At 48.6% G+C, this 113013-nt stretch overlaps 3 protein-coding genes across 8 annotated transcripts; 2 read left to right on the top strand and 1 right to left on the bottom strand.

Annotated features, from left to right (window-relative positions):
- Positions 1–3441: 3441 nt before the first annotated feature.
- Positions 3442–40104, top strand: AIFM1 (apoptosis inducing factor mitochondria associated 1). The gene is made up of 16 exons (XM_010354799.1): positions 3442–3777; positions 12591–12733; positions 19239–19338; positions 20949–21073; positions 21203–21333; positions 23295–23385; positions 28560–28644; positions 29306–29382; positions 30776–30884; positions 31995–32102; positions 32449–32537; positions 32990–33130; positions 36020–36162; positions 37673–37797; positions 39307–39503; positions 39842–40104. Exons 1-16 carry the CDS (start codon positions 3672–3674, stop codon positions 39911–39913), a joined length of 1842 nt encoding a protein of 613 aa, XP_010353101.1. The 5' UTR covers positions 3442–3671; the 3' UTR covers positions 39914–40104.
- LOC115898719 lies at positions 17324–58717 on the bottom strand. Of its 3 annotated transcripts, none has more exons than XR_004058407.1 (5): positions 58581–58717; positions 52312–52441; positions 19186–19248; positions 18465–18498; positions 17324–17647 (listed from the first exon to the last, which is right to left on the bottom strand). XR_004058407.1 is itself a non-coding variant. In XM_030934475.1 (3 exons), the coding sequence occupies exons 1-3, from the start codon at positions 58611–58613 to the stop codon at positions 48573–48575; spliced, it is 1035 nt and encodes a 344-aa protein (XP_030790335.1). In that variant the 5' UTR covers positions 58614–58717; the 3' UTR covers positions 48453–48572. The 3 variants fall into 3 exon arrangements, 1 of the variants encoding a protein (XP_030790335.1); XR_004058406.1 differs by having other exon boundaries at positions 52316–52441; XM_030934475.1 differs by lacking the exons at positions 17324–17647; positions 18465–18498; positions 19186–19248 and adding an exon at positions 48453–49444.
- ELF4 (E74 like ETS transcription factor 4) lies at positions 58405–105520 on the top strand. 4 transcript variants are annotated; one of them, XM_030934472.1, is made up of 9 exons: positions 58405–58677; positions 88526–88809; positions 95378–95546; positions 95985–96077; positions 97713–97904; positions 98709–98792; positions 98896–99088; positions 100461–100838; positions 102912–105520. In XM_030934472.1, the coding sequence occupies exons 2-9, from the start codon at positions 88735–88737 to the stop codon at positions 103714–103716; spliced, it is 1989 nt and encodes a 662-aa protein (XP_030790332.1). In that variant the 5' UTR covers positions 58405–58677; positions 88526–88734; the 3' UTR covers positions 103717–105520. The 4 variants fall into 4 exon arrangements, with proteins under 4 accessions (XP_030790332.1, XP_030790334.1, XP_030790331.1 ...); XM_030934471.1 differs by lacking the exon at positions 58405–58677 and adding an exon at positions 58775–58973; XM_030934473.1 differs by lacking the exon at positions 58405–58677 and adding an exon at positions 83168–83661 and having other exon boundaries at positions 102912–105514.
- The last annotated feature ends 7493 nt before the right edge of the window (positions 105521–113013 follow it).

Raw genomic sequence — 113013 nt, 5'->3', positions numbered from 1 at the left:
GTTTTTAGAAATACCAATAAAAATCAATGTCTGCAAGGCTGTTAAAATATTAAGTAAATACAAATAATTTTTCGTTACTCTGGAATTGATATTTTCAATATTTATCTCCTGGCCTAAAGTGATCCACCCTCCTCGGCCTCCCAAAGTGCTGGGATTACAGGCATGAGCCACAGAGCCTGACCACATTTTCAATATTTATCCAAAGGAGCTCTAGATAAAATGTCACCCATTGCCTGCACTTCTGAACACTGATCTACTCTGCTTAATGGGTAAGGGAACCCTGGATCATTTTCACCCAATAAAGACTACTTGCTAGGCCTGGCACAGTGGCTCACACATGTAATCCCAACACTTTGAGAGGCTGAGGTGGCAGGATTGCTTGAGCCCCGGAGTTCAAGACCAGCCTGGGCAACATAATGAGACTGTCTCTGAAAGAAAACCAAAAAACAAAACTGCTTACTTGGTTAAACTTCATAAAATAATGTCTTTGGCCGGGCGCGGTGGCTCAAGCCTGTAATCCCAGCACTTTGGGAGGCTGAGACGGGGGGGGGATCACAAGGTCAGGAGATCGAGACCATCCTGGCTAACATGGTGAAACCCCGTCTCTACTAAAAAAAAAAAATACAAAAAACTAGCCGGGCGAGGTGGCGGGCGCCTGTAGTCCCAGCTACTCGGGAGGCTGAGGCAGGAGAATGGTGTAAACCCGGGAGGCGGAGCTTGCAGTGAGCTGAGATCCGGCCACTGCAGTTCAGCCTGGGCGACAGAGTGAGACTCCGTCTCAAAAAAAAAAAAAAAAAAAGAATGTCTTTGTAGGCCGGGCGAGGTGGCTCATGCCTGTAATCCCAGCACTTTGGGAGGCTGAGGCAGGCGATCACCTGAGGTCAGGAGTTCAAGACCAGCCTGGACAACATGATGGAACCCCACCTCTACTAAAAAGACAAAAATTAGCCGGGCGTGATGGCATGCGCCTGTAATCCCAGCTACTCGGGAGGCTGAGGCAGGAGAATTGCTTGAACCTGGGAGGCAGAAGTCGAAGTGAGCCGAGATCTGCCACTGCACTCCAGCCTGGGCGACAAAGGGAGACTGTCTCAAGAAGAAAAAAAATATATCTCTTTTTCTTTTTTGAAATAGGGCCTCGCTCTGTCATCCAGGCTGGAGTGAACGGGAGCAATCACTGCTCACTGCAGTCTCAGTCTCCTGGGCTCAAGTGATCCTCCCATCTCAGCTTCCTAAGTAGCTAGAACCACAGGCACATACTTACCACGTCTGGCAAATTAAAAAAAAAAAAAAAAAAATGGTAGAGATGAGGTCTCATTATGTTGCTCAGGCTGGTCTGGAACTCCTGGTCTCAAACAATCTTCCCACTCGTCCTCTCAAAGTACTGGGATTACAGGCATGAGTCACTGCACCCGGCCCTGTAATTTCATTCTTTATCCCCATCCCACCAAAATAAATAAATAAAATAAAATAAGTAACTTCATTACCTGCAAAGTTAGGGCCAAACTCTTTTCCCAGTTCAAATCTGGCTCCATCATACTTGCCTGTGCTTATTACTGCTTCTTTTTCTTTTTTTCTTTTTTTTTTTTTCTTTTTGGAGACAGTCTTGCTCCATCACCCAGGCTGGAGTGCAGTGGCACAGTCTCGGCTCACTGCAGCCTCCACCTTTCAGGTTCAAGCGATTCTCCTGCCTCAGTCTTCCTAGTAGCTGGGATTACAGGCGCACGCCATGGTGCCAGGCTAATTTTTGGATTTTTTTGTAGAAACGGGATTTCACCACGTTGGCCAGGCTGTTCTTAAACTCCTGACCTAAAGTGATCCACCCGCCTAGGCCTCCCAAAGTGCTGGGATTACAGGCATGAGCCACGGAGCCTCACCACATCAATACGTCTTAGTATGATGTCCCCCGAAAATGTGCTGGGGTTTGTTTTTTTAAAAACACTTCCAAGCCTTTTCATTTAACAAACAGCATGGTGCTTCCTCTATGACACTTTACAAATATTAGCTCATTTAGTCTTCCGAACACCCTCGTGAGATTGGTAGATGAGGAAAATGAGGCACAATTAAGTGACTTGCCCAGGTGGCAGAGCCATGATTCAATCTGGGTTGGTCTGGATCCAAGGTCAACATGTTTAACAATGAAAAATGTTATCTTTGGTCCCAAAGTATTCACCATCTGAAATATCATTCCTTTTCCTCCACTATTTGAATTTTGCTACTCATCTTTCAAGACACAGCTCAAATAACTTTTTGTATGAAGTTCTTCCATAGCGATTCCATCCCATAGTCTTCTCTCTTGCTCTGTCCGGCACGACACCGGATATTACTTATTTCAATGACCTGTATATGTCATCTCCCCAACCAGACAGTGGCCACTTCCTATACAGATGCTACGTCCAAATAAACCCATTGTAAATTGAAAATATCTTAAGTCAAAACTGCATTTAATACCCTGACAAACCCATCATAAAGTCGAAAAAACGTAAGTTGAACCATGGTTAAATCCAGATGCTCCTCGACTTACATGGGGTTAGGTCTCATTAAACCCATCATAAAGTCGAAAAATTGTTAAGTCAAACCATTGTGAGGGGTAAGTTGGGGACCATCCGTACTTTTCATACCCACTAGAGCCCCTTTTATAGTACAATCCAAGAGGCAAGTGCTCAATAAATACTTGTTAAATGAATATGTCAGTTGAATATTTGAAACAGGCACATTTTATGCTCCGCATGCAGCCAAAACATTATTTCCAATTTAGCTTATATCTGGCAGAGTCAAAACACCTATTTACACTCAGCCCCTCACCCTACTCCCATAACTGAAAGTTCTGCTTATAAGACTTCTCTTCCCATAAAGTCTGAGAAGCACAAACGCTTTTTGCTAACATCCTGCTCCCAAGCACGGAAACCACAGCAGGAGACCGTGTGTATCTGTAGCACCTGGTACAGCATCTAGGACACACAACTGCACTAAAAAATAAAGGTGACAGGCGGGAAGGAGAGCGCCGAATTACTCGTCCGCGAAACAGGGGTTGGGTGGGAAAGAGCCGGCAACTGGTAAAAGATGGCAGTACACGCCGGATCTGGGAAGCCAGGTTCCGCGCCTCGGACTCATGGAAAAACTGGATCTGGATCATGGCAAAAGAATCAGGAAGGCTTCGGTATCAAGTAACTAGTGGCCTAAAACCAAAAAACAAAGTGCGGTGCTGGGGCTACGCTGCTGTGAGATACTGTTATCAGTTCCCGTCACCAACACAGCGACAGCACCAGGCATAACCGCCAATCAAAGCGGCCCCACGAGTCCCTCCTTGGACAGCTTCCTTAACTCGTTCAGTCCAACACTGTGCCACCAACTCGCGAAAACTGACTACCTACAGCCAAGGTCTTTGCGAGCGTGCAGTCAGGTAGTGCATGCGCAAATCCTCTCGCCGTGCGGACCAATCGCAATGTGGCAGCGAGTGCTACGCCTGCGCAGTAGGCCTCCGGTCGCCGTTTCCCTTCCCCGGCTCTAGCAGGCCGGCTTCTCTGTCCAATGCCCACCCGGAGCTGGGAGGAGGAGTCTGCGTAGTGTGCGTGTGAAGAGACGGGGGAGCTGGCCGGGGCTCGCGGTGTTTGACCCGTCGGTCGTGCGTGAGAGGAAAGGGAAGGAGGAGGACCCGAATAGCGGTCGCCGAAATGTTCCGGTGTGGAGGCCTGGCGGCGGGTGCTTTGAAGCAGAAGCTGGTGCCCTTGGTGCGGACCGTGTGCGTCCGAAGCCCGAGGCAGAGGAACCGGCTCCCAGGTGATTGACCCATTCCAGGCAGCCTCCAAGTCCAAGGGCCTGGCGCCTTAGGCTCTCTGTGCCTTGCAGCCCTCTACCCCCGCGGCCCCCGAGAAACTTAACACATAGTCGCGTGAATTCCAAATTGGCAGACTCTGAACCGTGAGTCTTGCAAGCGGAGGAATTGGTTCAGCCATGCCGACCTGACCTTCAAGAGATTTGAACCCATTAGTCAGCCTGAGGCCTTTTCCCGGGAGCGTTTGCTGTTCAGGGATCCCAGAACAACTGGCCGTCGCCGTCTCCCCGCCATCCCCATTCCCCACCCCCCTTTTTAGAACAATGAGGTCAAGTAGACTTTGTCATTTACCGAATGAGACTTTAAACAGGACGTTTAAGCCCTAAGCCTAAGTTTCTTGTGTAAATGAGGGTATTACCTGCTCAGCCTCCCAAACCATAGATGGGATCCATGGATTTGAATGCCCAGTTAAACAGAAACGGTGAAAGGCAAGTAAGGGGTCGGTCGGTTGTGCACCAGACACGTAGAGAATTGGCCCAGAATTAATTGGAGATGCCTGAGCCGTGTACTTCTTGGTGGTTTTTAAGGCTTCAAAGAAACAGTTTGCAGAACGCATTGTATTTGTCCTCCATTAAGTTGTTTCATCAAATTTTAGAGCTGGAAGGGTTTTGTGGTAAAGTTCAACCCGCTCATTTTATAGATAATAACCTGAGGCACAGAGAGGTGAAACTACTTGCCAAAGGTCACATCGTTAATAGGTAGAGCTAAGGATAGTTTGCTAGTCTCCAGGTCCTTAATCCCTTTGCTGCAACTCCATACTGCTTCCTAAAGTTGACCCCAAAAAGTTAAGAATGAATTCGGGTCTCTTCCCAGTAATTAGCCCATTGTACATCAGATATCCGTGAATTTATCTGAGCATGGCTTGAGCCTGCTTATTTTCGTACTGCATTACTTAATGGGGACAATGAATGATCCACCGGTAGGAGCTACTTTAAAAATAATCAGTAATCTTTCAGTGTCCACCCCCAGGGCATTTGCAATGTCAGAAGTTATCCTTGAGGCTTTTACAATACAGAAACACCTGGGTGGTTTAAAAATAAAAAGTGGAAAATGTTTTCCTTGGGTTGTTAGGGTCTTTGCTAATGTGCATTTGAACAGTTTTTCCAGTTGCTATGCACAATGAAAATGTTTCCTGATAGGTGTATTTGAGTTATGTCCTGAGACATATTGCTCTTGGAACTTAAAACCTCTGCTTAGCTTTTAAACTAATGCCTTATCAATGGATGTCATCTTTGTGGGTTTTGTGTATTGAAATGATGGTGCTCTGTGCTTGTTGCACAGAAATTGAGATAACCTGAATTTTTATTTATTTTTATTTAGTTTTTGAGACAGAGTCTCGCTCTGTCGCTCAGGCTGGAGTGCAGTGATGCAATCTCGGCTCACCGCAAGCTCTGCCTTCTGGGTTCACGCCATTCTCCTGCCTCAGCCTCCCAAGTAGCTGGAACTACAGGCACCCGACACCATGCCTGGCTGATTTTGCTTTTTTTTTTTTTTTTTTTTTTTTTGTATTTTTAGTAGAGATGTGGTTTCACAGTGTTAGCCAGGATGGTCTCGATCTACTGACCTTGTGATCCGCCCGCCTTGGCCTCCCAAAGTGCTGGAATTACAGGCGTGAGCCACGGCACCTGGCGATAACCTGAATTTTTTCATCCACACTGGCCTTTCAGACTTTGAGTAATTGTTTTGCTTAAGTCTCATGACTTTTGCCAGCATTCTAAAGTCTGACCAAAAGTTCTCATCAATTAAATATGCATTTGCAAAGTTAAGTTGATGTATTAGACATTGGAAAGTGGTTGGTGATGTTAGAACTACTGAAAAATACAGACTCCAATGGTTTTTTCCACTGCATGTCTTTGTTTGAAGGCAGTCTACTGTAGAATATATTCAGACTTCCTGACATATCCATCCATCTCTTTGCATACACTTATTCTTTGTCCTTTGGCCATGCACCAAAGTATGACATCACCTGCCTTTAAAACTGGGTGAGGGTAGTGTTACCATTTCAAAAAGAAGTTCTGATACTCTCATTATAGGAATTAACTCTGTTTTGTGGCTTGATTACTAATTGCCTTTAATCTGATTTCTTTTTCATGTAGTAGCATCTACCATGTGTTTTTGCACAGGTGGGAAAGAGCGAGGTTCGTTTATACACCATTTCTCCCTCCACCTTACCTTTAAACTTCTTCTTTTTTTTTTTTTGAGACAGAGTCTCGCTGTGTTGCCCAGGCTGGAGTGCAGTGGAGTGATCTTGGCTCACTGCAGCCTCTGCCTGCCGGGTTCAAGCAATTCTCCTGCCTCAGCCTCCTGAGTAGCTGGGACTAGAGGCATGCACCACCACGCCCGGCTAATTTTTTGTATTTTTAGTAGAGACGGGGGTTTCACCATGCTGGCCAGGCTGGTCTCAAACTCCTGACCTCGTGATCCACCTGCCTCGGCCTCCCAAACCTTTAAACTTTAATCCTGCCTTGCAACTATCTCATTGACATCTGTCACCATTGTCAGGTTCATTTCCATTAGATGTTGCATTCTGCCTTAAAACCATGATAGCTACTATTTATTTACTTTATTTATTTGGATGCTCTGCCTCCTTCCAGAAATGATTGAAGGTAACTCATTATCATCACTCTATGTCTGCGTTCAGACACAGAGGAGCAGATAGGTTAGATAATAGATATTTTCTGTTCTATGATATTTTGTTTGGTCACCAAACACTGCTGCCCGTGTTATCAAACTGATCACCGACTCCCTGACTGTAGGTTCAAATGTGTGAACATTTTTCTCTATTCGGAATCCTCACCTCTTTAAAAAGGAAACTGAGCTCCTTGTGGGCAAGGATCCTGGCTTCCTGGACACTGCCAAATGTGACTTCTTTTTGAAGCCTAAAGGATTAGTCTTTCCCCGTTCTTTCTGCTGAGACAAGGCTTTGCAGAAGAAATTCTTTGGCAACTCAGCCTTTTCTGTAACCAGTTAATAAGTTAGATTTTCTAGAAATTTTCTAACTTTTTGAGGGAGTTACTGCATGTCTTAGCTTTCTTCGAGATCGTGTTTCCAAAAGTTGCCTGGTCATGTGAATCACATCGAGGACCAATTCCTAACCTTCTCCAGGAGAGAATTCTGGGAATCTGTATTTTAACAAGCCCCTTGACATTCATATGATCAGGCAAGTTTGGTAAATACTGTTTTGGATGAGTAGTGACTCTTCCCCTTCTGTTTCACTGATGTAAGGATTAAAAAACCAAACTGAGCAATCTAGAGTATCTTGTAATTTGTATCAAGCTCATTTTCTCATATTCAGAATAGTAGCAGCCATTCTCCTAAACTAAACACTACCTGAGGACATGGATTATGTCCTATTTATTTTTGTGTCATTAGCATCTTGTATCGTCTCTGGCACATGGTAAATTCTCATGACTGAACCCTAGTACAGCATTGTGAAGGACTTAACTTTGCAGAAGAGAGATTTTATTTTCTGTTATCTAAACAATTTTTCCTTGTGTGTCTTTCATCAGAATGGTTCACGCTGTACTGTAGTTATTACTACTCTGTTTCTTCTAAAATTCCAGCAAGGTTGGTACTAAAAAACACAAAAAGGCTGATACCCAGGCGCGGTGGCTCACGCCTGTAATCCCAGCACTTTGGGAGGCCAAGGTGGGCAGATCACCTGAGGCTGGGAGTTCGAGACCAGTCTGACCAACATGGAGAAACCCCATCTCTACTAAAAATCCAAAATTAGCCAAGCGTGGTAGCACATGCCTGTAATTCCAGCTACTCAGGAGACTGAGGCAGGAGAATTGCTTGAACCCGGGAAGTGGAAGTTGTGGTGAACTGAGATAGCGCCACTGCACTCCAACCTGGATGACAGAGCGAGAATCTGTCTCAGAAAAAAAAAAAAAGGCTGATAAACTTAAATAGTTGTTAGATTCCTTGTAAAGAATCATTTATCTACAGTAGACAAACTAGGCTTGTCCTGTGTTGGTTTTTTTTTTTTTTCCTTCAAACAGAGTCTTGCTCTCTTGCCCAGGCTGGAGTGCAGTGACGTGATCTCAGCTCACCACAACCTCCGCCTCCCGGGTTCAAGCTATTCTCCTGCCTCAGCCTCCCGAGTAGCTGGGATTACAGGCACCTGCCACCACACCCAGCTAATTTTTGTAGTTTTAGTAGAGATGGGGTTTCACTGTTTTGGCCATGCTGGTCTCGAACTCCTGACCTCGTGATCCATCCACCTCGGCCTCCCAAAGTGCTGGGATTATAAGCGTGAGCCACCACACCTGGCCATCCTGTGTTTTCTCCATGCTGGAAAAATCAGTTTGACACTCAGGAAACAAGTCTCAAGAACATATAGACCTCTTAACCATTGAGGATCCCTGGGTGCCTCAATTGTGAAGATGTGTTTTTGGAAAAGGCCTTTTGGGAGTATGGAAAAACAGGAGATCGCAAAACCTTCAGAAATGAACTTGCTAGTGTTAGCTACTATTCTAAAGCTAGTCTGTGGTGTTTGAGGTTACTCATTTATGATTAAGCAACCTGAAATAAATGGAATCTGACTAAAACTTAACAAAAAAAAAAACTCCAAGTTTATTATTTTATTTTATTTATTTATTTTTAAGTAGAGATGGGGTTTCACCATGTTGGCCAGGCTGGTCTCGAACTCCTGGCCTCAAGTGATCCACCTGCCTCGGCCTCCCAAGGTGCTGGGATTACAGGTGTGAGCCATTGCACATGCCCTGGCTAAAATTTCTTTGCAAAGAATTATTTAAAATGTTCAGTTAGCAGGGCATGATGGTGCATGCCTGTAGTCCCACCTACTCTGGAGGCTAAGGTGGAAGGATCACTTGAGCCCAGGAATTTGAGTCTAGTCTGGGCAACATACCGATACCCTTTCATTTAAAAAAAAAAGTTAATAGTAATAAGAATGTTCAGTCAATATCAATAGAATTAGGAAGAATTTCTGTTTTCTTCCTTCATTCATTAATTCAACAAATATTTATTGAGCAAACACCTACTATGCATTAGGCGCTGTTGCGCAGGTCAAACTGGCTTCTTAAGAATGAAATCCTAAGTGTGAGGAAGAAATTGTACTGTATGTATGGTCTGACTGCAGAAAACCTAAAATAAGTAAACTGGTTCTATAATGAAAAGGAGTAAGTTGGCTTTTCCATGTTAGTAAGACAAGTGAAAAGGCATGTTTCGGTATTTCCTAAAATTTTGAAGCTGTGGGGAGAAAGGTTTGTGAGGAATTTCATAGGGAAAAGAAAATGGAGGGAGGGGGAATGTAAACAGACAATACTTAGTACGGTTTACAAAATTAAAGTCACTTTGTAGGTATGCAAAAAGTTTTAAAAGTTGGTTTATTAATGATAGAAAAATTAACTGGGCGTTAGTGGCTCATGCCTGTAGTCCCAGCTACATGGGAGGCTGAGGCTGGGGAATCTCTTGAGCCCAGGAAGCAGAGGTTGCAGTGAGCCGAGATCGTGCTACTGCACTCCAGCTTGGGGACAGAGTGACACCCTGTCTAAAAAAAAACAAACAAACAAAAAAAATTCAATTTACTTTTAAATGCTTTTTTCTTTTTTTTTTTTGTTTTGGCAAATTGAGACAAAAGCTGCTGAACTTTCCCAAATCTACACACTTAGTATTATCAGTGTGTGAAAAGCAAGCAGAAAGAGAATAAACACAAGTATGATCTTAAAACAAATTTGTTATAATGTCTGTATTTAGGGTCTTCTGGAGGAGTAAACAGAATTTAAAAAAAAGAAAAACAAAAACAAAAAATTTATTTTTAGTAAATGAACCAGGGGTAGGGGTGGAGGACAACTAAATTCATTGAACTAAATCACGTGGAACTTTTCTTACCCAGTTTCCTTTTCTAAGCTCTGAGAGTTACCACTTTCTACTTCTGATGGTTCATTATTTTTGTAAGCTTCTGAAAATGAAAAGCTTGCCCAGATTGAGATAAGCTTCTGCCCCGCTCATGTTTTTATTTTCATGATTTGTCATTATTTCCAAATCTCAACCATTTTATTTCATGTGGTGATGAAGAGTTCTAAAAGCAGGTAAGAACAGTAAAGAAAAATACATTTCCTTTTCTACGAGTATAGATCTAAAGTCTCTTATCTGTAATTCAGAAATTGAAATTGAAATTTTAGAATGACCAAAATTTAAGACTATCAAGTTTTCATAACTCATTTGCCAGTAAAACCTGACCTGAACTGGAGAGAGGCTACTTTATAATCTTTTTAAAATATCACTTAGCGTGATTGGTCATATTAATATGTTTGACTATGAGTTGCTGCCCTTTACCTTGCTAGCTGTCACTATGTGGTATATGCCCCGTATGCTTAAGACCAGATAATTCAAAGTTCCAAAATACACATGGTCCCCAGGATTTCAGATGAGAGACCACAGATCCACACTGGGCTTGTTTTACCCGTCTGTGGCCTAACATTATGAAAGCAAGGGGGAAATTCCTTCTCTAATCTCTGCAAGTATACATGGGATGCTACTACCAGTGTCCATTCTGTTTGTCTTTTAAAGCCTAGACAGGACAGGAACATATGTGTCAGCCCCTAGACTAAGCTTGTCCAACCTGCAGCCCAACACAAATTTGTAAACTTTTTTAAAACATTATGAGATTTTTTTGCGATTTTTTTTTTTTTTTTTAGCTCATCAGCTATGGTTAGTGTTAGTATATTTTTTTTTGTGGCCCAGGACAGTTCTTCTTCCAATGTGACCCGAGGAAGCCAAAGGATAGGATGTACTTGCTCTAGATGGATGTTTCTCAATGTATGGTCCCCATCCTAACAGCAGCATCAGCAACAGCAGCATCCCCTGGGAACTTGTTAGAAATGCACATTATTGAGCCCCATCCCAGATCTATTGAATCAGAACCTCTGGACCTGGGGCCTGGCCCGCTTTGTTTTGTAAACCCTTCAGGGCATTTGGATACACTCTCAAGTTTGAGAACCACTGCTCTAGATTGGGGTCTGCCAACTATAGCCACAGGCCAAAGCCAGTTAGTCACCTGCTTTTGTGGGGCCCAGGAGCCATGAGTGGGTTTTGCTTTTTTTTTTTTTTTTTCCTTTTTTCTTTTTCTTTCTTTGAGACAGAGTTTCGCTCTTGTTGCCCAGGCTGGAGTGCAATGGCGCAATCTCGGCTCACCGCAACCTCCACCTCCTGGGTTCAAGCGATTCTCCTGCCTCAGCCTCCCGAGTAGCTGGGATTACAGGCATGCGCCACTACGCCTGGCTAATTTTTTGTATTTTTAGTATAAGCAGGGTTTCTCCATGTTGGTCAGGGTGGTCTCTAACTCCCGACCTCAGGTTATTCATCTGCCTCAGCCTTCCAAAGTGCTGGGATTACAGGTGTGAGCCACTGCACCCGACCTTTTTTCTTTTTTCTTTTCCTTTTTTTTTTTTTTTTTGAGACGAAGTCTCACTCTGTCGCCAGGCTGGAGTGCAGTGGCACGATCTCGGCTCACTGCAAGCTCCGCCTCCCGGGTTCACGCCATTCTTCTGCCTCAGCCTCCCGAGTAGCTGGGACTACACCTGCCCAGCTAATTTTTAACGGGGTTTCACCATGTTGGCCAGGATGGTCTTGATCTCTTGACCTTGTGATCTGCCCGCCTAGGCCTCCCAAAGTGCTGGGATTACAGGCGTGAGCCCCTGGCCTACATTTTTTAAATGGCTGAAAAAAATTAAAGACGATTTCGTGACACACGAAAATTATATAAAATATAAACTTCAGTGTCCATAAAGTTTTATTGGAACATGGCCACATTCATTCATTTATGTATTGTCTTTGGCTGCTTTTATGCAGCATCAGCGGAATTGAGTAGTTGTAGCAGACACCAAATGGCCCAGAAAGCTGAAAATATTTACCATCTGGTTCTTTGCAGAAAAAATTTGCTGCTCTAGGTTGATAGTCAACAAACACGAGGAATAATCACAGAGAAGGTACACTGAGACCTTCCTTTATCTGAAAATGTCAGCGTCTCCCTAGAAAAAGAAATCTGCAGAACTCATATATTTCTATGTACGGGTGTTGTTATGATCATCACATCGTTACATAGTTCTGCATAGTTTTACGTCAAAATAACCTTGGTATTATTTTGGAGGAGTAAGAGCCAAGGAGTTGCTGGACACTTTAAATGTTGTTGTTATAAAAAATATTTCATAGTCCGAAATTTTTTAGTTCTTTGGGGGAGAGAAACTCATTTAATTTTTTTTTTTTTTTTCTGATTTTCTTCTGAGCTTTAACATTTCTGTATTCCAGGACATATTACCTTTCATGCAAGATTGAACTGTGTCCTGGTTAGAGTGCATTGCGTTTTATTTTGTGCAAGATTGGAGCCATTTAGATTACTCCTTAAATGGTTATTATAATGTCCCAGGTAGCCCATGGTTAACTTTGTATACCTACCTATTCAGTCATCTTTCTGTGTTTACTTCATTTATGGGAAAGACATGAAGGGAGAGGTATTTGATGAACTATTCATGTTTTTCATGATCTTTTCTGGAAGCTGAAGATTTCCTCACTGGGCAGCATTAAATTTTACTCTTAAAAACTTCAGCAACTTAAGAGTGTTCATTCAGCTGTCTGTAGTATTTATGTATGAAGTTTTTATGATGTTTTTCTTGATCATTTAACGGTGAATATCTGTGGGCAATAAGTCTTGTACAGTGCATTGACGTTTAATCATAAATATGTATTAACTATTTTATTTTTGTATGTGTGTGTCTTAATAAATTATGTTTCTTAGGCAACTTGTTCCAGCGATGGCATGTTCCTCTAGAACTCCAGATGACAAGACAAATGGCTAGCTCTGGTGCATCAGGGGGCAAAATCGATAATTCTGTGTTAGTCCTTATTGTGGGCTTATCAACAGTAGGAGCTGGTGCCTATGTAAGTAGAAAAGCAGCGTGTGTAAAGAAGCTGCCAAACAGCTCCCATTAATAGACTCGATAGTACTCTGCTTTAAAACTTTTGCAACTAATTCCCCTTTCTCCTTTTGGAAAACATTTCAAAAAGCTTTCTTTTAAGTGCCTGCTGCCTAATATCTTATGGGAGCCAATTCGGGAATGACTGAAATTTAATCTCATGTTGATTGATTTCTGCTCTTTTCACTTGTGTTTTTCCTCTTTACTTGAAAGCCACTGTGTTTTCCTAGATTCAAGTAACCCACAAAATTGTACCTGTTTTCTTGGATGTCACACACTAACCTGTGAATAAAGTCAAAATCCATTGCAGCTCCTTAGCACAATATTTGATTTTGACCTATTTGTCAGACATTTTATTTTTCCTCAGCTTGAGGTTCACATTAAAAAACAACAGCCTTCAATAAAAAATATTAAGTGTTCCTAAAAGGAAAGCTATCCCTGAATCTCAACCAAAGACTAAATTACAGAAGCAGGGCTAGTATCACTGATTTTAGAATGGAGTTTGTTTGAGGTGAGAAATATGGTGTTTAATTGCTACGTAGTATTAGCACCATTATATCTCCTTAAATGAACTCCGATCAGCTTAGCAGGTCACAGAGGAATTATTCTGTGGGTGTTTTTTTCCTAACTTGGCAGGGTTTACTGTGACTAAGCTGATCAGTCTAAAGTTGGATCCTGTAAGGTTGAGTGAACCAACTTAGATAACACCTAGTAATACCCTTGATTGAAGGAAGCTGTTTGTTTTACTTATTAAGCCATTCCAAGTTTAGGGGTTTTTTTCTATATTGGTAAGACAGTGAATTTATCTTTGTTCCTTGGTTGCTAGGTTAAAGAAAGGGACGTGAAAATTATTTGAAGCTACCTATATCCTCATGCCCTGATGTGACTCCCAAATGGACAAGAAAAGTAGATAGTTCTTGCCTGTTGTGAGTCAAATCAGAGTAAGAAATAGGCGAGAGCTGTCTGATAATGTGATTTGGTGAAATGTACATTCTGCAATCCTGGAGCAGCATTTTTTTCTTTTTTCTTTTTTAGCACAGGGTAACCAAAACTGCTTCCCTGCCTTTGTATTGAATGTTTCTTCATTAATTCTTAGTGCTCTATTTCCTTTTGTTTCTCTCTTGGCCTTATCTTTACCTACAGTTGTGCAGTCTCATCACCTAGGATCCCCTTCTAGATCACTAGCATCTACAGGTGCTTCTGGGAAAGATGGCAGCAACCTAGTGTACTTCTTAATTGTAGGAGCAACAGTCACTGGGGCAGGAGTTTATTATGTAAGATGCTTACACTAAAATATATTTTGGGGTAGGGTGGGTGAGACCATGGCACTAATGAAAACTTGATACATTAGAATATAATAAAACATTCACAGCATGTGCTTTCTCTAGGTGTTTATTAAAGGGACATTGTCAGTCACTAGAGAGTCCTCAAATCTCATTCTTCAAACTGTTGAAGTCCTACCAGATATAGCTAAAGCCACAAGTCTAATGATGATCACAAATCCTCATCATTACCTCTTTCTTTGAAACTTTTGCCAATTTTATAATGATTTTGTATGATACCAAATTATATTGTGCTTTAGTGCTGCATATCTAACAAGACAGTCTCAGAGTATATGTTAAATAAGCAAATAAAGGTAATGTGAACACCGTCCATTTTTGAATCATTTTAGGTAAAATGTAATTTTTGTGTTTTGTGGGAAAGAATCAACCAGACTTTGACTGTGAAAAGGCATTTTATTGAATGCTTCTGAGGAGATCCAAAAAGCCATAGAAATTGCAATATTCTCCCTATCCACCTTTCCACCTGCAGCCTCTATTTCGAAGTAAATTCATTTGGCAGTGTCCCTTTGTAATCTCTAATTTGGTCAAAAGTGGCTGAAGCAGTACAAGCTAACACATTCATGTAGATTGCTTTCTTTAATGCCTCTCATTCGTAATTCAGATACTACCCTCTGAGCCTTACTTTTTCCATTTCATATCTCTCAGCTTTTCCCATCAGTTCCACCCCATTCATTCAAAAATAGATTAAAGCCTTTGTGTTCAGTATGTTGGTAACAATTTAAACCTGATAAATTCCTGGTCTGTGTTGCTATACCAGAGTTGGATGGCTTCCACAGAGTTGACCATGCAAATTCTCTTGATGCCAAGCTACAAGACAGGGCTGGTCACTGTTCTTTTCTCCTGCCTTAGAAATATCTAAGAAGCACAAGTTCCTCTCAAGTCATTCAGTTAAATGCCTCATTGTACTCTGTGTTTATCCAACACTGGTAATAATGAAGCTACTGTATTATAAAGTGGTTCCAGGTTAAATGATAAGCTTTTGTCTACCTACAACTGTTATTGAACTGTTATGTACAGTTTTGTTTTAGGTTTTAAATCATTGAAAACTTGATCTGAAGTGGCTTAGTTTTTTTGTCCGAAATTGGTATTAGTCTCAAGAGAACGATGAATTTAAAATCGATGTTCAGATTTGATTGGATATTGCTATAAGTTGTTGGGAACGTTTGTATTCGTTTATTGGGCTGCCATAACAAAACACCACAGACTGAGTGGCTTAAACAACAGAGGTTTATTTTCTCATAGCTCTGAAGGCTGGAAAGGCCAAGATCAAGGTCAGACAGGGTTCAGTTTCTGGTGAGGGCTCTCTTCTTAGCTTTCAGACAGCCACCCTCTTGCCATGTCCTCACATGGTTTTGGGGGGTGGGGGGCAGAGAGGGAGAAAGAGTGAGCAAGGGAACTCGGGTGTCTTCCCTTTCCTATATGAGCTCCAGCCCTATCTGATTAGGGCCCCACCCTTAAGACTTCATTCAACCATCATCACCTCCCCAAAACCCCATTGCCAAATACCATCACATAAGGGGTTAAGGCTTCAATATAGGAATAGGAAACATTCAGTCCATAACAGTGAGCAGTATTTCTTCGTAACTTTTTTCTCTCATTTGAAGAAATGTTCCTAACTTAAGTATAAATATTACTTTGGCAATTCCTGTATTGGGAGCTCTTTACCTCCCTCCCACTTTACCCTCCAAAAAGAAGAGAGTAAACTGGCGACTTTCAAAAATTTTTACCATGATCTGCAGTGAGAAATACATTTCTCTTACAACCCATTTTATGACTACAAATACATAAAACAAGCAGAACTTCAAAAACTACTCTTACTAGGTGTCATGTAATTACTCTAGCTTCTGTTCTCTTCTATTTGTGTTTGCGTCCAATGCTGGTTGCAACCTACTAAATTGACTTCACAACCCACTAATGGCATGCAACCACAGTTTGAAAAACACTGATTATGGCCGGGCGCGGTGGCTCAAGCCTGTAATCCCAGCACTTTGGGAGGCCGAGACGGGTGGATCACGAGGTCAGGAGATCGAGACCATCCTAGCTAACACGGTGAAACCCCGTCTCTACTAAAAATTACAAAAAACTAGCCGGGCGAGGTGGCAGGCACCTGTAGTCCCAGCTACTCAGGAGGCTGAGGCAGGAGAATGGCGTGAACCTGGGAGGCGGAGCTTGCAGTGAGCTGAGATCTGGCCACTGCGCTCCAGCCTGGGCGACAGAGCAAGACTCCGTCTCATTAAAAAAAAAGAAAAAAGAAAAAATTTCAACAGTGCTTCTGCTGCTTGGATTGTAAATATGAACTTCTGATTCGGATTGATGTGAGAGTTTTTCCTCTTTTTGCTGGTAACTTTCACTAGGACCTGAGGCAGATCCTCAAATCTCAGTCCTCTATTTTTTGTTGGTGGGCAGAACCAAAGTAGCCTTTAGAATATTTAATGAGATTTAGTATTTGGGCCCTTTGCCATTGTTAAACTATAGAATTGCATTGCCTCACTCAGAAAATGACCTGTTTCCTTTCAAATCCCATTAAGTTGGATAAATGCCACCATATTCATCTGTTTAGAAAAGTTGTCTTCACTAATAGTTTTCATAAATTTGTAGTTTTTCTTAACCTGACATGTATTCATGTCATTAATTGGAAATCTGTGCAAACTAGGAGTACAGAAACCCTTGGGGAAAAGGTAAAGAAATAAATACATTTATATATATATCAGACATATCAACCTCATTCTTGCCCTTTCCCCACTAAACCTAGGTATTTCTTGGTCTGCTCTTCCCTTCATGTGTAAGCCATTAGGAAGTGTGAGCTGGGCTTAGGCTATTTCGGGATTTTCCTCTCAATGAACATGGCCCCTATTTATTTCTCTTTTCATTCATGTTGACCAGAGTAAGCCATCTTTTTAGGTAAAACCTCTTTTCTCTTCTCTTCTCTTCTCTTCTCTTCTGAAATTTTCCCCTCTAGGTTTTTTTTGTTGTGTATTTGTTTTTGAGACAGAGTCTCGCTCTGTCATCCAGGCTGGAGTGCAGCGGTGCGATCTCGGCTCACTGCAACCACCACCTCCCGGATTCAGGTGATTCTCTTGTCTCAGCCTCCCTAGTAGCTGCGATTATAGGCGCGCCCCACCACACCTAGCTACTTTTTGTATTTTTAATAGAGACGGGTTTGCTGTGTTGGCCAGGCTAGTCTCGAACTCCTGGCCTCAAGTGATCCCCCCAACTTGGCCTCCCAAAGTGTTGGAATTACAGGCGTCAGCCACCACGCCCAGCCAGAGTCCCTTTCTTAAATGTTTTTAAGGTATGAGTAAATACTGGACTTGTGTATTAGTATCTGATGCCAAGATAAAAACTCTTCCTGAAATTAATGTTAATTGAATTCGTTTATTTGATAAATTTAGTGGTAAATTCAAGGAGTAACTATTGTCTTTTTGTATACAGTACTTCTTTCTACTTCATTTGTCACAATGTTAAATGCTTCCAGGTTAAACCCAGCTCTCAGGATCCAGGTTCCTCAATTGCAGCACATTGCCTGATGGGCTATTCTGGAAGGAAGTCATAGAAGTATTCTTAGAATATGTTTTATGGGGTCGGGTGCGGTGGCTCACAGCTGTAATCCGAGCACTTTGGGAGGCCGAGGTGGGCGGATCACAAGGTCAAGAGTTCGAGACCAGCCTGGCCAACATAGTGAAACCCCACCTCTACTAAAAATACAAAAATTATCTGGGCATGGTAGCGTGCGCCTGTAGTCCCAGCTACTCTGGAGGCTGAGGCAGGAGAATCACTTGAACCTGGGAGGCGGAGGTTGTGGTAAGCTGAGATCACGCCACTGCACTCCAGCCTGGGCAACAGAGTGAGACTATGTCTCAAAAAAAATATATATATATGTTTTATGATAGTTCCTCTGATTGTCTTTACTTTCTCCTACAATTAATTAATCTGAGATTTCATTTGACATATGTTCACTTATATTCCTGTTTTGTTTACCCTGTGGGGTACAAAAGAGTGAAAGCATTGTAAGTTTTTTGTTTGTTTGTTTTGTTTTTGAGACAGAGTCTCGCTCTATCGCCCACACTGGAGTGCAGTGATGTGATCTCAGCTCACTGCAACCTCCACCTCCTGGGTTCAAGCAATTCTCATGCCTCAACCTCCCAAGTAGCTGGGACTACAGGCGTGCATCACCTCACCCAGCTAATTTTTGTATTTTTAGTAGAGACGGGGTTTCACCATGTTGGCCGGGCTGGTCTCAAACTCCTCACCTCAGGTGATCTGCCCACCTCAGCCTCCCAAAGTGCTGGGATTACAGTTATGAGTCACCGTGCCCAGCCAAAAGCATTATAATGTCAAGTCATTCTTGCCTACCTTTTCTTTAAAAGGTCTCCAATAAACTCTGGTGCTGTATGTTAAAAAAAAAAAACAACACAACTAGTCATAATGGTAAAATTACCCTTTTCCAATTTGAAAGGCTAGAGAAGATAGAATATTTGAAATATAACAGGTGTTTAAGCAAGGTGTTTGACCCCCTAGTAAATAATCTGTGTGTAGTTTTTCTGAAGGAGATCCCTTCTACCTTGTGAGTTTAGGAAAAGGACAGACCATTGAGGGAATGATGGGTAACTCTCTAAAAATAGAATACAGGCGGCCATGTTTCTGACCACTATGTGAGTATGCAGCAAAAGCCAGAATGTTGACCAGGAAAACTTATGTCCCAGCTTCCTACCCGGGACCCTTATAGATTGATTTCACAGCTAGTGTCCAGCATAGTCCAAACCCCCGTTCTGTGCTTCATATAAAGATTAGCCCTTTCTAGTGCTTTATTCTTCTAGTATAAAATGTTTTTTTTCTTTGTTCTTAAACTGTACATTCAGAATAAAATATGGGGAGAATTCTTTACAGAGAGCCTAAAAATCTGAAACTGGAATATTTTCATCTGCTTACACATATTTTTTCCATACCAAGCATGTGCATACCCAGTATTTTTTATTTCTTAAGAAAACAACTTTGTCTTAGTGGTTTTGACATAGAGGAACTAACATCAGATAGACAAAAGCTTCTCATTTAATTGAAAGATAATATTACTTACAGTATGAGCTAGCTGTATGGTGAAATAAACTTTCTCCATGTTTGGATCTGCAGGCCTACAAGACTATAAAAGAGGACGAAAAAAGATACAATGAAAGAATTTCAGGGTTAGGGCTGACACCAGAACAGAAACAGAAAAAGGCCGCATTATCTGGTGAGTATTCCCTTAATTCTTGCTATGATTTGAGACTCACAAAGGGAAAGTTATAAACAGTTGGGGTGCTGTGATTCATGGATGTCTTGTAGAAGCAATGGTGGTATGAGATTGTAAACATCTAGAAAGTATGGTATTACCCTAGAACTGGGAGTGATTTAAAGCATTTGGCTGAAATTTGGGTTTGAGAATAAAGCTAGTGATGATTATGATTGGTTGTTTTTCTGTATATTAATATTAGTCTCTTGGCTGGGCACGGTGGTTCACACCTGTCATCCCAGCACTTTGTGAGGCCGAGACGTGCAGGTCAACTGAGGTCAGGAGCTCGAGACCAGCCTGGCCAACATGGTGAAACCCTATCTATACTAAAAATACAAAAATTAGCCAGGTGTGGTGGCGGGCACCTGTAATCCTAGCTACTCGGGAGGCTGAGGCATGAGAATCACTTGAACCCAAGCAGCAGAGGTTGCAGTGAGCCAAGATCACACTGCTGCACTCCAGCTTGGGCAACAGAGCAAGACTCTGTCTGAAATAAATAAATAAATAAATAAATAAGTAAGTAAGAAAAAAAAGAAATCTCTTAAAAGGCAAGCTTAGCAAGGAAAACTATTGGAAATGAGATGAAAACCATCTTTTTTTTTTTTGAGGCGATGTTTCATTCTTTGCCTAGGCAGGAATGCAGTGGCCTGATCTTGTCTCACTGCAACTTCCGCCTCCTGGGTTGAAGCGATTCTCCTGCCTTAGCCTCTGGAGTAGCTAGGATTACAGGCACACGCCACCATGCCTGGCTAATTGTGTATGTTTAGTAGAGACAAGGTTTCACTATGTTGGCCAGGCTGGTCTTGAAACCCTGACCTCAGGTGATCCGCCTGCTTCAGCCTCCCAAAGTGCTGGGATTACAAGTGTGAGCCACCACACCCGGCCAAAAGCCATTTTTTAAATGAGGAAATTCTTCTGATTTTGTTCCCCTGTTTTGTTCCCCTTTTGATTCTTTGCAGTTTCGAGTTGCTAAAGGTATATTTGCTTTCCTAAAGCACCATACCCTAGCTATCACTTCCATTTCACATGATTTGCTTCAATTTTCAGAGAGGAATGTTTTAATCCTTTAATAAGCCCCACAACTCTGGGTAGGCAATTTGTTCTGCTTTTTTCAAAAGCACCTCCTTATTCTTGACCATTGTATAATAATCCCCAACTGACCCCCTGGATTTTCTCCCTTTGTTGCTAACGGAAGGTGAAACTGAGCTTGATATTTTCCTGGTGATCTCTAGGAAATTGATGGGAAGGGCAGAAGCCTACTGATGTATACTTTCTAAATGTTTTAGATGTAACTAAATATTTAAGCCATGTCCTAGTACCAGTTCAGAACTGATGAATGAATGACATTGGTGAAATCATTCTCCTATTTTTCACTTATGAAATGAAAGGGATACTTGCTTTCCCTCTCCCATCAGGATGCTGTGAAGATTGCTAAGGTTAGTGTAGGTCCTATGTTTTGCTAGCTTTATGTGGAAGATTGAGACAAGTGCAAGGTGATTTTTTTTTTAACAGTGGCAAAGAATCATCTGAGACTTCAAGAAGATTCATCCAGTGTGTTCTGTTGCTTTCAGCTTCAGAAGGAGAGGAAGTTCCTCAAGACAACGTGCCAAGTCATGTTCCTTTTCTGCTAATCGGTGGAGGCACGGCTGCTTTTGCTGCAGCCAGATCCATCCGGGCTCGGGATCCTGGGGCCAGGGTAAGGTACATGTTTTTTTTGCTTGGCACAGAGGGTACAGTCTGCAAGTATTTAGCTAATGTGAACGTTTTGACATTTGCCTCTTAAATTACTTGGCTCTGATAAGCATCATGATTTTTATGTCTGAAGGTACTGATTGTATCTGAAGATCCTGAGCTGCCATACATGCGACCTCCTCTTTCAAAAGAACTGTGGTTTTCAGATGACCCAAATGTCACAAAGACACTGCGATTCAAACAGTGGAATGGAAAAGAGAGAAGGTGTGTTTGCTTATGTAAAATGAGTCTGACTAACAACTTCAGCTAAGCACCACAGAGAGTAGGTTAGGATTTTGCCACTGACTGTGTACAGTGAATAGGAGGGATGACTTGGCTGTCCACTAGAGTCTACTACGGTCCACACTTGGTACAGCTTAGAGATAACAGTCTACAAAGGGCGAGAGTCCTGGATTCTGTTACCAGATCTACCAACAGTTGATGGTGTAATATTGGCCTCTGAAATACTAATGTTCCTATTTCTGGAACCTTTATGTTAAGTTTCTTTAGGTGAAGATCAACTTGGCCTGTATTGTCACTTCTTTTTTTTTTTTTTTTTTTTTTTTTTTTCTTTTTTTTTGAGACAGAGTCTTGCTGCTCTGTCACCAGGCTGGAGTGCAGTGCAGTGGCACAATCTCAGCTCACTGCAACCTCCGCCTCCCAGGTTCAAGCAATTCCCCTGCCTCAGCCTCTCAAGTAGCTGGGATTACAGGCACACACCACCACGCCCAGCTAATTTTTTTGTATTTTAGTAGAGACGGGGTTTCACCATGTTGACCAAGATGGTCTCAATCTCCTGACCTTGTGATCTGCCCCGCCTCGGCCTCCCAAATTGCTGGGATTACAGGCGTGAGCCACTGTGCCCAGCCATCACTTCTTTATACTTGCCTAGACATGTCCTACAAGAGCAGAAGAAAAGAAAATACTTAACAGCATTCTCTTTGACAGCCTAGCAGGCATTTAGAATTTCAGGAGTAGAGTAAGAAGACTGTAAGGAAGAGCCTCTGTTAGAATTTTTGCATGACAGACTTGGAGATACAGGTCCAGAAGCTTTTTCCTTTTGAAGGACAACTTAGATCTCTTAATTCTAGTACCATGTGCTTTGGGTTCCAATTTTTTTCTCATTGGTGACCCCTTTGATACCGGACCAAATTTTACAAACTTACCCTTCTCCCTCACCCCCACTGTCATGTTCCATTTTCAAACAGGATGTATACTTTCAATTAAGTTAGTGGCTAACTTTATATATATATTTATGCATATATACATACATACATACATACATACATACATACATACATATATACATATTTTTAGAGACAGGGTCTGGCTCTGTCACCCATGCTGGAGTGCAGTGGCCAAATCATAGCTCACTGCAGTCTCAAACTCCTGGGCTCAGGTGATCCTCCCACCTCAGCCTCCCGAGTAACTAGGACTATAGGTGCGTACCACCATGTGCTTTTTATTAATTTAAAAATTTTTTTTCTAGAGATGAGATCTTGCTATGTTGCACAATCTGTTCTCAAACTCCTGGCCTCAAGTGATCCTTCCACCTTGGGCTCCCAAAGCACTGGGGTTACAGACCTTAGCCACTGCACCCCGCCAATATTAATAAACTAATTAATATTAATATATCATAGTTGATAACTGTTTGAGGCAGAGTCATCTCAGGAGCTAGAATTAGTTGTTCCATTGAAGAGCACCATTCTGGACAACCCATTTGGGTGGATATGTGAATACCAGCTCCGTGAGTGCTCCACTTCTTCTTACTTTGAAATGAACCTAAATCTAGAGCAGGATCCTCAGCCTCAGCACTATTGACATTTGGAGCAGGATAACACTTTGCTGGGGGTGGGGAGCTGTCCAGTGCGTCATAGGATGGTTAGCAGCATCCCTGGCCATTACCCACTGGATATGAGTAGCATCCCTACCCAAGTTGTTACAACGTAGATTGTCTCTGGACACTGGCAAACATCCCCTGGGGGCAAAATTGCCCCAAGTTGAGAACTACTGATCTGGATGCCTGTATATAAGCAAGTCATGACCACGATTTAATAGACTTGGAGACCTACTTTGGAAAACGTCCCTTAAAGTTTCTGATAATGGAAACAGTTTTATTAAAGCTATAGGGGAAGCTGATAACAGTTCCACATGCTTATAATATTCTCCCTCTCTTCTCCATACAGCATATATTTCCAGCCACCTTCTTTCTATGTCTCTGCTCAGGACCTGCCTCACATTGAGAATGGTGGTGTGGCCGTCCTCACTGGGAAGAAGGTGAGCTAGTAGACCGCTTCCTTTGTTAGGCTCTACGTACGTGCCCACCAGCCAGTATGGTGATGTGTGTTTCCATTACCATTTATGTCTGTCCTGCCATTGTAGCTCATCAAAGAAGGATCGAGCTGCTTTAGGTTTAATAATGCTGAGTGTGTCTTTCTGGGGAAAGCACTAGTATCAAAGCCTAGGGTAGCATGCTGACTCAACTTGACCCTAAAAGCTGCTATCTCTCCTGTTTGCTCTTCTACCCTTCCTCATCCTTCCTATTTTCCCACACTAACTTCTCTCTGGGATTATCGATGAGAAAAGATTGACAAATATGTATTATTCATTATAGTAAAATAATTTGGACATAACTCAGCATAGAAGATATTGTTAGACTTTAAAAAGTGAGTGTCTGAGTAATAAGGTCAGTTATTAGAGGGTATTTCTGGAGTTCCAGGATGGTTTTGTTATATTTTATTGTTGTTAATGGCAGGTACTAGAGTGTGTGTGTAAACTAATGGCACTGTTCCAATAGGGAGGTGTTTTCTGAAGGAGCAAAAGCCCAGAGTAGATGAGATACACAGCATAAATGGAGGGATTGTCCTTTGTTAGGAACATACCCACTTCTGTAAGGGGACATTAGACAGAGAAGATGGATATAGATTTGTTGATAAGCTGGTAATGAGACATTGTGTCCTCTATGTGTAAACAACACTCAGGCCCTGCCCTCTAGGGGCTAACTGTATTAGGCAGAAACATAAATACATAATCATAACACATAGGTGTGTAGTAAGACAGACCTGTGCAGTATGTTGTGGGAGATACTGGGAAGCATGCCCAGTTGAGTGATGACATCAGGAAAGGCTTTCTGGAGGAGAAGGTCTTACAGAATGGGCAGTCTTATGGAATGAAGAGGCATTCACCAGACTAGAGAAGAGTGAAGAGCATTCAAGTAAAAAAGAACAGCATTTAAGCAAAAGCACAGGGGTACAAGAAAGCATGTTTGGTGCCAGGAAATAGAAGCAGCTCGGTACTGACAGAGCAGTTAGGTACAAGTTAGCAAGTGGCAAGAGATGAAGCAAGGGGCCTGATTGTGGAGGGCTTTGCATGAAAGAGCTTTTTCTGCACTGGAGAGCTGGGGAGCTGTTGCCTTTTAGGCAATTGAATTTTAAATAATCACTATTGGCTGTGAGGAGGATGGATTTCAGTGAGACAAGACTAGAGGGAGGCCGGGCGCGGTGGCTCAAGCCTGTAATCCCAGCACTTTGGGAGGCCGAGACGGGCGGATCACGAGGTCAGGAGATCGAGACCATCCTGGCTAACACGGTGAAACCCCGTCTCTACTAAAAAAAAAAATACAAAAAACTAGCCGGGCGAGGTGGTGGGCGCATATAGTCCCAGCTACTTGGGAGGCTGAGGCAGGAGAATGGCGTGAACCCGGAAGGCGGAGCTTGCAGTGAGCTGAGATCCAGCCACTGCACCCCAGCCTGGGTGACAGAGCGAGACTCCGTCTCAAAAAAAAAAAAAAGACTAGAGGGAGACCATTTCAGAGATTATTGCAATAATCTAGGCAACAGATGATGAGATCCCAGATTAGAATAGTAGTGGTGTGATGATGATGATGAAGAAGAAGAAAGTAAGAGGTAAAATTTGTATAGTACCTATTCTAATCTTGTAAGCACAGTTATTAAATGCTTTATGTGTACCATCTCATTTTATCCTCCCAATAATCTTATGAGGTGGATATTATTTCCCTCTTACAGAGAAATAAGTTGAAATTTTTAAAAATAAATAAATTTTAAATAATTTGCCTAAACTCACATAGCTAGTAAGCGGTAGAGAGAGAATTTGAACCCGGGTCTGTCTGAGGCCACAGAATTGGAACCCAGATATTCTGATTCCAGAGCCTAAACTATTAATAGCATCAGTGTACAGTGTATTAATTTTTTTTTTTTTTTTTGAGACAGATTCTCACTCTGTTGCCCAGGCTGGAGTACAGTGGCGTGATCTTGGCTCACTGCAACCTCTGCCTTCCAGGTTCAAGTGATTCTCCTGCCTTAGCCTCCTAAGTAGCTGCATGTGCCACCATACCTGGCTAATTTTTTTTGTCTTTTTAGTAGAGACAGGATTTCACCATGTAGGCGAGGTTGGTCTCGAACTCCTGACCTTAGGTGATCCACCCACCTCGGCTTCGCAAAGTGCTGAGATTACAGGCATGAGCCATCATGTCCAGCCAGTATTACTTCTTGATAGAAAGGTGAAGAGAAGTAGGGAGCACACTTGAGGCATGCTTAGGAGGCATGCTTGATGAGGCTTGGTGGTTGGTTAAAGGTAGGAGATGGAGGAGGCAAAGATGATTTTCTAATTTCTAGCCTGCATGTCTCAGCTGAAAAAGACATTACAAGAGGAAGAGCTAGTTTAAGGGAGAAGATAAAATTCAGTTTTGGACAAAAGACATTACAAGAGGAAGAGCTAGTTTAAGGGAGAAGATAAAATTCAGTTTTGGACCATTAAGTATGAAGTGGAATGTCTGTGTGAAGGTGTCTTCTGGGCTGTTGGACATATGACTGCTACGCTCAGGGGACCTGGGCTCAGACAGATAGTCGAGAATCATCTGCATATGTGTAGGAGTTGAAACCATGAGAGTAGGTGAAGCCTCCCAGGGAGAACTGATCTGGTGAGAAGAGGAGTAAGGCAAGGATAGAGCCCTGGGGAACCCCAATTTTTAGGAGGCAGGGTTAAGAAGAACCCACAAAGGAGACTAGGAAAGAACTTAAAAGAGTAGTATGAGGAAACCTGAGGACAGGAGCCAAGGATATAGGGAGTTTCAAGAAGGAGGATGTGATCCACAGTATTACTGTGGCAGAGGAATCTGGGAAGAAAAGAACTGTAAAATGCACCATGAGATTTGGCAGTTCAGATACCTTTGGGAGGCTGAAGCAGGTGAATCGCTTGAGGTCAGGGGTTAGAGACCAGCCTGGCCAACATGGTGAAAACACGTCTCTACTAAAAATACAAAAATTAGCCGGGTGTGGTAGTGCACACCTGTAATCCCAGCTACTCAGGAGGCTGAAGCACAAGAATTGCTTGAATCCAGGAGGCGGAGGTTGCAGTGAGCCAAGATTGCATCAGTGCACTCCAGCCTGGGTGACAGAACAAGACTCCATCTCAAAAAAATAATAAAATAAAATAAAATAAAACAGATACCACTGGGAAGTTAGAAAAGAGGGTAAAGTACTCTTTCAAAAGATTTAAATGAGAACAGAGAGATGGCAATTGGATAAAAGCGTGCAGAGGACGTAGAATCAAAGGCGGGACCTGTTGGATGGGACAAGAATGTTAATAGGCTGGGCAGGGGTGGTGGGGAGCCCTCATGCCTCATGGGAAGCTGTGGAAGATCACATCTAATGGCTTCATTTGTTTTCACAATACAATAGAACATAAGATGGTTATCTGAGAGCGAGCAATGTGAGGGTTGAGTAGCGGGATTGGATTGAAGAGGGAGCTTACCAAGGACAAATCAAAGGAGGCTAAAGAAGCTGCATCAGATCTCAGTTCATGTCGTTGCCTCTAGAAAGCTTTACCCAACCCACCCTGACTAGATTGCATATGTCATATGTTCCCAGTACTACCTGCACTGTTCTTACCACTCATATCACATTTATCACTCTTGATTACTGTTAGTGCTTATTAAATTGTCCTGGCCACTAAACTCTGAAAGCAGTGAGGATCACTGTCTACACTTGATACATAGTAGGTGCTTAATTGAATGGTCTCATAGCTAGTAAAGAGTGGAGCAAAGACTGGGTGCCTATTCTCTCTGACTCCAAAGCTCAAGCTCTTAACCATAAGAAGGAGTAGGGTGCAAGGGAATTAAAGGTACTGGCAAAAGAACAGTTTGGATGTTCTACCATCAGCCCAAATTAGTTAGAATGGAGCAGCTAGTCAAATAAAAAGAGAAAATTGAAAGCAAGTATAGGAGACAGACTGAGCGAAAGCTGAAGGGATGGAAAATTGTGACCAACAAGTAGGATAATTGAGGTAGAAGGAGCGGTTTAGGAGATAACAAGATGAGGAACAGTATGAGCCAGTTTCCAAGGTCTTCAGTGAATCAGGAGGAGTAGCAAGGAGGTGGCTCAAAAAAGTGATTCATAGGAATATAGGACTCCTCTGATGTCCCTCAGAAGAGAATGAAAGTACAAGAATCTGGAAGCAGCAGACCAGTAACCTCAAGAAGCTTGCAAAATGCCAACACCTCCTCCTGGCCTTGCGATGTGGAGTGTGGGGGAACTAACAGCCTTTACATGTAAGCTCTCCTTAAGAGAGAGCCAAGTTTCAGTGAAGGCTACAAGTTGGAGAAAGCATTCTGTAAAAATGTTGTAGACGTAGGAGGGTTATTAACAAAGTAATAATAAGTAATTCCAAACAGCCAAATAAGAAAGGCTATTCTGATTCTCCTTTTCCACACATGGGGCAGGGCTTTGGGACTGTCATGACTTGCTCTAATGTTACCTGCTTTCTGTCTATTTCCACCATATGACTGCCTGAAAAAACTGGGTACCAGAAACTGTGGTTCCCATGATTACTTGGATATGGTTTCTTAAGGATCGCTTTAGGTCAAGAACTAATTCTTCTTATTGGGCTGACAACTTTTTTGTTTGTTTGTTTGTTTGTTTGTTTTGTTTTGTTTTGAGACAGAATCTTTCTCTATTGCCCAGGCTGGAGTGCAGTGGCATGATCTCGGCTCACTGCAACCTTTGCCTCCCAGGTTCAAGTGATTCTCCTACCTCAGTCTCCCCAGTAGCTGGGACCACAGGCATATGCCACCACACCTGGCTACTTTTTGTATTTTTAGTAGAGACGGGGTTTCACCATATTGGCCAGGCTGGTCTCGAACTCGTGGCCTCAGTGATCCGCCCGCCTCAGCCTCCCAGATTGTTGGGATTACAGGCATGAGTCACTCTGCCCGTCCTGGACTGACAACTTCTTATTGGCCTGGAGTTTGGGGGTGGTGATGGAAATATTCTGAAATCAGATAGTGGTGATGGTGGCACAACCTTGTGAATATATTGAAATCCACAGAATTCCACACTTTAAAATGGTGAATTTGATGTGAATTATATCTCAATAAATTTTTTTCAAAGCTAATTCATCTCTACCTCTTTTGTGTATGTGTGTGACTGTACCAGGTAGTACAGCTGGATGTGAGAGACAACATGGTGAAACTTAATGATGGCTCTCAAATAACTTATGAAAAGTGCTTGATTGCAACAGGTGAGCATTTCTGGAGATGGCTTTCTTCCCTGATACAGCTCATTCAAGTTTTAGAGTCCAGCTTTCTCTATAGAAGGTATTACTACTTAAGAAAATGGAAACCCAGACTCTCTGAAGTGGGTGTCTTCTCTTGGTACAAAAGCTGGCTGTGTCCAGGCATCCTGGATCACCAGCCCTTCTGGATGATCCTTGCTCTTCTCCCGGTAAAGGCATGAAGAAGTTGCCCTTTTTTCTCTCCCTGCTTAGCCTTCACCCTGTGCCCTGTGCCCTGAAAGTGATGTTGTTTGTGGCTTCATTGCCAGTTGCAATCAGAAACCAAGAGAGGAGACAGAAGCAATTCATCAAACCCATGTAGCTATGCTAGCTGGCAAATCCTCATGAGAAACTAGAAGAGAACATGGAAGCCAAAAGTAAGGCCTTTTGGCCACCTAGGGGGAGGGTGTACCCCTTGAAGACAGACTCTCAAATGTGCTTCTCAAAGACAACTGACAAAAAGCCTGCTGTGAGGCGAGCTGAAGGCAAACAAAGCCTTCATATCCTATCCTGTTGTTGCCGCCATGGTGCTAAGTGAAGAGGGCTCCACCTTTGTGTGGTGGAGGGAGTATTGTTTGGGCTAGCTTCTGCTTGTTGGGCTAAAGGGTTTTCCTTCTCTTATTTCCAGGAGGTACTCCAAGAAGTCTGTCTGCCATTGATAGGGCTGGAGCAGAGGTGAAGAGTAGAACAACGCTTTTCAGAAAGGTAATTGTCTGCTTTAGTGTTTTCTTTGTGTTGTTTTTGAAGAGGTAGTATAATCTTACAGTCCCCAAGCACCCACCCGGGACTTGGGAGATCCAAGTTCTATTTATGGCTCTTCTCCAGACTTGTTATCTGGCCTTGAGCAAGTCACTTCCTCTCTCTGCACCTCAGATACCTCACTCAAGGGTTTTAAGCTCCTACGGAAAAAATGGAGTGTTTGTATTGCTTGCAATAGATCCTTCTGATTGCTCTTCCATAGTTGTTTTTTCCTGATGCGTTTGATTCATTGGAACCCCTTATAGCCTGTTGGCATTTTCATTGCAAGTGCTGTGTAGAGACTTCAGAGAAAAAAGTACCTAAAGAAAAAGCAAGGGGGTGTTCTGCTGCTTAACACTGTGCATATAAAAACTGCTGTCATGTTTTCAGGGATAAGATTTGTCCTGTCTTTTTTTTTTTTTTTTTTTTTTTTTTTTTGAGACAGGGTCTCGCTCTGTTGCCCAGGCTGGAGTGCAGTGGCGCAATCTCGGCTCACTGCAAGCTCTGCCTCCCGGGTTCACGCCATTCTCCTGCCTCAGCCTCCCAAGTAGCTGGGACTACAGGCATCCACCACCATGCCCAGCTAATTTTTTGTATTTTTAGTAGAGACGGGGTTTCACCATGTTAGTCAGGATGGTCTCAATCTCCTGACCTTGTGATCCACCTGCCTTGGCCTCCGAAAGTGCTGGAATTACAGGCGTGAGCCACCGCGCCCGGCCCTTTTTTTTTTTTTCCGAGACTGAGTCTCACTCTGTCGCCCAGGCTGGAGTGCGGTGGCATGATCTTGGTTCACTACAGCGTCCACCTCCCAGGTTCAAGCGATTCTTGTGACTCAGTCTCCCAAGTAGCTGGAATTACAGGCATGTGCCACCACGACCAGCTAATTTTTTTTGTATTTTTAGTAGGGATGAGATTTCACCCTGTTGGCCAGACTGTGTACTGTCTTTTAAGTTCTTCCTAGAACAAGGTTTGTCAGCCTCTGCAGTATTGGCATTTTGAGCTGGATAATTGTAGTGGGGGCTGTCTTATGCCATTGTAGTATGTTAGCATCCTGGCCTCTTGTACACTAAATGCTGGGAGCACCTACTTGCCCTCACAACCAAAAATGTCTTCAGATATTGCCAGATGTCCTCCTGGGGAAGATAGGGACAAAATTGCCACCAATTGAGAACCACTGTTTATAGAAGGAATTTTACCATGAAGAAAGAAATTTGCATTAATAACATAGAAGTTATAATTGAGTCACTTTATACAAGGAGAAAATTTACTGTTGCCAAAGATTTAGAAGAAACTACTTCCTAGTATTATTATCCGATGCCCCTTTTGGAAATTAATGGACTAAACTGATGTGGTCCTGCAGATTGGAGACTTTAGAAGCTTGGAGAAGATTTCACGGGAAGTCAAATCAATTACGATTATCGGTGGGGGCTTCCTTGGTAGCGAACTGGCCTGTGCTCTTGGCAGAAAGGGTGAGTATTGAGGAGTGACCTTGATATTCTTTCTCTAGTCTTATACAGCTTTTCTGTGAATCCCAGAGATGTGTTTGGCAGGATCCGTAGAAAGAGTTTAATTAAGGTTTATATAGTGAAAAGCTAAGCACTGAGATTAGTTCTGGTGAGGGATCCCTTGGTGACCAAAAAGCTGTCAGCTGAGCAACTTAACAGCGACGCTTTTTAATTTAATTTTATTTTATTTTATTTTATTTTTTTGAGACGGAGTTTCGCTCTTGTTGCCCAGGCTGGAGTGCAATGGTGCGATCTCTGCTCACTGCAACCTCCGCCTCCGAGGTTCAAGCGATTCTCCTGCCTCAGCCTCTGGAGTAGCTGGGATTACAGGCGTGCATCACCACAGCTGGCTAATTTTGTATTTTTAGTAGAGACGGGGTTTTTCCATGTTGGTCAGGCTGGTCTTGAACTCCCAACCTCAGGTGATCCACCTACCTCGGCCTCCCAAAGTGCTGGGATTACAGGTGTGAGCCACTGCACCCTGCCAACAGCAGTGCTTTCTTTCCTTTCCTCTACCCTCTATGCCAGGACTCCTTAGAAATAAAATATTAAGGAAAGTAACTTATGAAGATGATAAGGGCAATGCAGACTACAGAATAATAGGTCTTTGAACTGCTGCTTCCTGTAAAAAGCCAAAACCTTCTTTGGGCACATGATGGTTCCCAGCTTGACAGATCTGTGAGCTCCAGTTGGAATGTTTCATGGCAACTAGTTACCTTAATGTTCTTTTTCAGATATATGAAATCAGGGCTCTTTTCAGGAGGATGCTTCCTAATCAGAGGTTGCAAAGCACTTGTGTAAGCCTTAGGTGACTGCATGGGTGGAAGTACACAGAGTTCGCCATCTGAAGCTTAATCTGGGACCAGAAGTTCTGATACCTGTTGTATTTGCGTTACAAATGAACTTGAGCACCTAGGCCCTCATGCCCAGTGTCCTGTAAGTGGGCGCTCTGGCCCGGATTGCAGCTCTGCCCTGTCTTTAGTGAGGCCTGCCTGCTGCTCCTTTACTTCTCTTACTGTCTTTCTAGGATTGACTTTTGCTTCCTGCTATAACTACTCTGTTTCTTCTTCCCAGCTCGAGCCTTGGGCACAGAAGTGATTCAGCTCTTCCCCGAGAAAGGAAATATGGGAAAGATCCTCCCCGAATACCTCAGCAACTGGACCATGGAAAAAGTCAGACGAGGTAGAGAGACTGTTTCTATATGCTGCCACTCTATTTCCTTTGAGTGTGACCTAAGGCAAACTTCGCTTCTATGGGAACCCCCTTGACATAAGCCCTATCACCTGGCCTGTAAAATGTTTCCACCATTCTCCAGTCAGCTAAGTTCATCTAGGTGTTCTGAATCACATGCCCCAAATTCCTGGAAGTGCTGAAAATGAGCCATGGGTGTAGGTTCTTGCGGCTCTCCAAAACTGCCTGTGTACTGATTATTGGTTTTTCCATGAAGGAGACCACCGGTCAGCTTCCCTACTTCCCATGAAAGTGACAGCCTCGTAGGCTCACTCTCAGGTCTTGTTTGCCTTTACAGAGGGGGTTAAGGTGATGCCAAATGCTATTGTTCAATCGGTTGGAGTCAGCAGTGGCAAGTTACTTATCAAGCTGAAAGACGGCAGGAAGGTAAGGAAGGAAAAGACAGCCCGCCAGGAGGCCTTCCAGTTCTCCACTCCCCTTGCCTCATTCTTACTCCTTCATTTGACACCAGTAGATTATTTTTCCTGGCAGTTGCCATTAACCTGATATAATTTTCGGAATTAACTACCCCTCCATTAAAACAGAATGATGAGAGCCAGAGGAGACACCTGTGAACCACTTTCCCTTAGCCCCTTTCTATCTGTCTCACAGTTTTGAGTCCTGGCTAGGGTGGCAGATTTCTGTTCGAATGACATGGGGGATGTGCATGGGATGGGGTGGTGGAGGCTTATGAAATAGAACTTAAAATCCATTTACCAGAGGTAAGTTAACCCATGATTTTTTGAAGTCCCAATTCTTAATGGCATGATGGGCCATTGTTAACGCCTATAGGCATACATGGGAACTGTGGTAATTGAATTATTTCTTTTTTACCTCAGGTAGAAACTGACCACATAGTGGCGGCTGTGGGCCTGGAGCCCAATGTTGAGTTGGCCAAGACTGGTGGCCTGGAAATAGACTCAGATTTTGGTGGCTTCCGGGTAAATGCAGAGCTACAAGCACGCTCTAACATCTGGGTGGTAAGTGTGCTACAGCATGACCAGGCACAGTTCATTCTCCCTAGCCTGTGAACAGGTCTGCCTGGTGGTGTGCTAAAGCTCATCAGCCTAACCAAATAGGGTCAGAGTGTTTAGAGGCTGAGGGTACAGAATAGAAATGTGTGAACTGCTTGATTCAGAAGACCAGGTATGGCCTCATGTGCAAGCTAGTGGCAAATAAAATGAGCAGTGTGCATGCCTGCAGGAGTAGAACTCTTCCGGTTCTACTTATTGGCATCAGCCACTGGCATAACCCCTGGTGGGCATGCACATAGCTTTCAGATGGATCTGCTGTTCCCTTTGCCCAAACGTGAATCCGGAGGATGGAGGATGAAGCAATTTATAACCTGTTCCCTAGAAAGGAAAATTACGCTGTTTTCATTTTCCTTGAGTACTATTTTTAGCTGTTTTTTACAATCTATTATGACACAAACAAGACTATAGTATGTAGGAACCATGAGGTAATTTCCCCATTGCTAGTTACAAGTGTATTGTGTGTGTTTATGGACTCTGCAACTAAGGACATAGGCACCTTGAAGGAAATTTTTTCCCCCTCCAAACCTTGCTTTAAAAAAAAAAGATGAAATGTACTGGATTTTTTTAACTTGTTATAAAAGTAATACGTGGGCCAGGCGAAGTGGCTCACGCCTGTAATCCCAGCACTTTGGGAGGCTGAGGCAGGTGGATCACTTGAGATCAGGAGTTTGAGACCAGCCTGGCTAACATGGCAAAACCCCGTCTCTACTAAAAATATACAAAAATTAGCCGAGTGTAGTGGCACAGGCCTGTAATCCCAGCTACTTGGGGGACTGAGTGAGGCAGGAGAATCACTTGAATTCAGGAGGCAGAGGCTGCAGTGAGCAGAGATCACGCCACTGCCCTCCAGCCTGGGCAACGACAGAGCAAGACTCAGTCTCAAAAAAAAAAAAAAAAAAAAAGTAACATGTGGTCAATGTAGAAGACAGACAAGGAGAGAGGAAAGTCACCTGCAGCAACCATTAATATTTTGGTGAATTTCCTTACCTTTGTTTCCTTGCATGTAGGTTTTATTGTTGGTTTGTTTTATTCGTGGCAAGCATACTATATATAATATTCTGCTCTTTTCCACTTAACACCATAAATGTAAGCATTTTCTATGTTGCTTCAGACTTTGTAAACAGTTTAATGACTATATGTTCCATTAAGTGAATTCACAGTTTACTTTACCGTTGCTTACTTGTTGGATTTTTAGGTTGCTTTGGGGGAGTCTAAATAGCCACAAAGATGAACAAAGGGTTAGAGAGCTCAAATACCACATCCTTCGTGAAGCTGGCCCAGTTCACCCCCGACTGGAGGTTCTTGCCCTCTGCTTGAAATACTTGACTCCTTTAATCTGTACCTTTCATATGGCACATTACTGTTTACATTGCTCTGTAGTTATGAGCAAGGCTGTATCTTTCTGTACTAGGTTGTATGCTCCTCATAGTCAAGGTCCATGTCAGTTTTGTCTCAGCAACCCGGACAACATAATACTTTTGTATATAATAAGTACTCCATAAATATTTGTCGAATGAATGAATACTGAATGACAAAAAGAAATCTAAGAAAACATTTCTAGGTGAGAGGCAGTCACATCCAAAAACTGGTTTCTACATATAGAAAAGAATATACTGCAAATCATGGTTATTAAATATCCTGTCTGTTAAGGAAAGAACAGGAAGTAGGCATAAGTAAACCGAACTATAGAAGATTTAGGTTAGCTTTATGGAAGCAGAATAGACTTTTTTTTTTTTTTTGGGACGTAGTCTCACTCTGTTTCCCAGTCTGGAGTACAGTGGCACGATCTCGGCTCACTGCAACCTCTGCCTCCCGGGTTCAAGCCATTCTCCTGTCTCAGCCTCCCGAGTAGCTGGGATTACAGGTGCTCGCCACCACACCCACCTAATTTTTTGTATTTTTAGTAGAGATGGGGTTTCACCATATTGGCCAGGCTTGTCTCAAACTCCTGACCTTGTGATCCGCCCACCTTGGCCTCCCAAAGTGCTGGGATTACGGGCATGAGCCACTGCTCCTGGCCTGGAATCGATATTTTAAAATGAGATCTCAGGCCAGGCATGGTGGCTCACACCTGTAATCCCAACACTTTGGAAGGCTGAGGCAGGCACATTGCTTGAGCCCAGGAGTTCGAGACCAGCCTGGGCAACATGGCAACACCCCATCTCTAAAAAAAAAAAATTTAGCCGGGCATGGTGGTACATTCCTATAGTCCCAGCTACTTGGGAGGCTGAGGTGGGAGGATCATCTGAGCCTGGAGGTCCAGGCTGTGGTGAGCCATGATCGCACCACTGCACTCCAGCCCAGGCAATAGAGTGAGACCCTGTCTCAAAAAAAAAAAAGAAAAAAAAAAAATTTGAATGGGTTATCAGCTGTTTTTGTTAGTTTAAGTACAACTCTGGCCTGTAGATGGAAAACATGAATTAGTTACCATTACAAGTGTTCTTTGAGCCCCCAAAGTTTATATTTTGTCTTTAACTTGCTTTTTTTTTTTTTTTGAGACGGAGTCTCGCTCTGTCGCCCAGGCTGGAGTGCAGTGGCCGGATCTCAGCTCACTGCAAGCTCCGCCTCCCGGGTTTACGCCATTCTCCTGCCTCAGCCTCCCGAGTAGCTGGGACTACAGGCACCAGCCACCTTGCCCGGCTAGCTTTTTGTATTTTTCAGTAGAGACGGGGTTTCACCGTGTTAGCCAGGATGGTCTCGAACTCCTGACCTCGTGATCCGCCCGTCTCGGCCTCCCAAAGTGCTGGGATTACAGGCTTGAGCCACTGCGCCCGGCCTTTTTTTTTTTTTTTTTTTTTTTTATCATGTGTTCATGTTACGTATTTGTTTCCACAGGCAGGAGATGCTGCATGCTTCTATGATATAAAGTTGGGAAGGAGGCGGGTAGAGCACCATGATCATGCTGTTGTGAGTGGAAGATTGGCTGGAGAAAATATGACTGGAGCTGCTAAGCCGTACTGGCATCAGTCAATGTTCTGGTAATAGTGGTGTGCCTTGGGGACCCAATTGATTACAGTTCAGTATCTCTAGGACCATAACACAGAGTTATGGTTTGGTTTTATTATGAGCTAGTTAGCTTCATACAGAAGGGAAAAAAGTCCATCTCATGTCCACACATTCTACCCTCAGGTAGCCATCTGGCAAAAGTGTCCTGGTTTTTCACCAAACTGCTCCTTTTGTAAAACATTAAAAGAGAAAAAAAAGTTATTTTAAGTGTTCCGTCTGACGTTTGTTAGATTAGGTGAATGAATGGAGATGGCACCAGCACTTCTGGCAAAATATCTCAGAGGCCAAGGTGGGCGGATCATGAGGCCAGGAGTTCGAGACCAGCCTGACCAACATGGTGAAACCCTGTCTCTACTAAAAATACAAAAATTAGCCTGGCATTGTGACGCACACCTGTAATCCCAGCTACTCGGTAGGCTGAGGCAGGAGAATTGCTTGGACCCGGGAGGTGGAGGTTGCAGTGAGCCGAGATCACACCACTGCACTCTGGCCTGGGCAATAGAGCGAGACTCCGTCTCAAAAAAAAAAGAATGTCAGAAAGCATTCCAGTCCTAAAAGATGAAGGCTGGTCTGGTGTGGTTGCTCATGCCTCTAATCCCAGCACTTTGGGAGACCGAGGCTGGGGGATTGCTTGAGCCCAGAAGTTCGAGACCAACCTGGGCAACATACCAAGAGCTCGTCTGAATTTTTTAAATAAAAACGTTTTAAAAGCTAAAGAAAAGAAAAGTGGAGGCTAAGGGGAAATACCGTAGGTTAATGAAACCATAAAACATCTCAAATTCTGAATTCTATAAATGTGGAACACTCTTTAAAGCTTCAAAAAGGGAATTTCAAGACGAAAGTAGTGAATAGCAAAAGTGGGGACCTCATCACTTTTCAAATGTGGCATGGGATAAAAGCATGAATAAATTGAAGAACATTTCAATCACTGCATGGATATGTGATCGTGTGTAATGGCTTTTTAAGGAAAAGTCAAAGCTGTTAGGGTTAATCTTACTTTCTCATGGTCATCCCTAGATGCTCTAGCAACAGCAGATCAGTTTGGCGTCTCGTGATATGCATACTGAGTTCTTTGGTTAGCATAAGAGTGTGGTGTTGGTCAGGCACAGTGGCTCACGTCTGTAATCCCTGCACTCTGGGAGGCCAAGGCGGGCAGATTACTTGAGGTCAGGAGTTCAAGACCAGCCTGGCCAACATGGTAAAATCCCGTCTGTACTAAAAATACAAAAATTAGCCAGGTGTGATAGTGGATGCCTGTAATCCCAGCTACTCAGGAGGCTGAGGCTGGAGAATCACTTGAACCCAGGAGGCAGAGGTTGCAATGAGCTGAGTTCTCACCATTGCACTCCAGCCTGGGTGACAAGCGAAACTCCGTCTCAGGGAAAAAAAAAAGAAAAAAAAAAGTGCATTGTCGTGGTGAATATGTGCTACCGTGTCATTCCTTACAGTCCCTTGACAGAACACCCTCTTCTCTCTTGTTAGGAGTGATTTGGGCCCCGACGTTGGCTATGAAGCTATTGGTCTTGTGGACAGTAGTTTGCCCACAGTTGGTGTTTTTGCAAAAGCAACTGCACAAGACAACCCCAAATCTGCCACAGAGCAGTCAGGTAAGGAAGCCCCAGCACTCCTCTTAGAGAGTGTTGAGAAGCAGTGGTCCACATTCTCCTGAACAAGGGGTTTCTGTATTGGCCAGCGGGGGCTGTCAGTGAAAGCCTCTCTTCATGTTGTGCTTTAAAAGAAACCAAACCTCAAGTCCTCACTCTTTAGTGGTCTGAGATTTGGCAAAATCAGGTATCCTGGGCAAAGCATAGATTCAAATATTGTGGGTATCTGTCCTAGACAGTGGACAGTGGCTAACTCAACGACACTGTTGTTTCATTTGTCTCTGGGAAGACCTATCTAAGGAAGAAAACAAGAAAACCTGAACTTTTTAGGTTGCGTTTTTTTCTTTCTTTCAGTTGTCATTTTTATTATTTTGCTTCAGGCAGATCTCAAGAACACAGCCTGAGAGCCTTAACTTAAGACTGGCTGTCCTCCATGGGTCCTGGGCAGGGAGGAACTGGGCTGAGTAGTTCTTTAGCTGCCTCTCATTCCATTTGGCAGATCCTAGTGCCAGGTTTTCTTTAGATGGGAGGCACCTCTCTTGGAATGAACCTCTCTCCCACACACGTCTCTTTCATTAACTCCGAGACCTTATTCCTTGACCTTAGCTCAAGTTATTTAACCTCTGTGTCCTTTTGCCAGAGGTGTCTCAAGGGCAAGGTGCTCTTTAAGAAGGAGAAAGTAAGACATTATATGGATATGTAGTTCCTTTTCCTGTGTAATTCTAATGTATTCCATATTCCTTAATTGATCTCTCCTAGTAACCTAGTAAGTGGATTCATGTCACTGCTCTGTCCACTGGACAGTGTTATTTGGAGGCTAGTGGTTCTCAGAAGGCAAGGTGCCCCTTCCCATGCCACCCTTCCCTTCCCCTCTTATCTCTCTCTAGGAAGAAATGCCTTCACTATGGTTTTTCCATATGGAAGTGCCTTCTGCTTTGGCTAAAGTATCTGTCTAATAGCACTGTCCAATAGAACTTTCTGCTGCGATGAAAATGTTCCATCTCTGCTCTGTCCAGTACATTAGCCACTAGCCACATGTGGCTTTTGAGCTCATGAAACATGGTGAGTGCAGATAAGGAACTGAATTTTACATCTTACTCAGTTTGAAATGATGTTCATTTACATGGCTGTGGCTAGTGGCTACTGTATTTGGACCATGCTGCTCTAGAATATTTCTTAGAGGACAAGAACCAGCCTTCTGCAGTTTGAAGAAATCCAGATATCAGGAAATATTCATAGCATGAATTTAAAATGAGATAATAAGGGAGGGAAGTTTTGAGTCAGACTGACCCTGTGCCCAGGAGCTGGCAAGGAAGACCTTTCCTTGGCTTTGTCACTGGAGAGGGGCTGGTAAAGGCCAGGGTTTACTGAGGGGGCATAGAGAAACAAATCCTCTAGAAGTAGCTTGAAGCAGGCCTTGAAAGACTGTTGGCTTCTAGAATTTCCCAAGCTCATAATAACTGAAGTTTTGATTTTGCTTCTATGTTTATTTGTTTTGGGGGCTGGCCACAGGAACTGGTATCCGATCAGAGAGTGAGACAGAGTCCGAGGCTTCAGAAATTGCTATTCCTCCCAGCACCCCGGCAGTTCCACAGGCCCCCGTCCAGGGGGAGGACTATGGCAAAGGTGTCATCTTCTACCTCAGGGACAAAGTGGTCGTGGGGATTGTGCTATGGAACATCTTTAACCGAATGCCAATAGCAAGGAAGGTAGGTGCCCGTCATAACTCTTAGAGGAAGATGGGAAGTACGGCTCAGAAACACTCCTGTAACTTCATCAGGTGCCCTGAGATGCATTGTCCCCCAGGTCAAATTGTGCCTAAGCAGAACAAAGGTATAGCCTTGGCTCAGGAACATTCTTTTTCACTTGGGACTTGGCTGGGTGACCTGGGAGTTGGCAGACTGCTTGTTTGGGTTTAGCAGACAGCTGTTCCCACAACTCCCTCCCAGTGTGATATGGGGACTGCCCCAGGTGGCCCCATTGTGTGGGCATGGCCTGAACGCACATGGAGTGAGTTAGGGACCTATTGTTACTCTCTCTCCCTCAGATCATTAAGGACGGTGAGCAGCATGAAGATCTCAATGAAGTAGCCAAACTATTTAACATTCATGAAGACTGAAGCCCCGCAGTGGAATTGGCAAACCCACTGCCACCCCGAAGGGTTGGATGGGTAAAGGAGCATTTTTTTATTCTGCAGACTTTCTCTGTGTATAAGTGTGAATGATCAAGTCCTTTGTGAATATTTTCAACTATGTAGGCAAATTCTTAATGTTCACATAGTGAAATAAATTCTGATTCTTCTAAATTAAATTTTGTTCTCTTGTCAAGGGGGCAGGTGGGTGAAGGAGGAAAGCCTATTAGAAAGCAAGCAAATTGCAGCACCCACCAAGGGCAGGATTTTTCTCAGCCACGTATTCGTGCCCTACTCCACCCGTGAAACTCCTTTCATTTCCAAACTTCCCTCATCCCTCCAGACCTCTTTGCACACACCTGCTGTGGCCTCGGCCCACAACACTCGACTCCCTTCCTCTCCTCTCAGGAAGTTCACTATCTCTGAGGACTTTCCCAGCCTTCCAAGCCTCATCCTTGTGTATATGTCTCCCTGCTAGCCCATGACTTCCTGGAAGTAGGAGCCCTGACATTAAGGCCTTGCTCACGGTTTTATCTCCAGAGCTTAGCACAGGGTCTGCTTCATAGTAAGTGCTTCATAGATCATTGTCGAATTAGTGAACAAATAAATGTATGGAATAGACTCCGTTTAACCTGGAACAACTCCTGTCCCAGAACTGGATTGGGTCCTGCCGGGGACAGAAAAGGCACTTACTACAAATCTGAGTTCCGAGACCTGGTGCTTCACAGTTAAACCTGGAGACGGACTCGTGGAAGGACCATCTTTTCTTGACTCTTCTGCCTGTAGTCCTCATGCCAGACATCTGTCCTCTCTTAAGCTCCTTTTTTCTAAAATATGCTTATGGGCATACCTCACTTTACAGATTGTTTCCTGGGAATACAATTCAGAGTTTCACAAGTCAACTCATTGTTTGGCATTTTAGATTGCTTAACTTTTAAAAATCAAATATTATTATTATTATTATTATTATTATTATCATTATTTTGAGATGGAATTTTGCTCTTGTTGCCCAGGCTGGAGTGCAATGGTGCAACCTAGGCTCACCACCTCTACCTCCTGGGTTCAAGTGCTTCTCCTGCCTCAGCCTCCCGAGTAGCTGGGATTACAGTCATGCACCACCACGCCTGGCTAATTTTGTATTTTTAGTAGAGATGGGTTTTCTCCATGTTGGTCAGGCTGATCTCAAGCTACCTACCTCAGGTGATCCGCCCACCTCAGCCTCCCAAAGTGCTGGGATTATAGGTGTGAGCCACTGCGCCCGGCCTAAAAACATCAAATCTTATTTAAGAGGAATTTGTTACTACTTTCAAGAGTCCTGTTGTGAAACTCCATGTATATAAAAAGAAAATTATTACCAGTCTGGATTTTTTTTTTAATATTGGGTTTGATTAAGGGCAGTTTCAGCTTCAACCAAATCCCTTCTGAACTCTGGGAGAACAGGCCAAATCTCCACCATAAGAATTAGCAGTATAGGTATACCATGCAATACTATATGTGCAATACTATATGGATACAGGTTTAGTCGAATGTGATCATATCCAAATGATATATCCAAATCCATATGTAGAAAACTCATCTAGAGTCGGGTGCAGTGGCTCACGCCTGTAATCCCAGCACTTTGGGAGGCCAAGGCAGGTGGATCACCTGAGGTCAGGAGTTCGAGACCATCCTGGCCAACATGGTAAAACCCCATCTCTACTAAAAATACAAAAATTTGCCAGGCATGGTGGCGTGCACCGATAGTCCCAGCTACTCAGGAGGCTGAGACAGGAGAATTGCTTGAACCTGGGAGGCGGAGGTTGCAGTGGGCGGAGATTGCATCACTGCACTCCAGCCTGGGCGACACAGCGAGACTCCATCTCAAAAAAAAAAAAAGAAAACTCATCTAGTATCCTGTGATATAGAAATTATTATACAGCAGTAATTGCTGCTTACCGAGTTGGGGGTAAGACTAAGATCCTAGTGTTCCACAAATCATTAAGAAAAGATCAAATTGTGATTTGTCTTGCTTTAGTGTTGTATACAGTTTTGTCAAATTCTTTGACAGTAGTTATCCTTTTATGGTATGTCATTGTAATTCAGTGGATTGAAATTAAATGATCTGTTCATCTAATCAGTGTTCATTGGGTGCCTACTCTGAGCTAGGTAGATGTCAGAATAGGAAGATGGATAAAACATGGCCACTGCTTTTAAGGACGTCCTGATGTCGATGAGGAATGCAGACACATGGATGCAGAACTCCAATACAATGAGCTACGTCCATAGAAGGACACAAAAAGTACTGTGGCCATGCCAGGAATGGAGAGATCAGCCACAGCAGCCATCCTGAGTCAACCACTGCTGTTAGGCCACTTCCTAAACCACCACTTGGTCCATGTCCCCTCCCTGTTTAAAAATGTACAGTGACTCCTTGTCACCAACCACATCAGGTTCAAAGTCTCCTGTAGTACTAAGCCCACTCTGCCTGTCTCACCTTCCCCGGGACTTTTAATGTGGACATGCACACACACACACACCTGGTTTATTGCCACCTTTAAACTTGTGTTCATGCTCTTCACATCTGGAACACCATCCCTCCACCCTTTACCTATCCAAATCCTGCTCATCTTTCAAGGCCTACATCAAGTCCTGCCTTGGTAGCATGGTACCAGTTGGACTAGTGCCCATGCATGATTTCTTTCTGAACTCTAGTTGCACTTAGCACCTTTGAGTGTAATTGTTCTTTAAGTCATTCTAAAGGTTTTGTCAGCTGTCTCAGAGCAGAGCCCATGTTTTCTTCTCAGGATGGGGACCATATGCTGCACCCTGGTGAGGTGCTGAGCAAGTCCTTGGTCAATTGGCTGGATAATGCTAGATAACAGGGCTGACTAAAAATGCACCTCTGTCTTGTAGCCTCTGATGTCTGTAATTCAGGTTGTTTATGGGAGGATATTCAGATCATAACCACTTCACTCATTGTCACAACTTGCCACTTACCCCAGAATGCATTTAATCTGCCCAAGCCCCTGAGGATCCTGGGCTGCAACTTCTTTCTTTTCTTTTCTTTTTTCTTGAGATGGAGTCTCACTCTGTCGCCCAGGCTGGAGTGCAGTGGGTGATCTCGGCTCACTGCAACCTCCACCTCCCAGGTTCAAGCGATTCTCCTGCCTCAGCCTCCCGGGTAGCTGGGATTACAGGCACACACCACCACGCCTGGCTAATTTTTGTATTTTTAATAGAGGTGGAGTTTCGCCACGGCAAGGCTGGTCTCAAACTCCTGACCTCAGGTGATCTGTCCGCTTCGGCCTCCCAAAGTGCTGAGATTACAGGCATGAGCCACTGGCCTCTAGGGTCTGATTTCTGACTCCACAGACAAGCAGTGCCAGTCAAGGTTTGGCCCTCAATACCTGGTCTGTGATCAGCTGGACCACACCACAGTGCAGTGCAGTGCTAGACCTACCCTGGGAAGAAGAGGCAGGCTTTGCCCAAAGAGCAGGCATCTGGAGCCCACCCATTTGACTTCAACCTCGCTTTCCTTGGCCATTTCACAAACGGTATCAGATGGTCCTTGGCACCACTTAGTGATGGTCCTAACCTCTGCCTGGCTACCTGTAAGCCACAGCAGGGAGTGTCCTAATGTTTTTAAAGGTGGAGAGGTGGAACTGAGGGAAGGAAGGAAGTTTGATTGGAAAGGGGTTAGATTAAGCCTCTTAGTGAAGGATGAGGTCAACATTTGTGATTTTTTTGTTGTTATAATCATCAGGGCCTGTTTTGGAGACAAGAGGCTTTAAACAGAAAGGGCTGGGGGTGGGACTCCACAGTGACCTACTGCAGGCTGCTTCCTTGAAGGAAAATCAGCAGCTTCTCAAGAGACCCATTTATACAAAGGAACTCTCCCCTCCCTTTCCCCACTGCCCCTTCCCTTTCCCGCTCCTCTCCAGTTTGGCCGCTGCCATATCCCTTCTGTACGTCCTTCCCTGACTCCACCAAAAGCCAGGCACCCTTGCTGCCCTAGAGATTGTTGGGACTCGCTCCCAGTGCCTTGCTTTCTGGGCAGAGGGGAAGTTCTGCTGGGCCCAGAGGTGAAGTAAGACTGCCTCTGGTCTCTTTCCCATCTTATCAGGGAATTCCTGGCGGGCACAGACACGCGCACACAAAACCACACACAGATACACTCAGCCCAAGCCAGTGATGACGTTCCCCTGCCTGGCTGGTTCTACATATGGGTGTGACTAGGTCAAAGAGGACAGGGAGGGTCTAAATATTTAGATACTGGACTGCCAAGCCCTCGATGGAAACCAGAGATCCTCTCAAAATGAACATTTGCAGAAAGAAAAGCAGCCCCTGGCGTCTCTGGAAGCTCGCCCGGTACTGTCGGCCAGGACTTGATGTTGCTACCAACTGGCCTGGCACTCACGGCTAGATCTGGGTGTTCTGCTGAACATACATTCATAGGACATCAGCATCATACAAGGCTACTCTGTGACCGTGGTGGATTGAGACAAAAACAAGACCTCTCCATAATCATGTGAACACAGACGAAAACATGAACATTGCCTGAACCTTGAAAATGACCAAACACCTCCCACCCCCATCCTGGTTTTTCTGAGTAGCTGCTGCTTCCTTACCAATTGCAGCTTCAGCCTCACTCTTGTCTGCCCTCCTCTTAGATAAGATTGAGTTGATAAGATACTCAGTCCAATCACAGAATCACCAGCATCCAGTCCAGAACAAAGCCTGACTTCCTTAAACCTTCCTCCAAATCCCCTGACCCGACCTGAATCCTCTAAGTCTTTTCTAGCGCCCTCTTCCTGAGGCATGTCATGATTCCCCCATGGGGTGCCTTCTTTCTTGCGGCAATGAGCAATAAACCCAACTTGTTTGACCACCGTGTTCCTGGTCTTTGACCAGAGGGGGTTGACAATTTGGACACAAATAGCCAAAATATCCTCTGGAGGACCACTATCAGGCAGAGACCCCAGTGAAACTCGCCTAGTCCTGTGCCTTTCTGAAGACCTTACCTAGTCCTGGTGGAGCCTCCAAGGTCTGTGTTTCGGTTGGGGAAAGCCCAGGAGTTGTGTCTTGTGTTGGGGGACAGAGGTACGTGGTTTCCCAGGCAGGTTCTCACCTAGGATGTCTTGGCATTTGCAGTACAACACAAAGATGCTTCTCAGGGAAGCACCTAGCACAGGTATTGAATTTATAAATAATATACAAATAAATGTATTCATTTCTTTAACATTTTCTGAGCAATTAATGCATGCCATAGTGTACTAGGCTCTCGAGATAGGAAGATGAATAATACATTGTCCCAGTCTTCCTTCAATGGCTTTATAACTGAGTGGTGGCCACAGACAAGTCAACAGGGATTATCAGTGTCACCTAACTGCTGGGAGTATGATATGTGAGTTTCGATTGGAACTTCATTGCTTCACCAGTTGCTTTACTGTTCTATCTATTCTAGGCATTTTTAAAAATAGAGATGGGGTCTCACTTTGTTGCCCAGGCTGTTCCCAAACTCCTGGGTTCAAGCGATCCTCCCACCTCAGCCTCCCATAGTGCTGGGATTACTGGCATGAGCCACTGTGCCCAGCCTATTCTAGGCTTTTTCTTCACCGACCAAATCATAGTTCCCCCGTTTTATGGTTTTGTCTTCTCTGTCATCACTTTGGAAAGAATATGGAGAGTGCCCTGCTTCATAGAGGATGGAGCTGACATTCCTTTCACCCAGAGATTACACATCTCCCTCTTCACTCTTCCTCAGATCTTTCATTCTCCCACCTCCTCTCGGAATCTCTGCAGTCTTCCCCTCTTTTTTTTTTTTTTTTTTTTTTTGAGACGGAGTCTCGCTCTGTCACCCAGGCTGGAGTGCAGTGGCCAGATCTCAGCTTACTGCAAGCTCCGCCTCCCGGGTTTACGCCATTCTCCTGCCTCAGTCTCCCGAGTAGCTGGGACTACAGGCGCCCGCCACCTCGCCTGGCTAGTTTTTTGTATTTTTTAGTAGAGACGGGGTTTCACCGTGTTAGCCAGGATGGTCTCGATCTCCTGACCTCGTGATCCACCCGTCTCGGCCTCCCAAAGTGCTGGGATTACAGGCTTGAGCCACCGCGCCTGGCCCCCCCCCCCCTTTTTTTTTTTTGAGATAGAGTCTCGCTTTGTCGCCCAGGCTGGAGTGTAGTGGTGTGATCTCGGCTCACTGCAACCTTCCCCTCCCGGGTTCAAGCGATTCTCCTGCCTCAGCCTCCCAAATAGCTGGGATTACAGGTGCCCGCCACCATGCCACCATGCTAATTTTTTGTGTGTTTTTAATAGAGATGGGATTTCACCATGTTGGTCAGGCTGGTCTTGAACTCCTGATCTCAGGTGATCCACCCACCTCGGCCTCCCAAAGTGCTGGGATTACAGGTGTGAGCCACCGTGCCTGGCCACCCCTTGTTTCCCTTTTCCCTGTGTTTCCTCTTCGGGTTCCAGGGGCTGCTCCCTGCTCGTGTGTTTTCTCCCAAAGCAGAAGAGCACAGTGAAAAGAACACTCTTCCGGATTTCAGCTGCAGTGCTGCCGCTCACTGCCTGGATGGCCTTGGGCAACTAGTTTCTGAGCTCTCTGCTTCCTCATCTGTAAAATGAGAGAACAGACTAGATCATCTCTCACCTTCAGCCCTGACCTCCTGTGTATGCAACAGTCTTTTGGTGTTTACGTGGGACTTTCTTCATCTCTCCATCTCTCAGTTGCTGTTTACCTCTAAGGTCTAGAGAGGCTGCCATCTCCCAATGCCTCTGCTGTCCCTTTGGCTCTACTAGATGTACAGGTTTTGCTGGTTTTTGTTTTGTTTTTAGTTTATGGCTTTTGTTTATAGTTTATTTTTCTTTGACCTACCCAGTTACATTTGGACCTGGGACCCCTAGAAATTGTACATTGTACATTGTCTTATTTCCTCTCCTTGGAGAGTTTGACAGCCTCAAAACTGGGCTCCATGAAACGGGTTATCCTTCAGCCCCTAAGCTAAAGTTTGGCTTCAAACCCAGAATTTCCCCCAAGGAAGGCTTGACAGTGGGACTATTGTCAGCCGTGATCCTAGCACACGCATTCCTACAGGTTCCCAATTCCTAACAAACATGGCCTACAGAACTGCTCTGTGGACAGCCATCATAACCCAGGCTTTCAACCTAATACCAAGGTAGGAGCTCAGAAAAGCTCCCTCGTGCCATATAAGCCCAAGCCCTGAGATCAGCCCTTCTACCTCCCACCCCCCTTGCTCCTAGTCCATGGCCATTTCCATATTGACCATGGCCTTGGCAGAGCCGTACCCTGAAGTGCAGTGACAAGCAAGCCAGGAAGCTTGCAAACTTCAACACCCAGCTTTGGCTTACCGTACAGACAAAAGGAAATTGCACACAGGGAAACAATGCCAATCCAGTACCAGGATTTGCTGGGTGGGAAAGGATGCTCAAGGACCATGCCTCTCTGGAAGGAAAGGGGAGCTTTAGGTGTTCCAGAGGCCAGCAGGGCTCCTCCAGCTTGAAGCCTTCCCTGCCTGGGCCTGAGGCCCTTAGGCAGCTTGTGGAAACTAATATTCTAAGCAACCAGGGTGTGACTGGTTTCCCACCCCGGTGGAGAGGTGATGAGACAATCCAATCCTCTCATCCCTTCCACTGCCCTCAAACTAGTGGCACAAGGGAGTGGTATGAAAACCCAGACTTCTGGGCCTCCAAGTCACCCCCACCCTATCCTGAACTGGTCCACTATCAGGTTCCAGGAGAAAGGGCCAGTGACGTCTCAGATGATCAGCTTGACTTGCTGCTGGGGTCCAGAACAGCTCAAGGCTCAGAACACTCCACACTTGTCCCTTCAGTGGCAGAAGCTGTTCCACATCCCGCCTGAAGCAAGCCTGTGTTCTCACTTGTTCATTGGAACAGGTGTTTCCAAAGACGAGCCATCAGCTTCCAGGTGAACCCCCCAGGCAGTCCCAAGGTTCTGAGGAGGGAAGGAGATCCCCAGACCCCTTCCTTTGGACAGGCACTCCCTGAATGCAGTGGCTAATTACAAAAGGATACCTTAGTGAGAGCTTTGCCCAATCTTGCAAACATGCAATTCCCTCCTGGGCATTCCCTGTGCACCCCCAGAACAGCACAAGTGGCCAGGTTGGAACAGGGGAGCGGAGGTCTCCATGGGGACTCCCACCCGCCACTGCCCTCCCAGCTGCCCCACCGAATCCTTCTCGGGGAGCCCAGAGCCGCCCCAGTTCGCCTGTCAGGACGGGAGGAGGAAGGGAGGTGGGAGCAGAAAGAAAGGAATCCAGCACTTTGGGAGTCCAAGGCGGGCGGATCACCTGCGGTCAGTTCACGACCAGCCTGGCCAACATGGTGAAACCCTGTCTCTACTAAAAATGCAAAAATTAGCTGGGAGTAGTGGTGGTCGCCTGTAATTCCAGCTACTCCAGAGGCTGAGGCAGGAGAATCGCTTGAATCCGGGGGTGGGGTGCGGAGGTTGCAGTGAGCCGAGATCGCGCCACTTCACTCCAGCCTGGGCGAAAGACCCAGACTCCAGCAAAAAAAAAAGAAAAAAAAGAAAAAGAAAAAAGAAAGGATTGAGAGGAAGTTTCAAAGGGTGTGCCGGGGAGCGGGGAAGAGTCTCATTCTCATGAGTCAGCGGATCGGGCCCAGTGTGACTTCACTGCTTCCCCAGAAGAGGCGCCAGGGGCAGGAGGCCGCTCAGAACGCAGCAGCAGGAGTGGAAGCTCGGGGCGCTGGCTGCCTGCGCCGGGGAGGGCGCGGGACAAGGCTTGGGGCTGGGCTGGTCAGGTCGCTTGGGGCTGAGGCGGCGAAGGGAGGCCTCGTGCCAGCGAAGAAAGCTGGGGGCAGAGGAGCCGATATGTCCTCCTCCTGCTGCTCCTCCTTGGACGCCAGTTCCAGCCGCTGCCACCGCGTTCCGCGTGCAGGTGGCGCTGCAGAGGCGCCCGGCACTGCTGGGCGGGTGGGGGCGCTCAGCCCCACCAGGATCGGGGCTTGGAAGGCGCGCGAGCCCAGAAAGGGGGTGGAGGGAAAAAGGCCACCAGCCCCCTTCTCGGGCGGTCCCCGAACTCGAGAGAAGGACGCGCTCCCACCCCAGTGGCGGGAGAGTACGGAGATCAGCCCCAAGGCCGAGCGCCCCAGGTCGGAGGCTGGTTCCTGCGTGCTTCTGCAGTCTCTCGAGCCACCTCCCAGGTCCCACAGAGCCCCGGGCGGCTCCTAACTTCGGCAAAGGGATTGCGGTTTCGGGCGGTCTTTGCTCTCTGGGGATGGCGCTCTTGACCCGCGGGCAGTAGAATGGAAACTTTGAGTCGTGTCTAGGGCGTTGGGGGTGGGTTTCCCTGAACAGCCACTCTCTAGCCTGGCTCCCATGAGACTTAGAACGCATCTCCAGCACAGGGATGCAGACTGTGGCCAAGGCTGGGGCACAGCCTGACACTCTGCTCGGCCGAGATGAGAGGTAGAGACTCTGCTCAAGTCCGGATCTAGAGGGACAGTTAGGTGTTCCGTGCCTGTCAACCCGGTCTTCTGCAGCTATATAAGGAAAAAAGAAAAAAAGCAAAAACAAAAAACTAAGAGACTCATCTGGGGCTCAAACTTGCAACCTCTGTCTTCATAGATAGAACTTCCTGTCCTAACTCCTCGCAGGCCCTGAGCTCTAGAAGCCATGATGCTGCCTTGGACATCCTTGTGGTGCTTGGTGGTTATGAGGTGGCTGTTCAGTTAACATATTGAGAATATTAAGGCACAAAAATAACCTTGTGGCCAGAACCTGTGGGGAAAAGTTGTTGGGGGCTCCAACCTCGCCCTTTCCAGAAGCTGAAGTGGCCACTTCTGTGATACAACTTGACATAAAATCTATGGGCAGAGTGTGTCCCTCTTTTCTGTGCCAAGAAATAAAAGCTGCACCCTGTGCTAGCATTCTGGGTGCCTCTCCTCCCCTCTCAGTCCATCCAGTTCTCCTGCTTTCAGGGTGTCCAAAACCATCTGAGAAAGTTATCTAAAGACTTTCCATAAAGAAAGGGAAGGGGCGGGGGAATCCAAAGGATCCTAAACATTCCCAGGTCTCACTGTGTGCCAGGAGAAATACCGTCTGTCTCCTGCCCAGACCTCAGAGCCCGGGCCTTTTTCCTACAGGGCGGTGCCCAGCTATTCCTGGAAGCCCCCTCCTTTCTACCAGCCCTCTCCCCAAGGTGTCTCCTCCCAGAGCACGACCGAGGAAAAAGATCAGATCAGCAAAGCTTAACACCCCCCTGCCCCCTCTTTCTGTCCCCAACCTGACCTGCAGTCTCAGCCTGTGCCCTCTCCTGATGCCACGGCACCGGCTTCTTCTCCTAGAGCAGGACCTGAGCCGTGAGCTCTTCCCCAAGCCCCCCTAGGTGACCAGGAGAGGATCTGATATACTAATTTGTGTTAATGTGATAATGGGAGCTAATGGGGTCACGTGCTAACCACGGGTCCAAGTTCTAACTCAGCATCACAAACTCAACCCCAAGTTAAGGCTGCAGGGATGGGAATTTTGGGCTGACTAATCTCCACAGCTGGCTGGAGGGGGTGGGGGAGTGGGAGGAATCGAAGCCCCTGGACGATCCCAGGGTCTGGTGCCTTTGAGCTGCTGTCTCGGTTTCAGTTTCATCCTTGGCTGACACGTTCCTCTGAAGAGTGGAATTGCTTTGGTTTCCCTCCAGTCCCTCTCTCGTCCCTGGCCGCCTCCCTTTTGGATTGCTAGCTCCACTCGGTCAGCCCTTCTCTTCATGAGGGGAGAGATGGGAAGATAATTTGGCAGTGACGAGGAAAAAATGTACACGTAGACACCCTGAGACACACAGGCTCACATACCATACTGCTTTGCAGACAGACATATGCACACGCCCTCCACGAACACACACGCATGCACAAGGGGACCTGACATCCAAGACTTGAGCCCACACATACACGCATATGCACACACACACACACACACCCTGAACACAGTTACACCCTCACTCACATCTGTGAGACCCACACAGACATGCACATAGGCAGGCAAGGCCCAGAGAGCCATGTTGCACACAGACCCGCATGCACATTCACACACCCTCACACACACAAACCAGCAGCAGCCGCTGAGTTGGATGGCTTCCTCAAAAGAGGGCTGGAAAGCTTGTTTGCTGCCAGCAAAGGGGCCTAGACATTCCGTGAAGTGACTCATACTGCACCTTTATACACATTGTTATATTTTTCTGCATTCAACAACAACAACCCTCAACCCCGATGTGGGGGCAGGGTGGGGAAACCGGAGAGTGGCTGCATTTCCACTGGGCCTCTGCTATGCCTCTGTCTAGCAAATGTTTCAGGCCTGTCCTCACTTCCCAGTGGATTGTGGCAATCCCAAAGAGCAGAATTGTCTACATCCTGGTACAAACCTCAGCCCGGGCCTGCCCCTTGGGAGAATGCAGAGTGGATGAAATTGGGGGCTAATGAGTTCCCCTCATAGACACGCCCCCATCCTACCTCATCCCTAGTCCTGGATATCTGGGGCCAGGCCCCATGGTCCCATTGTGGTGTCCCAGTCTGAGCCCCTCCTGATCTCTCCTCTCCAAGTGCCCTCCCCAACTCTCCTGAATCTGGCCTTACTGCCACCTCCTTGCACACTTCTGGGCAGTGGCATTCACTTTATATACTACATAGAGCCCTGTGCAGTATGACTGGAGGCCCCTCCCTTCCCCTGGGTCTCCTCTCCATCTGAGGAAGAGATGCCAGCTTGATGGCTACTTGTGTCCCCGTCCCCCAGCACACTCAAGGGCCTGCAGAAATTCACTTTGTGCTCGCTCTGGCAAAACCTCCCTGTGTTGACAATTTTGGTTCGCCTGCACGGAGCTGTGGGGAGATCAGCTAAGGCCAGGGCCTCCCCAGCTTCACTCTGAGGACACATCAGAGGTCAAAGAGACAACACAGGACAGGTGTTGGGCCAGCAGATATTCATGGCTGAGGGGTTAAGTCTGGCACCACTGGACAGTGGCCCCAAACCCCTGGATGTTGTACTGCCTCTGATAGGAGCCCAGGGCAGGTGGGCTCTTTGCCCTGGTCCCAGGGACTTTTGCAAGCTGAGCTTTGGCTCCAAGGTAGAGGTTGGGGATCAGTAGAGTTAGAGACTTCAGGGGGCTTGCCCTCATCTCATTTGCTGACTCTGCCCAAAGCCACTTCATCCTCACTTTTTTTTTTTTTCCTTTTCAAATGAACCACACGTTTGGGTCTTTCCATCTCCCCCACCCTCCAAATTTCCCACCATCCCAGAGGGCCCTCCTGAAGAACACGGAATCTGTTTCCCAAACAACAGGCCCACTCCCCAGCTGTCAGGGGTTGGGGGGTAGTGCCTCCCAGCAGCCACAGCGCTCAGGGTTGATGTGGCGAGCACCTACTCACGGCCAGCAGCACCTCCTGTGTCGGCATCATCTCCTCCAGGCAGCCAGCTCTCCTGAGCTGCTGTCCAGCTTGACGACAGGTGGAAAGCCAGTGATCTTCTGAAGTTTTGTAGGGGCTTTCATGGTGCTGGGAGGAGAAATATATAACTGTTTGTTTTTTCTTTCTTTCTTTTTTTTTTTTTTTTGAGGCAGAGTCTCGCTGTGTCGCCCAGGCTGGAGTGCAGTGGCATGATCTCGGCTCACTGCAAGCTCCGCCTCCCGGGTTCACGCCATTCTCCTGCCTCAGCCTCCCGAGTAGCTGGGACTACAGGCGCCCGCCACCATGCCTGGCTAATTTTTTGTATTTTTTAGTAGAGACGGGGCTTCACCGTGTTAGCCAGGATGGTCTCGATCTCCTGACCTCGTGATCGGCCCGCCTCGGCCTCCCAAAGTGCTGGGATTACAGGCGTGAGCCACCGCGCCTGGCCAAAGTATAACTGTTTTAATGATTGTAAACTGAGCAGGGTGAGCTGCAGGGACCGAGTGGCTTTCCAAGAGCCCCAGTCATGAATGCCTCCCAGCCTCTGAGGGTGGTGCAAATGAAAGTTGTGATCTGGGAAGTGGCTACCAACTCCATCCTCTCATCTGCATGCCTGTGCTTTAACCTGAGTCCACCTCCACCCCCAATATAGGCCAAGGCAACAGACCATCATCGGTGAAGAAAAGTTTTGGTATAACCAGCCCATGTTGCACACAGATCCACATGCCAACGAGTTAAGTGAGGGGAGGGAGGGAGAAATCAGCCACCTTGTCTCCAAAGAACCTGGGGTGGCCAGGCGCTGTGGCTCACACCTGTAATCCCAGTACTTTGGGAGGCTGAGGCGGGTGGGTCACGAGGTCAGGAGTTCAATACCAGCCTGGCCAATATAGTAAAACCCTGTCTCTACTAAAAATACAAAAATTAGCCGAGCATGGTGGCACACACCTGTAGTCCCAGCTACTCGAGAGGCTGAGGCAGAAGAATAGCTTGAACCTGGGAGGCGGAGGTTGCAGTGAGCCAAGGTCCTGCCACTGCAGTCCAGCCTGGACGACAGAGCAAGACTCCATCTCAAAATGATAATAATACAAAAAATTAGCCAGACGTGGTGGCATGCGTCTGTAATCCCAGCTACTCGGGAGGCTGAGGTAGGAGGGGTGAGGCAGGAGAATCACTTGAGCCTGGGAGGCAGAAGTTGCAGTAAGCTGAGATTGCACCATTGCATTCCAGCCTGGACAACAAGAGCAAAACTCTGTCTAAAAAAAAAAAAAAAAAAAAAAAAAGAAGGACCTGGGGTGATTTGCAGGAAAACATGGGCTATCAGGCACTGCTTGAAGAAAGGAATTCTGTTTTGCAGCTATTCAACAAGCTTTTTAGAACAAACACTGCTTATGCTGACCAGATACAACCTTGACTTGGAGATCTCTGCGTGCCACTTGGATACCCATGGCCTTGTCACGTAAACCCAACAGAGGCAAACCTGGGGTTATTGAATGCAACAGAAGAATGAGTACTGGCTTTATAGGAAGGATTATAGGGGGCTTCTCGGATTTATAGGTGGGAGGCTTCCTTTTACACCATAACCTCTCTCCCAGCTTTTGAATACACTCCTCGTTCCAAAAATTCTGATCGATAGGCAACTTTCCTTTTCCTTCCTTTCCTTCCTTTCCTTTCCTTTCCTTCTCTTTCTTTCTTCTTTCTCTCTTTCTCTCTCTCTCTCTTTCTCTCTTTCACAGTTTCTCTCTGTCACCCAGGCTGGAGTGCAGTGGCATGATCTCGGCTCACTACAACTTCTGCCTCCCGGGTTCAAGTGATTCTCCTGCCTCAGCCTCCAGAGTAGCTGGGATTACAGGCACCCACCACCATGCCCAGCTAATTTTTGTATTTTTAGTAGAGGTGAGGGTTCACCATGTTGGTCAGTCTGGTCTTGAACTCCTGACCTCAGGTGATCCACCCGCCTCGGCTTCCCAAAGTGCTGGGATTACAGGCGTGAGCCACTGTGCCTGGCCAATAGGCAACTTTTCTAGTATGTGTCTATGGTGGTATGTTCAGGCTCTGGCCACAGAAACTGTGGCATTGTGGTATTTTGCTCTGGCCACAAGTTTGAATAGAATTTGTTGAGGACAAGGAGTTAAGTGAGCAGAGGGAGGGAGAAATCAGCCACCTCGTCTCCAAAGAACCTGGGGTGATGTGCAGGAAAACATGGCCTATCAAGCACTGCTTGAAAAAATAGATAAAGGCTAGGCATGGCGGCTCATACTTGTAATCCCAACACTTTGGGAGGCTGAGGTGAGAGAATCACTTGAGCCCAGGAGTTCAAGACCAGCCTGGAAAACATGGAAAAACCCTGTCTCTACAAAAAATACAAAAATTAGCCAGGCATGGTGGCGTGCATCTGTAGTCCCAGTTACCCCAGAGGCCAAAGAGAGGGAGGATCCCTTGAGCCCAGGAGTTGGAGGCTGCAGCGAGCTATGATTGTACCACTGCACTCCAGCCTGGGCAGTACAGCAAGACCTTGCCTCTGGAAAAAAAGAACAAGGAGACAAAGAGGTCTCTGAAAGCTGTTAAAGTGGAAGGACAAGTTGAGTGTGCAAGGAGGGAGGTGGAACGACATGGGCTGTGGGCAACACAGAGGCCCCTCCGCTCCTTGCAGGACTCAAGTTTTGAGACCACCCAGTCAGGGTTGGAGACTGGGGGAAGCAGGGCTGGAAGGAGAAAGGCTCAGAGCGCTCCGCTCATGGTGCAGGCTGGGCATCCATGGGCAACTCGAGAAGGGGAATTCCTGCCAAGTCAGGGAATGAGCCATTGGTAGAAACAGCGTGGCTGTCGTCAGGAGAGTGGTGATCTCAGCCTGGCTGGCCCCATCTGGCTGGGGCTCACCCAGCAGGTAAGTGGAAGAGCGGCGAGCCGTGTGGGAAAGGAGAAGAGCAGCCAGGAAGGTCATTCAGGTGGCCCACGGCTCCCCAAAGCGAGGTCAGCCTTTTTCATCAAGGGAGGTGGGGCTTGCTTTGGCTGCAATGCGCAGATCATGGGGCTGTGGTTAGTTCTGAGAGGCTGGGGAAGGTGGGAACTTATGGGATTCCCACAAGCCGTGGGCTGCAGGGCGCTGGCAGGCGTTAGGGCCAGTCACCATGAGCTGGTTGGCAGTGCCGACCTGTCTTTCTGCCCTTCCCAAAAGGAAAACCTCTCCTTGCGTGCTGCCTTGAGGCTTCAGCCTTGGTTCAAACTACATTCACTCACGGGAGGGATCCACCATTAGTCCTGAGCAACTTCAGCCCTGGCCCTGTCATACTTTCTCCTGAGAGCTGGGTTGAGAAAGGGAAATGAAGATGAACATGACGCCTAAGAGAGCTAACATTTATTGAAGACTTACTAGGCACCAGACACCGCCATAGACATTTTAATCTCATTCAGTCCTTGCCACAGCCTTGGGAGGTAGGTTCGTATGGTCTCCAATTTAAAAATAAGAAAAGCGAGGCTGGGGGCAGGGAAGTGGGGATGGTTAATGGGTACAAAAATATAGTTAGAATGAGTAAGATCTAGTACTTGATAGCACTACAGGGTGCCTGCAGTCAACAATAATTTATTGCACATTTAAAAATAACTAAGGCCAGGCGCGGTGGCTCATGCCTGTAATCCCAGCACCTTGGGAAGCCAAGGTGGACGCATCACCCGAGGTCGGGAGTTCAAGACCAGCCTGACCAACATGGAGAAACCGCGTCTCTACTAAAACTACAAAAATTAGCTGGGTGTGGTGGCGCATGCCTGTGGTCCCAGCTACTCGGGAGGCTGAGGCAGGAGAATCGCTTGAACCTGGGAGGCAGAGGCTGCAGTGAGTGGAGATTGCACCATTGCACTCCAGTCTGGGCAAAAAAAAAAAAAAAAAAATCAACTAAACTAAAAGAGTATAACTGGATTGTATATAACACAAAGAAAGGAGAAATGCTTGAGGTGATGGATACCCCATTTACCCTGATGTGATTATTACACATTGCATACTTGTATCAAAACATCTCATGTAACCCATAAATACATAAACCTACAATGTACCCATAAAAATAAAAATAAAAAAATAATTTATTTTATTTATTTATTGTTTTGAAATGGAGTCTTGCTGTGTCATCCAGGCTGGAGTGCAGTGGTGCGATCTTAGCTCACTGCGACCTCTGCCTCCCATGTTCAAGTGACTCTCCTGCCTCAGCCTCCTGAGTAGCTGGGACTACAGGCACGCACCAACACACAGGCGAGTTTTTGTATTTTTAGTAGAGATGGGGTTTCACCATGTTGGCCAGGCTGGTCTTGAACTCCTGACCTCAAGTGATCCACCCACCTCGGCATCCCAAAGTGCTGGGATTACAGGCATGAGTCACCGCGCCCAGCCTAGTTTTGTTTTGTTTGGTTTTTAAAGAAGAAAAATGAGGCTCAGAGAGTTTAAGTGACTTGCCCAAAGTCACACAGCTGGTAAATAGTAAGCTGAAATAGGAACCCAGGTCTGTCTGAGGTTACAGCCCACTGAACTCTTAGCAAAATGGGAAAGTGTGTGTGTGCGCGCGCATGTGCAGACGTGTGTGTCCATTCGTGAGTTTCAAAGTCAAGGTAAAGAGGGCTTAGGGACATCTGGGACCTACCCCAAATTTGGGAGGGCACCCTCGTGGATGAGAGGCCAACAGAGAACTGTGTGTCTCCAGGATCTGGAATCCCCTGGGAAAAGCATGCCCACTTGTAAAAGACAAAGTGCTTGTTTTGGGGACTCGATTCCGAGTACCCAGGAGGTCTCAGGGGCCGGCGCCCCAGTCCAGCCACAGGATCTTTCCCTGGGAACTTGTCATCTGCAGCTGCCTTTGTGGCCATCATCCACCACCACGCCTGTCCCCCAGTCCTGCGCCTGGGATTATCCTTTCCCAAGGCAGGAGAAGCAGGCCGATGCTGGAGGCTGAGCAGGTCCTTCAACCTGAAGCCCTTTAGAAGGCCCACATCCCCTGGGGCCCCTTTAGTCTTGTTGCTTTCTGCCAAGGCTTAGGCCTGGCTGCCCCCCACCCCCAATAAGGCCACGTGGAACTATACAGAGTAACGATTCCCGGGAGACTCTCTCCAGAGCCTCCTATCCGCAGATCCATGTAGGGGGCGGTGTTGATGTTGAGGCAGGTCAGAGAGGGCAAAGGGGAGATAGAAGGGGAGCGTGCGTGAGTGGCTTTCAAGTGGGCGCGTGGAGTAGAGCAGCCTGGCTTTGGACAGGGGAAGAAAGGTAGGCATGGTCTTTCTTCCAGCACCCGAACTCTGGCTGTCTTTGCACTTGCTGGGCCAGCCCCTCTCCCCCTAGCCCTTACCCTGACTAATATCTTCCCTGCGTCCCCCATCCCAACTCCTCGCAGGAGTCCTAGACTCGACTTCCCTAAGAAGTCGCCGAAACTCTCCAGTCACCCCAGGTGTTCCGCCCCGGATTCTGCGGAGTCGGGCATATCGTTGCAAAATTGTATCCTCTGGGCATCTCGCGGCCTCACCCGCCGCACGGCCCGCCCTCCCGCTGGGGCCCGCACACCCCAGGAGCTCAATAATGTGGAGCGCAGGGCTTGGCCCAAAGGCGTCAAGCAAGTCTCCACTTGCACGGGCCGAGGGGGCTGGACGAAACCTTCCCGAGTCCGCGGGGAAGGGATTTCTCTGCGGGGCGTTGTGTGGGGGCTTCGCACCGGGAAGGGTGCCGAAGGAGCAGAGAGCCCCGGGGCCCGCTGGCAAGAAGCAGAGTAGGGGGCGCCCGCCCGGGCCACGGCGCACGACGCGGGCTCTGCGGGCGCCCTGCCTCGTGGTCCCCCGGGCGCGAGCGAGCCGCGAGGGGAAGGAAAGGCCGCGCGGGCCCCTGGCACGGCTCCCCCTGCCGTGCTGGCGACCGCGGCGGGCGGGCCGGGGCGGAGGGGCGCTGTTTCCACCGAGATGCCTCGTCCCTCCCTCGTTCCCTCCCCCACCCCGCCCGCCCGCGGTCCCTCCCGTCGGTCCCTCCCTCCGGCTCTTCCCTCCCTCCCGCCCTGCCTCCTTCGCGCCCGCCCCAGCCGCCGCCTGCGGGGACGTGTGTGTCTCTAGTGCAATTTCCCCTTTCGCTCGCTCGTTTCGGTGCAGGTCTGCGCCGGCTCGCGCCCCCTCCCCGGGTGCCCCTGCCGCCCCCTGTCTTGGCCCGGCCCTCCCCGGCGTCCGCCCAGCTCCCCGCGCGCTCCACCCCGCCCCCCGCCCCGTTTTATCAGGGGCGCCGCCGTCTCACCTGGTATTTGCATCTCTCCCTCCAACTTGCCATTGGCGGCGCGACGTGTGGGAGCCCTGCGCCTCGCCCGCCCGGACCAGCCTGCCCCGGCGCCGAGGTGAGTCACGGGCGCGGGGTGGCGGGGGCAGGCGGGCGGGGAGGAAGGGCGGGCGGGGAGGGAGGGCGGGGGACTGCGGCCCCGGCGGCCGCGGGGACGGACCGGGCGCCGCGCTCGACTTCCACTTCTCCTTTCGCCGGCGCCGAGTTCCCGGCGCCACTCGCCCGGCCTCCGAGGGGAGAGGACGGGCTGGCGGGGCTGGGGACCCGCGTCTCGGCCCCCGGAGCGGGGAGGGGACCACGGAGACAGACCCCGGCCCGGCGACCAAGCTGGGCCCGTGAGCCACTCGGCCTCAGGTACGTCGATGGCGCCGGTTCTTCGAGCCCTCGGGGACCTGGAAAAGTTTGCCTGAGGGCGGAATCGAGAGCACTGGGGCCCCAGCGTGGGGCTGGGGGCCCGGGGAAGGGCGGGAGAGTCGCGGCGTGTCGCGAGCCGCCCTGGCGTCGCCCCGCCGCGCGTGTGCTGGAGAACCCGGGCTCTCGATCCCGGGATGGAAATGGAATGGATTCCCCGAGTCGGGGAGTCGGGGTTGGACCCCTGTTTTCCCTCGCCCCCAGCAGCCCGGGTTCCGTGACGGGGCCGATCGTGACAGCGGGGCCCCCAGAAGCTGGGCGCCCGAGGGCAGAGGAGGTGGGGCGGACTGTGGCGGAGCTGCTAGATTGATCCGACTGCCCCCGGGGCTTCTGGGGCCAGGGCTTTAGGGTCACACGCTTACACGCGCACGCAGACCTATGACTTGGAGAACTGGATCGCCAAAATAGAGACCTCTTGGCAGGGGCCGGAGTTTCCTTGTGAGCCAGCCGCCAGCCTTCCCGCTCCCGCGTTCCCGCTCTCCCCGGCTCTCCCGCCTCCCCGTTCCCTCCCGGGCCGCCGCCTAGGGGACTCAGCAGCCGCACCGTGCGGGGTCCCCTCACGCCAGCGCCTTGCTTTGGAGGCTTGAGGGACTGCTGAGGCGATGACCGCTTTATGAATTCCTGGCTCCTCCACCGCACCCTAATCCTGACGCCTTTTTCTCACCACCGTATGCCTGGACATCACCTTCCTGACCAGAGTCACCTCCTGAACCCTTGGCACCTCGGCTCAGTGAGGTCCTCCTGGGCCGCCCCCGCCCCCCACCATACCCCAGCTGAGGGATTTGATGGCCATTTGATTCCTGCCCCTCATCCCTAGGCCTGTGATAGAGAGGCCTGTCTGGTCCTGCAGCCTCTTCTGGTTAATGTTTGACAGTTCATTGTGGCTAATTATTTTAATTAGCTCTTAAAGTGGGAAGGAACAGTTAACCTTGGACTTCTCGATTTTGGCCTGGTGGGGCCTCAAATGGGAGGAGTGCTGGGGAGGTGGGGAGGTAGGAGCGGAAGTGAGGTCACCACCCCAGGGCCTGAACCACCACTGCTCAGCCCCAACAGCTGGTGGGCACGCCCATTGGGGACTCACCCCCTGCGAGCTGACCCCTGGCCCGAGTGCCAGGTTGGAGGTGGGTGAAGGGAACAGTTCTAGCTCTTCCCTTTGTGGAGACTTTGGCACTGAAAATGCCCGGGGAACACGTATGCCCAGCAAGAATGCCAGTCCTTCCTTGCAGTTAGTTACACTGGGTTTTCCTGGTTATAAAGTGCTTTCTCGACCATTAATTCAGACTCAGTGCATCCAGTACAGGAGCAGCTTATGGGGAGCTCTCTGGAGTTCAGTGAAGATTATCAGGGAGGACTTCCTATCCCAGACAGCTGGTGTGAGGAAGAGGCTACCTTGCATGTGGTTGTTTCTGGGGCTGGATTCAGAGCCTGAGATCTCTTGTTGGGGGCTGGTCCGGCGGGGGGGAACCATGAAGCAGGCTCCATACTACCACCCTCACCCAGCCTCTTGCTGTGAGCCGAAGGAGTGGCTTGTTTGCAACTATGTCTGGCATTCCTCCCTCTGCTGCACTGTTTGCTCGGTGGTTGCTCAGGAACTGGCGCCCACCCCTGGACAACCTAGGGGCCCAAAATCCACTCTCCCTCACCTAGTGCTAAGTGGTGACACAGTGGCTTCTGTCTTCTCTGGCGTATACTGGGATCTAAAAAGGAGGGTGCTGTGGTCTGTCTCTAGGGGCCTGATGGATAGCATGTCCAAAATGCCCCTCATCCTGCAAAAATCAGGCCCTGTGTCGCAGAGACCCAACTAGACACAGGCTGAGGAGTTTGCTTTCCTGGGGAAACCTCTACTCTTCTGCTCTTAAGCTTGGCCTTCATCCTTTCAATATCCCCTACCCCTGCAATTTTCTCATCTTACATCCAGTTTTTGTTTATGTTTAGTGTTTTGTTTTTTTTTTAATTCAGGGTCTCACTTTGTCACCCAGGCTGGAGTGCAGTGGCATAGTCACAGCTCACTGTAATCTTGAACTCCTTAACTCCAGTTCTTTTTTTTGAGATGGAGTTTCTCGCTCTTGTTGCCCAGGCTGGAGTGCAATGACACGATCTCGGCCCGCCGCAACCTCTGCCTCCCCGGTTCAAGTGATTCTCCTGCCTCAGCCTCCCAAGTAGCTGGGATTACAGGCATGTGCCACCATGCCGGGCTAATTTTGTATTTTTAGTAGAGACGGGGTTTCTCCATGTTGGTCAGGCTGGTCTCAAACTCCTGACCTCAGGTGATCCACCCGCCTCCGCCTCCCAAAGTGCTGGATTACAGGCGTGAGCCACCGAGCCCAGCTACCTCCAGTTCTTAAAGCCTGACTGTCTAGGTTGAAATCCCAGCGTTGTTATTTACTAGCTATGTTATCCCAGTCAATTGTATGCCCCAGTTTCCTTATCTGTCACATGAAACCTACCTTATAACACTTTGGTGAGGATCAAATACATGAATGAATACATATAAGATGCTTATTAGAATAGCACATGGCACACAGTAAGTGCTAGCTGCCCTTACGATATTGCCTAATGCAGCGCCAAAAACTCAGATTCAATTCGGCAAACACTCGCTTAGAGCCAGTCCTAGTACCAGGCCCCAACGAAGTGGCAGTGAGGAAAACATGGATGTGAGGAAGACACCACCTGCCTTCCGGGATTGTGTGTACCTTTTCGTGTGGGCTGGAGTCAGAGCAGGGGTATGGGAGGAGGCCAGGGAGAGGGGATACATCGTCTATGTAAATAATTGTAATTGGAAGCCGGGATCAAATCCCTGAGCCAGTGTGGGGGATCAAGCACCCTAGACTTGGGGGCTTCTCTTTGCCTGAAGACCTTGGCCAGATTCTGGTCTCGATGCACCCCCCACCCTCCCCACACACAGAGTCTTGCCTAGGATTTGGGTGAATGAGAGGGAAAGGGACACTGGCTTCTCTTCTTTTCTTTTCTTTCTTTTTTTTTTTTTTTGAGATGGAGTCTCACTCTGTCGCCCAGACTGCAGTGCAGTGGCGCGATCTCGGCTCACTGTAACCTCCGCCTCCCAGGCCCAAGCAATTCTCCCTGCCTTAGCCTTCTGAGTAGCTAGGATTACAGGTGCCCACAACCTTCCCCAGCTAATTTTTGTATATTTTAGTAGAGATGGGGTTTCACCATGTTGACCAGGCTGGTCTTGAGCTCCCGACCTCAGGTGATCCGCCCGCTTTCGCCTCCCAAAGTGCTGGGATTACAGGTGTGAACCATCGTGCCTGGCCAGGACACTGGTTTCTGCATGAGCTACAGATGGCAATCTTGCAGGATGTCATTTGTTGGGTTCCAGGGCAGGATGGCATTTCTTAGGGACCCGCCCATACATCCCTGTAGCCCCCTACAGTGGAAGGGCTCATGTCTGCCACGCCCCCTGTCTCCCCAGGATCACCCACTGAGCTGGGAAAGGCCCTGAGCAGCCTTCTGTCCTCAGGGCAGGGCCTGACCCCAACCCGGGCTTGGCATCTCTCCTGGATTTCTAAGCTGCAAAGAGGTTTCTGGCTTCTCTTCCAATTTATTCTCTTTGTGGTTCTCAGACTGAAAACTACTTCTGCAGGGGAGAAAGGAAACTCCTGCAAGGTACCCACAATCCCATAGGTGCTTTCCTAGGGTCAGGGGCTTTTCTCATCAACACCAACCTGCCTGCAAATCTCTGGCTGCTGAGCCTCGTGTGTCCTGTAATAGCAGCCGCACTGCTAATGCCCTGTAGCTCGGGCCCCAGTGCTGGTTGCCAAGAAACTGCTGGTCGGGGTGCTTATGAGGGTTCTGACCTCATAGGGGCTGCTGAGTTTCAATTCAACAGACATTTATTAACACCTACTGTGTGCCCAACCGATGCTAGGCGCCGTGGGGGAGATGAGAGGAGGAGGCGCTGGGGAAGAGATGACTAAGACAGTGAAACAATCAGAGGCGAGGACAAGCAGTCGGGCCAGTGGCTGGTCAGGTGCTAATTGTGCTTGTTGGAGCAGAGGCCAGCGCGGCCGGGACTGGAGGTCAGCAGCAGCTGGAGGAGGGAGGGAAGGCTTTGTGAGGGATGCGGGCCTAGGCTAGACCTTGAAGGGGGGTGGGGGGAAGCAAGGGGGAGATTTGGCTCAGCAGAAAAGGAAGAAAAGACGCCTTTCTCTCTATTCCCTGGCCACAAACTGACCTTCGAAGCCTGGATGATTGTTTGGCAAGTGCGTGTCACATAAAAGACCAGGTCAGCGAGTGTGGGTGGCTCGGTGCAAACCCCTGTCTCCACTCCGGGAGATACAAACTGGCTGGCCAGCCTGCCACCCAAGCTGAGGGGATTTCATTTGAAACCCCTCCCTCACCAGACACACACACACACACACACACACACACACACACACACAGGCCCCTGGGGAGGGGGAGAGATGGCAGGGGAGACGTAGAGCACTTAAATGACAGGAAAACTGACATGCCACACGTGCTCATGGCAGTCGCAGGCTGGCTGGATCCCACCTTTCCCTAGGGTTTTGGGATTTCTCTGGAAGCCCAGAGCTTCAGGTGGCGGAGAGAGATTTTCATAATTGTTCCCCACTCCGCCGTCTGGGAAATGAAGAATGTAGAGTTTCATGTGTTTCTGCCCAGACGGCTAAGGACTAGCCATATATTGCTTCGACTGATTCTGTGTCTCCCAAGGCTGGACATGGAGGAAGCTTGACCCTTGTTGGGTTTAATTGGATAAAAAACTCCCAGACATCCCCCTGCCACATGCACACACTCATCATTTTCCCTCTCTCACTGCCCTGCCCCCTCCCCAGCACATTTCAGCACCAAAGGGACATACCAGAGGGCCCTGACTTCTTGGTTGGGAAATCATGCCCTAAGGTAAGTTTCTCAGCAAAGAGACCCCAGCCTGCTTCCAGGGTAAGGAGGAGGGTCAGAGAGCAGGGAAGGGTGTTTTATGCAGGAAGGTCTGCAAGGGAAAGTGCCAGAACATTTCTCAGAGAGGCTAACAAGAAGCAAGCTAAGTAGTTTGTCTAGGCTGAGCAAGCTTTCCCTTGAGTTGCCACCTTCTTTTTTTTTTTTTTTTATTTTTTTTATTTTGAGACAGAGTATCGCTCTGTCGCCCAGGCTGGAGTGCAGTGGTGTGATCTCGGCTTACTGCAACCTCCACCTCCCAGGTTCAAGCAGTTCTCCTGCCCCAGCCTCCCAAGTAGCTGGGATTACAGGCGTCCACCACCATGCCCAGCTATTTTTTTTTTTTTTTTTTTTTTTGGTATTTTTTAGTAGAGACGGGGTTTCACCACGTTGGCCAGCCTGGTCTTGAACACCTGACCTCAGGTGATTCACCTGTCTTGGCCTCCCAAAGTGCTGGGATTACAGGCGTGAGCCACCGCGCCCAACCAAGTTGCCACCTTCTTGATGGGTTATTTTCTTGGCCCAGTGTGGGCACTTCCTGCCTCTCAGAACACCTGACTCTCCTGAAGCTTCCTTTCCTCTTCCAGTGTGACCCAATATCCTTCCCAACACACGTTATTGTCTAGAGGAGGAAGAGCACAGGCTCTCTACATTTATATGCCAAACTTACTGGCTGTGTGACTATTTGCGATTGAGCTAGTTACTTAACCACTCTGGGAGTCAGCGCCCACCTCACAGGGTTGGAGTGAAGCTTAAATGAGACAATGCATATAAAGCACTCAGCAGAGTGCCTGTATGTAGTACCCACCCAGTAAGTGTTCACTGCTGTTATTATTATTCCTGTAACAGTTATTATTATTGTCACCATTTCCCCTTCACACACCCTTGAGTTTGCCAGGCTCTAGGGACCAACCACTTCTTTGGCAATGCTGGCAGGGCATGCCACACCCATTTCTGAAACTAAGAGGGAGATTTTCCAGGTTTTTCTGCTTTTTGTTAACTCGGCCATTGCACAGGATGGGAGGAGGATGTAATAGAAGGTGTGTGTGTGTGTGTGTATGTGTGTGTGTGTGTGTGTGTGTGTGTTTGTAATATACTGAAAGGCAGGCAGTGCTGTAGTGAGCAAAACTCAAATTGTTAATATTTGTATTAACATGGCCTTCTTTAGTCCTTCACCATTTTCATTTTGAGCATCATTCATTGCAGAAATAAGAGTAAGTTAGTTTCGTTGAGAGAAGGCCTAATGTTGTACTCCTGGGAACTGTTTAGCAATCATCAGATTGTTGTTATTACCCTACTGAGTGTAAAATTCTGGGAGCCAACTGGCTGACTACCACTCACTCTCACCCTTCACTAGAATACATGATGGGTCCATTCTGGGCCAATGCCCAGAGGCCTTGAGTTGAGGCTGGGGCACTGCCTTTGCCCAGAAGAGCTCCCAGGGGACTAGGGGCCATTCCCCTTCCAGAGGCCTCCCAGAGAGTAACTTGGAGGTTCCATTTGCTATTGACTGGATTGTGTTTGCTTGAGGAGCCTGTGACCACCCGCAGGGACAGGCAGCCTAGGATAAACTGGACCACCCCTGAATAAAGCACTCCACTCCAGTCCCTTGGTCCCCACCCCTCAGTTAGAACTGCTAGACTTTGGGGGATGGGAGAGTGGCAATTATTCTTAACCTCCCGAAATTCCTGATGACCCGATAACAAGGAGGTACTTAGACATAGAATGAGGAGCTAATCTTTTTCCTATAATGCCCCCTGAGGATAACAGAGGCTATTTCAGCTCCGCTAATTCTGTGAGAATCTATGCACAGAAAACACCTGTCTCATTAGGTGACCACTTCTAATTAGCCATTCTAATAGGTGTGCAGTGGTATCTCATTGTGATTTTAATTTGTATTTCTCTGATGACTGATGATGTTGAACATCTTTTCATATAGTTGCTGTCCTTATGTCTTCTTTGTTGAGGTGTCTGTTCAAATCTTTTGCCCATTTTTAAACTGAATTGTTTGTTGTCTTGTAGTTGAGTTGTGAGAGTTCTTTGTATTTTTTGGATACAAGATTTGCATCAGATACATGCTTTGCAAATACTTTCTCGTAGTCTGTGGCTTCTTTTAATCCCCTTCTCAGTGTCTTTTGACTTCAGCAAACATTTTTAATTTTGATGAAAGTGCAACTTTTCAATTTTTCTTTTTATGGATCATAGTTTTGGTGCTGTAGCTAAGAACTCTTCCCCTAGCCTTAGTTCACAAATATTTGGTCTCATATTTTCTCTTATAGGTTTTATAATATTAGTCTTTACATTTTAGTCTATGATCTGCTGAGTTAATTTTTCTGTTTTCTCCCTCCCTCCTTCCTTCCCTCCCTCCCTCCCTACTTTCTTTCTTTCTTTCTTTTCTTTCTTTCTTTCTTTCTTTCTTTCTTTCTTTCTTTCTTTCTTTCTTTCTTTCTTTCTTTCTTTCTTTCTTTCTTTCTCTCTCTCTTTCTTTCTTTTCTTTTTCTTTCTTTCTCTCTCTCTCTCTTTCTCTCTCTCTCTCTTTCTTTCTTCCTTTCTTTCTTTCTTTCTTTCTTTCTTTCTTTCTTTCTTTCTTTCTTTCTTTCTTTCTCTCTTTCTCTCTTTCTCTCTTTCTCTCTCTTTCTCTCTCTCTCTCTCTCTTTTGCTTTCTTCTTTCTTTCTTTATCTTGGTCTTGCTCTGTTGCCCAGGCTGGAGTGCAGTGCTGTGATTATGGTTCATTGCAGCCTTGACTTCCTGGGCTCAAGTGATCCTACCACCTTAGCCTTCCAAGTAGCTGGGACCACAGAAGTGTGCCACTATGCCCGGCTAATTTTAATTTTTTTTTTTTTTTTTTTTTTTTTTTTGTAGATGTAGGTTCCCACTATGTTGCCCAGGCTGATCTTGAACTCCTGGCCTCAAGCTATCCTCCCAACTCGGTCTCCCAAAGTGCTAGGATTACAGGTGTGAGCCACTGCACCCAGCCTTTTTTTTTCTTTATGCATATGAATATCTAATTATTCTAGCACTATTTGTTGAAAAAGCTATCATCGGCTGGGTGCGGTGGCTCAAGCCTGTAATCCCAGCAGTTTGGGAGGCCGAGACGGGCGGATCATGAGGTCAGGAGATCGAGACCATCCTGGCTAACACGGTGAAACCCCGTCTCTACTAAAAAATACAAAAAACTAGCCGGGCGAGGTGGCGGGCGCTTGTAGTCCCAGCTACTCGGGAGGCTGAGGCAGGAGAATGGCGTGAACCTGGGAGGCAGAGCTTGCAGTGAGCTGAGATCCGGCCACTGCACTCCAGCCTGGCGGACAGAGCGAGACTCCGTCTCAAAAAAAAAAAAAAAAAGAAAAAGCTATCATCAGTCTACTACCATTGTCTATATGTTGGCCCATTTCTGCACTCTGTATTTAATTCCATTGATTGGTCTACTTGTTTCTCTTTACATTAATGCCAACTATTTTGATTACTGTAGCTTTATAATCATTCTTGAAATCAGGTAGTATTAGCCTTTCAATTTTGCTCTTTTTTGAAGTTGTTTTTGGCTAGTTTAAGTCCTTTGCGATTTCATATGATTTTTAGGGTTGACTTGTCCATAACATTTTCTTTTAATATTTGCATTTATCCCACTTGCGTTAATTTTTGTTGTAACAAATATGTTTGGTGTTTTATTTTATTTTATTTTATTTTGAGATTGAGTTCCACTCTGTCGCCAATGCTGGAGTGCCAGTGGTGCGATCTCAGCTCACTGCAACCCCTGTCTCCTGGGTTCAAGCAATTCTCCTGCCTCAGCCTCCCAAGTAGCTGCGATTGCAGGCATGTACCACCACACCCAGATACATTTTTTTAAAAAATATATTTTTAGTAAAGACGGGGTTTCACCATGTTGGCCAGGCTGGTCTCAAACTCCTGACCTCAAATGATCTACCCGCCTTGGCCTCCCAAAGTGCTGGGATTACCAGCATGAGTCACTGTGCCCAGTCTGGCCTTGTTTTTGTTTGTTTGTTTTTTGACACGGAGTTTCACTCTCGTTGCCCAGGCTGGAGTGCAATGGCGCAATCTTGGCTCACTGCAACCTCCACCAACCAGGTTCAAGCAATTTTCCTGCCTCAGCCTCCCGAGTACCTGGGATTACAGGCATGTGCCACCACACCTGGCTAATTCTGTATTTTTAGTAGAGACGGGATTTCTCCATATTGGTCAGGCTTGTCTGGAACGCCCCACCTCAGGTGATCCACCTGCCTCGGCCTCCCAAAGTGCTAGGATTACAGGTGTGAGCTACCGAGCCCGGCTTGTTTTTTATATCTTATTTTATAATCATGTTTGTCTCTTATGTTACCATTATTTTAGATGATGCTTATCTTTTAATTGATATTCTTAGCCTAAAAAGTTTCTTAACTTTATTATGCATTTGTAAAATAGGACTACTTATTTGTTATTTGCTCTTCATTTATTACCAATTTTTGGTGAATAAATCCATGACTATCTGCCTCATACATCATTTTATAGATGCCAATCATATTCTTGTTCAGCCTTGTCTGTCCAAAAAACAAAAGGCTTCTTTAAACAAAATGTTTTCCTCATATAGTTATCCTCATACCCCTGTTCTCTTGAATCACTTTACTTCTTAGACCTGATCCAGAATGAAGTCTTTCCTGAGGGTTCAGTGATCAACCAATAACCCCAGGGTGGAAACACTGTGGTTTTGTACAAAGAGAGAATGCTTTGGTGATGACCTGATCATCAACTACCTTCTCAGTATCACTTGGAATAAATGACTCTAGCTAATAAATCTTGCCCCTAACAGAGGCCTGGAGCAAGAGAGGAAAAGTAACATTAGAGCCTTGGAGTCATTTGCCCAACTCTACAGCTACCTTACCGCTAGTCTGTAGCCCAAAGATCTATCAGCACCTGTGGTCTCATTTCTAGGGATCTCATTCTTGTTGAGAATTTACGTGGACTTCATTAATGAATGCCCACACCTGTGTTAGTCAGAAGATGAAATGGGCTTTGATCCCATGGATTTTACTACCTGTTGGGGAAACAAGAGATACCCATGAAATAATTAAAGGGCAATTCAAGACCCTGTGGGATTAATAAATCTTGTGGTAGAATTTAAGGGTCATGGGGGTTTAGAGAAGGGGGTTCCATGGGTGCAGACCATAATTATGAGGGTATAACCAGCTCCATGGGTTGGGGGATGTGATTGGGACCTTGCTAGATAGGCACTATTTGATTAGCCAAAAAGGAGCAGCAAAGGCATGGCAGGCCTGAGAAACTCCGTGAATGAGCCTGGAATGTTCCCTCAGGGGACCATGAGGAGACCACTGGGCTTCAAGCCCAGGCTTAAGTTGGGAAATCATGGGAAACAAGCCGGAGTAGGTAGGGTGGGGTCAGATTGTGAAGGACCTTTGGAAACTGAGCAGATGAGTTTGGACCATAAGGCTCTGCCGAGTCCGGCTGGTGTGGTCATAGCCATCGATGTCAATGTGTGTCCTGGAGTAGGAGTTGGCGCCAGCTCAGAAGCTGAGGGAGGAGCTAGGCAGAGGCTGGGCCAAGACTGGAACTTGATCTTCCTCACTCCCAGTCAAGGGGGCTTTCTGCCGCACCAGGCCTAGTTTTTAGCTTTCCAAAGGATTTTCACATTCACTCCATATAGCTTCCTAACAGAACCCACAGGTATGGGGTATAGATGGTGAAGACCAGCTCACTCCATGGCTACTGGGGTGACGGGAGGTAGAACCACCAAGAAACACCCTATTGCTCACCTGCTGGTTGGCCCCACCAGGTGACCACTTGCCCTGGAGTCCCTTCTCAGGCTCAAACATGTTAGTTCCAGATGGTCTCCTTAAATGAAAATGTTTTAAGAGCCAGGCGGTGGCTCATGACTGTAATCCTAGCACTCTGGGAGGCCAAGGCTGGTGGATCACTTGAGGTCAGGAGTTAGAGACCAGCCTGGCCAACATGGCAAAACCCCGTCTCTAGTAAAAACACAAGATTAGCAGGGCATGGTGATGCGCGCCTGTAATCCCAGATACTTGGGAGACTGAGACATAAGAATCGCCTGAACCTGGGAGGTGGAGGTTGCAGTGAGCCCAGATAGTACTGCTGCACTCCAGCCTGGGCAACAGAGTGAGACTCTGTCTATGTATATATATATATATATATATATATATATATATATATATATATATATGAGAGAGATGACACTTAACACAATATCAGCTATTAACACATTAACACTAAATGGTTTATGATTTTTTTCTGAGTAGTAGACAAACTTGTTCTAGGGAAGATGAGATGGTGGCCTGAAAGCTTTTTGTTTTTTTGGTTTGTTTGTTTTTTGAGACGGAGTATCGCTTTTGTCACCCAGGCTAGAGTGCAGTGGCATGATCTCGGCTCACTGCAACCTCCACCTCCTGGGTTCAAGCAATTCTCCCGCCTTAGCCTCCCGAGTAGCTGGGATTACAGGCTCCCGCCACCACACCCAGATAACTTTTGTATTTTTAGTAGACAGCATTTCACAATGTTAGCCAGGCTGGTCTCGAACTCCTTACTTCAGGCGATCCACCCGCTTTGGCCTCCCAAAATGTTGGGATTACAGGCGTGAGCCCCTGCACCCAGCTGGCCTGAAAATTTCGATAGAGAGAAGAAATGTGGAGCCCCGATGGCCACTATGGTCAGTAAGCCTGCGTGGAGCTCTGGATAGCATGAAATCTCTAGGGAGGGAGGCCCGAGGCTGCGAGAGCCCTGTGACGTGGCATGCCTGTGGTTACATAGCCCATTAATGGCAAAATTGACTTAGCAGAGTTTTTCCAAACTTTCCTACCCAAGTGCTCCCAAACTACTGAAAACTGTATTCTAGAGACCTAGAAGGACATAGTCTCTTAAAATTTCTTGGAAGTATGACTTTTGATCTTAAATGTGAATGTTGCAATCTACTGCCTTGAGTACATTTTAAGTGATTTATCAGTGAACAAAATGGAGGCCCCTGGAAGATGAGCCCGATCCGGACTGTGGCTTTGACGCCTAGTCTGGGGCTTGGTCAGCTTTGGCATGTAGGCCCCATCTCTGTAGGACCTGCCTACAGGTGGGTCAGAGGTTGAACTTTCAGAAATTTAGCCTAAAGTACTGTAAGGGAAATCTGTCACCCTCAGCATCTTCATTTGCTTGTGGTCTCCATCCCTGTCTCCCTTTGTGATTCAAACACATTCGATGGAAAAATCTAGGCCCTTCTGTCCTGGGAGATAATGTTTTTGGCTCGCTCAGTGGTTAGCTCTGGCCTCATCCTAGCCTTTGGGTGGGTGCATAGATCCCAGGGTAGGTTGGACACAGACAGCTTGGGACCCATGAGGCTCAGAAGCCTGGGTGTGGATTGGCCAAGATTGTGCCCAAGGACTTGCCAGCCTCATCTCCTCCATCACAGTCAGCCTGCAGCCCCTCATTCAGCCCTACCTTTAGCTTAGAGTGTTTACAGTGCTCTCCAGTAAGAAACAAATATATCTGCCTGGACTCGCCATGCCTTCCAGCCTAGAGCTACCCTCCGTCATCTCTGGGTGGCTAAGGACAGAAGAGCCGTGGAGACACTCCAAGTCAAAGTTAGCTTCCTTAGCAGCACCAGCGTCTCATTCCTGTCTCCATAGCCTGCAGATAGAGAAGGTACAATTTAAAAAGAACGCATGCCCTCTCCAGCTTGAGCAAGCTGCATAAAGCACTATGAATATTCAGGTTTAGCTCTGGCAGGCAGGGCCCCAGGCACTGCGGGCCTGTGCCAGGCAGCAATCCTTCATCCACACCCCCTGCCTGCCTGTGGCTCAGGGGGTCTCCGGGCTGCGGGAGCCTGTAGTGACGAAAGAGCAGGTAGGGCCCTGGGCAGGCTGTCTGGGCCAGGCAGGGCGGGGGCAACTGGCTGGGTGAGGCCCAGATCCCCCAGGCTGATAAGGCAGGCTGTAAACACCCGGCAAGGGGAGGGGGCAGAGGGCAGGCGACCAGATGGCAGGAGAGGGGGGAAACCGGAGCCCAGGCCTAGCTGCAGGAAGTGGGGCTCGATGTGGAAACATCCTGTCCAGCGGGGGCTAGGCTGGTGGCCATCAAGGATCACTCCCTCCACCACGAAGGCAAGCTCAGTGCAAGGTGGGGCTGCTGGCCTGGGCGCCAGGCCAAGAACCTGGTTCCTGACATCTCCAAAGGACATGATCAATGGGTCTCTATTATGGGTTGTTCTACCACCTAGCACTGCTGAGGCGAAATCAGAACTGAGCTGCCCCTCATGGAGACAGTCAGCAGAAGGATTGTCTGAGAGAATTTGACTCTCAGGGGGAAATCTTCATCATCACTATCAGTGAGGAGCATTGATTCGAACACTTAATTGTGTCAAAGGCCTCCTGCAGCAACCAAAGGAGAGCCACAAATCTGACACTCCATTCTATTCTGCCTTACAGTGCTCACATTTTTTTCTTTTCTTTTCTTTTTTTTGAGACGGAGTCTCGCACTGTCACCCAGGCTGGAGTGCAGTGGCGTGATCTCGGCTCACTGCAACCTTCGCCTCCCGGGTTCAAGAGATTCTCCTGCCTCAGCCTCCTAAGTAGCTGGGATTACAGGCATGCGCCACCACACCCTGCTAATTTTGTATTTTTAGTAAAGACAGGTTTTCTCCATGTTGGTCAGGCTGGTCTTGAACTCCCGACCTCAGGTGATCTACCTGCCTCAGCCTCCCAAAGTGCTGGGATTACAGGTGTGAGCCACCCCACCTGGCTTTTTGTTTTTTTTTTTTTCATAGAGACGTGTTTCATCATGTTGTCCAGGCTTGTCTCAAACCCCTGGCATCAAGCCGTCTTCCCACCTCGGCCTCCCAAAGTGCTAGGATTACAGGTGCAAGCCACCATACCCGGCCCCTTGCAGTACTGAACCTCAGAGGTTCGGAACTGGCCGAGCCTTTAGCAACAGATTACCAAACTCGCCCACTTCACTTTACAGATGGGGAAACTGGGATCCAGAGAGGGGCAGGGACTTGGCCACATTAATGGCAGACCTGAAATTAAAGTCCTTGATTGGAAGTGTTTTCCACTGCTTACCCCGAGGAAAGCAGCTTGCATAAGGTTGGACCTGCCATGCATACTCAGTGACCCTGTACTTACCCTTGCCTAGGATTATAGGGAGGCCGGGAGGAGGAAACAGCCTTGGAGCCATCAACCAGAAGACCTTAGCTTGTGCATGGCCTTCAGTGGGCCGCTGCCCCTCTCTGGGCCTCAGTTTAAAAAAAAAGACAACTGCTTTATTAGATATAGTTCAAATACCATAAAATTCACCCTCTTAAAGCGTACACTTCAGTACTTTTTAATCTATTCACAGAGTTGTACATCCATCACCAGAATCCATTTTAGAACATTTTCGTCACCCCCAGGCAGGGCGTGGTGGCTGATGCCTGTCATCTCATCTCTTTGGGAGGCTAAGGCAGGCGGATCACTTTTGGCTAGGAGTTTGAGACCAGCCTGGCCAACATGGTGAAACCCCATCTCTAATAAAAATACAAAAATGAGCCCGGTGTGGTGGCACACACCCGTAGTCCCAGCTACTCGGGGGACTGAGAATAACTTGAACCCAGGAGGCAGAGGTTACTGTGAGCTGAGATCACGCTACTGCACTCCAGTCTGGATGACAGAGTGAGACTCTGTCTCAAACAAAACAAAAAAAAAACAAAACAAAAAACCCAAAACATTTTCATCACCCTCAAAAGAAATCCCATACCCATTAGTATTCACTCCCCATTTTCTCCCAACCCTTGGGCCTCAATTTTGAAGATATTTCCTACAAACATGTTTTGAGGGGGTGGAACACCCAGCAATATTGTTTAGGCAGATGGGCTACCGAGCTTACTAGGAACTTCAATACAAGGAGACTCTACCACAGAGAGTAGGGTGGGCCCCGTGATTAGTCCCCTGGCCCTGGGCCTGGCACCTATGAGGTGTTCAAGGCTGACTTTCCATAAATATTTGAATAAACATGTGAACCAACACCCTAAGATAAGAGCCCAGACTTACATTATGTGTAAGCCAACAGCAAGTGTATATTTATGGGGCAGGGACCATGCTGTGGCTACTTCAGGTCTGGAGCCAGGAACTCTCTGGAAACAGCAGAGCTTATAGGAAGAGTCGGCTTCCACATCATCAGTGCTGGAAGGCTCCCCCTCCACAATACTCCGTCTCCGCAACTGACCACAAGAGCTCACATGGTCACCATTTTGGTGCAGACTGGGCCCAGGAAGTTAGAATTGACTTACTAGATGGAGCTTGGGTTGATGTTGAGTCCTTGAGGGGTATGGGACACAAGCCTGGGAAGCCTCTGTTGAAGCGGCCTCACACGGGCTCTGAAGCTTGGAAGTGGAGAGCTGTGAGCCAGACTTGAGCTAGGGATCTTAGCAGATGCTTGCTAGCATGGACAGAGGGAAAAGCAGGGACTTCAAGATCAAGGTCACACCGGCCCCAGTTTGAGTTCTGCCTCCATTCTCTGGCAGTGGTGGCCTTGATCATGTTACCTAATCGCTGAGCTTCACTTCTACTGTTTTTCAAATGAAACTGTTAAAACAGAATTATTACCAAAACAGATTTCACTGAAAACAAAGTTCATTTCATGTAGTAGTTGGAAATAAAGCTAGGTTCAAACCCTGGCTGTGCCACTGGCTGGCTCCTTTGCAGGGACGGTGTAGTGTAAGACTAAAAGGAGATACCTTATATCCAGGGCCTGGTGCTACAGCAATCCCACAACCCGCACCCCAGAACTACACATCCCTGCCACCTTCCCTGCACACCACCCTGTCACCTTGTCAGTTTTACTGTTTGACCCTCCTTTTCCCAAAGCAGGGGGAGCAACTTGAAGTGGTGTCAGAGAGTGCAAAAGAAAATCTTGCCCATATTTACGCGAGCACCCACGCCCCTCCGCCCCTCCCCCAGCAGGCCATGCCCGAGGCCACAGTGGCCACACCCACCACCCTGGGCCCACCAGCGGCTCAGGTCACTGCCACCCCCACAAGTACTCGCCCTGAGCTGGCACCAACCTCAAGCGTTTCCACCCCCTCCACCCAAACGCGTGCCACCAGCTTTGAGCCAGGCTTGCAACCAAACCCTGGCCCTGGGTTTGTGCTGCAGATGTAGGGAGGGGCTGGCAGAAGCCCAGGTGCACAACCAGATGTTGTCTCTAAGGTTTACTTGGTGTTCTCCCTACCAGCTGTGAAGCCGTATTCACTCCAGCTTGCAGGAGTGGACAAGCAGGCACTCCCCTCAGGGGCGGTGGGGTCCTATCTTGAGGGAACTGGTTCCTCTTTGTCCTACAGGGGACATAGAGTGAGAGGGCACAGGGAAAAGTGGGACCCTGCTCTCTCTCTCTCTCTCTTTTTTTTTTTTTTTTTTTTTTTTTTTTTTTTTTTGAGATAGAGTCTCGCTCTGTCGCTCAGGCTGGAGTGCAGTGGCGTGATCTTGGCTCATTGCAACCTCTGCCTCTGGGTTTCAAGCGATTCTCCTGCCTTAGCCTCCCGAGTAGCTGGGATTACAGACGCCCGCCACCATGCCTGGCTAATTTTTGTTTTTTGTTTTGTTTTGTTTTTTGTTTTTTTGAGACGGAGTCTAGCTCTGTCACCCAGGCTAGAGTGCAGTGGCGTGATCTCAGCTCACTGCAACCTCTGCCTCCTGGGTTCAAGTGATTCTTCTGCCTCAGCCTCCTGAGTAGCTGGGACTACAGGTTTGCACCACCACGCCTGGCTAATTTTTGTATTTTTAGTAGAGATGGAGTTTCACCACATTGACCAGGCTGGTCTCGAACTCCTGACCTCGTGATCCACCCGCCTTGACCTCCCAAAGTCTGGGATTACAGGTGTGAGCCACCACACTCGATCAATTTTTGTATTTTTAGTAGAGATGGGGTGTCTCCATGTTGGCCAGGCTGGTCTTGAACTCCTGACCTCAAGTGATTCACCCACCTCATCCTCCCAAAGTGTTGGGATTACAGGTATGAGCCACCGCGCCTGGTCCCTGGTCTCATGCCAGGAGGCCTGGCTGGGCAGGGTTCTTGGCCAAAGATACAAGAATATGGCCTCCGAGCTGAGAGAGTTATCAAGATCACCTTCTCAGCCATTTTTTTTTTTTTTTTTTTTGCAGGCCCATCCAGAACCATCATTTGTAGGAATCCCCTTAGCTTCTTGCACAGCTGCTTGAACCTCAGGGAACAATATGACCACGGGGAAGCCAAGATGATTGTGTCCATTCACCACGAGGTCCCCGAACCAGGCAGCAAGGCTTCTAGAGTCAGCATCACGTAGTTCTGGCCTGTCCCCAGGAGGACTGCCAACTGGGCAGAGAGGTCCAAAGCCTCAGGCTGCTTATAGCTGTTCTGACCCATGGCCTTGGGAGGGTCTCACTGAGTGGGTCACCTGCCTGTACAATAACCTCACAGGCACACAGCCCTACGGCTAGGAGCCCCACCTTGCAACAGCACCTGGGAGGTACTTATGAGTGTAAGTCACCACACCAAGTCATCAGCCACCATGGAATGTGAGAATTTCCTGCTCCATCACCCAGAAAATGCCTCTACCCTTGACCCACATGTGATATAATACAGTTGACCCTTGAACAACATGGGTTTAAACCGCACAGATCCATTTTATATGTGGATTTTTTTTTTTTTTTTTTGAGATGGAGTTTTGCTCTGTCACCCAGGCTGGAGTGCAGTGGCGTGATCTCGGCTCACTGCAACCTCCGCCTCCCGGGTTCAAGCAATTCTCCTGCCTCAGCCTCCCAAGTAACTGGGATTATAGGCACGCACTACCATGTTGACCAGGCTGGTCTTGAACTCCTGACCTCAGGTGATCCGCCTGCCTTGGCCTCCCAAAGTGCTGGAATTACAGGCGTGAACTACTGCACCTGGCCTATATGTGGATTTTTTTTTTTTAAATGGTATTCCCAAGATTCGAAACCTGAGTACAGGGAGGGCCACCTTTTTGGATTTGTGGGCTCCACAGGCCAACTGCGGGACTTGGGTGTGCGTGGATTTTGGTATTCACAGGTGGTCCTGGAACCAATCCCCAAGTATGCCAGGGGACAATTGTACTTTGCCCTCCATTGTTGCCTGTGTCCATTGGTGCTAGGGACAAGGCCCCTGCAAAATTATGAAGTGACATTGATTTCAATGTCATCTGCCCCAATGAACTAACCTCTCATCCTCTTGCTTCATTAAACCTGTCTCTCCATTCGAAGCCACCCTGGGCTAGTCCCTCCTGGACATTGACCTCAGCATTTGTATTCCAGTTTTTTATCCAATCCTCTAAGGCCAGGCTCACTCCATCCCTCAAGGTGACAGCTAGGTAAAGTGATAAAGTCATTTCTACTCATCTGGTAGCAGGAGAGGGTTTGTGGAGAGGGTTTATGGTAGCAGGAGAGTCCCAATCTCCCTCCCAGGTACTGCATCCGCCTGTACCTGCTCCTAGCCCAAAGTAGTCTGGTAGACCTGCCACTGGGGCGTCCCCTTGTGTAGACAGCTGTCTCCTCGGCCTTCCTGTGAGGGATCCTCCCCACTCACCACGCAGAGCCCTCCCCTCTCTGCACTCCCTGACCTGTGTGAGGCAGGGGCGGGGCTGGGAGGGCCAGCAGGCCCCGAAGGGGAAACTGCTGAAACCTCTGGGACAGGAAGTGGCAGAGAAGGGCTGTTTCCGCTGGCAAGAGCAGGGGTGCGGTGAGAGCTGGCCCTATCTCCTACTCCACTGCCTGTCTGCTGTGGGCCCTGGGAGACTGGGGAGAGGTGAGAGTCCCTGCCTCCCTCCCAAAAAAGCAGAGGCTTTTAGCCCACCTGACTGGAGGGAGGGGAGGGCTCTTTCAGAGGAGGCCATCTTCATTTTGCAAGGAGAGGAATTCTGAGAGGAGGGCAGAAAGGTCAGCAGAGGGGAAGGGTGGGGCAGGGCAGGTGAGTGTGGAGTGAGGGAGGCCCACGGTGGGGGGAGGGGCAGCGGAAAACCACAGCTGGGCAGAGGACCCTTCTGTAAGCTTTTGTTTCTGAGGATCAGGACCGTGCCTGCTAAGAACTGTGGGAGCTGGCAATGCAGTTGATCACTGCCTGTCTAAGTCCTAGGGCTAGACAGGCCCTTAGATCACCCAGTCCAACCCCCTCATTGTACAGATGAGGTAACCAAGGCACACAAAGCAGAAGTGACCTGCTAGAGGTCACATCATGGGCAGAACTCACGTCTCCTAACCCCACCCCAGGACCTTCTTTCTGATGAGAATCTGCTGAGTTGTATTTGGCGTCCCACACCTCCCTGCAGGCACCTCCATCCCCAAGTGCTCTGTGACATTCTTCTCAGAAATGAACATGACTGGGTGGGTGTGGTGGCTCACGTCTGTAATCCCAGCACTTTGGGAGGCGGGGGTGTGAGGATGGCTTGAGGCCAGGACTTGGAGACCAGCCTGGGCAATATAGCAAGAACCCATCTCTGAAAAAGAAATAAATACAAATTTGAAAATATATATATTTTTTGAGACAGAGTTTCACTCTTGTTGCCCAGGCTGGAGTGCAGTGGCACGATGTCGGCTCACTGCAACCTCTGCCTCCCAGGTTCAAGCGATTCTCCTGCCTCAGCCTCCCAAGTAGCTGGGATTACAGGCGCCCACCACCACGCCCAGCTAATTTTTTTGTATTTTTAGTAGAGATGGGGTTTCATCATGTTGGCCAGGCTGGTCTCAAACTCCTGACCTCAAGTGATCCACCTGCCTCGGCCTCCCTAAGTACAGGGATTATAGGAGTGAGCCACTGTGCCCAGCCTAAAATAAATTTTAAAAAACAAATGAACTTGGTGAATTTATTCACACTGAAGCCTTTAGTCCAGCACTCAGCAAACCTTTCCTACAAAGAATTGCTTGAGCCCAGGAATTTGAGACCAGCCTGGGCAACATGGCAAAACCCTGTCTCAACAAAAAATACAAAAAGTTAGCTGGCCACGGTGGTGTGCTCATGTAATTCCAGCTACCTGGGAGGCTGAGGTGGGAGGATTACTTGAGCCTGGGAGGCAGAGGTTACAGTGAGCCATGATTGTGCCACTGCACTCCAACCTGGGTGACAGAGCAAAACCCAGTCTCAAAAAATACATATATGAAAAAACACTATATGTCATGAAATATTTTTCTTTTGATTTTTCCCAATCATTAAAAAATGTAAAAACCATTCTTAGCTCATGGGCCATCTAAAAATGGACCACAGGGCTGGGTTTGGCACATGAGCCATAGTTTATAACCCCTTGCTTTGGTCTAAGAAGTCAAGCTAAGGTGTCATGAGGAAGAGGAGAGAATGTGCCAGGTGGGGAGGAAGCAAGGAAGGCTTTGAAAAGAAGGTGACATTTGCCTCAGATCTTGAAGGACTTGTGGACATTGGGCTTGCAGAAGTTGAGGAAGGGCCTGTCAGGCCTGGGGGACAGTATGATCACAGGCACGGAGGTGGAGGTAGGGAAGGCACTGTGGAGGTTCAACATGCTCTGCATGTGTGTGGCTGCTGCTTTTTTTTTTTTTTTTTTTTTTTTTTGAGACAGAGTTTTGCTCTGTCACCCAGGCTGGAGTACAGTGGCGCGATTTTGGCTCACTGCAACCTCCATCTCACGAGTTCAAGCGATTCTCCTGCTTCAGCCTCCTGAATAGCTGGGACTACAGGAGCGCACCACCATGCCTGGCCCTAATTTTTGTGTTTTTAGTAGAGACAGGGTTTCACCATGTTGACCAGGCTGGTCTTGAACTCCTGACCTCAGGTGATCTGCCTGCCTCGGCCTCTCAAAGTGCTGGGATTACAGGCATGAGTCACTGCGCCCAGACAATTTTTTTTGTATTTTTTTAGTAGAGACAGAGTTTCACCATGTTCTCCAGGATGATCTTAAACTCCTGACCTCAAGTGACCTGCCCACCTCGGCCTCCCAGAGTGCCCGGATAATAGGCATGAGCCACCACGCCCAGTCGTGGCTTCATTGTTATTGGCCAGCCCTGAATCTTTGGCTGCTGTGTGTTCTTGCCAGAGGAAAGGGTTGGCTTTTCTGAGGATGCCAGGAGACAATAAGCAAGGAAGGAGGCGAGGAATAAGAATCACTTGGGAGTCACAATGCAACTAGCTGTGTCACCTTGAGCAAGTCACTTCGTCTCCTGTGGTATCTGAAGTTGGATAATAAGAGGGATGATGCAATGATCTTTCAGGTCTCTTATAACGTGTAACTTCGATATCCTGGGACTCCTCTGACTCAAGGAGAGGATTTTTTTTTTTTTTTTTTTTTTTTTTTTTTGAGACGAGGTCTCACTCTTGTTGCCCAGGCTGAAGTGCAGTGGCGCGATCTCAGCTCACTGCGGCACCCACCTCCCAGGCTCAAGCAATCCTCCCACCTCAGCCTTCTGAGTAGCTGGGACTACAGGCGTGTGCCACCACGCCTGGCTAATTTTTGTATTTTTTTTTTTTAGTAGAGACAGGGTTTTGCCATGTTGCCCAAGCTGGTCTCGAACTCCTGAGCTCAAGCAATCCACCTGCCTCAGCCTCCCAAAGTGCTGGGATTACAGGTGTGTGCCACCGTGTCCGGCCTTCTGACTTAAGGAGAGGTTTTAACAGTGCGAGTGAGAGAGAAGGAGGAACCCCAGGAGCTCTCGATGACTTCTGGAGCTGAGGCTGCCCTCCCTGTCTGGCCAGGCCCTGGTAGGCTGTCTTCCCACCTCATCCTTTTGGGCACCCCTCCCTTCTGTGAAAGGGATGCTGGAGTACTGCTCTTGTGCCTGAAGTACTGTCCTTTGCTTTTGCTGGCCTGGAGATTGGCCAGTGGCAGAAGGGCGCATTTGGGAGGGGCAGCCGGTGCCAAGCAGGCAGCAACCACACCATGGCCCCTGCTGTCCAGGAAAGTTCCAGATCTGAGCAGGGAGGCTTCGCATTAGTTTCTAGGACACGCACTGGCCTGGCAGGGACCTTGACAAAGAACACTGTCCCTTCAATAAAAGTTATCTAACTTAATATCCTGTTGGTACCAAGTCATAGATTATCCCAGCTTCTAAAAAAACCACTAATGAATTTGATTAGTCTCTAGTCAGTGTTTGTTTTCTTGAGATGGAGTCTCACTCTGTCACCCAGGCTGGAGTGCAGTGGCGCAATCTCAGCTTACTGCAACCTCCCCCTCCCAGGTTCAAGTGATTATTTTGCCTCAGTCTCCCGAGTAGCTGGGATTACAGGTGCCCGCCACCACGCCCTGGCTAATTTTTGTATTTATACTAGAGATGGGGTTTTGCCATGTTGGCCAGGCTGGTCTCAAACTCTTGACCTCAGGTAATCCACCCTCCTTGGCCTCCCAAAGTACTGGGGTTACAGGCATGAGCCACCACATCTGGCAATATCTTTTAACATTCTTACAGCGAGAACATGCTGCACATCTTGGGGTCTCTACAGCTACTGTATCTCCCCACAGTCTATCAAGTTCTTTCCTTTGGGGTGGCTCTGGGATTCACCTCCTGACTTCCAGCTGCCCTACCTGGTCTCCTTCCATCTCCTCCACTCGCAGACTCACTCTTATTTTATTTATTTATTTATTTATTTATTTATTTATTTATTTATTTATTTATTTATTTTTGAGATGGAGTGTTCACTCTGTTGCCCGGGCTGGAGTGCAGTGGCGCAATCTCAGCTCACTGCAACCTCCGCCTCCTGAATTCAAGTGATTCTCCTGCCTCAGACCTACTCTTATACCTAGACCAAACTGCCCTTCCTAAAAGGCTGCTTGTTATACCCCTCCCTTGCTCAAGAATCTACAGTAACTCACAGTCACTTTCCATATTAAGTTCACATTCCACAGTTCCATGGATCCACTTATCCAGCTTCCCAAGCAATGTTCCTCTCTCCCTCTAGTCAAATTGGTTTCCTCTGTCTACCATACATTTTATAGTTGTTGCTTTTGTCCCTCAGCCTTCATTTCATCCCGCCACCTCCATTTCCCTTTCTTCCTCTCTGTCTAGGTAAAGATATGCTTTACCACAGCCCCAAAGTAACAAATCAGACCAAGGAATTGGAAAACACGCTGGCCAGGCATGGTGGCTCACGCCTGTAATCCCAGCACTTCGGGAGGGCGAGGTGGGTGGATCACTTGAGGTCAGGATTTCGAGACCAGCCTGGCCACCATGGTGAAACCCCATCTCTGTTAAAAATTTAAAAATTGGCCGGGCCCAGTGGCTCAAGCCTGTAATCCCAGCACTTTGGGAGGCCGAGACGGGCGGATCACGAGGTCAGGAGATCGAGACCATCCTGGCTAACACAGTGAAACCCCGTCTCTACTAAAAAAATACAAAAAACTAGCCGGGCGAGGTGGCGGGCACCTGCAGTCCCAGCTACTTGGGAGGCTGAGGCAGGAGAATGGCATAAACCCAGGAGGCGGAGCTTGCAGTGAGCTGAGATCCGGCCACTGCACTCCAGCCCGGGCGACAGAGGGAGACTGTGGAACAACAACAACAACAAAAAAAAAATTAGCTGGTCGTGGTGGTGCGCACCTATAATCCCAGCTACTCAGGAGGCTGAGGCACACCTTGGAGGCGGAGGTTGCAGTGAGCCGAGATCGCACCACTGCACTCCAGCCCTGGCAACAGAGTGAGTGAGACTTCGTCTCAAAAAAGAAAAAAAGAAAAACACGTTTGGGGCATAGCAGAGAGCTTTTGCGTACATTAGCTCATTGGCCTTTTGCAACAACCCTTTGAGCTAAGTAGGAGATTCCTGTTTTACAAAAGAGGAAAGTGACCTGCCTCAACCCCAAGGCAGAGCTGGGACTTCTAGCTGGAAAGCCGATGATCTTAGGGTCTGCAGGGGCTTCTGGGGGCTCTCCTAGGCTGGAGCTGGCAGACTATTATACTGGGGTTTAGTGGCTGCCCCACACTTGGGTTTCTCCCTTTTCCTGCAGTGGGTTCTCCCGTCATTGGCTTAGTGCCACTGTCCTGTGCCTCGTCCCTGAAGCACTAGAGATGTGGTGGCCGCAGGCACTTCCAGGGGGTGCTCTTTTGGCCTTCTCAGGGCAGCTGGGGAAATAGGTTGTCTTTGTCACTAACCCTCCCCCTCCTCTTCCTCCCCTATGGGGCTTCTGTAGTGTAGTGCTCTTTCTTGCCACATAACCACAACCCAAAGAGCTGGGGCGGGGTGAGGACAGGAGACCCATAGCGCTGCATCAGCCGCAGCAGCCTGCTCCTCCCTCCCTGCTGGGCCCCCAGCCCAGGGGAGGAGTCAGCCCCTTCCCACCCAACAACTGGAACCCTCCAGCCCCACGCTGTGTATTCTGGAGCCAGTGGGGTCCACTGTCTGGAGCTTAATGGGGCCCACAGCCCCTGTTGCTCTCTGGGAGGTCACCTGAAACTCATCATCTGGATGAACGCTTTTTAATTTTCCAAGTGCTTTTCCACTGCTGTCTTTATTCACCTGAGACTCCCTGGTGAGCGCCTGCTAAGCCTGGATTACTCACAACCCTCACCCGCTCGAAGGATGACAGAAACCACAGCCCAGAAAGATGGCCGACTTTTCCATGGTCACACATCTTGCTAGGATGCAGCCAGAACGCTTCCCTCCTTCTCCTCCCCGACCCTAGGCAGTCTACACTGTGGGTGGGCTGTGGGTCCCCTGGAGAAAGAGGAGAAAGCATCTCTTTGCCTGGGACCTGCCATGTAATCACTCCTCCTCTGGGACAGATCAAGGCCTGGAAAGAAGGTAGGGGAAGAGGAGAGCTGAGAAAGGTGTGAGAGCGGGGCCTGTAACTGGGGAAGAGTCCTGGGCCCACCTCGCCGTCAGAGCTGGGACAAGCCCTATGCTGGAATCAGGTGGTGACAGAGGAGCAAGGAAGGAAACTGGGTTTCTTGTAAATAAGCGCAGAGAAACCCCAACCAACAGAGCTTGCAAAAGCTTTTTTTTTCCCTCCCTCTTCCTGGTTTCATCTCAAATGGAGTGGGTGGTAGAAAGAAAGGAATAGGAGAAAGAGCTGACAAAATAGCGGTGACTAGGGCCCCTTCACTGGGTACTTGCTTAAGGAGGAGGGTTAGCTTGCTCATTGGAGTCCAGTCGTAACTGGACTGAGGTTGTGGGTTCGAGTCCTGTGGATGGGTGAATTCTGCTTTGCTCAGGACTACAGACTGAATATAGTCCTGACTCTGGCCTTCTGTCTCTTAAATTCACGCCACTGGTCACATGGTGCAGCAGGCAGTTCCCTGCTTGATGACTATTCGCCGGAGGACGGGCTGTTTTTCAGTCGAGGGTACAGCTGTTCCTGGGGTAGTTTCCATTTTGCTTGTGGTTGTGGGGGAGGGGTGTTGAGGGAGTGGGAAATGGCATGAAGGAAATTGTCACTTCCTTTCCAGAGAATTCCAGAAAGGTTTCATGGAGGATGAGGTATTTCAGGAGTTAGAGCTGGCTCCGAGGGGACAAGGAACTGGAGAAGGAGAATTGTGCTTTGTGGCCCAGCTGACCATCTGGCCTCCATGTTTCCTGGCATGTGTGAAAATGCCACGGATGTTACCGGCAATTCTGTGAGAGCCATTGGCTCAGCTGAACGGGTGTAGATTTAAACTCACTCCACGGAGACTGTGGACGTGGCTTTCACATTAGGGCTATTTCCTGTAGGGGAGGCCCAGATGAGTGGTTGCTGGACACTGCCTGGTATGTTTCAGTGACAGCCCCAAGAAGGGTCTGTGCGTCTGAAGGGGGCCGAGTTGTGACACAGGAGCAGCCCAAACCACTTCTATTTTGCTTCGGTTTTGAAATGCAGTCAGAGCCACAGAGGTGTGTATTTGCGGGCCGGGAGGTCGGCGCCTTCGCCTGCACACTCCCTCCTGCAGTCCATACACTCAGAGAGCACCCAGGGGCACATACTCTCGCACAGGCTTTGCTTTTGGCCCAAGTAAGACAGGCGCTGGGAGCCAGAGACCCTGTAGGGCCTCAAAGGGGGTGAAGGGAGTGGAGCTCTTACCACCCTGCCAGTGGACTGTGACTGGAGCAAGCTGTGAGCTGTGCAAGGATGGGGCAAGGTAGGGGAATTCGCCACCAGTTACTAAGGGTTCCCAGGCACCTCAATTCCCCGAGCCAAGTGTCCGTGTGTGCCCCCTGAATCCTCCACTCACTGGGGAGGCAGCATCCAGGGCTCTAGGCTACTGAAGCGCTTCCCAGCCAAAGGGCCCACTGGAGGGGAGCCCCTGGTAGGGGCCTCCCTGGCCCACAGGGCGCACCTCCTATGGTGGTGGCATCTTTGGTTTCAGGTTCCTGGGAGAAGGAGGTTATTTTGAAGGACTGAAGGGGGGTTCACTCCTCTGCTGGGGAGAGTGAGTGAACATGCAAATGAGCCTCTCTCCACCTCTCACTTTCAAATCCTCAAACATCTCAAGGGGGAGGGGGAAACTTTCTGGACTGGAAGGTTAGGGCAGGATGGTTTCTCAGCCTTGGTCAAAAGAGTAGGACAGCTACTTCCTCCCCCTCCACCCCTTCAAGACCTTAGCTTCAGGCTCGGGGCAGATGATCACGAGGATGAGCCTTGGGTGCCGGGTACAGCCTCACAATACCTCACAAACTCGAGCCCTCAAAGCCTGCATCCACCAAGTCCTGGATTTTGCTACTTCAACATGTGGACACAGAAAAGAATGCCCTGGGAATCATCTCTCTTTGATTTCAAACCTCTCTGCATTGGTGACCAAGGATCCCATTCAATGCAGTGCAGGGCCCTGGCTGCCTCCCTCCCCCACCAGCTCCCTAGCACATGGACTTTGGGGATCTCACCCCCGTGACCCATGGGCCACATAGCTGGGACTGGCATTCTCTTCCTGAGAACCCCACCCCCATCTTCAGCACAGCCACTTCCAGCCAGCATTAGCTCGGGTTTGTCATTCTCACGAAGGCAGCTGAGGCTGGCCCGGAGGAGGAACTGACAACTGAGCTTGCGGCTTTGCCGGCCAGACCAGGGCACCCCTTTGACACACAGAGGCTCTCGTGCACACGTCTCCACGCTTGGGACACATGCACACACCCTGCACACGCATATACCTACAGTGCACTTGCACACCCACAGCCAACACAAATAGTGCACCCGGGTAAATGACAATGCAAAAACATACAGAGGTCACCCCAGAAGGTATGTGCATTTTTCTCATTCTCACGTAAGGCAGAGTACGTGACACCTACCCGCATCCACTGTGTACAGATAAATGTTGCCCAGAAAACACACCTCACAGTTGCTGACTGACCCATACCACCAATCTATCCATCCATCCACCCATTCACCCGTTCATCCCTTCATTCATTCATGCATTCATTCCACAAACACAAATTGAGTGTGTTACATGCCACACATGATGCAAGGTGCTAAGGTTTCATCAATGTACAACTCAGTTGTTCCTGCCCTCAAGGAAACCTCTGTCTTATGGAGGAGGTAAGGAAGGTGCATAAAAGTAGCCCAGGCAGACAGCACCAGCAATGAACTCGCAGACATGAAATCCTGATCTGGAAAGAAGAGATGAGCAAGCCCAAAGGGAAGGGCTATAGCGGGTGACCTTGGGGGAAGGGACACACACAGGAGTTTCATGTTTAGACAAAGTGGGATTAGGTGAAAGTGATCACCTTTAATTTGATTAGTATGAGAATGTTTCCTGGGGGCAGACAGAAGGCCTGTGGGAGGGCGGGAGCTGCTGTGGAATGCAAGCCTTGGGGCACTTAGGTTAGTGGCGGGAGGTGGGGGGACAGACCTTCCAAGCATAAATGGCCTTGGGAGGCTTCACAGACCAGCGGAGAATGGGTTGCAGGCAGGGTTTGGTGGGGGTAGGGTGGTGGTGGGAGGAGTGAACCCAGGGCAAGGACTGCAGGTTCCCAGGCGCCTCCTCCCAGTACGCAGCCTCTCACTCGTCCAAAGGGTAATTCAGACCTGACAGGTTGAGTTGAGCGACTTCTCCCGACTTTTTGTTGGGGTGGGTGGAAAGGTGTGGGGGTGAGGGGGGGGGGGGCGAGGGCACGGCCAGCCCTGTGGGCTAACGGAAAGGAAGTAGGAGAGTCCTGGGTGTCTCCTGTGGGGGAGAGCGGTCATCAGGGAGGTCACCGTGGTCCCCCTCCCTTTCCTCCCCTTTGCCCCTCTCTGAAGTTCCTCATTTCTTTCCGGGCCAGGAGAAGGTTTGGCCACCCCGGCACTGCCAAGGGAGTGTCAAGGAGGTGGAGTGCAGTGTGTGGCTCCCGCTATGGTGCATGGCCCTAATTCTTCAGGCGCTCATGGTGAGGCCAGGCTGTTCGTGGACCCACCCACATGCACATCCACACACTCAGAACCGAGCCCAGGGGACGAAAGACGTGGCGCCTGGAAGTGGAGAAGCTCCAGTGATGGGGTGGAGGAGCAGAGCTGGCTGGCGAGGAGGGAGGTGGGAGGGCTGGGGCTGTGGGAGGCAGGCCTGGGTGTGACCACCCACAACACGCACATGAGGCGCCTGGGCACTGACAGCCCTGAGGAGTGGCGACAGGGGAAACAAATGCAGGCCCGGGCGCCATGTGACACCGTGAGCGCTGAGGGCACGTGGGGCAAGAGGAGGTGTGTTTGGGCTGCGGCAGACACAGAAGATTTCCTGGAAAAGGGGCCCGAGCCAGCCCCAGAGGATGGGGAAGGTTCCGCCTGCCCCTCCTCCAGCCGGGGCTCTCCTCGCCAGTTCCCAGGGTGACAGTTCAGTCTTGAAACTGAAAGCAAAGCTGAACCAAGAACACAAACCCACACACAGCACAGAGGCCACACTCTCTGGCCGGTGGCAGCGGTGGTGGTGAGGATGGGGAGTGCCGACAAAAACAGGGTGTGTGGCCCGCCTGTCCCCCGGTCTCCAGGCCCTCTGGAAGTTTGGCTCCATCTGAGAGTCCCATCCCTGAGAGCAGAGTCAGGCCACTGCTGGTCCTCACACGACACAACCCCCACAGTGAGGCAGGCATGGGTGTGACCACCCCCACTTCTTCCTCCGCAGACGTGGCCCCTCAAAGCTAACTGACCCCCACTCCCAAGGTAAAATTAGGCTGACTTCAGCTGGAGTCAGGCAGAGTCAAAAGAGCACTCTGTATACCCACAGACCCCCACTCAGCCCCTCACACGATTCTTCCCCCAAGCCAAGGGAGTTACAGGGATTCTCCATGCTGCCGCCTTGTCCATGAGGCCAGGCCGGGCGCCGTGACTCCCCCTGTGGCCATGCCCTGGGGATTAGTCTTCAGGGTGGAGAGAGTGCAAAGTTCCTCCATCTGTCAGTTTCTCCAGGGGAAGGGGAGGAGGCAGGGAGGGAGGCTGTGTGTCTTTGGGACTAGAGTGAGATGCCTATGTTGGTAACCCAGACGGGCACCAACACTCAGCCACTTCCCACTGGAGGCCATTCAGTTGACTTCCTCTTTCTCCTTCTTTCTTTCCCTGACCTCTTTCTTCTCTGTCGCTTTTCTTCTCTCCTCATCCTCCCCTTTCCGCCACTCCTCTATTGGCAGTCTGCCTTAGCATGGCAGGGTCCCTCTGGTTCATAGGCAGTTCTGGCAACGGAGCTCAAGGAAGGTGACTTACTCACTGTCCCCATCTCTCCCTTCTCTCTAGGTCGCTCCTGTGGTTGGTCCAGCCCAGAATGCAGCCTTGAGCCTGGCTTAGGCCACCACCTATTCCAGCTCTCTCCACCCCCTATTTTACCGCAGTTTGGGGAGTAGGCTGTAGGCTCCAAAGTACCTGGGTAGTGTCTCTTCATCAAGAAAGCCCTACAGTTCTGGAGGGCTCTGATAATCCCATTGTCAGCTCTCTGAAAAGACAGCATGGCTATTACCCTACAGCCCAGTGACCTGATCTTTGAGTTCGCAAGCAACGGGATGGATGATGATATCCACCAGGTATGGCCCCAGAGAACAGAGCACAGTCAGCCCATGTGGACAATCAGATAGACACAGACAGCCAGGCAGACAGCCAAGGAGCCAGCTGGCTGCACAGCTAGCCGCACCTACTATGCTCAGGGCACTGGGCCTGCGTGCCAGCCAGTCACTCATGAGGCTGGTCCAGAGTCACCGGGCAGTCATTTAGGGAGCTGGCTGCCCACATGCAATCATCGAGCCAGCCAAACAGCTGCTAAGTACATCAGCTGGGCTGTTGGTTAGTCAGCAACATGGACCAAACGCATAAGGGGTACACTGACCATCAAATGCATTTTTCGGCCACTTCTCTTCTCCCAAAGTGTCACAGTGAGAAAGCTGTGGGAACAGCCACATAGCAAGAATGAGCGCTGCCAGCTGAACTGTGGACTGGTGTCCAGGCCCTGACATTTTCAGAGTCATCTTTTGGCCCCAGCCTGAGGATCCAGGGCAAGCTGGAAATGAGGTCTTTTGGTGGGAGGAAGTTGGAAAATAGGACAGGATTCTGGCGCTCACTCAGGTCCTCACTGCTCCATACCTTCCCTGCACTGGCACGTTTTCCGTGCATTTAGATATACTCATTGAATGGTGTCCTGGCAGACTCATCATTACCCTCCATTCTCCTCCTTCCACAAAATGGAGAGAGAAGAGGCATCCAGGCACAGTAGAAGGAATGGAAGATTAGGAGTCAGGAGCCCTGGGTTTTGATCCCAGTTTGGTCACAATGTCACCTGAGCAAGTCCTTTCCCTTACCTTATTTACTTTAATTAATTAATTAATTTATTTTTTGAGACGAAGTTTCTCTGTTGCCCAGGCTGGAGTCCAGTGGCATGTTCTCGGCTCACTGCAACCTCTGCCTCCCAGGTTCAAGCCATTCTCCTCAGCCTCCCGAGTAGCTGGGATTATAGGCACCTGCCACCACCCCTGGCTAATTTTTGTGTATTTTTAGTAGAGACGGGATTTCACCATGTTGGCCAGGCTGATCTCCAACTCCTGGCCTCAAGTGATCCGCCCAGCTTGGCATCCAAAACTGCTAGGATTACGGGCGTGAGCTACCGCGCCTGGACCCCTACCCTATCTGACTGCTGTTTCCCCATCTTCACCAAGAGGCGATCCAGCTGGATTATCTCCAAAGGGCATTCCAGTCTAACTCAGATGCTCTCTATTCTAAATCTTGTGAGGATGGAAAACTATCCAATCTCTAGCGGCCTACCAAAGCCTGCCCCCTTGTGGCCTTTGAGCACATTGGCCATTCTGTCTACCTCCTTACCTAAAGCAGCTCTATTTTATTGAACATACGTGGTGTGCCTAGCCTTGTGGAGGGCATCAGACAAGGAGAAAGGAAGAAAAATCTACCATACATGAGTTCTCAATGCTACTTGTCATTTTTCGTTTGTTTCTAGTTCACTCAGCAGTTGTTGCTTTTCTTCATAGAGGCTGTTTTTCACAGAAGCAGTTCTTACCTTCCAACCTATCCCTCCACCCTCAGTGGACAGCCTCTCCTCCAGTCCACAGAGAAGTTGAAAGCCCAGGATGCCCTCAGTTTCCCTCCCTTCTCTCTTTTTATCTGTAATATCTGTTCTTGTTTCCTTCCCACTGGCCCAGGAGAAAGAAATGTTACTTTTCCTTGCAAGGGTAACTCCCAAACTCTGTACTTAATCTGTTCTCTCCTGCATCCTTCAAGACCTCAAACCATCCATCACATCCCGTCTCTCGTATCTTTTACTTTTTATTTTTATTTTTTGAGATGGAGTTTCACTCTTGTCATCCAGGTTCCAGTACAGTAGCACGATCTCGGCTCACTGCCACTTCTGCCTCCGGGGTTCAAGCGATTCTTGTGCCTCCGCCTCTGGAGTAGCTGAGATTACAGGCACGCATCACCACGCCCAGCTAATTTTTGTATTTTCAGTAGATACAGGGTTTCACCATGTTGGGCAGACTGGTCTCAAACTCCTGACCACAGGTGATCCGCCTGTCTCGGACTTCCAAAGTGCTGGGATCACAGACGTGAGCCACCACGCCTGGCCTCCCGTATCTTTTAGACCTCTCAGATTTCTTTCCTCAACTTTGAACATCTTCAGATGTCCCCAACCCTAAAAGAAAAACTTCTCTCCCTTCTGCCCCCACCTTCAAAATAGCACCTTTTTACACCTTTTTAGTTCTGTTCTTCCCCCCAGGGTAGTCTCCACACTCTGTTTTTACTTTCTTACCCCCCTTTCACTCTTTTTTTTTCTTTCTTTCTGTTTTCTTTTTCCTTTTTTTTTTTTTTTGACAGGGTCTCACTCTGTCGCCCAGGATGAAGTGCAGTGGCTCACTGCAGCCTCAACCTCCCCAGGCTCAGGTGATCCTCCCACCTCAGCCTCCCAAGTAGCTGGGACAACAGGCGCATGCCACCGCACCTGGCTAATTTTGTGTGTATATGTGTGTGTGTGTGTGTGTGTATATATATATATATATATACACAGAGAGAGAGAGAGAGAGAGGGAGTTTTGCTCTTATTGCTCAGGCTGGAGTACAATGGCGCGATCTCGGCTCACTGCAATCTCCATCTCCTGGGTTTAAGCGATTCTCCTGCCTCAGCCTCCCAAGTAGCTGGGATTACCGGTGCACACCACCATGCTTGGCTAATTTTGTATTTTTAGTAGAGACAGGGTTTCACCATGTTGGTCAGGCTGGTCTCAAACTCCTGACCTCAAGTGATCCATCTGCCTTGGCCTCCCAAAGTGCTGGGATTACAGGTGTGAGCCACCATGCCCGGCCTAATTTTTGTATTTTTTGTAGGGATGGGGTCTCGCCACGTTGCCCAGGTTGATCTCAAACTCCTGAGCTCAAGCAATCCTTCTGCTTCAGGCCTCCCAAAGTGCTGGGATTACAACAGGTGTGAGCCGGCTAGGCGTAGTGGCTCACGCCTGTAATCCCAGCACTTCGGGAGGCCAAGGCAGGCGGATCACCTGAGTTTGGCAGCTCGAGACCAGCCTGACCAACATGGAGAAAACCTGTCTCTACTAAAAATACAAAATTAGCCGGGTGTGGTAGCGCATTCCTGTAATCCCAGTTACGCAGGAGGCTGAGGCAGGAGAATCGCTTGAACCCGGTAAGTGGAGGTTGCGGTGAGCTGAGATTGAGCCATTGCACTCCACCCTGGGCAACAAGAGGCAAAACTCTGTCTAAAAAAAAAAAAAAAAAAAAAAAAAAAAAGAAAAAAGGAAAAGAAAAAGAAAAACAACAGGTGTGAGCTACCACACCCAGCCCCTTTCACGCCTCTTAGGAAACTACTTTTATTTTGAAATGTATGATAAATACAAAAAGGTGCATAAATCATATTTAGATATAGACATGTATTAAATGAACACCCAGGCCCTCACCACCCAAATTAAGAAAGAAAACATTACCAGTCTCCTACAAGCCCCTGATACCTAACACTTAATGAGAGCTTAGTCTACGCCAGAACCTGCTGTGAGTGCTTTATGTGTATTGATCTGTTTAAACAATCCTAGGGGGTCAATCATGTGATCACTCTCATTTTATAAATGGGGAAACTGATACACAGAAAGGTTTGGTAACTTGCCCAAGGTCATAATGCTAGTGAGCAGCAGAGTTTGGTCTCAAGCCCAGGCACTCTGGCTCTAGATCAGCACAATCCAACAGAATTCTCTGGAATGAGGCCAGGCGCGGTGGCTCACACCTGTAATCCCAGCACTTTGGGAGGCTGACGCAGGCGGATCACGAGGTCAGGAGTTTGAGACCATCCTGGCCAACACGGTGAAACCCCGTCTCTACTAAAAATACAAAAATTAGTGGCGGATGCCTGTAATCCCAGCTACTCAGGAGGCTGAGACAGGAGAATCGCTTGAGCCTGAGGGGTGGAGGTTGCAGTGAGCTGAGATCGTGCCATTGCACTCCAGCCTGGGTGAGAAGACCAAAACTCCATCTCAAAAAAAAGAGAAATTCTCTGGAATGCTGGAAATGTTCTGTTTGTGCTGTCCATTATGGGGCCACTAGTCACACGTGGCTATACAGCGCTTGAAATGTGGGTAGTGCAGTTGAAGAAATGAATTTTTAAGCTCTCCAAAGTTTTTATTTACCTCTAAATTTAAATAGCCGCCCGTGGCTAGTGGGTATCATCATGCACAGTACAGCTCTAGACGCTAGGACCTTAATCACTATACCCAACTGCTTACCTCTGTCTGTCCTCACTGAGATCCACTGAGACTTGGTCTGGGACCCCAGCACTGCCCTGACACTGATCTAGCCAGGGTGACTGCCCGTAGCCAAATGCAAAGGTCTTTTATCCATTTTTATTTCTCTGGATCCCTCAGGAACACTACACAGAGAGGACCATTCTCATTCTTTTTGCATGAAAAAAAAAAAAAAGAATTATCATCCACAAACAGATCTTGAGACTAAACAACAGCAACAAAAAGAATTATCAACATTCCCATGAAAGAAAATTTGGAAAATACAAAAAAAGTAGAAAGGGGGAAAAATCATTCAAAACTCCATAATGAAAATAAAACCATGGCCAGGTGTGGTGGCTTATGTCTGTAATCTCAGCATTTTGGGAGACCAAGGTGGATGGGTCACCTGAGGTCAGGAGTTTGAGACCAGTCTGGCCTACATGGTGAAACCCTGTCTCCACTAAAATACAAAAATTAGCCAGGTATGGTGGCAGGCGCCTGTAATCCCAGCTACTTGGGAAGCTGAGGCAGTAGAATTGCTTGAACCTGGGAAGTGGAGGTTGCAGTGAGCCAAGATGGTGCCACTGCACTCCAGCCTGGGTGACAGAGTCAGACTCTTGTCTCAAAAAAAAAAAAAAAAAAGAAAAGAAAAGAAAAGAAAACTATGATTAACATCCTGGTACATTTGCTTCTATATAGAGGTTTTTTTTCTTTTTCTAAAATAGAGATAGGGTCTTGCTATGTTGCCCTAGCTCGTGTGTGAACTCCTAGGCTCAAGTGATGCACCCGCCTCAGCCTCCTAAAGTGCTGGCATTGCAGGCATGAGCCACCACATGCAGCCTCTATATGGAGATTTTTAAAAAAAACACATGCAGTCATACTGCTTTTTAATTTCGCTTTGCTTAATTTCAGAACACTTATGTTCTCTAGGGGTTGAATTCTCATCTCAATTTTCTTATCTACTCCAAGGGATTGAGCGACCACCAGCTCCCTTTTGAACTCTTTAGACACTTATTTTTGACTCCCTGATAGGCATCTCTATTTCAGATATCCCAAAGGTACCTCAAGCTCACCACATCCAGACATTGTAGCCCTTATCTTGGTCCACAGCCTGCTCTTCCTCCTCTTGGGCCCCTTGGCATGAGCAGTATCTCCATGTCCCTATTGAATGAAGCTGGAAATTGAACCCCTCTTCCCCATCCAGGCAGTGACAGTCCTGACATTTCTACTTCTATAATGCCTCTGTTCTGTCTTCATTCCCACTATCATTGCCACAGACAGAGCCCGAAGATGTCTGAGCCCCTAACTCTGGCTGTGAACTAGGTCCCCAACCCTGACTCTAGGCTGAATCCCTCTGTACCCCGACTATAGGTTGAGCCCCTTGCCCTTGCCATCAACTAGTCTATTCCCAATGGCCTTATAATGAATCTAATCCTTGTAGACTGAGCCGTAACCTGGCCACGGATTAAACCATAACTACAACCAGTTAAAAATGCTTGCCCGGCCGGGCGCGGTGGCTCATGCCTGTAATCCCAGCACTGTGGGAGGCCGAGGCGGGCGAATCACGAGGTCAGGAGATGGAGACCATCCTGGCTAACACGGTGCAACCCCGTCTCTACTAAAAATACAAAAAATTAGCCGGGTGTGGTGGTGGGCGCCTGTAGTCCCAGCTGCTCGGGAGACTGAGGCAGGAGAATGGTGTGAACCCAGAAGGCAGAGTTTGCAGTGAGCTGAGATTGCACCATTGCACTCCAGCCTGGGCAACAGAGTGAGACTCCATCTCAAAAAAAAAAAAAAAAAAAAAAACAAACTTGCCCTTGGCTGGGCGCAGTGGCTGTAATCACACGCCTGTAATCCCAGCACTTTGGGAGGCTGAGTTGGGTGGATCACCTGAGGTCAGGAGTTCGAGACCAGCCTGGCCAACATGATGAAACCCTGTCTCTACAAAAACTACAAAAATTAGCCAGACGTGGTGGCACACGCCTGTAATCTCATCTACTCGGGAAGCTGAGGTAGGAGAATCGCTTGAACCCAAGGCGGAGGTTGCAGTGAGCTGAGATCATGCCACTGCACTCCAGCCTAGGCAACAGAGTGGGACTCTGTCTCAAAAAAAAAAAAAAAAAAAAAAAAAAAAAAAAAAAAAAAAAAACAAAACTTAAAGTGCTGGTGGTGCAGAGCTAACCCATCTCTGTTGATCAAGAAAGCACTGAAAGCATCACCTAATGAGGCTGGACCCAGAGTGATGTCATCCTATACAAAGGACAGTCCCTGATGAACCCAAGAATAAGGACTTGCACAGAGGGCCAGATTCTGGTAGGGAGGGTTTGCTGGAAGAGCTGGGTGGGTCTTGAACCACATCCCTATCTTCTCCATAGCTGGAAGACCCCTCTGTGTTCCCAGCTGTGATCGTGGAGCAGGTACCCTACCCTGATTTACTGCATCTGTACTCGGGACTGGAGTTGGACGACCACAATGGCATCATAACAGACGGGACCTTGTGCATGACGCAGGATCAGATCCTAGAAGGCAGTTTTTTGCTGACAGGTCTGTTCCCTTCCTGGGCAGAGAAGGTGTGGTAGAAAAAGGGGTTGTGTCTTTAGGGAACAGCAGCCCACAATGGCTTCTAGTAACCCCGTGCAGAATGGGCAAGGCCACCAGCCAAAAAGTTGTGCTGCTTCACAGAGGAGGGAACCATCTTAGCAGATTCATGGTCAGTGGAAATGGGGTGGGACGATGAGGAGTGAAGACCAGCTGAGGGGGTGGAGAGTTAGGTCAGGAGGGGTGCTGGGCCCTTCCTGGCTGTCCCTCAGTACCTCTGGTCAGTGTCCCCTGCTTCTCCCTCACTTAGCACTCACTTCAGGGTCAGCCCGAAGGATGCTTACCACCATCCTTTCTTCGGGCTGGCCCTGATGATAGCTGTACCCCCTGCCTTGTGCCCTGAGGGAACTTTTCTTCTCTCCTCCCACCATGGAACCGGACCAGATGACAATGAGGCCACCTCGCACACCATGTCAACCGCAGAAGTCTTGCTCAATATGGAGTCTCCCAGCGATATCCTGGATGAGAAGCAAATCTGTAAGTTTGAACCCCAGTGCCTGAACTCAAGGCAACAAAATAATTCCATTTAAAAATATGAAATCCGTGTATTGGTTTCTCAGGCATGTGTGCACACAGGTATACACGCACCACACCCACCGATATACATATGACTTTTATCTTTTCGTATTTTGCTGACGGGTTTATTTCAATTAGTACGATGTCCTCAAAGTCCATCCATGTTGTAGCATGTGTCAGAATTTCTTTCCATTTTCAGGCCAGGCACAGTGGCTCACGCCTGTAATCCCAGCACTTTGGGAGGCTGAGGCGGGTAGATCACCTGAGGTCAGGAGTTCGGGACCAGCCTGACCAACATGGTGAAACCCCATCTCTACTAAAAATATAAAAACTTGCTGGGCATGGTGGCACAAGCCTGTAATCCTAGCTACTCAGGAGGGTGAGGCAGGAGAATCACTTGAACCCAGGAGGCAGAGGTTACAGTGAGCCGAGATCGCGCCATTGCACTCCAACCTGGGTGACAAGAGTGAAACTCCATCTCAAAAAAAAAAAAATTTTTTTCCCCATTTTCAGGCTGGATAATATTGGGCAGGGTGCCTTTCTCAGGCCCCTCTGCTCTTTTGCTTAGCTCCCAGGAAGACTGAGAGATGCAGCATGTGGCTCTTTTAGAAATAAGTGATCCGGGCCGGGCGCGGTGGCTCACACCTGTAATCCCAGCACTTTGGGAGGCTGAGGTGGGCAGAATATGAAGTCAGGAGTTCGAGACTGGCCAGGCCAACATGGCAAAACCCCATCTCTACTAAAAATACAAAAATTAGCCTGGTGTGGTGGCACATGTCTGTAATCCCAGCTACTTGGGAGGCTGAGGCAGGAGAACCCGGGAGGCAGAGGTTGCAGTAAGCCAAGATCGCACCATTGCACTCCAGCCTGGGCGACAAGAGCAAGACTCTGTCTAAATAAATAAATAAATAAACAAACAAATAAATAAAATAAGTGATCCCTGCCCATCCTACCAAGATCCTAACTCCCCAGAGGGCCCCCAAAGCAGGCTCTTCCCAGTGCCCCCTCAGGCAGATACATAGGAGGGTCCCCCCAAATTGCCTTCTCCCAAGGGGTGCTATGGTACAGTGAGGGAAAGCAAGCCATAAAGCTGAAATATGAGATATTTCTAGTCCTGACTCTCACCAGTATTCATCCAGGATCCAACAATGGGTGCCTATTTGTACTGGGCACAAACTTACTGTGTGATCTTGGGTACATGACTTCCCCTCTCTGGGTCTGTCTCAGTTTCCTCATCAGGAAAACACAGGAATGGGGCTACATGATCTCTAAGGCCCCTTTGAGTTGTAAAATGAGCCAAGGGCTAAATTAAGGTGGCCCTTTACCTGGGGTGCCGCCTAGATCTTCCCCGCCACCAGCAGTGGGCTATAAATGTGGCAGCGGTGATTGGGGCCAGCTCGTGCCCACAGCTCTGCAGATGTTTCCTCTCCTCGTGGTACAAGCCACATGAAGCATTTTCAGGTGTATCCTGTGTCTGGGGTTCGGGGGGAAGAGCCCCCCTGCCCTCCCTTGGAACCTACCCATCTCTCCAGCTCTGGGAGACCCCGCTCCAGCCCTGCCCTGGGCCCCGCCCACCTCAGGCCTTTCTCCTTGCAGTCAATACCTCCGAAATGCTTCCAGACTCAGACCCTGTACCAGCCATCACTCTGCCCAACTACCTGTTTCCTGCCTCTGAGCCCGATGCCCTGAACAGGGCAGGTGACACTAGTGACCAGGAGGGGCATTCTCTGGAGGAGAAGGCCTCCAGAGAGGAAAGTGCCAAGAAGACTGGGAAATCAAAGAAGAGAAGTAAGTGGGGAAGAGTGAGTGTATGTGTGTCTCTGAGGGGATGGGCGGGGCGTGGGGGGCGGTCAGGGCTTATGGATGTGTTATGAGGCCAGCTCTCTGGCGTAACACGGATGGACCAAAAGGCCTCCCTTCTGTAAAACATGGCCTCATCTATTAGTCTGCCCGTAGCCTGACATTTCCCATGCTGCCCCTGTCTGCCCTGGATCTGCATAAACTCTTTCAGAAACATTAATGATCTCGATAGGTTGAATCCTAGGCTCGGCGTTTGGACACCAGGCTCGGACCCCTGGCCAGTCCCTGGACCTCTGGGGCCTCAGCCTATAAAAGACTAGTCATGCCGGGTGCTTATCTCTCTCTGCAGAGCTTATAAAGCCGAGGCCATATATGAGAGAGGACTTTGGGCTTTCCCAAGCCCTGGTGTTATTGATTTACTCAGGCGATGGCTGCTTGATACTGCCTTGTCAGCATGGCAACCAAACCTCAGCACCGCACTTACCTGCACAACAGTGGTGCCTTTAGGCTGCCTTTCCATATCAGAAGTTAGGCTAGGCAGATTCTGTTCTCACAAAGGTGACTTATTTGCAAGCACTCGGTTTCTCCACATTGTAGCCATGTTGCAGTGCTACCCTGGGGGCCTGAAAATGAGGGTGCAGAGGCCTGAGGGCCATGGCTGTGGAGAGCAATCTGCGGCCTCCAGCCCCGGTGACCTGCCTCCTCCTTGTTGGCCTTGTCACAGCCAACTTGGCCAGCTCCCGGGCCCTCTCTCGGAAGCTGCTCCTCATCCTACTCACCTTTCCCTCATAGTCCGGAAGACCAAGGGCAACCGAAGTACCTCACCTGTCACTGACCCCAGCATCCCCATTAGGAAGAAATCAAAGGACGGCAAAGGTACGGACAGCTGGGACTCAGGTGAGGTGGGGAGGGAGCCCCTTCCCTGCTGCCAGGGTGCCCCAGCTGCCCAGGCTGCCCCTCATGGCCTGCCCCTCTGCAGGCAGCACCATCTATCTGTGGGAGTTCCTCCTGGCGCTTCTGCAAGACAGAAACACCTGTCCCAAGTACATCAAGTGGACCCAGCGAGAGAAAGGCATCTTCAAACTGGTGGACTCCAAAGCTGTGTCCAAGCTGTGGGGGAAACAGAAAAACAAGCCTGACATGAACTATGAGACAATGGGACGGGCGCTAAGGTAGGAGCTGTTGGGACACAGAACCCCTGCCCTGGGGATCACCAGTCCTTCCTTAAGTCCAAGGAGTCCTCCTTGCTTTTGTGGAGACCTGATTGATCATAAGGAAATGAGTCTTGTAACTTTCCTCTTAGCTTGCTCCTATGTCCATTCCCCAGGCCCCCTCTGGGAGGAAGAGCCCCCCGTCCTCTTGTATCTCTGACCTGGCCTTTTTTCTTTTTATTTTCTTTTTTCCCTTTTCTTTTTATTTTCTTTCTTCTTTCTTTCTTTCTTTCTTTCTTTTTTTTTTTTTTTGAGATGGAGTCTTGCTCTGTCACCCAGGCTTGAATGTAGTGGCATGATCTCGGCTCACTGCAACCTCCACCGCCTGGGTTCAAGCGATTCTCATGCCTCAGCCTCCTGAGTAGCTGGGATTACAGGCGCATGTCACCACGCTCAGCTAATTTTTTGTATTTTCTTTTTTTTTTTTTTTTTTTTTTTGAGACAGAGTCTCACCCTGTCGCCCAGGCTGGAGTGCAGTGGCACAATCTTGGCTCACTGCAAGCTCTGCCTCCCAGGTTCACGCCATTCTCCTGCGTCAGCCTTGCAGGTAACTGGGACTACAGGCACCCGCCACCACGCCCGGCTGATTTTTTTGTAATTTTATTAGAGACGGGGTTTCACCGTGTTAGCCAGGATGGTCTTGATCTCTTGACCTTGTGATCTGCCTGCCTCGGCCTCCCAAAATGCTGGGACTACAGGCTTGAGTCACCGCACTTGGCCTAATTTTTTGTATTTTTAATAGAGATGGGGTTTCGCCATGTTGGCCAGGCTGGTCTCGAACTTCTGGCCTCAAGTGATCTGCCCACCTTGGCCTCCCAAAGTGTTGGGATTACAGGCGTGAGCCACCGCGCCTGGCCTCCTTTTTGTTTTTTATAATGGAAGAGCAGTTCAGCATCCCCTCTTCCCCAAGAAGGGCTTTCTTCACATCTGCAAGCCAGAGCCCCAGGGAGGTGGGCTTGAGTTGTCCTAGAGGTGGTCTTTCAGGCTGGGGGATTGCTGTCCCCGCCATCCATCCCCTCACTCTCAGTTCCCTCCTTCAGTCATTCCCTGTCCTCTACCCCAAAGCAGGGGGTTGGAGGGGGTGGCATTTGAAAACCTTTTTGTGATCCTTTGAGTCCTCAGGGGGAAATCTCAGGAATGTTATAAAAGCCTTCCAAGTCCAGGTGTTGACATATCCTTTCCCTTGCCCTTGGGCCCTCAGCTGGCTCCCCAGCCAGCCTCACTCAGCCTCATGCTTGCCTAGCCCTGGGAGAGGAGCGTTGGGGAGATGGAGGTAGAAGGTCTCCCACCCAGCTCCCGGCTAACTCCCAACTCCCCGCCTCTCTTCCTCTAGATACTACTACCAAAGAGGTATCCTGGCCAAAGTGGAAGGGCAGAGGCTGGTGTACCAGTTTAAGGAGATGCCCAAGGACCTGGTGGTCATTGAAGATGAGGACGAGAGCAGCGAAGCCACAGCAGCCCCTCCTCAGGCCTCCACGGCCTCTGTGGCCTCCGCCAGTACCACCCGGAGAACCAGCTCCAGGGTCTCATCCAGATCTGCCCCCCAGGTCAAGGGCAGCTCTTCTTGGGAGAAGCCAAAAATTCAGCATGTCGGTCTCCAGCCATCTGCGAGTCTGGAATTGGGACTGTCGCTAGACGAGGAGATCCCCACTACCTCCACCATGCTTGTCTCTCCAGTAGAGGGCCAGGTCAAGCTCACCAAAGCTGTGAGGTAAAGGCACCCAGGTTGCGTGAGTCTTCACATAGTACATCATGTTGGGGTTCAGTTTTCTTTCTTTCTTTTTTTTTTTTTTTGAGATGGAGTCTCGCTCTGTCACCCAGGCTGGAGTGCAGTGGCGTGATGTCTGCTCATTGCAACCTCCGCCTCTCGGGTTCAAATGATTCTCCTGCTTCAGCCTCCCGAGTAGCTGGGATTACAGGTACCCACCACCACACCCAGCGAATTTTTGTATTTTTAGTAAAGACGGGGTTTCACCATGTTGACCAGGCTGGTCTCAAACTCCTGACCTCAAGTGATCAACCTGCCTTGGCCTCCTAAAGTGCTGAGATTACAGGTGTGAGCCACTGCACCCGGCAGGGCTCAGTTTTCAACTTCTTGCCAAGCTCTGCTCTGTCTCCAGGCTCATGGGATCCTCCCAGAGCCATGGAGAAGCCAGTAGGGCACTTGTTGGTCAAGAGAGAAAGTCACTTGCCTGAGGTCACACATCCGGGGGCTTACATGAGAGCAGCTCCCCAGGGAGCCACCAGGGCCTCCGTGTCCTGGCCCATCCTCCTAAACCTCCTCCATTCTAGAAAAGAAGCAACAGAGAATGTTTTAGAGTCACCTGCTGTGAACCCCTTGGGACCTCCAGGCGTACCCGGCAAGCTCTCACTACTTCTCATCCCCACTAAGGGGCCTCCGATTTTCCCTGAGAAGGTTGGACTTGTTGGGTTATGTGTATGGACCTCCCACTACGCTGGCGCGGGTCAGTGAGACACCCTTTTGAGGAGGGCAGGCAGTAGAGTGGAATGGTGAGGAAGATGAGCTCTGGGGTCACAAGGCCTGCTGTGTAGTGCTTACTCACCTATGTACACTCGCTGTGTAAGCACTAGAGCAGGAGGGACTCACATCGAGGCCTTGTGAGACCCCAGCATCCCCACTTGGAAGAAATCAAAGGATAACAAAGGTATGGCTGGTCTTGGAGCAAGTTATTAATACATAACCTCTCTGTGCTTCACTTTCCTCAATCTGTAAAATCAGATTGTTCTTATTCCACTTGTGAGCTGTTTTCAGGATTGAGTGAAATGCCACATGTCAATCACTTAGAATGATCCCTGACCTATAAACCTATATACTAAGTACTTTTTTTTTTTTTTTTTTTTGAGGTGGAGTCTCGCTCTGTCGCCCGGACTGGAGTGCAGTGGCCGGATCTCAGCTCACTGCAAGCTCCGCCTCCCGGGTTTACGCCATTCTCCTGCCTCAGCCTCAGCCTCCCGAGTAGCTGGGACTACAAGCGCCCGCCACCTCGCCCGGCTAGTTTTTTATATTTTTTTAGTAGAGACGGGGTTTCACCGGGTTAGCCAGGATGGTCTCAATCTCCTGACCTCGTGATCCGCCCGTCTCGGCCTCCCAAACTGCTGGGATTACAGGCTTGAGCCACCGCGCCCGGCCTATACTAAGTACTTAATAAATGTGAGCTACAGCTGGGCACGGTGGCTCACGCCTGTAATCCCAGCACTTTGGGAGGCCGAGGCAGGTGGATCACCTGAGGTCAGGAGTTCAAGACCAGCCTGGCCAACACGGTGAAACTCCATCTCTACTAAAAATACAAAATTAGCCGGGTGTGGTGGTGCTTGCCTATAATCCCAGCTAGTTGGGAGGCTGAGGCAGGAGAATCGCTTGAACCTGGGAGTCAGAAGTTGCAGTGAGCCAAGATTGCGCTACTGCACTCCAGCCCGAGTGACAGAGCGAGACTCCATCTCAAAAAAATAAAAATAAATAAATACATGTAAATAAAAATTAGCTGGGCGAGGTGGCACACACCTGTAGTCCCAGCTACTTGGGAAGCTGAGTCAGGAGGATCGCTTGAACCCAGGGCTTCAAGGCTGCAGTGAGCAATAATCGTGTCACTGCACTCCAGCCTGGGCAGCAGAGTGAGACCCTGTCTCTAGAAAAAGAAAAAAAAGCAACAAAACAGCAAAGAAATCGACAAACACCTTCAGCTCCATTCCTCTCTGCCCTCCTTCCTAACCAGCTGGGGGACACCTCCTGCCTTAACCAACTCTGTTCTCTGTTTCTTCTCAGTGCGACTTCGGTGCCCGGCAACATCCACCTAGGAGTGGCCCCCGTGGGGTCGGGCTCGGCCCTGACCCTGCAGACGATCCCGCTGACCACGGTGCTGACCAATGGGCCTCCTGCCAGTACTACTGCTCCCACTCAGCTCGTTCTCCAGAGTGTTCCAGCGGCCTCTACTTTCAAGGACACCTTCACTTTGCAGGCCTCTTTCCCCCTAAACGCCAGTTTCCAAGACAGCCAGGTGGCAGCCCCAGGGGCTCCACTGATTCTCAGTGGCCTCCCCCAACTTCTGGCTGGGGCCAACCGTCCGACCAACCCAGCGCCACCCACGGTCACAGGGGCTGGACCAGCAGGGCCCAGCTCTCAGCCCCCTGGGACTGTCATTGCTGCCTTCATCAGGACTTCTGGCACTACAGCAGCCCCTGGGGTCAAGGAGGGGCCACTGAGGTCCTCCTCCTATGTTCAGGGTATGGTGACGGGGGCCCCCATGGAGGGGCTGCTGGTTCCTGAAGAGACCCTGAGGGAGCTCCTGAGAGATCAGGCTCATCTTCAGCCACTTCCAACCCAAGTGGTTTCCAGGGGTTCCCACAATCCGAGCCTTCTGGGCAACCAGACTTTGTCTCCTCCCAGCCGCCCCACTGTTGGGCTGACCCCGGTGGCTGAACTTGAGCTCTCCTCAGGCCCAGGGTCCCTGTTGATGGCTGAGCCTAGTGTGACCACATCTGGGAGCCTTCTGACAAGATCCCCCACCCCAGCCCCCTTCTCCCCATTCAACCCTACTTCCCTCATTAAGATGGAGCCCCATGACATATAAGCAAAGGGGTCAGGGCAGATGTGACCCACCAGGCAAAATTGAGCAGCATTTTCATAGGGACCGACTTCAGTAGCACACCTGCCCCTGCATTTCAGTGGGATGTCAACACACTTCACCCCCAGTTCCCCGGCCCTGCCTGGTGTCACTGTGGCCAAACAGTGCCCAGCTTAAGCATCCCTGGCATCAGACTATGGCCTTCAAGAGCACTAGGGGATATGCTTTTGGCAGCATAATGGGCTGACTTGGTGATGGAGGGAAAAATCCTTGAGCCAAGCAGAAGTTTGTGGCCAGGGTCTGTGCAGCAGTTTCGTGAGAAGACCCCTTCTACTTGGCTCTATCTCACTGGCTGCATTCCCTACACAGGGAATTTACTACCCCGTATGTGACTATCCCTGTATGTACTTGTGTGTACTTGTTGGTCTGTATCTTAGTTTCTTTGGGGAGGACAGGGCTGTAGCTGTGAGGTCTTGTCTCCAAAGCTGTGTGTATGTCTCCGTGGATCAGCCACAGGGATAGGGATTTTGTTTTTAAGGGAAAGCATTCTGTAATTCCCTTTGTTCATGCCAAGATTCAGTTGCTCTGAGACTATGGGGTACAAGTTTGATCCCCCGAATCTGGAGATGTTGTAGAGCTAGAACGAGTGCAGAGTAGGAACGCTTTGATGCGCATGCACATTGGGGAAGATGCGCTCCTCAGGGACACGAAGGCCGAGTAGGATAAAACCACGACGGGAGGGAAGGGAAGTCAGCTCTGGGAGCAGCACTCACTGGCTGGACCAAGGTACTCTTCCTAGAGTTTGCTGTGTTAGCAACCACAGTCACCATGCGGTCAGGCTGGAATCTTGGGCCACCCCAGAGTGCTTTGCTGAAGGATTAGACAGGGGTAAAGTGCCCTCCAGCCTCAGAGTTAGCCACAAAGCCCCCAGTCAGAGCTGAATTCATTGAATATTTGTGCCTCGGGCTTGGGCTGTTTGTGTGATACCAGCCCCCCCGCCAGACAATAGCCTTTGCTGACACCCCAGCCTACTTCCCGGATCCTGGGCTCCCTCTTGATTACTTTTTGACATTTTCCAGCTGTCAGGCGCACTGCGGCTAGTCCAGCAGCGACCTATATGGGGCCCACCCCCATTCTTGCTCAAGCATGGGCACCTACCACATGGTTTCTGCTGCTCAGCCTGCCTGCAACTCACCTCAAAGGCGAACCAGCCTGCCTCTATGATGACTGCAGCAGACCTCCTCGGGTGGACTGATGCCCCTCATCTCCCACTTTCACACCTAACCCTGACTCCTTCACCAGGAAGACGGGAGTCGGCAGCCAGGAGTTCCCATGGCACCTCTCTCTCTTTGTGGCTCCCTGCTTCCCCCTCCCCTCTTTCCAAGGAAGGGTCAACCTATTCTCTCTCAAAGCCAACCCCTAGGCCAATGGCCTGGATCTCCTCCCCTCTCCCTTCTTAAAACGAGCTTGCTTCCCTCCTGCCAAGTTTGGGGGCAAGGCTAAGAAATTTCAGCCATAGAAACAACTCTATTATCTGGTGACTTTGGGTAATGTGAATCAGTGCCTGAGGACCTTTGCTGTGTCCTTGGTACAAAACCATCCACTTGACCTAACTACCTCCCCTGGCCGCGCTCTCGCTCTTCTCTTCTTTGCCAAGCCAATTATCACCCTCTCCCACTCTCTTCTTCTCCCTGCCCCCTGGAGGGCACTGCGTTTAGTTGTGCAAATTGTATTTTCTATGCGTGTTTCCAGCAGTTGGCATTAAAGTGCCTTTTTCTAATAAAACCAGTTTATGATGACAGTTTCCTGATGGTTGAAAGTAAGCATCTTGATAAAGGGTCACCATTAAAAAATTTTGCACAAAGGTGCTGCATGGGATGGGGTAGCCCCGTCCCCACCTGAAATCTGGTTTCTGCCACCCCTACTCCAACTCCATGGAAACTCATTGCTGGAAGGTCATCAGCGACCTCGTGGTGAAATCAAATGTCTTCTTCACGGTTCTCGACCCTCGTAAGCACACACTAGCTGGGCTCTCCTGCGTCCCCCATCACCCTTTCTGGGGCTGGTTCTTCACCTACCACTTCCAATGTGGCTGTTCTTCAAGAATCTCATCCATTTGGGGCTCATTTTGGCTCCTCAGAGATGGGTCTTAAATCCAGAGCTCCAGTCCCACCCTTTCTCCTAAGCTCCTGGCTCACATTTCCAGCGCTCTGCTGGACATTTCCACATGGATGCTTGTCAGCCCCTTAAAGATAGCCCCTCTATTTTTTTTTTTTTTTTTTTTTTTTTTTGAGGCGGAGTCTCGCTCTGTCGCCCAGACTGGAGTGCAGTGGCTCAATCTCGGCTCACTGCAAGCTCCGCCTCCCGGGTTCACGCCATTCTCCTGTCTCAGCCTCCTGAGTAGCTGGGACTACAGGCGCCCGCCACCTCGCCCGGCTAGTTTTTTTGTATTTTTAGTAGAGACGGGGTTTCACCATGTTAGCCAGGATGGTCTCGATCTCCTGACCTCGTGATCCGCCCGTCTCGGCCTCCCAAAGTGCTGGGATTACAGGCTTGAGCCACCGCGCCCGGCCGATAGCCCCTCTATTGAGTCAGAGTCTTGCTCTGTCGGCTGGAGTGCAGTAGCATGATCTCGGTTCACTGCAACCTCTGCCTCCCAAGCTCAAGCGATTCTCCTGCCTCAGCCTCCTGAGTAGCTGGGAGTACAGGCACACGCCACCATGCCCGGCTAATTTTCGTATTTTTAGTACAGCCGGGGTTTCACCATTTTGGCCAGGCTGGTCTCGAACTCCTGGCCTCAAGTGATCCACCCACCTTGGCCTCCCAAAGTGCTGGGATTACAGGCGTGAGCAACCACAGCTGGCCAACAATGGATTTTTAAAATTATTTCCACACACAAAAAACCTTTCCAAGATGATGGGTTGATGGGTGCAGCAAACCACCATGGCACATGTATATCTATGTAACAAACCGGCACATTCTGCACATGTATCCCAGAACTTAAAGTATAATAATAATAATAATAAATCAAGCAAACAAAAAGGCCATCATGACTTGCCTATTTCTGTTACTGGTGCCACCGTTTTCCTGACCTCTTAAGTTTGAAATTTCAGAGCCGTCTGATCATTCCCTTCAATTCACCCCCATTCCCCTCTCCCATCTCCCGAAGTCCAGCGTGTGGTTTGCAATGTCCGTAAAACCTCGCCTTTATTCCACATTCCCAGAAGCCTCCACCCCAGCTCAAACTACACACAGAGGCTCCCCGTGTGATCTGTCTCAACCCCTCCCATTTGCCCTTTGATAAAATGCCCTCAGTGACGACTCCTGGCCTATAGGTAGGGGTGATACTCAAAATACTTTATCTCTAATTCTTTCTAAACTTAATCCTTTCATTGCTGAAGCCAGTCCAGGGGTCCTGGAGTAGGGATGGGGGAGCACTTGGGCTCAGGGCAGTAGCTCTGGAAGTATTTTAAGTTTAGCATCAGCCCTGTCTTCAGGACAAAGCTCCAACTCCTTGGCCTGCCATCAAGACCCTTCACCTTTGGGTCCTGACTGACTTCCCCAGTCAACTCACCCTGCTCCTTCTGCCACCACTCATACCCCAAGGCACTGCTCCAGTCAAACTGATGGATTTGCTGGCCTGTGAACATGCCTCTGTTTACAATTTCCAAACTCTGTGCTTTTGCTCTTATTATCTACTATATATATTCTAAGCATTTTAAACCTGGAAACCAAGATCCTCCATTTATCTTTTACCTGCTCTAGGCAATACAGACAAACTCAACACTATTTACACACTCTTGTGTTTTCTTAATGAATAATCTTCCCTTCTATGTATCTTTTCCTTTAGAAATACAATCCACTGGCTGTGCACAGTGGCTCATGCCTGTAATCCGAGCACTTTGTGAGGCTGAGGTGGGCAGATCATGAGGTCAAGAGATGGAGATCATCCTGGCCAACATGGTGAAACCCCGTCTCCACTAAAAATACAAAAAGTAGCTGGGCATGGTGGTTGGCACCTGTAGTCCCAGCTACTTGGGAGGCTGAGGCAGGAGAATCACTTGAACCCAGGAGGCGGAGGTTGCAATGAGTCGAGATCGTGCCACTGCACTCCAGCCTGGCAACAGACTGAGACTCTATCTCGGGGGAAAACACACACACACACACACACACACACACACACACACACACACACACAAGAAAAGAAAGAAAATCCATCACCAGCCAGGCACGATGGCTCACGCCTGTAATCCCAGCACTTTAGGAAGCTGAGGTGGGTGGATTACCTGAGGTCAGGAGTTCGAGACCAGCATGGCCAATATTGCGAAACCTCATCTCTATTAAAAATACAAAAATTAGCCGGGCTTGGTGGCACGTGCCTATAATCCCAGCTACTGCAGAGGCTGAGGTAGAAAATCCCTTGAACCTGGAGGCAGAAGTTGCAGTGAGCCGAGATTGCACCTGGGTGATCAGAGCAAGACTATCTCAAAAAAAAAAAAAAAAAAAAAAAGTACAATCCATCCTTCAAGATCTGATTGGTTCCACTCAATCAGAATGTTCTTCCTATCCTCCTAGTACCAATTAAATTGTGTCCCTCCTTCAAGACGCGATTCATGGACTCTGCCTCCCCAGACCAGCCTGTCCTAACTGAGCTATTTTAAACTTATTGCAATTGCTACTCTTTCAGCAACTGATCATGAACACCCTGTGACATCTCTTCCATTATAATCACAAACTGTTACTTAAATCTTCAATGACCTGTACCTATTTAGTGTCCCCAATTAGTACATTACCTCCTTGAAGAGCGGGAGGGACAGTATCAACCACGTAACATGGCACAGTACAAAGCATCAAGGAATGGTTAATGATGGAGCCGGTGGGAGATGGGGACCAAACTTTGAGGTAGGTGACCTCTGACCTCCCCTCTGCCCAGGCACTCGCCCCAGGTGCTCCACTGCTCTGGGCCTGCCCTCCCTGGCTCAGTGCCCTCATGGTATCCCCAACCCCATCCCCCACCTTAGCACTCAAACTTTGTTACTATTTTGAACATCCTCTACCTCTAAAGCAACTTCCCTGTCCAGTTTCTTTCTTACTCCAAGTGTGAAACTAGCTAAACTGATTAACCTGTGCTGATATAGTTATGGGAGAGGGCTAGAGTAGAACCTCAGGAGACAGGTTAATTTTAACCAGAGTCAGGTGGCAATAAGTCTCTGCCTTTTCGTGATTTAATGGAGTCAGGAGTCAAGAGATGACCCTCATCTCCCAGCAGCTGATATGTTACTCCCTCCTCTGGGTTCCCACAGCACCTCGTTTTATTTTTCTGAGATAGAGTCTCCCTCCCGTTACCCAGGCTGGAGTGCAGTGGCGCAATCTTGGGTCACTGCAGCCTCTGCCTCCCGAGTTCAAGCAGTTCTCCTGCCTCAGCCTCCCGAGTTCAAGCGGTTCTCCTGCCTCAGCCTCCCAAGTAGCTGTGACTACAGCTGTGTGCCACCACGCCCAGCAAATTTTTGTAATTTTAGTAGAGACAGGCTTTCACCTTGTTGGCCAGGCTGGTCTCGAACTCCTGACCTCAAGTGATCTGCCCACCTCAGCCTCCCAAGGTGCTGGGATTACAGCCCCGAGCCACCTCACAGCACTTTGTAAATACCTCTTAGGGTAGCACTTACCACACTGCAGTTCCTTAATTACGTGTTTATATAGGGTTCCCCGCCAATAGACTGTGGAGCTCCTCAAGGACAGGGACTGTTAGTCGCTGATGTATCCCCTAGTGCCTAGCACAGTGCCTGGCACACAGTAGGTTCTTAATTAATGCTTATTGAAATAATGAACGGGTCCTGATTTTAATTCTGGGACTTCTGTCCTATGCTATGGCAGGCAAGAGGAGAGGGAGGGGGACAATCCACACTTGGGAGCTATGGCGGCTTTCTGCCCGCTCCTATAACACTGCAGGCGGCTACTTCCTTTGCCCCTGGAGTGTTACAGACATGCCCGGATCACAGGGTCCACGAGGAGCCCAGGGCTGCTTGCCAGCTGTGCGTTGCTGTCACCAGGTGCCACATGCAACTCCTGAACTCCCGCCCTTTGCTGCTGCCCGCTTCCAGGGACTGCCTCGCCACTATTTCCTCACCCTTGGGTGGGGCTGTGCGGTAGAAGTGTCAGCTCCGGCGGGTGGGGCGGGACAAGAAGTTATTCTGAGGGTCACAGCCCTTTCTGATCCCATCCTGTACTCCAAAGGAGGCAGTTGCCTCCAGCTCTAAGTCGCTGAACCTGGGGTGAGTGAGCTTCTTCCCCTCCTGGACGGAGGTCCCAGCCTCCGAGAACTTCGGTCCCGGCGCGCCGGACGTGGAGGCCGACGTCCAGCAGGTGGCGCTGTCGAGCCAGCGATGGCGGGCTAGTCGCCCGGCGGGGCCGGGAAGGGAGGGGCAGCCAGGGCGGGGCCCACCGTCCCTGGCAGAGGCGGCCGCGGCCGGCGTCTTCCAGTCCCTCGATCATGCCCCTGCGCCCGCAACTGTCCCCGGACGGTTCCGGTCGCCACCAAAGCCCTCCGCTGCTCCAGAGCTTCGAACTTTCCCCTCGGCCCCCGCCCCCTTCACTTTCCAGGGGGAATTTAGCTGGCCGCCGAATGCGCTCCCCCATTGGCCAACCGCGCTCTGGCCCCGCCCCCGGCGCCCCCTCCCCCAGCCTCGCGGACCAGCAGGTGAGCACGCGGCGCCGGAGCCACACGGCCTGCCCTTCGCTCCCCTCGCGCGCCGCTGCCTTCTACCATGAAGGGGCAGAGCGATCGAGGCGCCCTAGACAGCCGTTTGCTAGCGGAGGGAACTGACCGCCAGCCGCGCGAGCCCGGCTCCCCAGGACCGGCGCGGGGCCTAAAGACGTCGCTCCAGCGGCCGGACGCTGCGGCTCAGCCGGCTCCCCGCGCGGTGGCAGCCAGAGCGCTAGGGAAACAAGTGGAGTCCCGGCCCGTCCCTGCTGCGGGGTCCAGAAGGCCCGAGCACTTCGCGTCCCTCTGCCCAGCAGTTGAGCAGACGCCCCTGGGGCGGACCCCACCCTTCCCCAAATACACACACACTGGTCTTTGCATGGGTGGGACACAGTTAAACACCCACCAAGGCCTCCCGGTTATTGGGTTAGAGTATGGAACGGGGTAGGAGTTTACTGCCCCATTCACCACCGCCCCCAACCCCACCTACCCCTCGCCAAATAAGGGTGCAGAGATGATCCCTCCTCCCACCAAGACTTGAACTGAGCCTCTCTTTCAAGCCCAAAGAGCTTTCTGGGGTAAGACCCTCATTAACCATAGGCTCCTGAGCTCTGCATGAAGGAACTAATGTTGGCTAAACAGATCTTTTTGGTCCTCAGTGTGATGCTCTGTCAGTAGGTGGGTACATTGGCCTCCATTTGGCTGATGGAGCAATGAAGGCTGGGAAAGATTAGGTTCTCACCCAAGGTCAGCCTAGGTAGTTAGGAGTGGTGCTGGCTCTTTCCTCTACACCATACTAAAAGGACTGGGAGATATTTAATAAGAGGCCACCAAGCCATCCTCACCCCAGTCCTGACCGGGGATGTAGATTTAATGCCACGGCCCATACTTCCTGCCTTGATCTTTCCAACCCGGCAGAAGGGCAGTGGGACTCCAGGTAAGCTGTGGGTAAAGAACCCAAAAAGCAATAAAACAATCTGCTGTTTGGTTTTGCTTTTAACTCCCCTTGTCTCCAAGCCTTTGCTCAGATTGTCCCTTCAGTTCAAACACTCTTCCCTGCCACCTCTAATTCCTAGATTTCTACCTTTTAAAGTATCAACCGGGCATCACCTCTTCTAGGATGTGTTCCCAGGGCCCTTGCCCATCCCTCTGAGCTCCCATAGCATCCTGGGCCTAGTTGAATTCTTATACTCACCACATGGCTTTCATAACCTATCAACATGTCAGATTTCTGGACTTAACTGCAAGTTCCAAGCACAGTATCGACCTGAATTCAGAACCACTGTGGGCTTGTTTAGGAATCTGACAAAAAGTGGCTATTGCATAGGGCCTTGGGATCAGAAAGTGGGGAGAGGAGGGCCAATGAGGAAGATTAATGCTATGGTTCAAAGAGGATGATGCTTGGGCCTGGGTCGAGTCAAGCTTCTGAGGCTTGAGCAAAGACAGCAGCTTAGAGTTCACTCCTGGGGATGGCTGGACTCCAGCCGGCCGGACGCACAGATCCCTTCGCCTCTACAGTCTCTGACAGGGCTCTCCAGACTTGAAGGCCACAGTGAGAGGCCCTAAGAGAAAAGAGCTTCAAAAGGCCTCATCCCAGGCCTCTCGAACATCCTCTTCCTCTCAGTCACTGGTGCATTCTGGAACCAGCAATCACAAGAATCATAGCTTCTACCACTGTTTTTCTGAAGTGGGAGGAAAAACTGCAAAATCTAGGATGGGCATCTTGCCTTCATGGTAGCTTGGTGGCAGGAAAACAGAACCGTGGAAGGCCTGCACTGTGGGTGGGGAGCGCTGGCACAACAGTGAGGGCAGTGATGAGGCCATGCAGCCAGATGCCACCTCGGCAGGGTGGCCCAGGGCAGGCAGAGGACTTCCTTGAGGCTTATTCCCACAGCCACCAAAGAGAGGGCTACTTCCTCCAACCCTGTTACTCCTATGGAAACAAGGACTGCCCAGGCACCTGCTTCAACTCCAAACCAAAGCAACAGGAGCCAGATGCTCCATTTGCCCCACTGGCGCCGCCCCCAGGATTTGCCCCTTTCTTTTTCTTTCCCCAGATCGTGACGCAACGTTCACTAGTCACTCCACCTTGCCTTCATTCATCGTACCTCTCGGGACCCACAGCTGCAAAGCAGGATGGTGGGGACTCCCCATTTACTGAATCACAATGCCCACCTTCTGAAACCACCAAAAAGTCCCAAAGGGGAGGAGAGAAAAAGAGAGACGGGAGACAGAAGCCCTGACACAGGTTTTTCAGTATGCAAGTGTTTTTGACTCCACAGCCAGTTGCTTAAAATGAAACATAAAGGGCAGCCAGAATATACACCCAAATGCGAAAAAAGGAAAGGCAAACAGAACATGAAATAAACTACACAATACCAGGAACCCCAACAAAACCAACAAACTAAAGTCCAAAACCCCTCAACTTTATATATATATATATATATATATATATATATATATATATATAGATGTATATATACATATAGATGTATATATACATATAGATGTATATATATATAGATGTATATATATATATAGATGTATATATATATAGATGTATTTTTTTCTTAAAAAGGGAAAACAACTGTTCAAAACCAACT

The sequence above is a fragment of the Rhinopithecus roxellana genome, chromosome 7 (genome assembly GCF_007565055.1).
Source record: "Rhinopithecus roxellana isolate Shanxi Qingling chromosome 7, ASM756505v1, whole genome shotgun sequence".
NCBI classification, from domain to species: domain Eukaryota; kingdom Metazoa; phylum Chordata; class Mammalia; order Primates; family Cercopithecidae; genus Rhinopithecus; species Rhinopithecus roxellana.
This window is presented reverse-complemented; position numbering and strand designations above follow the sequence as displayed.

Coding starts and splice junctions, on each gene's coding strand:
- LOC115898719 (XM_030934475.1), bottom strand. CDS start 58,613: ATGGCAAGTTGGAGGGAGAGATGCAAATACCAG. Junction 52,442..58,580: donor GGGAGAGATGCAAATACCAG/GTGAGACGGCGG, acceptor TTCTCCTCCCAG/CACCATGAAAGCCCCTACAA. Junction 49,445..52,311: donor GGAGGTGCTGCTGGCCGTGA/GTAGGTGCTCGC, acceptor TTCCTTATATAG/CTGCAGAAGACCGGGTTGAC.
- AIFM1 (XM_010354799.1), top strand. CDS start 3,672: ATGTTCCGGTGTGGAGGCCTGGCGGCGGGTGCTTTGAAGCAGAAGCTG. Junction 23,386..28,559: donor CCGTCCTCACTGGGAAGAAG/GTGAGCTAGTAG, acceptor TGACTGTACCAG/GTAGTACAGCTGGATGTGAG. Junction 30,885..31,994: donor CTGTGCTCTTGGCAGAAAGG/GTGAGTATTGAG, acceptor TCTTCTTCCCAG/CTCGAGCCTTGGGCACAGAA.
- ELF4 (XM_030934472.1), top strand. CDS start 88,735: ATGGCTATTACCCTACAGCCCAGTGACCTGATCTTTGAGTTCGCAAGC. Junction 96,078..97,712: donor CCTGGATGAGAAGCAAATCT/GTAAGTTTGAAC, acceptor TTCTCCTTGCAG/TCAATACCTCCGAAATGCTT. Junction 97,905..98,708: donor TGGGAAATCAAAGAAGAGAA/GTAAGTGGGGAA, acceptor TTTCCCTCATAG/TCCGGAAGACCAAGGGCAAC.